Raw genomic sequence first — 144,179 nt, 5'->3', positions numbered from 1 at the left:
AATCTGGCTACAGATAATCTGGAACCAGTTAAAAAACACACACTTTCCAGACACCAAGCTGTGATCAAGAGATTTCCAACTCCAGATCAAGCATCAGATAATCCAGAGTCAATTAAAATATAGATTTCTGACAACCAGCTCCACCTGCAGGTCGTCAACAACCTGTATAAACACACATTTCTGTCCACCCCATCTGAGACCAGATCATATGGAACTAATAAAAGTGTAGTTTCCACCACTTGAAATAGACCCCTGTAATCTAAAACCAGATAAAATACACATTTCTGATCACCTGGTCCAGGCTCAGATCATCTGGGATCAATGAAAAGTGAATTCCAACCATCAGATCAAACAACAGATGAACAAATGAAAACACACATTTCTGACAACTCGATCCAGGCTCCAGATAATCAGGACCCAAATGAAACATACATTTCCAACCAACAAATCCAATTCTAGATAAGCAGGTACCAATTAAAACACATTTCTAATGATAATCCAACTCCACACACAAAAAAGCAGAAAAAAAAGAAACATGAACTTTAATTAAATGTATTTTGCCAACAGGTTCCACAAAAATTTATCAGGTTTGTTAAAAACAAAAAAAACATATGTCTAAATGAACTTGCATTATATGTTTTTTAACATTAAGACATATAAGTAAAACCAATGTTAACACAGAGTGTATGCCCATCTCATCACTCCTCTGAGTGCAGATAATCGTGGTCCAATGAAAACACACATATCCAACCACCAGATTGAGATACAGATAATCTTGAATTGACGAGAACATATATTTTGACCCCTAGATCCAGCCCCAGATAATGTAGAAGCAGTGAAAATACACATTTCCAGCAACCAGATTCAGATCTAAATAATATGGAACTGTTAACCACAGATAGAAAACCCCAGCTTCAGAGAAAAGGTCCTGCCTCATTATTTGTCTGATCCACCCACTAAACCAGCTCATTCTAACTAGTTCAACTCTTCAGTCAGGTACATGAGCTGATCAGTGAAATCACCTGTTTTAGGTGCACAGGTAGAAGCAAGACATGGTAGGATTGTTACTCACTGAAGTGAGTAACCACCTTTCCATTAAAACCATGTGTTTATCATCACTAGATACAAATAATCTGTGAACAACATGCATTTTCAGTTCCTCATACTGCATATAGGGAAAGTTGACTCAGAATGCATTGTGTCATCAACATCCATCTTTTTTAGCTGATCAACACACTTCCGGAAGCAGTTACGATTTTTTCTTAGCAGCGTCAGGCTAATGTCCTTTATCCTGTAATTATTTTAGTCTTTGTGTACTGTTACTTTCACATGCGTTATCTCCAAGTCTGTCATCATGGAGAAAATTTCAAAAATATGATGGTCCCACAGCTGAAAAAATGTCTCGCTGTAAGGGGTGCTCTCTTGAGTAGAAAACTATGCCAGGATCCGGTGAGTTTCACGGAGAATTCCATGCAAGATTATCCGATTTTGGAAAAGTATGACCACGAAGAGTCAGACAGAAAGCTATGGTGGTGGTCACCATGGTGGATGGCTCTGTTCGCAATCTCAATGGGAGTGCTGTGATTTGGACATGGCGGGACTTGAAATGGCTACCAGCTGTTCTTGTTAGCGCAACCCAGTCTCAAGAGTTTTTTATCGTGCTGCCGTCACGAACTGAGTGACATTTTTGTGACAGGTTTTTTTTTTAAATCTTACTTACTAACCCTACCCATCCCCCTAACCCTAAGCCCCCCCCCCCAGACTGCCCCCTGCATTACTTTTCCTTTTGTTGGCATACGAAATGGTTTCAGCACCAGACAGCAGAACAATATTCTACATGACTGGTTGTGTTTCAGGATATGTATTTATTACTACTTTGTTGTGGTATCCAGTCTTACTTAGATGTGTTTTTTTTTTTTTCAGAATGCACCATGGATTACAAAAGAGCCAGAGCCGGAAATATGTTGGGCAGTGAACCTTGGAAAATGTATGCAAAAACAAACAGAGCACCCCTATGGTGGTATGCAACTATGTATATGCAGTAGGGCACTGCAAAAACTGATATCTAAGAAAGTAAAAAAAAAAAGAAGACTTTTCCAAAGAAAATTTGACTTAATTTTTGTCTAAACAGAAAAATAATCTTGGCAAGCATTTTTACATAAGAAAAATGTCTTATTTTGGGAAAATGTAGCTAACGTTTTCTTAATAAGTTTTTCCAGCTAATATCAAGCTGATTGTTTTCCATAGTTTAAGACAGTGGCCAATCTTAAAATAACAATTCTGTCTAGTTTTAAGGCACATTTTGATTAACTAGTCCCTAGACATTTTGCTAGTTTGGAGAATTCTAACCAAGTATTTTTCTTACCCACTCTGGCAGATTTTTTTGCTTAATATGAGACATTTTGGCTTGATTTTGGCTTATTTCTCTTATTTTGAGAGTAACCGTTTTTGCAGTGGAGAATTATGCATGATGCCGTTTGGAAGGTATTGTTCAAAGGATTTTTATGTTAGTCAAAGGAAGAACACCAAAGATACAGGCTAAAATATAACAAAATAGGTTTATGTGACAACGATAAACAGTCTTTTAAAAACGCCAGAATTCTGATTGTCATCTTACACAAATGTATGCAGACAATATTATTAGAATATCTACAGCATTTTTCCATGTCTGCATTGAGGAATGGCTGACCTGACACTCTCATTGCTTTTTTTTTTAAAGAGCTAAGGTTTTTTTGCTTTTCTGTTTTTCTTTTAAATGAATGAAATAAATAAAAGAAGAAAAAAAAAAAAGTGTTTTGTACAAAAGCAAACACGTCTAACTCAATCTTCCTGTCGGCTTCAACAAGCACCTGTGGCTGCTACTGTGTCACAAATGATTGTTGGCGGTACGTCAGCAGTGGCTGGAGAATACGGCAAACAAGTCCATCACAGGAAAAGTCACACACTGAGTGGGAGAGAAGACATTAAGAAAATAATAGTGTAAGTTCCAGCAAAGAGGTGAGGTGACCTAGTTCCAGCAATGGGCTCTTGGCGCCTCAGCGGACTCCATTCTCCTCCCGTGGAAGGTGACTTTGTCCTTGATGGAAAGTAGTCAGCACAACACAATTTTTTTTCCTTCAAACAAGAAGATGTGGTGCTAAATTAGAGACCAGGGTCTTCAAAGAAGAACTGTAAAATTAGTCTAAGCTTCTTTCATGGCCACAAATCAACATTATATGAATATCTGTTTATTTGTGGAGTGTTTGTAGCTTCACGTTGCTGTGGACAAAATGTATTATCATGGACACGATGGTCAGGAAAACCTTTGATCTATTATGTAATTAGCTCTTTTTCCTTTTTTTTGTTTGTTAGAGAAAAAGATATGAGATTAATAGGAGAGTTTGTGGAGAGTTTGGTCTTGGGTCAAGGAAGGCACGTTTCAAATTTGAGCAAGATGTAGATCCAGGCTTGCCTCTACTGGTGGTTGGCTCTCACTGCGGTATGGTATCACTTCCTGTTCCGGAGCACAGCGGTGTTTTGCTGTATATGTTAGCTGTTTAATCTGCGCAGTTAGATTGATCTAGATAACTCTTCACGTGCCTTAACTAAAGCACTCCCTCTGCTGAATCACCTCTAAATTATTTACACATTATTCACTTTGTGTGTTTTTAGGAATCCACTAGCTTAACGCAGCTACTAGCTCTTAGCCGATTTAGCATGGCGGCTTTCCTGTCTCTCCCGCACTTTTCTGCTCTGGGTGTAAAATATTTAGTTATTCCTCGGCCTCCTTTAGCAGTAGGTACTTGTAATAAGTGTAGCTTATTCGTAGCTTTGGAGGCCAGGCTGGGCGAATTGGAGACTCGGCTCCGCACCGTGGAAAATTCTACAGCTAGCCAGGCCCCTGTAGTCGGTGCGGACCAAGGTAGCTTAGTCGCCATTAGTTCCCTTCCAGCAGATCCCGAGCAGCCGGGGAAAGCCAACTGGGTGACTGTGAGGAGGAAGCGTAGCCCTAAACAGAAGCCCGTGTAGACCGCCAACCCGTTCACATTTCTAACCGTTTTTCCCTAATGTGTGATAAACTGTCAAAAGAAAAAAAGAAAAACAAGACCACGATCCCAACAAAAATCCTCAAGAGCTGTAAAAAAAGGTATTTATATATGTAAGGTTTTTCTTAAATAAATCTATTGTATACAAGCACCTCAAACCGTGTGAGATCTTAAATAGTGCAGCATAGGAAGAAAAATAAGGGGAGCTTTCTTTAAGAAATCTCATGTTGTACTTTGTATCTTGCCTTAACAAATTTATTCATCTATAAGCCCTCACTGAAATGAGGTTACGAGCCCGAGGCGAAAAGGACCCGCTCGACTCCTGCAGAGTTTTGATATGAAAGTAATTATTTTCCCGGTGGCTACTGCAGGGGGATTCAGTTTATTTTAGCTCAAAGGGGGTTATAATACATTACCGATTTCTGGTGATATGAAATCACATAAACTTCCAAGAATAATAGAATTAGCATGAAAAGGCCTGGGTGTCAAATTGAAATAGGAAAATAATAGCCCCGGCAGCTGGGAGTGTGCGCGTGTTTGTGTTGGAGATGGAGAATCGTGGGGAGGCATTTTCATGAGCTGTTTTTTTTTTCTCTCCTCCTCCTCCTCGTCCCCCCCCCCCCCCACACACCCTCCCTCTCTCTCTCTCTACCTCTCTCCACTTTGTCAGGGCCCCTTGTAGCAGGGCTATATTAAGATAGCTGTTCGATGATATCCCTCATTGTTCTGTCGCTTTACATTGATGTTTGTGTGTTATCAGCCTATTGATCATGCGTCGGCTGTAATAGGACGGGCTGAGGCAAACGTGCCTATTTACAATAGCAGAACACATTTGTTCTAATAGGGATCCTGGTCCCCGGGGAGCCCACGCAGGATCTGGGACATCTGCTCCCCTTTGCAATATTTGCAGCAGCAGCGGTGGAGCGTGGAGATGGAGGTGGAGATGGTGGGCGTCTGACCACAATATCAAGTCGATCCAAGGGGGGGGGGGTTACTCCTTGTTAAATTCCAGGCAACCCCTCAGTGTTCTCTTTGGGTCTCGAGTTGCAAATAAATTGAAATAATCACAGTAAGTGAGCTTTACGTCTGAGCCGGCGCAATGATTTCTGAGCCAGTGTCCCTTTCAAATATTTACATAAATTTCAGCCTGTTGCTCTGAAAAGCAACGTCTTAGATTTTGGGGTGGAGGCGGCGGCGCTGTGCACAACACGGGGTAGAGGTGCGTGGAGTCAGATGCGGATTGATCCTTATTGTCTGTCCTCCGTCCGAAGCTCGTATACAAATGTTGTGGAAAAAGTTTTAGGAAACCATCGAATTGTGATAAAACAAAACAAAACAAAAAAAAAACCCAACAACTAAAGAGGGGGTGTGGAGGGAGACCAGAAACTTTTAAATGTCCAGGATTTCTTTTTCATCAAAAATAAAATATTCTTTAAAGATAGAAAGATTATTCAATCATTAAATTATAATAAAGCACGTTACAAATCTAATTTTCAAGTAAAAAAATGATTAATTTGTATTGGTCGGTATGTGACAATACAGAGTGATGAGCACTCAGTCATAAAAATATGTTACATCCTGATTAATGTTTTTAACAAGTTGCAGACCACCTGAGAAATGATTCAATTTTTACAGGAGAAAGTGGTCACACATTTGACTATATATATATATATATATTATATATATATATATATATATATATATATATATATATATATATATATATATATATATATATATTCTTCTTTTTTTTTAAATATTAGACGTTTAGCAGCTGCCAGGTTTTATTTATTTTTTATCATTTTGACACTTTTGTTTTCACAGCACATTATTAAGAATCATCAAAGTTAAGCTGCAAGATATACTTGCGTATTATATATTAAAAACCCGCACACGTTTGCCTATATATATATTTTTTTTAGCTTACTACAAATTATTAAGAATCACGAATGACGCAGATATGAAAAAGTCAGGTTGCATAAAGTATTTATTGCACATCATTTTTTAAATGTTCAAACTGGAATTTTTGTCAAATTCATGCACTTAATAATCACAAGCACACGATCAAAAGTAAGGCAACATAAATCATTAATTGCACATCATTTGAAAAGAGGTTGTTCGCAGTTTGTATGCCTAAATTTTTTTGCACTGGTCTAACATCAGGAATCTCATGCACAAGAAAAGTTCGGTTTATATATACATATCCTGCAAATCAGGACGCAAATGTATGTGAAAAAACGCATTTTGATAGAATCTTTTCCAAAGGTTTACGCACAGCAGTGCACCATAAACCTATGCGCTGCATCACGAGTGACATAGCCTTTTTACCCCAAATATACATACATGAATATTATTCCTGTTGTCATGGCAGCACAAATGTGTATATGATTTTGACAGACTTTAAAGCGCCTGTGCATATGCGCATATGCATATATGAACGTATAAAAACACCCTACAAATCCGAGCTTTATTTTCTAAATTGCGGTTCCGTTTGGAATCACCCCTATAGATTATTGGCTGTGTATTTTTCTACTCTGAGGCTATTTGGAACGTGTGCCCAGTTCATCCATAATGCATTAGAGCGCTGAATAGGAGTATCGCTGGTTGCACATTGGTGGCCTTAAGGTGAAATTAGCGATTTGCTTAAGTAGTTAAGCTTTTCTTGCCTGAGAGCTGCACGCTGCATGATTCAAGACAAACTATCAATCGATATGCCCGGGCAGCCTCCAGGAGATGTGTCGTCCATGAATCATACTTTATGAATTCAATTTATACCCGCAGAAATTTTCAATTTGAACGCCGGATCATTATGGGAGAGTGTAAATTGTTTTTGCTCTATTATGCATCGGACGCCATCATTTTTCTTTCTAATTACGGAGGTGTCAGGTCGGGCTGTCATGCAGACGCTGATTTTCAATTTAACTGATCATCATGCATTCATTTTCCCATTTGATAAATCTGCTATCCTGAAGCTCCTGCATGCGCGGAATGCTAAAGAGAGGCGCAGATTGGCAAAGTAATAGGGGCCTGTGTGCGGCAATAAGTGCAGATCAGGCAGCTAATTTAGCACCTCCTGGTATTTCCATTTCCATTTCTCATTTCCAACTCTCAGAGGAGGAAAAAGCAGCCCAAAGGCAGAAGCTGATCGGCTGTGCACTATCGGAGAAAGACAGGGGGGAAAGAAAATCTACCAAAACGGCTTGTTTTCAACCACACATTTCCCTAAATTAGGATATCAAGCTTAATTACGGCTAATAGAGGTTTCTCAGTATGTGTTAGTTTTATTTAATAGAAACAAATTTGCGCAATTAATTATGTCCACGGTATAGAGACGCAATCTCGTTTCCAAGTGAAGAACTTATTTTATATCCAACTGATTTATTTGACTGATATATATATATATATATAATTTACCCTTCATGCAACATGGCAAAAAAAGCTACACTTTTACGCATCTAACGCCGCAGATTGTACGCTTAAAAAGGGTGGAAGAGAGGGAGAGAGAGAGGAGAGAGGAAAAACCCCATGCCCCTTATAAAACAAAGAAAAAATGAAAAAGGGCTCCATACAATAACAGCAGCGCTTGACATTTGGCTTTTTTCTGCACCAACTCCTCTGCGCCTTTTAGGATTTTTTACATCTCGTGCTCATTAATGCGCTGGTGGATTTAATCAGTTCTTATCTTTCCCGTGCATACCTGGGATAAGCCCGAAATCCAACATCTGCAGTGATTTGTGGACGATCATTAAAATAATTTTAATTATCCTGCAGCATTGCACGAAAAATCCCAATAAATCAAATGAAGTTAATAATGGCTGAAGGTTCGCGCCCCATATTTTAGTCAATGCAATGAATATTAAAAATCTTTAATTAAAATTTAACTATTTGACCCCTAATATGCGCATTATCCTTTAGTGTGAAATATAATTTTTACGTTTATTGCAAAATAAACTGAATTACAAATTATACATTTTTTATTGAGGTGCATTTTTTAAAATAACTCACTCAATATTAAAAGAATAGCTTTTCATTTTATGACAAATGTCAATATTCTAGTGTTGTTTTGTTTTCATTTCCCTGAAGGATGCTTAAATTGACATGATCTGCAGATAAATCCATGTCATGAAATACAACTCAGAAGAGTGAACTCTTTTAGAAATAAGTGAAAATTTAAAAAAGACAAAAAAAAAAAAAAAAAAAAAAAAGTTTTTTTGGCATAAAAATAGACGTTATTTTTCTTCCAGTTTTCCATTTGAATGCTATAGTAACATTCGGTGATAACATAAATTCTATTTTTATGATATATAAGCTATCATCATCACTTTATTAACTTCACGTAAAACACCTAAATGACACTTTATCATTCTGTGCTACTAAACACATATTTTGTATAGGTGGTGTTTGATGTATTTTATGTAGAACGTATGAGTAATATTTAAAAATTAGTTTGAAAGGAAAAAAAATCTACATCAAGAAACAAGAAGCTTTAAAAAAAAAATCACTCACAGGTCAAATATTCAGACATTTTTTCCCCAATAATATTTTGGAGTGGCTGAATTTTTGTTCCACATCTTTATCTGCACTATATTAGGCAAAGAGAGCTTTAAAACAAAATTCCACACTATATTTATGAGGAGAATCCCAGATTGAATACAAATTAGATTAATTAAAAACTTAAAGTTACCACTTATGCATCAGCAAAACTGTTTCACACACACACACATTATATATATATATATATATATATATATATATATATATATATATATATATATATATATATATATATATATATCCATCCCAATTCCATAGTCTTGAAGTAGGTGTAGGGAAAGATTAAATATTACACTGTGCTTCACAATAAAAGTGTTTACAGCAATTTTTGCAAATGGGTCACACCTGTTGCTCCCTGCAAGGTCTCATCATTTAAAGTGACCCCACATTGGGATTACCATAACTTAACACTTACAAGCCAAATGAAATATTAGAAAGAAAGACATGTGGGGTAAATTGATTTTTACAACCATACAATATCTGCAGAAACAAAGGTTCAGAGCTGTGCCTATTGTCTGACACATTGTCAAGCAAGTGAAAGTGTTTTTCAGCCAGTGAACCTCAGAGACATATCACGTGGTCTCAACACTTTGAAAACTGCACATAAAATATCAATAATAAATTTTTTTTTTAGGATTAATTTAGATGACATCTTGATATCTATCAATTAGTTCTTCAAATTCCAGTTTGACTGCAATTAATGAGTGTGTTATTCCTACAGGTTGAACTCATTTCAGATGCATTTAAAAGATGCATTATATAAAATTTCCATTTGTGAAAATGTTACTACAGTTCCAAGTTCCAAGTAAGTGCATACTTTAACAACCTTTGTCTCTATACCAATTATCACATTCTGTGGTGATCCTATATAGTTGCAGTCATATAAATGCTTGATTTATGTTTGGCACCAACTTGTATAGGTGTGGTGACTCATTTAAAGCCTTTAAAGAGTCTTTTGAAGACTCATTCTGATTTTTTATGCACGTGTTGCGTTCAAGTGATACATGCTACAGACTGTTGTATGGTCATTGTATTTACTATGAGCATACACATCTACATTTTCTGCATGCAACATGCAACTAGTCAAGGTCTGAGTGATGTCAAATTTTCCCAGACCAAAAGTTAGCAACATTTTGTATGATGCATGTATTTGGCTGAATTGATACTAAAACGTATTGCTAAAGATGAATGTGTGAACACAGCTAACAATTATAAATCACACTTAAGATAATAGTTAATTTTAGTAACCTCGTGGCTAAGATGAGGTAAAAACAAATTCCAGTTTGTTTTTGTAGAATGAGATGGGACACGAATGCGGGCCTTCATAGTTGGTCGATTCATCCTTTTCTCTCACGTCCTCTCTCACTTTTATATTATATCCTGCATGTGCATTGAGAACATGCAAACATCATTGTAGGAGATAAGGTTTGAGGACTATGGAGACTAACTCACATGATGAGGTACACATCTACACAAAGCTCCCACAAGGTTGAAAATAAAGGAAAAATGCCCAGTGGATGGAAACAAATTATGGTGAGATGCACCAGTGAGTAGAACGTAACTAGATCAGACCCTCCATGTTCCAATGGCTATCAAGCAGAGTACACGCTGTAGGTGGAGTGAGGCAGTCAGGTGGGAATAACCTCCGTTTAACAAGGACCTGTGGTTCAAAGAGGGGAAAAGTGAAAACACCAGGCAATATAAGTTAAATTTAATGAAGGTGGTACAAAGGATTCAAGTTCCATAAAACTAAAATCCATCAAATTTAAAATGTACATGTAGCGCACAGTATTTATATGTATTGAATTGTTATGAACCGGTTGGCACAAAGGTCTCCAGCCTAACTCCACCTACAGCATGTTCGTGGCCCAGGCTGTGTTCAGCAAGGGAGGAGAGCTGCTAACCTGGACTGAGGATATCATCCAGAAGGTGTAAAGAACACTTTGAGGATCTCCACAAACCTACTGACCTGCCCTCTGTTGAAGAGACAGGGATGGACAACTTGGGTGGATCTAATGCCATCTTCCTAGCCAAAGTCATAGGTAGTCAATAAACGTCTTAGTGTCAAATCAGTGGGAGTGGATGAGATTTGCGCTGAGATGTAGTCTAATGGATGTTGTTGGGCTGTCATAGCTGACACACCTATGCAATGTTGCATGGAAGTCGGGGATAGTACCTCTGGACTGGTAAACCAGGGTGGTGGTCTCCACCTTTAAAAAAGTGGCCGGAGAGTGTGTTCCAATTATAGAGTAAACACACTTCTCAGCCTTTGCAAGGATATTAGAAGAGGCTTGGGAGCATGACCAACCAGTCTACATGTGTTTTGTGGATTTGGAAAAGGCATGAGACAGGGTCCTCAAGGTGTTCTGTGGGGGGTGTGCTGTGGGAGTATGGGGTAAGTGAACCACTGCAATGTGCTATCTGGTCTCTAAAGTAGGGGCTGTGTCTGGTAACATTTATGTATCATTTTGCCTATGCATCACCTCCACCTAAAATACAAGCCTATATTTATGATTAGTTTATGCAAAGTTCCAAACATGACCAATAGGTAGACCTGGGTTGGATTAGCAGACATGCTACTTGTCTGTGTTCATGAAAAAGACAGTTCATCATGGTTACCATCATGGCTGTGAAAGTAATGTGCGATGGACTGGTGTCTCATCCGAAGCGCAGAGACTCTCATCTGCTTCGTGCCATGGTATCTGGGGATAAGCACCAACACCATTGGACCTCAGGATCTGTTCAGGACTAACGAAAGACTAAATTTCCATAAAACTGGTAGGACTGGCATGAATGCTTTGAAAACTGAATCCAAATCATAACCCATCACCCAAAACCCTTTTATCATTGAAAAGATTCTATCCTATATCAAAGGACTTGAGAGCCCACCTAGAACACAGAGTTTGTAAAAATCCAACATGTGTTAAGTTGGAAACCAATCCATTGATTGCTATGATGGAATAGGAAGAATTGGTTTCCATCAGTCCAACAATGTATGAATTTGCTTGAGTTAAAGACTCATTACTGTGGCCTTAAAGGTATTGCCACCCTAAAACCTATCACGAGTTTGCATCAGCAAGATCCTCGAAGAAAGGAGTGGCTTACATTATAGGTTCTTTTCCCATTTTTCCAAGAATCAAAGTAAGAAGTGTAACACTTTAGGGTACTGAGTCAGTTAAAATCAAACAATCTTAAAGTCCTGAAGAATTTTTGTGACAGTTCAGTCAATCTGTATTCTTTGACATTGGGCTGCTATAAGGATCAGAAGAGAAACTGCAGCCTCGGCTGTCTCTTAGATGTTGTTGTTGTACATCCACAGTCACATTAAGGGCCCTGTCCCACTGGGGAAAGGAGTAATTGTGCATGAATTGAGTATACAAATTGCGGGCGTTCGTTGTCATCCTCAACAAAAATGGCCAAAAATGACAAATGTCCCAGTATGAATTACGGATATATTAATAATATATAGCGAATATATGATGAACAATCACGGTTATATAACGCATGTAGTGAGGAAACTGATCCGACACATTGAGATTATCACAGCAGTATTACGGGTGTATTATGAATGCATCGCGCACGTGTTGCGCGTGCACAGCATCTGCATTGCGGTCATAAAAAAAGCGCACTTGGGCAGTCGGCATCACTATTCACACCAACAATACAGCCTCTGGAGCATTTGCTGGACTTTACAAGTTGATCACAGAGTTAATGTTCATGTTGTCATGCAAGGGCTAACTGTTCATGAGTTTGGGGAGCGGGAGGGGGGAAGCCACTCTGGGTGTGAGACGGTGTTCTTTTTTTTTTTTTGAGTGAGCTGTGGCTAAACAGCAACTCTTCCTTTTGTTGGTGTTAAATAAAAGTCCTGGATTGCAGCAGTTATGTCTTTGTGGATTTACACAGCTGGACCGGCACTGACTGGCAGGTATGTCGCTTTCTGCCACATATAATACTTTGGGTTTACGTGACGTGTTTGTTATGCATTCACAGATTGTCTGCAAATCAGCTGTACAGCAGATGTAATAAAAACGCTTTATTTGTGGCCAATTTGTATGCATTCGCTACAACATATTTTAGTTTGTGATGTGGACATGATGAGCACGATATATTACACACAGTTCACATATATTACAGTTTTACACACTGTCCCGGTCCGTTGTCAAGCCAGAAATCCCTGTCATTTGCGGATATCAGCGGTTAACGGCAGATATACAGCACATAGAGTGAGTATGTATTGTGTATGAATTGAGTATGTATTAAGTATGTAAGGCGGATGTTATCCGCATCCAGATTTTTGAGCAGCTCAAAAATCTTGGCTGCGGACATGCGTGTCTTTGCGGATGATCACGGGCGTGTTTGGATGACGGCCGACTCATACAAGCATGTTACACGGATATTACGGATGTTTGGTGAATATGGCCCAATTTTGTGCGCAATCCATACGCAAATCCTCCTAAACGCCAGTGGAACAGGGCCCTAAGGTCCCTTAAGACACACCATTGTTTTGACCAAATAAATAACGGAAGGAGCCACCACTTCATATTGGAGTCACAGTTTTAGAGTCCTCTGCTGGCTTTTCGGAACACCAACATCTGACAGTAGACAATATTAGGAAGGTACACACATTTTCAGACCTTTTCCTCTGTATGTACAGGAAGACAACAGATTTTTTATTGCTGGTTTTGGATTTGCAGAATAGTCAAACAGTATTACGGCAATTGTCTATGGAATTCCATTTGACAATATTTTGATTGCATAAAACTGATATGTGTGAGCAAGAGTCCAACTCAAAGAAACAAATAACACTTGGCCACCAAGAGTAGACGAGTAGAGAGGATTGGCATCAATGTTTGCCAATCTTATCCCCCCAACTGAAACAGTATACTCCAGTAATTTTTAGTCTGAAGTTGGATTAAAAGTGTTGGCGACTATAGTTGGAACTGTCTGTAAAGGTGAGTTGAGAGGGACCCGTGTTTTATAGTTTTTATATGGCCGACAATACAGGTTGTACAGTACAATGTGTACCATTGACATATCTGGTGTTTCAGAATGAAGTATTTGCCCACTTACCCAAACACCATAGCAACAGCAGGCTGGTGGAAAACAGAAAGGCCCTGGGCCATTTTATGACAGGATTTATTTATTTTTGCCAGTTTCCATCCACTTACACCAGGAAGGTTTTCCTGACACTCAAATTCTGATTTTTTTTTTTTTTTTCGGGAGAAGTGCTGTTGGAAATTCTACATCACAGAAAAGCAAAATGTAGAATTCATACATTCATTCATCATGCATCAGGGTGTACACAGCAGCAAGATGGTTGCTACCTGGTTGTTATAGTCAGAACAACAGTGTGAAGTCATCTATGTAGGATAAATTGTGTATCATTTAGTTTAGGTTAGATTAGATTAGAAAATTTTGTTAATCCCCAAGAGGAAACTTCATTGCCACCGTATGTTCATACATACCACAATACAGACATAACAATGGAATGAATGAATGAATTAATCAATCAAAAACATGATCTACAACAATGAATCAGCTACAACTAAAAGTGTTCATGACTACTGTGGTGAACAAATTTCACCAGAGAAGGTGACAGGACACATCTGCACCAAATGTTGTTTTTGTTCACCATATGCATGAAATTAGCAGTGCTTCTTTGCAGCTTGTGTGATTTGTTTGGCAAAGCATTTGACTCTGTTCACCAGACTCGGGGACATCCTGAAAATTTTTGGGGTTCCCAACAAGTCGCTGGACATCATAGGTGTTCTGTCCTGTGGGTGCTGAGGGGAGCGGAGATGAAGTCTCTGACTTTTCCCAGCGAATTCTGGCATTTGTCAGGGCTGTGTTCTTTCTCTTGCCCTGTCCAGTGTTTGCATGGTCTGGGTGCTGGGTAAGGTTGCAGAGAAGCAGAGCCGGCCCAAGCCTTTATGGGGCCTTAAGCAGAATTTCATTTGGGGGCCCCCCTACCATCACCTCAGCACCAGATGCGTCATTATTCCATAGGCTACACTGTTATGTGTGTAACATACCCACAATCATTAGCATTATTTGTAATTATCTTACATCATACAGGTGTCATTCTTGTTTTTAACCTTAAAGGGGTAGCAAACTCATAAATATGTTTTAATTAACTTCTACATACAGAGTGATGTATAAGTATGGCTCATTAATTTAACTATTTGAAAGTAACATCAGCAGGCAGGAGACTGCATTTATAGTAAACACGTTAAATAGTTTAATTTCTTTCAGATGTGCAATGGTGTGCAAAATGTTCAATATCCAAATACAAAATAATCAAATGACATTCACATTATCTTACAGAAAAAGTTGTAATCAAATTAAATACAATACTTAATCTCCAAAATGAACATAGAAATCCACAACATAACAGCAATGTGTGTGCATAGCAATGCACAAACATTGCACTGGGGGCTAATGCTTTAACTTTGGCCTGCAAACCATTGAGAGCTGAGCTACTTTTCCCCACCTTTTGCACCAAATTAATCTGAGGAGTTGATCTGCCCTGCTGTTTAAGTTTTTCTTCGTAAGGAAGACTATCAACGGTGTGACGGTGGAGGAGCTCAGCAGCACCCGCTGCTCGGTAGGGACAGAAACTGCGATAGAAGTCAGTCTCCAAACACAAGCAGCTACAAAAAAAAAAAAAGAAAAAAACACCAGAAATAGAAGCTCAATTTGTCGGTAGTCATTTTTAACAAAGAAAATGCCACTAGGAGGACTAGGAAAGCCTCCGGTTCAGCTCAGAACAGAATAAAAATGCTCCCACGGATTACACCAAAAGATCGCTGATTCGCTCATTTCGCTGTCAATCAAAAAGGGATTCAGCCTCAGACAGATCATCCAATCATCATGCAGAAGCTGAGCGTCCGGGCCAGCCGAGGCCAGCCCACTGCCCATAGACCCCCAGACACGTTGAACGTCCGATGGGCGGGACAAAGCCCAGCATTTATCCAATGACTCGTCTCGTTTCGCTACATGCTTTGTGTCGCTACACTGTTTAAAGCACTGTGAAGCTGCGGGTTTGAGTGAGAGGAAAGCCGTTGTCGTTACCAGTGATAAGAAGCTGATTCTGAACAAAAGTTGAGCGCGTTGTAGCGCATATTTAGTCAATGACATGTACACAAAACAGTATATATTTGATCACTTATTTTTTGACATTTTAGGGGAAGCTGAGCTTCCCTTGCAGTCTTAGAGCAATCGCCTCTGACTTTAAGACACCTAAAGCACTTTACACTAAACGAACGGAGCATTTCGCAAATAATGACACCAAAAATTGTAATATTGGACATGCAAACCTACCTTTGTCTTGTTTTTTCTCGTCTTCCAACTTGTTATTTTTTCTTTTCTCCGCTCCAGAGGGATAATTTATTTTCTGAGACATGACTTACACTCGCTTCTTTCCTCACGATTAGTCATCGACCACCAACAGGAGGCATCAATTAACCTAGTATTGGTATTTTGTCAAAATGAATTAATTTTTTTCGGGTGTAATACAATTTCGTTTAAATTATTCAATATTATTTTAATTTCATGTATATATTTACTTTTTTTTATCACAACGTCTCGGTGCTCTCGGGGCCCCCTGGTGGCGTGGAGGCCCTAAGCGACCGCATAGTTGGCGTATGCCTTGGGCCGGCTCTGCAGAGAAGAATGGCTTAGACGTCTTCATCAGCTGCATTGCTTTTATGATACACCAGTATAAGCACCTAGGACAGTTAAAATATTTCGAAAAAATCCAATACAGTTTGAATATTTTTGGGTGGTTTTCTGTGCATTGTGATGGCTTTTGAACAGTTTTTTTTGGTGGGGGGGGGCTGGAAACCAGATGCATCTCAGAATCAGAATCAGAAGAAGTTTATTGCCATTGAACAGGATTCACAGACTAGGAATTTGCTTCTGTACAATGGTGCAACATTAAGAAGAGATAAAATGCTAAGATAAAATATAACATATGTGTCAAAATAAGATAAATATAAGATAAAAAAAAAGAAATATGAAATATGAAAGGCTGTGTGCAACAGAAAAACAGGGAAACAGAAAAAAAACAGTGCAGTGGGAGGAGTGCAATTAAAAACCAAAGTACACTGTCTAAAGTGACCCGTGATAAAATGATAAAGTGACAGAGTTAAGCTTAAGGTGACTGAGTTATGAGAAGTTCATGAGTCTAACGGCAGAGGGGAAGAAACTGTTCTTATGGCGGGAGGTTCTGGTCCGGATGGACCGTAGTCTCCTGCCCGAGGGGAGTGGTTTGAACAGACCGTGTGCAGGGTGAGAAGGGTCAGCTGTGATCCGACGTGCTCGGCCCAGAGTCCTGGAGACGTGCAGGTCGTGGAGAGATGGAAGGCTACAGCCGATCACCCTTCTCAGCAGAGGCCACAATGCGCTGCAGTCTGTGTCTGTCCCTGGCTGTGGCCCCGGCGTATCACACCGTGATGGAGGAGCAGAGGATGGACTCGATGATGGCCGTGTAGAACTGCACCATCAGCTGGACAGGCAGCTTGGCCTTCTTCAGCTGCCGCAGGAAGTACATCCTCTGCTGGGCCTTCTTGATGAGGGAGCTGATGGTTGACTCCCACTTGAGGTCCTGGGTGATGGTGGTGCCGAGGAAGTGGTGACAGACCACAGTGGTGATGGGGCTGTTGGTGAAGGCGAGGGAGGGCGGGGGGGCTGTGGCTTTCCTGAAGTCCACGATCATCTCCACTGTTTTCTGGGCATTGAGCTCCAAGTTGTTGCTGCTGCACCAGGTCACCAGCCGGTCCACCTCCCTCCTGTAGGCAGACTCATCCCCATCCAAAATGAGTCCGATGAGGGTGGTGTCGTCCGCAAACTTGATGAGCTTTACAGAGTCGTGGCTGGAGGTGCAGCAGTTAGTGTAGAGGGAGAAGAGCAGAGGGGAAAGGACACAGCCCTGTGGAGATCCTGTGCTGAGAGCCCGAGTGTCGAGACATTTTTTCCCAGCCTCACACGCTGACTCCGGTCCGTCAGGAAGTTTGTGATCCACCTGCAGGTGGAGTTGGGCACGTGGAGCAGAGAAAGCTTGTCCTGGAGCAAAGCTGGAAGGATGGTGTTGAATGCAGAGCTGAAGTCCACAAACAGGATCCTAGCGTAGGTTCCTGGGGAGTCCAGGTGCTGCAGGATGGAGTGCAGGGCCAGGTTTATGGCGTCATCTACAGACCTGTTGGCTCTGTAGGCAAACTGCAGGGGGTCCAGGCGGGGGTCGGTGATGGACTTCAGGTGGGATAAAACCAGGCGTTTGAAGGTCTTCATGACTACAGACGTGAGAGCCACAGGACGGTAGTCATTAAGTCCAGTGACGCGTGGTTTCTTGGGGACTGGAACTATGATTGAGGACTTGAAACAGACTGGAACATGGCATGACTCCAGGGAGGTGTTGAAGATCCCCGTGAAGACTGGGGCCAGCTCATCAGCGCAGTGTCTCAGGGTGGCAGGAGAGACACAGTCTGGGCCTATGGCCTTACGTGGATTCAGCCTTTTGAAATGTCTCACATCATCCTCTTGGACCGAGAGGGCAACAGGGGGAGTGGGGAGGGCAGCAGTGAGAGGGGGGAGGTCCAGAGTGTTTGAATATCCAGTTGTGTGGGGGGTAGGGAGGTGTGAGTCCCTGTCTTCAAAGCGTGAATAGAAGACGTTCAGGTCGTCAATAGAACGAGGTGCTTTGGGCTTGTAGTTGGTGATCTCTTTCAACCCCCTCCACACAGAGGCCGAGTCATTGGCAGAGAACCTTTGCTGCAGACGTGAACTGTACATGGATTTAGCCTTTGCCACCTCCTTGCTAAATCTGTACTTTGCACCTCTATAGCTGTCTCTGTCTCCTTCTCTGAAAGCCACCTCTTTCTGCTGACGGAGCTGCTGGAGTTTAGGTGTGAACCAGGGCTTGTCATTGTTATATCTCACCCTGGTACGCTGTGGGATGATGCTGTCTTCACAGAAATGAATATATGATGTCACAGTGTCCGTGTAGTCATCTAGACTGTCTGTTGAAGCCTCAAACATATCCCAATCCGTGGTGGCCAAGCACGCGCGTAGCTCCTCTACAGCTTCATTGCTCCACACTTTAGACGTCCTCACAACAGGTTTAGAGAGTTTAAGTCTCTGTCTGTACGTGGGGATCAAGTGGACCATCACGTGATCTGAGATCACTGTCTGGTGATCTGGTAACACTGTCATTGCTGCATGGTGTTGGGCTCATGCACGCAGCCATATGTGATCTGTAGACATTTGACACCACACCGGCAACATTAAAGAATTAATACCTTTTACTCAACAGCACAGACATAAATAGAAAAACAATTCAGTTGTTGGAGTTGCATTCACATGACTTCTGTATGGTTCAAAATCATTTTTCTGCTCCTGACTTTTACCAAAGTTTCATACTCAGCCACTTATTCTAAAGGAAAAGCTCATGGTACGTTTATATATTACAATATGTTCAATGTGACGTGTGGTTTAGAGGAGCATCTGATGGCGAGCAAGTCAGATTAAAAAATAATTAAATGCTTGCAGTAAACCACAGACGCACCAAATAAACTCGAATTAAATCTGCTCACAGAAGAAATACTCACAGAAGACATAAATATATACAGCTGAAAGGCATGAAGTCCCACACCAGTAGTGCCTGAGAGCAGTGCGCTCACCTAAATGAAAAAAAGAAAAAAGAAAAGAAAAACTCACCTCTCATGTCAGTCCAGGTCGGGAGGTAAAAAATGTGACCAATTATAGCATTATTGGTGTCAGACAGTACATCTGCTACAATATGATGAAATAAAACCTGACGATGATAATTTCAGACTGGAATAAAATGATATTAGATTAGATAGAATTTTATTAATCTCTTGGGAAGATCTCTTGAGTTTCAACAACATTGTATAGTAGCACACAGGGTAAGAAGCACACAGAGCATAAAACGTGAAAGTAAAAAAAAAAACAATTTGTAAATATAAATATAAATACACAAATATAAACACCAGACATATTGAGCGCTACTGGTTTACTGACTACTACTGTTCCTCTCCTTCCCATCCTCTGTCTTCCTGTTACTCCTCCTCCCCCTGAGTGAGGAGCTGTACAGTCTGATGGCCTGATGGACAAAGGAGTTTTTCAGTCTTTTGGTCCTGCACTCGGGAAGGAGCAGTCTGTAGCTGAAGAGACTCCTCTGGTTGCTGTTGACGGTGTGCAGAGGGTGACTGGCATTGTCCATAATGTCCACCAGTTTGTCCAGTGTTCTGTTGAGCACTCCAGTGAGAAAGACAGTTCAGATTCCTAATATTAACCCATGTGCAATACAGTATAGCATTTTACAATCTAGAATCAATAAGCAGGTTTTTGTCCTTTGTTACACAAACAATAACAGTCAACCAGGATTAAGTCACATTCACATGCAAGATTCTAACAATGAAACATATGCTTGAGAAGTAATGGGGCCTCGATAAGAGCTTATTTGAGAGTAATTGCTGTTTAATTACTAAAAAAAGCACAAAACATCTTTTATTCCTATCAAGTTTTCTGTTGGTTACCAATATGGTTGTAAAATGCTTTGTTTGGTGATGATAATGTCACTTTAATTGCTCATAAAGATGTTTTTTAGTCAAGGTGGAGCAACAATATAAACAGAGTAATGTTCAGTTTTCTCTGAGTTCAAATGTTAAAAAAGAGGGAAGGCATTCATTTGTTCCACCGCAGCCAGTCACATCTACAGTTTTGTAATATGAAAGACATTACCTACACCAACGGGCGTGAACATCTGCAGATGTTCAACATAACATAACAATCATCAAAATCCCATGGCTTCCTATAATGTGACCAAGAGGTGCTGCATAAAGAGAGATTAACATTGGACCTAGAATAGATTCTTGAGGTACACCATACTTCACTGTAGAAAATTCAGCTCTGGTGTCCAGTCTTGATGATAAATGCAAAACTGACTTGCGCCATTGCTGCAAGTCAACTTGAGGCGTGTCTTCTATTGTATTGGGGGTGGGAATCCATAAAATTGTCAGCTGTTAAATAAAAGAGCTATAATGACAGTGATAGAATCCCATGGTAGATCTGTAACAGAAAGTAAAGATAAAATGCTCTGTGAAAAAGATAGTGTTGACAAAATTTTGACTTTAAACAAAATTCTTCTCATTTATTGCTGTTTGTGACAAATACAAGCTTTCCGTAGTGTTTGGAATATTGTGCTTATTCATGTGTGCATGGATATTTGTGAATGGGTTGCAAACAACACTTTGTGATTTCCTCCTTAAGCGAAATATCAGCCATTATGTGGAATTCTATGTGCGTGTAAATGTTGTCATAAGGAGGGGTTTGCCACTTGGCGGTGATTTATATGAAAAAGATGAGTGCCTTCCTCCCATGACTTCCCAGGGAATGCGCCCTGGGGGTTAATGAAGTGTGAAGTGTGAAAACTTCCTGAGATGGGATGAGTTAAACAGTGTTTTCAGATGTTAAAGCAACACTGTCCAAATTTATTTGTGTGTGTCAGTTCTTTATAAGTCTTAAATGTAGCAAACGCGCCCCGTGGGCCATCTGCTACCACTGCTTGGCTCTGTGCCATCCACATAAAGATCTGAATCTGATCTTATTATTATCATTTGTTTTGACAGTTCAGTGCTGATGGTCTGGAAAACACTGACATATGCCATATGCAGATATTAGTGCAGCAGATAAGAGAATATTTAGAGTGGAATCCTGCAAATGGTGATAAAGCATCAAATTCGGCAGAAATACTCCTCAGACAATCCTCTTTTGAAAAAAACGATTGGCCACTTGAATTTTCATTTGGCGTTCAGGTAGAGGTCAACTGAATTACACAGGAGTCAAAATTAAAAGATGCTCCAATCATACTGAAACCTCATTACTGCCACATTACTTGCCCGATCATGAAGATTCCAAAAAGGTATGGTTTGGACGGTCTGCATCTGAATTCTATGGAGTTACGGGATAAAAACAGCAAGAATGGTGACAAAGGTCAGTGTCGGTTTGTACAGGGGTCAAAAGTTAAAGTTGCTCCAATTTCAGTAAAAAGTGATGCCAATTACTAGTTGAGTTAACATGGTTTTAAAAAGGAATAGTTTGGACCATGTATCATCCTTACTTATCATGTTAAGGGGTAACATATGTCACATGTCATAGAATCCAATAGATGTAGACCTTGTTTGACCTTTACTTTGGAGACCAAGCATTCAACACTGTCAACACTATTCCATTTATTAATCTTATTAGCTTAACCAATAATTTGCATCACTTTTTTTTTTACCAAAATTGGAGCAACTTTAACTTTTGACCCCTGTACAAAATGAAACTGACCTTCGTCACATCTTTGCTGTCTTTATCCCGTAACTCCATAGAATTCAGTCACAGATAGTCCAAACTATACCTTTTTAGAATCATTATGATCAGGCAAATAATGTGGAATATTTTTCCAATATGATTGGAACATCTTTTAATTTTGACCTCTGTGTAATTCTTCAATTGACCCCTACCTGACCATCAATTGAAAAGTCAAGTGGCCAATCGTTTTTTCAAAAGAGGAGTGTCTAAGGAGTATTTCTGCCAAATTTGGTGCTTTTATCACCATTTGCATGGTTGTTTCAGTTATCTGCTGCACTATATCTGAAGAATTCTCTATTGTGTCCTATAATGTGACCATGCCTATGTTAAAATCAGACAAAGGGATTCAGTAATTGTTAAATAAGAGGTTATGATACAAGAAAAGTGAATGCATTGGAGCTAAATTGATAGTTTTACAAAGAATTCTCAGATTTATAGCACGTGTACCCAAACCAACAGCTCAGATTTGGTGTGGGTCTGATGAAACTGACAAAAAGTTGCTTTCTGAATGCGTTGATATAAGACATAAAATATTGTGGTGGAGGTCAACTGTAATTTATTACATCACACTGGAAGATGCATAAATCAAGACAAATACACATGCAACCAGTATAATATTCATTCATTTATTTGTTTTCTATACCTGCTTACAGAAATCAAGTCATGGGGGGGCGGGCTGGAGACTATCCCAGCAGTCAGTTTCTATATTGCTACGGGTATTACTACTAATACTATTGGCGCTTCTGCTACCAACCAACCAACCAACCAACCAACCAACCAACCAACCAACCAACCAACCAACCAACCAACCAACCAACCAACCAACCAACCAACCAACCAACCAACCAACCAACCAACCAACTTCATATCATTCTCTGTTAGTGATCCTTATACAACAATTTTGTTGGTCTTTTGGCTGCTCCCGGGTGCTCTGGGTTGCCCCAGCAGATTTAGTACAGATCTGCATTGGGATGTGGCACAAGTTTTATGCTGGATACCCTTCCTGATGCAACTTTAGTTTTATGTGGAGAAACACACCCAGCCCCTGGTGTTCCCAAGCAGACTCCCAGCCAGGACCTACTGTGCTTCACTTCTGAGATCTGATGGGATCAGGTGTACACAAAGTAGGATGGCTGTAATAATAATAATAATAATAATAATAATAATAATAATAATAATAATAATAATAATAATAATAACTAGTGGTTAGTACTGTTTCCTCACAGTGAGAATGTCCAGGTTCGCTTCCCACCTTATCCTTTCTGTGTAGATTTTGTGTGTTCTTGTGTTTGGGTGAGTTCCCTCCACGTACTCTGGCTTCCTTCCATTTCCATTGACATGCAGATTAGTTGAACTGGTGGCTCTAAATTGACTGTAGGTGTGAGTTCTTTATCTGTATGCATGTGTTGGAACTGCAATAGACTGGCTGCTTATCCAGGGTGTACCCCGTCTCTTGCCTAATGACCACTGGAACAGAATCCGCCTCCCCAAAACCCTTCACTGGAAGATGTGGGTTTGAAGCTAAATAAATAAATAAATTTTAAAAAAATAAATAAAATAATAATAATAATACTAATAATACTACTACTACTACTACTACTACTACTACTACTACTAATAATAATAATAATAATAATAATAATAATAATAATAATATCCTTATATGAGTGACATGCAACAGTTATTCCAAAAAATAAAGGTTCTTTGTTTTTCCTTTGGTGATCAACTTTCTCATCTCATTAAAAAAAAATCATTCACTCATTCATTTGTATTATGTAGCAGCATTTCACAAGTTCAAGGACTGTAATAAGCCTGGCTCATTAAGTGTGCATAAAGGATTTGCACAGTACTGTATTCCTTAAAGTAGTGTGTAAGCATGTAAGGACTTGAGTTTCATGGAATTCTGCCAAAAGAAGATTTTACCAATGGGCTTTTTTGGGGTGGGGGTGGGTTGCAATTAAAAACTTTTTCTCAGAAAAAAACCTGGTGTGTATTCTAAGAAGACAGAATCTTTCCTTTCACCATTAACGTGGTATTGCAAATGTTCTGAGCACACGAAGGCCAGGACCTCACATCTCACTATTAAATGCACATTATTTAATCCTTGAGCTCCCTGGTAGTACTGACATGTACAATTTCTGTCATTAACGTGCCTGTAAGCTCAGGGATGGACCCCACTTAGAGAGCCACCCAGAGCTGACTTTTCATTTAATGGGTGTGGGGGAAACTTGGGTTCAACTGGGCCTGAAATGTTCGTATAAAAGTGCTGTGGACAGGAGCATGTTGTGGCTCCAGCTACTGCGATCGATCACATTAGAGCTGAGGAAGTGGTGAGATGCGACAGCCCAGAAATTTCAATACTGACACAATCTGTCTGAGAGCTCTGGACACACTTGTGAAAAAAAAAAAAAGCTTTGTATCAGTCCTGTAAATGGGTGTGATTAGTCATAAAGGAGCTTTGTGCAGAGGCTGGAAGCAAATTAGAGGTGATAGTAGGACAGAATCAATGCTGTTTACCTCTTGGAGGTGTCAGCACATCCATCAGAGTGCTGAGGATGGCTGAGGATCCCTCCTGCCCAAGTCATTATTGACACTTTGTGAGGCACCTGAGGAAGGGACGTTTTCAGACATAACATTCATTTCTGTGCTATCGACGAGCAACCTAGGAGTTCAAAATAAGCGACTAAGAAATAATTAAAACACCACCTGCAGCTTTAGGCTGCAAGCGCAGGCAACTGAGAGAAATGTATGACAGAAAATGAGAAGAAAAATATATGCACATCATAGAAAACAACAAATAATCAATACAAACATAAATAATCTACACATGGCAAACTGATTTTGAAGGGATCAAGATGTACTGATTAAAATTTGGATGATCTTTTATAGATAAATATGATTAAAGTCGGGCAGCGCGGTGGATTAGTGGTTAGCACTGTTGCCTCACAGCGAGAAGGTTGTGGGTTCAATTCCCGTGGCCTTTCTGTGTGGAGTTTGCATGTTCTCCCCGTGTTTGCGTGGGTTTCCTCCGGGTGCTCCAGTTTCCTCCCACATCCAAAGACATGGGGGTTAGGTGGATTGGAATCTTTGAAATTGTCCGTAGGTGTGTGTGTGGGTGTGTCTGTGTTTGTTTGTCTATTTGTGGCCCTGCGACAGACTAGCGTCCTGTCCTGGGTGTACCCCGCCTCGTGCTCTATGACTGCTGGGATGGGCTCCAGCCGCTCGCGACCCTTAATTGGACTAAGCGGTAGAAGATGGATGGATGGATGGATGGATGATTAAAGTCGCATAAAGCCTCAGAGTTGTATGATTATACATGCTAAAAGAGCATTTTCTGATATCCACCAATCTGGATCCGGTGTCGCCAACCGAACGGTCCCCCTAAAATTCGGTCCGCCCTGCCTTCTCTGCGCATGCGTCATTAGCTGCGGTTCACCAGTTATCTCCTCATTTCTGCTTAAAACCGCACTCCAGTCATCATCTATCTCAGCAACAGATATCCAAAGCCTTTGTACAACAATCATTTCCACATAAATTCAGCATTATTTCATCATAAAAGATGATCAGAACGGCACAGCTACATGAGCTGCTACCTGATGCATTCACTGCGTGTCGGTCATTTCAAAGTGTCAGCGAGTATTGCCTCATTTCTGCTTAAAATGGCCTAGTTTTTGCTTAAAACTGACTTTAGAATTATTTAAGAGGTTTTACTTTGTCATCTGATGATTAATAATCCCATTAATCCATTTGATCGTTTTGGGTGACCATTCAGTCTGCGGACCGTTCAGTCTGTGACAACGGATCACCTCCAAAATTCAATGGACTCTTCCATCCCCTAATATCTATCTGTGGTGGAAATTTGGTGAGAATCTGTGAAGCAGTTTTGACATAATCCTTCCAAGCCTACACTGAAAAAGAGAATAGTTGAACCAAATTAAAACAGCATTACAATCGGTGTAACCTGAGTGAATTAAGTTGTTTGAACTCTCTAACTTAAGTTCAAACAACTTAAGGTTTTCAGGTTTTACCAAATTGTAACGCTTTTTTAAGTTGGCTATTTTCAGTGTATATAAAGTGAAATCTTGATCCAGAATCTGGATCTCCTCCAAAATTTAATGGGGTCTTCCATGGCCTAATATCTGTCTAGTGAAACTTTTGTCAAAATCCATGCAGTAGTTTTGACGTAATCCTGCTAACAGACAGACAATAAAATCATCAGCGTTTATTTATTTATTTAAGTCCTTGGTGGGTGTAAGTGTGTATGTTAAAAGCCATCCTTGAGATATACAGTTTGTGTTCTGTGTAGCAATCTGCTCCTCTTATGATCCGGGTGGGATGTGTGTCAGAGATGACTCACTGGCATGTAATGGTGTAGTCAATAACATGCCAGTTCTTGGACTTTTGGTGCATCCAAGTGAACTTAAGCTTGCCTAGAAAAAGTAAACAGATCTTTACTGTGAGTTGATGTTCTCTACAGGTTAAGCAGTTGAAAGTTCCATTGCTATGGAACTGCCTATGGCAATCCCATTTGAAATGGGACTGGTAAAAATGGCCCATTTTTACCAATTGCTTTGGACCAAATTTGCTTATCCTGGCATTAAAGTCGCCCAATACAATGGGTTTATCCTCATATGGGACTTTTCCGATGACGTTATTCAGGGCCGGGTAGAATGTCTCTTTGCATTCTTCTGGACTGGTCATAGTTGGAACATATGCACAGATCAAAGTTGCAAATCGAGAGTTTGTCAGGGGTACTCTCGGTGTGATGAATCGGTCACTCAACCTCGATGGCAGTGAAGTCAACTTGCTTGACAGATGGTTCTTGATGGCAAAACAGACCCTTGAATCTTTTCACTCCTCTTGAGGTTTTTCAGTGAAGTAGTAGGTGTAGTCTCCTTTTTCTTCTTGCAGTTATTGCATACCAGGTAGCCTTGATTCCTACAGTGCAGCTATATCTACATTGTATCTAAGGAGTTTGTGGTCTACCAATACAGTTTGACACTCCGATGAAGCATCCAGGTGGGTCCTCAAATTCTATGTTGCTAATTTCATGGCTTTTCTCATCCATTTCATCTGTCTCTCCCAAAGACATGGTTACATTGCTCATACTGAACAGCAGTGACATATCTCATGGGCAATAAAGATGTGTAGACTCCTTGGAAATCATTAAACAGGGCTCTGCTGCCAGGTTTTTCTTACTTGAACTTTACTGACAGACTACTAAATCTAATTCCACATTATCTGGAATCAGTGAAACCTCACATTTTCGACTCTTTGATTCAGAACCAAATAACATGGAACCTATGACAAAACACACTAACTGAACACTTGGTTCAAGAAGTACAAGATTCAGCTCATCTGAAACCAGTGAAAGCACATTTCTCACCATTATAAGCAGAAAATCTGAAACCAATAAAAACACAAATTTTCAGCCACCAGACCAAACTCTAGATAATGTAAAACAAATAAAACCAGACCTTTCCAACCTCCGAATCTGGCTACAGATAATCTGGAACCAGTTAAAAAACACACATTTCCAGACACCAAGCTGTGATCAAGAGATTTCCAACTCCAGATCAAGCATCAGATAATCCAGAGTCAATTAAAATATAGATTTCTGACAACCAGCTCCACCTGCAGGTCGTCAACAACCTGTATAAACACACATTTCTGTCCACCCCATCTGAGACCAGATCATATGGAACTAATAAAAGTGTAGTTTCCACCACTTGAAATAGACCCATGTAATCTAAAACCAGATAAAATACACATTTCTGATCACCTGGTCCAGGCTCAGATCATCTGGGATCAATGAAAAGTGAATTTCCAACCATCAGATCAAACAACAGATGAACAAATGAAAACACACATTTCTGACAACTCGATCCAGCTCCAGATAATCAGGACCAAATGAAAACATACATTTCCAACCAACAAATCCAATTCTAGATAAGCAGGTACCAATTAAAACACATTTCTAATGATAAATCCAACTCCACACACAAAAAAGCAGAAAAAAAAAGAAACATGAACTTTAATTAAATGTATTTTGCCAACAGGTTCCACAAAAATTTATCAGGTTTGTTAAAAACAAAAAAACATATGTCTAAATGAACTTGCATTATATGTTTTTTAACATTAAGACATATAAGTAAAACCAAATGTTAACACAGAGTGTATGCCCATCTCATTCACTCCTCTGAGTGCAGATAATCGTGGTCCAATGAAAACACACATATCCAACCACCAGATTGAGATACAGATAATCTTGAATTGAAGAGAACATATATTTTTGACCACTAGATCCAGCCCCAGATAATGTAGAAGCAGTGAAAATACACATTTCCAGCAACCAGATTCAGATCTAAATAATATGGAACTGTTAACCACAGATAGAAAACCCCAGCTTCAGAGAAAAGGTCCTGCCTCATTATTTGTCTGATCCACCCACTAAACCAGCTCATTCTAACTAGTTCAACTCTTCAGTCAGGTACATGAGCTGATCAGTGAAATCACCTGTTTTAGGTGCACAGGTAGAAGCAAGACATGGTAGGATTGTTACTCACTGAAGTGAGTAACCACCTTTCCATTAAAACCATGTGTTTATCATCACTAGATACAAATAATCTGTGAACAACATGCATTTTCAGTTCCTCATACTGCATATAGGGAAAGTTGACTCAGAATGCATTGTGTCATCAACATCCATCTTTTTTAGCTGATCAACACACTTCCGGAAGCAGTTACGATTTTTTCTTAGCAGCGTCAGGCTAATGTCCTTTATCCTGTAATTATTTTAGTCTTTGTGTACTGTTACTTTCACATGCGTTATCTCCAAGTCTGTCATCATGGAGAAAATTTCAAAAATATGATGGTCCCACAGCTGAAAAAATGTCTCGCTGTAAGGGGTGCTCTCTTGAGTAGAAAACTATGCCAGGATCCGGTGAGTTTCACGGAGAATTCCATGCAAGATTATCCGATTTTGGAAAAGTATGACCACGAAGAGTCAGACAGAAAGCTATGGTGGTGGTCACCATGGTGGATGGCTCTGTTCGCAATCTCAATGGGAGTGCTGTGATTTGGACATGGCGGGACTTGAAATGGCTACCAGCTGTTCTTGTTAGCGCAACCCAGTCTCAAGAGTTTTTTATCGTGCTGCCGTCACGAACTGAGTGACATTTTTGTGACAGGTTTTTTTTTTAAATCTTACTATTACTAACCCTACCCATCCCCCTAACCCTAAGCACCCCCCCCCCCCCAGACTGCCCCCCTGCATTACTTTTCCTTTTGTTGGCATACGAAATGGTTTCAGCACCAGACAGCAGAACAATATTCTACATGACTGGTTGTGTTTCAGGATATGTATTTATTACTACTTTGTTTGTGGTTATCCAGTCTTACTTAGATGTGTTTGATGTTTTTTTTTCAGAATGCACCATGGATTACAAAAGAGCCAGAGCCGGAAATATGTTGGGCAGTGAACCTTGGAAAATGTATGCAAAAACAAACAGAGCACCCCTATGGTGGTATGCAACTATGTATATGCAGTAGGGCACTGCAAAAACTGATATCTAAGAAAGTAAAAAAAAAAAAGAAGACTTTTCCAAAGAAAATTTGACTTAATTTTTGTCTAAACAGAAAAATAATCTTGGCAAGCATTTTTTACATAAGAAAAATGTCTTATTTTGGGAAAATGTAGCTAACGTTTTCTTAATAAGTTTTTCCAGCTAATATCAAGCTGATTGTTTTCCATAGTTTAAGACAGTGGCCAATCTTAAAATAACAATTCTGTCTAGTTTTAAGGCACATTTTGATTAACTAGTCCCTAGACATTTTGCTAGTTTGGAGAATTCTAACCAAGTATATTTTTCTTACCCACTCTGGCAGATTTTTTTGCTTAATATGAGACATTTTGGCTTGATTTTGGCTTATTTCTCTTATTTTGAGAGTAACCGTTTTTGCAGTGGAGAATTATGCATGATGCCGTTTGGAAGGTATTGTTCAAAGGATTTTTATGTTAGTCAAAGGAAGAACACCAAAGATACAGGCTAAAATATAACAAAATAGGTTTTATGTGACAACGATAAACAGTCTTTTAAAAACGCCAGAATTCTGATTGTCATCTTACACAAAATGTATGCAGACAATATTATTAGAATATCTACAGCATTTTTCCATGTCTGCATTGAGGAATGGCTGACCTGACACTCTCATTGCTTTTTTTTTTAAAGAGCTAAGGCTTTTTTTGCTTTTCTGTTTTTCTTTTAAATGAATGAAATAAATATTAAAAAGAAGAAAAAAAAAAAAGTGTTTTGTACAAAAGCAAACACGTCTAACTCAATCTTCCTGTCGGCTTCAACAAGCACCTGTGGCTGCTACTGTGTCACAAATGATTGTTGGCGGTACGTCAGCAGTGGCTGGAGAATACGGCAAACAAGTCCATCACAGGAAAAGTCACACACTGAGTGGGAGAGAAGACATTAAGAAAATAATAGTGTAAGTTCCAGCAAAGAGGTGAGGTGACCTAGTTCCAGCAATGGGCTCTTGGCGCCTCAGCGGACTCCATTCTCCTCCCGTGGAAGGTGACTTTGTCCTTGATGGAAAGTAGTCAGCACAACACAATTTTTTTTCCTTCAAACAAGAAGATGTGGTGCTAAATTAGAGACCAGGGTCTTCAAAGAAGAACTGTAAAATTAGTCTAAGCTTCTTTCATGGCCACAAATCAACATTATATGAATATCTGTTTATTTGTGGAGTGTTTGTAGCTTCACGTTGCTGTGGACAAAATGTATTATCATGGACACGATGGTCAGGAAAACCTTTGATCTATTATGTAATTAGCTCTTTTTCCTTTTTTTTGTTTGTTAGAGAAAAAGATATGAGATTAATAGGAGAGTTTGTGGAGAGTTTGGTCTTGGGTCAAGGAAGGCACGTTTCAAATTTGAGCAAGATGTAGATCCAGGCTTGCCTCTACTGGTGGTTGGCTCTCACTGCGGTATGGTATCACTTCCTGTTCCGGAGCACAGCGGTGTTTTGCTGTATATGTTAGCTGTTTAATCTGCGCAGTTAGATTGATCTAGATAACTCTTCACGTGCCTTAACTAAAGCACTCCCTCTGCTGAATCACCTCTAAATTATTTACACATTATTCACTTTGTGTGTTTTTAGGAATCCACTAGCTTAACGCAGCTACTAGCTCTTAGCCGATTTAGCATGGCGGCTTCTCCTGTCTCTCCCGCACTTTTCTGCTCTGGGTGTAAAATATTTAGTTATTCCTCGGCCTCCTTTAGCAGTACTGGTACTTGTAATAAGTGTAGCTTATTCGTAGCTTTGGAGGCCAGGCTGGGCGAATTGGAGACTCGGCTCCGCACCGTGGAAAATTCTACAGCTAGCCAGGCCCCTGTAGTCGGTGCGGACCAAGGTAGCTTAGTCGCCATTAGTTCCCTTCCAGCAGATCCCGAGCAGCCGGGAAAGCCAACTGGGTGACTGTGAGGAGGAAGCGTAGCCCTAAACAGAAGCCCCGTGTAGACCGCCAACCCGTTCACATTTCTAACCGTTTTTCCCCACTCGGCGACACACCCGCGGAGGATCAAACTCTGGTTATTGGCGACTCTGTTTTGAGAAATGTGAAGTTAGCGACACCAGCAACCATAGTCAATTGTCTTCTGGGGGCCAGAGCAGGCGACATTGAAGGAAATTTGAAACTGCTGGCTAAGGCTAAGCGTAAATTTGGTAAGATTGTAATTCACGTCGGCAGTAATGACACCCGGTTACGCCAATCGGAGGTCACTAAAATTAACATTGAATCGTGTGTAACTTTGCAAAAACAATGTTGGACTCTGTAGTTTTCTCTGGGCCCCTCCCCAATCGGACTGGGAGTGACATGTTTAGCCGCATGTTCTCCTTGAATTGCTGTCTGTCTGAGTGGTGTCCAAAAAATGAGGTGGGCTTCATAGATAATTGGCAAATCTTCTGGGGAAAACCTGGTCTTGTTAGGAGAGACGGCATCCATCCCACTTTGGATGGAGCAGCTCTCATTTCTAGAAATCTGGCCAATTTTCTTAAATCCTCCAAACCGTGACTATCCAGGGTTGAGACCAGGAAGCAGAGCTGTAGTCTTACACACCTCTCTGCAGCTTCTCTCCCCCTGCCATCCCCTCATTACCCCATCCCCGTAGAGACGGTGCCTGCTCCCAGACCACCAATAACCAGTAAAAATCTATTTAAGCATAAAAATTCAAAAAGAAAAAATAATATAGCATCTTCAACTGCACCACAGACTAAAACAGTTAAATGTGGTCTATTAAACATTAGGTCTCTCTCTTCTAAGTCCCTGTTAGTAAATGATATAATAATTGATCAACATATTGATTTATTCTGCCTTAGAGAAACCTGGTTACAGCAGGATGAATATGTTAGTTTAAATGAGTCAACACCCCCGAGCCACACTAACTGCCAGAATGCTCGTAGCACGGGCCGAGGCGGAGGATTAGCAGGAATCTTCCATTCCATCTTATTAATTAATCCAAAACCCAGACAGAGCTTTAATTCATTTGAAAGCTTGACTCTTAGTCTTGTCCATCCAAATTGGAAGTCCCAAAAACCAGTTTTATTTGTTGTTATCTATCGTCCACCTGGTTGTTACTGTGAGTTTCTCTGTGAATTTTCAGACCTTTTGTCTGACTTAGTGCTTAGCTCAGATAAGATAATTATAGTGGGCGATTTTAACATCCACACAGATGCTGAGAATGACAGCCTCAACACTGCATTTAATCTATTATTAGACTCAATTGGCTTTGCTCAAAGTGTAAATGAGTACACCCACCACTTTAATCATATCTTAGATCTTGTTCTGACTTATGGTATGGAAGTTGAAGACTTAACAGTATTCCCTGAAAACTCCCTTCTGTCTGATCATTTCTTAATAACATTTACATTTACTCTGATGGACTATCCCAGCAGTGGGGAATAAGTTTCATTACACTAGAAGTCTTTCAGAAAGCGTTGTAACTAGGTTTAAGGATATGATTCCTTCTTTATGTTCTCTAATGCCATATACCAACACAGTGCAGAGTAGCTACCTAAACTCTGTGAGTGAGATAGAGTATCTCGTCAATAGTTTTACATCCTCATTGAAGACAACTTTGGATGCTGTAGCTCCCTTGAAAAAGAGAGCCTTAAATCAGAAGTGCCTGACTCCGTGGTATAACTCACAAACTCACAGCTTAAAGCAGATAACCCGTAAGTTGGAGAGGAAATGGCGTCTCACTAATTTAGAAGATCTTCACTTAGCCTGGAAAAAGAGTCTGTTGCTCTATAAAAAAGCCCTCTGTAAAGCTAGGACATCTTACTACTCATCACTAATTGAAGAAAATAAGAACAACCCCAGGTTTCATTTCAGCACTGTAGCCAGGCTGACAAAGAGTCAGAGCTCTATTGAGCCGAGTATTCCTTTAACTTTAACTAGTAATGACTTCATGACTTTCTTTGCTAATAAAATTGTAACTATTAGAGAAAAAATTACTCATAACCATCCCAAAGACTTATCGTTATCTTTGGCTGCTTTCAGTGATGCCGGTATTTGGTTAGACTCTTTCTCTCCGATTGTTCTGTCTGAGTTATTTTCATTAGTTACTTCCTCCAAACCATCAACATGTCTATTAGACCCTATTCCTACCAGGCTGCTCAAGGAAGCCCTACCATTAATTAATGCTTCGATCTTAAATATGATCAATCTATCTTTATTAGTTGGCTATGTACCACAGGTTTTTAAGGTGGCAGTAATTAAACCATTACTTAAAAAGCCATCACTTGACCCAGCTATCTTAGCTAATTATAGGCCAATCTCCAACCTTCCTTTTCTCTCAAAAATTCTTGAAAGGGTAGTTGTAAAACAGCTAACTGATCATCTGCAGAGGAATGGTCTATTTGAAGAGTTTCAGTCAGGTTTTAGAATTCATCATAGTACAGAAACAGCATTAGTGAAGGTTACAAATGATCTTCTTATGGCCTTAGACAGTGGACTCATCTCTGTGCTAGTTCTGTTAGACCTCAGTGCTGCTTTTGATACTGTTGACCATAAAATTTTATTACAGAGATTAGAGCATGCCATAGATATTAAAGGCACTGCGCTGCAGTGGTTTGAATCATATTTATCTAATAGATTACAATTTGTTCATGTAAATGGGGAATCTTCTTCACAGACTAAGGTTAATTATGGAGTTCCACAAGGGTCTGTGCTAGGACCAATTTTATTCACTTTATACATATTTCCCTTAGGCAGTATTATTAGACAGCATTGCTTAAATTTTCATTGTTACGCAGATGATACGCAGCTTTATCTAGCCATGAAGCCAGAGGACACACACCAATTAGCTAAACTGCAGGATTGTCTTACAGACATAAAGACATGTATGACCTCTAATTTCCTGCTTTTAAACTCAGATAAAACTGAAGTTATTGTACTTGGCCCCACAAATCTTAGAAACATGGTGTCTACCCAGATCCTTACACTGGATGGCATTACCCTGACCTCTAGTAATACTGTGAGAAATCTTGGAGTCATTTTTGATCACGATATGTCATTCAATGCGCATATTAAACAAATATGTAGGACTGCTTTTTTGCATTTGTGCAATATCTCTAAAATTAGAAAGGTCTTGTCTCAGAGGGATGCTGAAAAACTAATTCATGCATTTATTTCCTCTAGGCTGGACTACTGTAATTCATTATTATCAGGTTGTCCTAAAAGTTCCCTGAAAAGCCTTCAGTTAATTCAAAATGCTGCAGCTAGAGTACTGACAGGGACTAGAAGGAGAGAGCATATCTCACACATATTGGCCTCTCTTCATTGGCTTCCTGTTAATTCTAGAATAGAATTTAAAATTCTTCTTCTTACTTATAAGGTTTTGAATAATCAGGTCCCATCTTATCTTAGGGACCTCATAGTCTCCGACTGCAGGCTTACTTGTAGTTCCTAGGGTTTGTAAGAGTAGAATGGGAGGCAGAGCCTTCAGCTTTCAGGCTCCTCTGCTGTGGAACCAGCTCCCAGTTCAGATCAGGGAGACAGACACCCTCTCTACTTTTAAGATTAGGCTTAAAACTTTCCTTTTTGCTAAAGCTTACAGTTAGGGCTGGATCAGGTGACCCTGAACCATCCCTTAGTTATGCTGCTATAGACTTAGACTGCTGGGGGGTTCCCATGATGCACTGAGTGTTTCTTTCTCTTTTTGCTCTGTATGCACCACTCTGCATTTAATCATTAGTGATTGATCTCTGCTCCCCTCCACAGCATGTCTTTTTCCTGCTTCTCTTCCTCAGCCCCAACCAGCCCACTAACCGCACTTCAACTCTATTAATATTAATAACAGATAAACAAACGACTGCTGGACTTTAGTGGAGGGATGCAACCCATCTCAACGTCCCAGCAAAAATATAGACTTAGTGTGACAGAGGCCAGCAGGAGTTGCTGTGCATGTGGTAGTCAATAGGCTTCACTCTCCCGACAGCCAAAGGATACTCTGGCCACTCAGGCCAGAGCCTAGGTTTTACCCGACTGGACAGAGCGTCTACCTGCCATCCCAGAGATTGTGAGTTTGCATCCCAAGGGCAGTGACTAGGGAGAGCCAACAGAAACACAACACAGAAGCAAGAAGGAAAATATAGTATACCAGAAAATGTTTTCTCACTCTTCCATTGTCCAGTTTTGGTGTTCCCGTGCCAACTGTAGCCTTAGATTTTTGTTGCTACATGACAGCAGCAGCACCCAGTGTGCCCTACTGCTCTTATAGCCCATCTTCTTCAAGGCTCAGTGTGTTGTGGCATCCCATTTAGGGGGAACTGTAGACCCTCATCTGTTTCACACTACCCAATCTGGAGAAAGGCATCAGCACCAATGGGCCTCAGGGTCTAATGTATATAGGACTTACTTCAATAGAGTGCCGAACAGGTGGCTCTGTTGGCATAGGATTTAGACCGTACTAACATATAGAACAGAGTCCCATTCCAGGTGTGTGGTTTGACTTACCCGACTATGACCTCGGACAAGGTATTACATCTGTATTGTCCCAGTCCACCTATCTGTAAATAGGTACCAAGCTTGCCTGAAGGAGTAACCTGTGATACACTGGCATCCAATCTAGGAGGAGTCATGGAGTCTAATCCACTTCATGCTACTCCAGGAGATAAGCACCAGTGTCATGGGGCTCAGGGACTGTTTTCATTCTTTCTCTACAGAGTAGACCGTGGTGTTGTCATGCATGAAAATCCCAGATATGATGAGTTCTTAAATACTCAAACAAGCCTGTCTGGCACCAATAACCATCTCCATTGGCAAATGGACTATTATGCTTTTCCTTTTGATGCAGATGCTCAAAGTCCTTTACAATGACACATCACATTCACCCAGTCACACACTCAGTCACACACCAATGTCAGGGTGCTGCCATACAAGGTGCTCAACTGCACATCGGGAGCAACTGAGAGATTAAGAACCTTTCCTGGGGTCCTGGCAAAGATGGCACACACCTTATTTCAATCAATCAATCAATTTTTTTATATAGCGCCAAATCACAACAAACAGTTGCCCCAAGGCGCTTTATATTGTAAGGCAAGGCCATACAATAATTATGTAAAACCCCAACGGTCAAAACGACCCCCTGTGAGCAAGCACTTGGCTACAGTGGGAAGGAAAAACTCCCTTTTAACAGGAAGAAACCTCCAGCAGAACCAGGCTCAGGGAGGGGCAGTCTTCTGCTGGGACTGGTTGGGGCTGAGGGAGAGAACCAGGAAAAAGACATGCTGTGGAGGGGAGCAGAGATCGATCACTAATGATTAAATGCAGAGTGGTGCATACAGAGCAAAAAGAGAAAGAAACAGTGCATCATGGGAACCCCCCAGCAGTCTACGTCTATAGCAGCATAACTAAGGGATGGTTCAGGGTCACCTGATCCAGCCCTAACTATAAGCTTTAGCAAAAAGGAAAGTTTTAAGCCTAATCTTAAAAGTAGAGAGGGTGTCTGTCTCCCTGATCTGAATTGGGAGCTGGTTCCACAGGAGAGGAGCCTGAAAGCTGAAGGCTCTGCCTCCCATTCTACTCTTACAAACCCTAGGAACTACAAGTAAGCCTGCAGTCTGAGAGCGAAGCGCTCTATTGGGGTGATATGGTACTACGAGGTCCCTAAGATAAGATGGGACCTGATTATTCAAAACCTTATAAGTAAGAAGAAGAATTTTAAATTCTATTCTAGAATTAACAGGAAGCCAATGAAGAGAGGCCAATATGGGTGAGATATGCTCTCTCCTTCTAGTCCCCGTCAGTACTCTAGCTGCAGCATTTTGAATTAACTGAAGGCTTTTTAGGGAACTTTTAGGACAACCTGATAATAATGAATTACAATAGTCCAGCCTAGAGGAAATAAATGCATGAATTAGTTTTTCAGCATCACTCTGAGACAAGACCTTTCTACATATTTGTTTAATATGCGCTTTGAATGACATATCCTGATTAAAAATGACTCCAAGATTTCTCACAGTATTACTAGAGGTCAGGGTAATGCCATCCAGAGTAAGGATCTGGTTAGACACCATGTTTCTAAGATTTGTGGTGCCAAGTACAATAACTTCAGTTTTATCTGAGTTTAAAAGCAGGAAATTAGAGGTCATCCATGTCTTTATGTCTGTAAGACAATCCTGCAGTTTAGCTAATTGGTGTGTGTCCTCTGGCTTCATGGATAGATAAAGCTGGGTATCATCTGCGTAACAATGAAAATTTAAGCAATACCGTCTAATAATACTCCCTAAGGGAAGCATGTATAAAGTGAATAAAATTGGTCCTAGCACAGAACCTTGTGGAACTCCATAATTAACTTTAGTCTGTGAAGAAGATTCCCCATTTACATGAACAAATTGTAATCTATTAGACAAATATGATTCAAACCACCGCAGCACAGTGCCTTTAATACCTATGGCATGCTCTAATCTCTGTAATAAAATTTTATGGTCAACAGTATCAAAAGCAGCACTGAGGTCTAACAGAACAAGCACAGAGATGAGTCCACTGTCCGAGGCCATAAGAAGATCATTTGTAACCTTCACTAATGCTGTTTCTGTACTATGATGAATTCTAAAACCTGACTGAAACTCTTCAAATAGACCATTCCTCTGCAGATGATCAGTTAGCTGTTTTACAACTACCCTTTCAAGAATTTTTGAGAGAAAAGGAAGGTTGGAGATTGGCCTATAATTAGCTAAGATAGCTGGGTCAAGTGATGGCTTTTTAAGTAATGGTTTAATTACTGCCACCTTAAAAGCCTGTGGTACATAGCCAACTAACAAAGATAGATTGATCATATTTAAGATCGAAGCATTAAATAATGGTAGGGCTTCCTTGAGCAGCCTGGTAGGAATGGGGTCTAATAAACATGTTGATGGTTTGGATGAAGTAACTAATGAAAATAACTCAGACAGAACAATCAGAGAGAAAGAGTCTAACCAAATAGCGGCATCACTGAAAGCAGACAAAGATAACGATACGTCTTTGGGATGGTTATGAGTAATTTTTTCTCTAATAGTTAAAATTTTGTTAGCAAAGAAAGTCATGAAGTCATTACTAGTTAAAGTTAATGGAATACTCAGCTCAATAGAGCTCTGACTCTTTGTCAGCCTGGCTACAGTGCTGAAAAGAAACCTGGGGTTGTTCTTATTTTCTTCAATTAGTGATGAGTAGAAAGATGTCCTAGCTTTACGGAGGGCTTTTTTATAGAGCAACAGACTCTTTTTCCAGGCTAAGTGAAGATCTTCTTAATTAGTGAGACGCCATTTCCTCTCCAACTTACGGGTTATCTGCTTTAAGCTACGAGTTTGTGAGTTATACCACGGAGTCAGACACTTCTGATTTAAAGCTCTCTTTTTCAGAGGAGCTACAGCATCCAAAGTTGTCTTCAATGAGGATGTAAAACTATTGACGAGATACTCTATCTCCCTTACAGAGTTTAGGTAGCTACTCTGCACTGTGTTGGTATATGGCATTAGAGAACATAAAGAAGGAATCATATCCTTAAACCTAGTTACAACGCTTTCTGAAAGACTTCTAGTGTAATGAAACTTATTCCCCACTGCTGGGTAGTCCATCAGAGTAAATGTAAATGTTATTAAGAAATGATCAGACAGAAGGGAGTTTTCAGGGAATACTGTTAAGTCTTCTATTTCCATACCATAAGTCAGAACAAGATCTAAGATATGATTAAAGTGGTGGGTGGACTCATTTACTTTTTGAGCAAAGCCAATAGAGTCTAATAATAGATTAAATGCAGTGTTGAGGCTGTCATTCTCAGCATCTGTGTGGATGTTAAAATCGCCCACTATAATTATCTTATCTGAGCTAAGCACTAAGTTAGACAAAAGGTCTGAAAATTCACAGAGAAACTCACAGTAACGACCAGGTGGACGATAGATAATAACAAATAAAACTGGTTTTTGGGACTTCCAATTTGGATGGACAAGACTAAGAGACAAGCTTTCAAATGAATTAAAGCTCTGTCTGGGTTTTTGATTAATTAATAAGCTGGAATGGAAGATTGCTGCTAATCCTCCACCCCGGCCCGTGCTATGAGCATTCTGACAGTTAGTGTGACTCGGGGGTGTTGACTCATTTAAACTAACATATTCATCCTGCTGTAACCAGGTTTCTGTTAGGCAGAATAAATCAATATGTTGATCAATTATTATATCATTTACCAACAGGGACTTAGAAGAGAGAGACCTAATGTTTAATAGACCACATTTAACTGTTTTAGTCTGTGGTGCAGTTGAAGGTGCTATATTATTTTTTCTTTTTGAATTTTTATGCTTAAATAGATTTTTGCTGGTTATTGGTGGTCTGGGAGCAGGCACCGTCTCTACGGGGATGGGGTAATGAGGGGATGGCAGGGGGAGAGAAGCTGCAGAGAGGTGTGTAAGACTACAACTCTGCTTCCTGGTCCCAACCCTGGATAGTCACAGTTTGGAGGATTTAAGAAAATTGGCCAGATTTCTAGAAATGAGAGCTGCTCCATCCAAAGTGGGATGGATGCCGTCTCTCCTAACAAGACCAGGTTTTCCCCAGAAGCTTTGCCAATTATCTATGAAGCCCACCTCATTTTTGGACACCACTCAGACAGCCAGCAATTCAAGGAGAACATGCGGCTAAACATGTCACTCCCGGTCTGATTGGGGAGGGGCCCAGAGAAAACTACAGAGTCCGACATTGTTTTTGCAAAGTTACACACCGATTTAATGTTAATTTTAGTGACCTCCGATTGGCGTAACCGGGTGTCATTACTGCCGACGTGAATTACAATCTTACCAAATTTACGCTTAGCCTTAGCCAGCAGTTTCAAATTTCCTTCAATGTCGCCTGCTCTGGCCCCCGGAAGACAATTGACTATGGTTGCTGGTGTCGCTAACTTCACATTTCTCAAAACAGAGTCGCCAATAACCAGAGTTTGATCCTCGGCGGGTGTGTCGTCGAGTGGGAAAAAACGGTTAGAGATGTGAACGGGTTGGCGGTGTACACGGGGCTTCTGTTTAGGGCTACGCTTCCTCCTCACAGTCACCCAGTCGGCCTGCTTTCCCGACTGCTCGGAATCTGCCAGGGGGGAACTAACGGCGGCTAAGCTACCTTGGTCCGCACCGACTACAGGGGCCTGGCTAGCTGTAGAATTTTCCACGGTGCGGAGCCGAGTCTCCAATTCGCCCAGCCTGGCCTCCAAAGCTACGAATAAGCTACACTTATTACAAGTACCATTACTGCTAAAGGAGGCCGAGGAACAACTAAACATTTCACACCCAGAGCAGAAAAGTGCGGGAGAGACAGGAGAAGCCGCCATGCTAAATCGGCTAAGAGCTAGTAGCTACGCTAACCTAGCGGATTCCTAAAAACACGCAAAGTGAATAATGTGTAAATAATTTAGAGGTGATTCAGCAGAAGGAGTGCTTTAGTTAAGGCACGTAAAGATTACACTGGGAAACAAATCGCAATCTAGATAACTAGATCAATCTAACTGCGCAGATTAAACAGCTAACAGATACAGAAAAACACAGCTGTCCTCCGGAACAGGAAGTGATGCAGAGTGATGCAGCTCATCATGGGCAATTACACCAGGGAAAAGATCAGTAATGGATAGTACTTTATGTCTCAACAACCAGGATTGAGAAACACTGTTCTACGCTATCACCTCCCTAAACTCCAGCGGATTCTCCAAGAGTAAGGCCAAGACCGTGCAGGTTTTCCTTGACACCAACTACTTCAACAGATGATTTCACAGTTGATTAGGACTTTGAGTTTAGGGGAGAAGGTCATCAGAAAACCACGTGCTGAGTCAAACAGCTGCAAAGAAAACATCATCTTGGCCCTTCATGGCAAGCTGTTGACCCACCCCTGCTCTTGACCTTGTCTACATCCAAAAATACATTGTGTTTCTGCCACATTACTGCCTGATGAAATATTTGCTTTAATGAGCAGTTGAACTGGTGTATTTAATAAAGTGGCTGGTGAGTTTATTTTAACAACTCAGTAATTAGAGGAAGTATTGCTTAAAGTACCTAGATTGGCCTAGAAGATAATACCTTAAATTCGTCAGCTGTTAGAAGACAGCAAAATTTCTAGTCTTGTGAAACAGTGCTTCTCATCTCATTAAATATTGGCCTATTTTATGACACTGACATAAACAAAATGATTGATCAATCGTGACGTATTGAAACTGTGTTATGAATCACTTGGAAAAAGGATTGTTTTAATAGCTGACAACACAACGCACAATTTGTGTCATACGAGGGCTGTCAATAAAGTAACAGTCCTTTTTATTTTTTTCAAAAACTATATGGATTTCATTCATATGTTTTTACGTCAGACATGCTTGAACCCTCGTGCGCATGCGTGAGTTTTTCCACGCCTGTCGGTGACGTCATTCGCCTGTGAGCACTCCTTGTGGGAGGAGTCGTCCAGCCCCTCGTCGGAATTCCTTTGTCTGAGAAGTTGCTGAGAGACTGGCGCTTTGTTTGATCAAAATTTTTTCTAAACCTGTGAGACACATCGAAGTGGACACGGTTCGAAAAATTAAGCTGGTTTTCAGTGAAAATTTTAACAGCTGATGAGAGATTTTGAGGTGATTCTGTCGCTTTAAGGACTTCCCACGGTGCGAGATGTCGCTCAGCGCTCTCAGGCAGCGTCATCAGCCTGTTCAAGCTGAAAACCTCCACATTTCAGGCTCTATTGATCCAGGACGTCGTGAGAGAACAGAGAAGTTTCAGAAGAAGTCGGTTTCAGCATTTTATCCGGATATTCCACTGTTAAAGGAGATTTTTTTAATGAAAGACGTGCGGACGGATCCGCGCGTCGGGACGCAGCCGACGCGGTGCGGCGGCACAGGAAAAACACCTCTGTGTTGATAACCATTTGTAAAATCCAGGCGGCTTTTGATGGCTTTCAGTGGAGTGAGTATATGAGAAATTGTTTAACAGGCAGGACATGTTCCAACTTGTCCTTAAGGCTTTCAACAGAGGTGCTTTTCCAGTGGCGGAGCGTCGCGGCGGCTGCGTCCCGACGCGCGGACCCGTCCGCACGTCTTTCATTAAAAAAATCTCCTTTAACAGTGGAATATCCGGATAAAATGCTGAAACCGACTTCTTCTGAAACTTCTCTGTTCTCTCACGACGTCCTGGATCAACAGAGCCTGAAATGTGGAGGTTTTAAGCTTGAAACAGGCTGATGACGCTGCCTGAGAGCGCTGAGCGACGTCTCGCACCGTGAAAAGTCCTTAAAGCGACAGAATCACCTCAAAATCTCTCATCAGCCGTTAAAATTTTCACTGAAAACCAGCTTAATTTTTCGAACCGTGTCCACTTCGATGTGTCTCACAGGTTTAGAAAAAATTTTGATCAAACGACGCGCCAGTCTCTCAGCAACTTCTCAGACAAAGGAATTCCGACGAGGGGCTGGATGACTCCTCCCACAAGGAGTGCTCACAGGCGAATGACGTCACCGACAGGCGTGGAAAAACTCACGCATGCGCACGAGGGTTCAAGCATGTCTGATGTAAAAACATATGAATGAAATCCATATAGTTTTTGAAAAAAATAAAAAGGACCGTAACTTTATTGACAGCCCTCGTACATCAGGATGTCTGCAAAGTCAAGGTATCAAAGTGTATTAATGAATAGAACATGAGGAGAGGAAATTATTTCTTGAATCCTCTGTGCAGATAATGATTCTCATTTTTATCTTCTAAGGTCAAGCTTAAAGTGAAAAGTGATGTGAATCCCCAGTGTCTCCAATTAAGAAGAGAGGGAGAGAAGGTAGAGCAGGGTAGAGGTGGACTCTGCTGCATTACTCTTTACAGTCCTAGCTTGGAGAAATGGATTAAAAAAAATAATACAATTAAACTGTGACACCTGACACCTCAGCCTCACTTCAGTGTGAGTCATTAATGGACTAACTGCTGGATGTGTGATCCTGTCTGATGATTAGTGCGATCACACACATTAGCACCTTTCCTAGTTGACATTTTTGATGTAGGTTGTTCATGATAAAGACCTTGCTATGTATGCATCTGTAAAAAAAAAAGCACATATTCTGCAGTAACCCACGGCACCCTGAGCAAGCACTGATGCATCTTTTCTGCAAGAAGGCTTTTACAGAAGTACAGTTCAGTGATTTTTGATCTTTGACCTTTTGACCCTAAAATCAAAAAGGCTTCTTGAGGTCACCAAGTTTAGTTGCACATAGTACACTCCAGTGACTTTGATTTTTGAACTTTTAACCCCAAAGCTATATGCTTCTTGGGGTTAATATACCTAACACACATACCAACTTTAGTGACAGCTGGACAGTTATAAAAGAAGTTATTGCACTCAACATTTTTTTTAACAAGTATGCTCCAGGGACCCTGACATTTAACCTTTTGACCACAAAACCAATAGTCTTCTTGAGGTCACAATGTATAAAGGGCTTTCAGATCACGCACAATGCGCTCAAGTTGCCGTATCCGCATGTGCAGAGTGAGCATTGGGGCGGAGTTTGTGTTTCTGTGCCCGAGGTCGAACAAGTCAGAAAGTTCCCATGTTTGTGTTTTGAGTCTTGTATTTCAGATAAAAGAATTAAATAAAAAGCAAAACACTCAGGCTACGAGCCACAAGATTAGGAGCAAAAAGCAGAAGCACAAGTGACAAACATCACCCTGCTGGGAAGAGCTGAAACAGACGTCAAGAGAGAGAGAAAACAGCACACTCAGTGCAAAATTCTTCACTTTTGGACATGTCTGAGGTGCGTAAGTAATCTGAAAATAAAGTGTGACGTTGTGCACCACTGAACACTGAAGTTTTATCTAACTTTAGCTTAGCCTTTAGCTGCAGTATGCTGAACCACTCACTGAATGTTTTATATTTGCAAATTGTCCAATTTATTGTTCCTCTCCTCAGCCTCCCCGGTAAGGTCTATTCCAGAGTACTGGAGAGGAGAATTTGACCGATAGTCGAATCTCAGATTCAGGAGGAGCAGTGTGGTTTTCTTCCTGGTCGCGGCACACTGGACCAACTCTACACCCTCCATTGGGTGCTCGAGGGTTCATGGGAGTTTGCCCAACCAGTCCACATGTTTTGTGGATCTGGAGAAGGCGTTCGACCGTGTCCCTCGAGGTGCCCTGTGGGGAGTGCTCCAGGAGTACGGGGTCCGGGGTCCTTTGTTAAGGGCTCTCCGGTCCCTGTACGACCGCAGCAGGAACTTGGTTCACATTGCCGGTAGTAAGTCAAGCCTGTTTCCAGTGCACGTCGGCCTCCACCAGGGCTGCCCCTTGTCACCGGTTCTGTTCATTACTATTATGGACAGAATTTCTAGGCATAGTTAGGGTGTAGAGGGGGTCTGATTTGGGAACCACAGAATCTCGTCTCTGCTGTTTGCGGACGATGTGGTTTTGGTGGCTTTGTCAAATCAGGACCTTCAGCGTGCACTGGAGCGGTTTGCAGCCGAGTGTGAAGCATCGGGGATGAAAATCAGTACCTCCAAATCTGAGGCCATGGTTCTCGGCTGGAAAAAGTTGCTTTGGCCTCTTCAGGTCGGTGGAGTGTCCTTGCCTCAAGTGGATGAGTTTAAGTATCTTGGGGTCTTGTTCACGAGAGAGGGATGGATGGAGCGTGAGATCAACAGACGGATTGGTGCAGCATCTGCAGTGATGTGTTCTCTGTATTGGACCGTCGTGGTGAAGAGAGCTGAGCAGGGGGGCAAAACTCTTGATTTACCAATCGATCAATGTTCCAACCCTCACCTATGGTCATGAGATTTGGCTCATGACCAAAAGAACAAGATTGCGAGTACAAGTGGCCGAGATGAGTTTCCTCCCCAGGCTGGCTGGGCGCTCCCTTAGAGATAGGATGAGGAGTTCGGTCACTCAGGAGGAGCTCGGAGTTGAGCTGCTGCTCCTCCACGTCGAAAGGAGCCAGCTGAGGTGGCTCGGGCATCTTTTTCGGATGCCCCCTGGCCACCTCGCTGGAGAGGTGTTCCGGGCACATCCCATTGGAAGGTGGCCCCGGGGAAGACCCAGGACACGCTGGAGGGACTACGTCTCGCACCTGGCTTGGGAACACCTCGGGGTTCCCCCGGAGGAGCTGGGGGGAGCTGTGTGTGGATAGGGAGGTCTGGGTGGCTTTGCTTGAGCTGCTGCCCCCGCGGCCCGACCTCGGATGAAGTGGAAGAAAATGGATGGATGGATGGATGGATTGATGGATCAATCTATTTTTTTAACCAAATAAAGCTTCACAATTTTTAATTGTGACTACTGTGACTACAAGAACTGTCTCAACTTTAAATACAGTAACAGATTTTATTAAAAAAATGTTAAACTATTGAGTAATCAGACCTATAGCACAGCACTGTTTTGTGTTTCTTTAAGTTTTAAGAAATATATTTCTTCACGTGTCTCACATCAGGAACATTTCAGCATTGTACAACATTAAGAACAATGTAAAGACAGGTGCACTTCTGACCTTCCAGTGATGGAGCTGAACACCAAAACCTGAAGTCCAGATGGAAGAAGAAAACATCTCTTGTCTTCAAAATGTGAGGAAAGTGTCTCCATAAACTCCACCAAGAGGTCAAAGCTGCAGAGGAGACCTTCATCTGGTTAAATGTCTTGAGAGTCCAACTCAACTGTTATCTCTGAAAGCTAACACCTGCTGCTACGCTTCTAAACAAAACAAAGGCTCTTTAAAGAGCAACTATTTTTTATTTGAAAAAGCTGTCTCTTTTTATATTTTAACATAAAAAGAATGAATCATTAAACATGTCCATGAAGTCAAAGTTCAACTTGCACAGGTAGAACAAGCCCGTCCCTACTGTGCATAATTTCAAAGGATTCACAATCACTAGAATAGCTGAATTCATATTTTAGTAATATGAATTCAGCTTTCATCTCATGAAATAGCCGTACCATTGAAGTCATAAACATTCATTATTTGTATACTAACTTCTTATGACTGAGATTTGTTGTTGAACTCAACAATAATCTTCTGTCGCTGCTACTGTGTTGGTATTATTTGCCAGCATATATATGGGGGAGATGGCTGGGTGAAACTATGAATTCTATGAATACTTGTTGTACGTATCTGTTGTTGTGTTGACAAACTGAAGGGAATGGACTCCATTCATCCATCCATCCATCCATCTTCTACCGCTTAGTCCAATTAAGGGTCGCGGGGGGCTGAAGCCTATCCCAGCAGTCATAGGGCATGAGGCGGGGTACACCCAGGACAGGACGCCAGTCTGTCGCAGGGCCACAAACAGACAAACAAACACAGACACACCCACACGCACACCTAAGGACAATTTTTTTTAAAAAGATTCCAGTCCACCTAACCCGCATGTCTTTGGATGTGGGAGGAAACCGGAGCACCCGGAGGAAACCCACGCAAACACGGGGAGAACATGCAAACTCCACACAGAAAGGCCACGGGAATTGAACCCACGACCTTCTCGCTGTGAGGCAACAGCACTAACCACTAATCCACCGTGCCGCCCAGCAATGGACACACTCACTTTATTTTACAATGTACATGCAGAGGAAATGCTGCTCCTCTTTCACCATCTTTAAAGAAAAATCAACACCTTGTTTGTCCTTGATGGGAAAAATGTTGAAAATTTGTATCTTTTGATGGCATTTACTGTCACAGTGTGCAGGCGGTATTCCCAATGTCTTTTCATGTAAAATAATATGCCGTTCAGTTTACTGTTTACTGCCAACATTTGCATGATGCACACTGCAGAACAGTCGATCTCTCCACCTCAGAGTCTTTGGGCATGTCTTCCAGTGTAACATATTCTCATTATACTTTTTGCATAAGAAAAAAAATTCTGATAATTTGTAGATATTCCATTCTGTGTGAATGTGAAAAGTGTGGGTTTAGTGTTAGAATTAAAATAATAATAGTAATAAGTAAATGATTAATTGCCACAGTTTTTTCAACATCATCACTGCTTCCCACAGTGTAGAAATACATGGGATATATACAAGTTTGGCTCAAAAGTACCGACAAATATATACAATTTTTTGCATTACTTTTTGTACTTTTTAGTGCAACGTTTTTGTGAGAATACTATTAGGCTTTCCAGAGAATCAGAGGCAGAATAGCCTTTATTATAAGTATCTTCAAGGAATACATGAAATTTGACCCCGGTTTGAACTGTGCTCTCTTTGTACAAGCATGTATAAATTAACACTAAACACTAAATAATTCAAAAATAAAAATGTGCAATAAAAAGTGTGCAAGGGAGAAACAGGCAAACAGATTGAAGTTGTACATAAGGTATATGAATTAGTGAGTTTTTGACAGGTTAAGTTTTTCATCAGTGGGATGGCCTGTGGAAAGAAACTGTTCCTGTGTCTGGTTGTTCTGATGTACAGATCTCTGTGACATCAACCAGAGAGGAGTTTAAACAGTGTGTGTCCAGGGTGTGAGGGGTCTGCAGAGATGTTACCAGCTCGTTTCCTGGTCCTGGACTGGTATAAGTCCTGGATGGAGGGCAGGCTGGTGCCAATGATTTTTTTTTTCTGCAGACCTGACAGCTCATTGAAGTCTGTGCCTGCCATGTTTGGAGATAGAAGGACACCAAATGGAGATGAAGATGCACAGGACAGACTGGATGAAGGATGGAGGTGTCTGAGGAAGTACACCCTCTGCTGTGCTTTTTTCCTGATGGAGTCTATGTGGGAGGTCCACTTAAGATCCCAGGAGATGGTGTATCCTAGGAATTGGAAAGTGTCCACAGTAGAAACAGTGTTGTTGAGGATGGAGAGGGCAGGGGGAGGGGGTGGGGGGAGTGATGAGGTGTTTCTCCTTAAGTCCAATATCATCACCACAGTCTTGAGCAGGTTCAGCTCCGGGTTATTCTGACCACACCAGATGACCAACTGTTCCACCTACTGTCCCTATGTAGCCTCATCACCATCCTGGATGAGACCAATAATGGTGGTGTCATCCGCAAAACTCAGGAGTTCAGCAAAGATCCTCTGAGGTGCAGTCACTGGTGTAGAGGGAGAAGAACAGTGGGGAGAGCACACACCCTTGAGAAGCACCAGTGCTGATTGTCCGTGTGCTGGATGTGATGTTCCCTAGCTTCACCTACTGTGTCCTGTCCATCAGGAAGTTGGAGATCCACTGACAGGTGGCAGCTGTCACAGAGAGGTTGGAGAGTTTTTGGTGGAGAACATCAGGGATGATGGTGTTGAACGCTGACCTGAAGTCCAGAACACAATCCTCACGTATGTCCCTGCAGAGTCCAGGTGCTGCAGGATGTAATGCAGACCCATGTTCATATATCCTCAACTGACCTGTTTGCTTGGTAGGCAAACTGCAGGGGGCCCAGCAGGGGTCCTGTGATGTCCATCAGGTGGCTCATCACCAGGTGTTCAAAAGAATTCATGACTATAGATGTCAGGGCGACGGGCCTGTAGTCGGAGCCAGGAAGAATTCAGATTTGGACTTCCATAATGTCCTAAAACTATTTGTTGCAGGATAGAGGATGTTTAACATAATCCCATCCATATGTAATTGTTAAACATAGATAAAAGCTGATATTGTATAATGTGACGTCTGATGCTTCAACTGCTTTGCGTCTTTTGATTTTTTTCCTTCCATTCTTGCTGCCTAAAAGATTTTACAAGCAGCTCTTCTGCAATAAAATGTGCTCCATTTGACAAGGTGTTACATTAGAACCCCCCAGTTATAATGTAACAGCAGAGTATCACCTCAACAGCATTCTCCACCTTGTGATCCTATTAAGAACACTCAGTGCATTTTCACAAGACCCACCACCAGTGGTCCAAAGTAAGAGACTTTCAACACCACTGAAAATAGTCATATAGCAAACCCCCCCCCCCCACCCCCCCGCTGAGCGGCTGAAGGCACTTTCAATCATGTGACAGAGGGGAATTGTGACCATGTATATTTTAATGCGTAATCAAGCCAACGCTCAATAAGTAAGTCCACTTCGCCGGCTAATAGATTGCATGTTGGACACACCAGCTGAGCTTGGTCACCTCACCGGCCCCGCTGCCACCAGTAGTCCAGCTGAAAATCATTAGGCATGAGTTATAGCTTTGGGTTACAGCTTGGAATAAGGCTGTGTGAATTTCACTGTAATACTCCTCTGGACCTCTCAACAAACCTTGCTGGCAATTATTAAGCCCGAGAAGTGATCTGTCTTATGTTGCCTATCATTAAGGCTTTCTTAATGATATTTTAATTTATCCTATATAATATGATATAATAAAACATCTGTTTTATTAATATTTTCACCACATATTCCCCAGGAACACACTAAGGGGAATATGAGAAAGATTCTGCACTGAATTCAATGATTCCATTCACTTTATCTATACAGTGCCAAAATGTAAGTCGCCCCAAGGTGCTTCACAAGAGTAAGGACTAACGGTGACCACCTGAGCAAGCACATTGACAACACTGGTCCGGGAAAACTCCCTCAGGTATTTTTTGATTACAGAAAGAAACTCCAAGGAGACCAGGCTCAATGGGGTGACCATCTGCTTTGGCCATGCTACCAAAAAGAAAATGACAAACAAATAACAAAGCATGTAACAAAAAAGCAAATAAACAAAGCAAATAACAAAACAAAGGAATGTTAACATGTAAAGGCAGAATTGTTGAAATTAATCAATCCATGTACATATAAAGTTCAGGAATTGCAGCAACTCATTGGCTCAAAAAACATCCAAATGGCAAAGAGCAGAATCCAAGCAATGGAATACATACAGTAAGTCAGTGTTCCATTAACCTTTTCTACTCATAGTAGGACATGCTTGAGGACATATCATTCAAAGTCAGACAGTCCACACTTTCCAGACTTACAAGCAGCACTTCCCCAGTGGGAACAATCCCAGATGTCATTCTCAAGAGTTGGACCCCGCAGGAAAATGTGGACGGCTGGCGAACAGAAGGATCCAGGAAGCCTGACGTCTGCCTTTACATCCACATTACCTCTATCAGAAAATAGGCAGAATCTACTAGTAAGAATGAAAAAAAAAAAAACCCACAGCAACACCATCTCACAGCAGCAAAATAACATACAGAATGCCCTGCAGGATATCCCTAAACTTCACTAACATTCCCCAGAATTTGCATATGAAGTTGAAACACCTTTAGCACAATGAACTAGCAATTTTTTTTATTTATTTATATAAAATCTCCCTCTCGGGTAGTACAACGGATAAATGTAACCATATGAACTTTACATTTGTTTCACAATTTGTTAACACTGTCATACCATTTAAGAGCTGGAAAATTATACTATGCTATTTATGTTAAGCTAACACCAACAGTTGTCTTCTTCTGGGCTTCTGCTGCGCCACTGTCAGGATGGGCGACTGCCCGACATCCATAGCGGCTGAACCCGCAATGCAGACTTCCAGACTTGTTGTTGGAGTAGGAAAAAACATGGTCTTTATTTCAGGCTTTGGTTTGGTGCACAGGTGATCAAGCAGTGAAGCAGAGGTACAACTGGGGTCAGACAAAAACGCAGTCATGATCCAGCAGGGGTCAAGGCACGAGCAAACACAGTAATCAAGGACGAGTAGTCGAGGAAAAACAGAGCAACAATCGATACATGGCTTGGCAAAACAGGACTGAGAACTAAAGGCTGGGATGTGTGCAAAAAGTGACAACAAACTGGCAAATGTGTGGTGACTGGGTGGAGATTAAATAGGCAGGTGATAACAAGGTGCACATGAGGAACAATGCAGAAGGGGGTGTGACTAGTGAACAAAGATTATATATGGGGCAAGACAGTGTGGAAGGGAGTGCACAAAGTGGCATGATGTAATAGACAAAGACACATGAGCTGGTGCAAGAGCGTGAATGAATGGAAACAAAACAGACTGAATCAAAGTGAGGGAAAAACATAATGGCAGGTGCAGGACTTGGAGTGACCATAAGTAACTGGGCGTGAGACAAGGAACGAAGACATGATGGGAGGTGTGGAGTGGGAACAAATGGTAAAAACAGAACAGAGCTAAATTGGAAATCATGGTTAGAATATAATGCAACAACAACAACAGGAACCAAAATCAAACATGAGCATGAGAACAAAAGCAACTAGAACTGATCAGGAAATCAATTCAAAAGCAAAATTAAACAGGAACAGACTAATAAACAGAAATCAAACCCAATATAAAAGTACAACAGCCAACATATACAGAAGAAAGCTAAATGATAAACAATGAAAACACAAACCGGCTGAACAGAACTAGAACAGAACTGGACAATGGCTTAAGTATGAAAAGTAACAAAGTGATAAGAATAACATAACAGAATACCTCATGATGAAAGTAATTACTGATAAATCAAAGCTGAAGCAGACGGAAAACCACAAAACAGGGAAAAACAAGGGCTCAGCACCCTGTGGAGCATCCGCTCCTCCTTCCATGACAAAAACTCCTGTAACAGTGGAATGTGCCGTTCATTTCTAAACTGGACGCTGTGTTTTATCCAGGATGTCCTCTGAGTAGCACAGAAATTGCGGAAGACGTGGACATCAGCACTTTTTCGGCACATTGAGACAGACATGCGCAGGAATTCCACGCTTCACGGCGGAGCCGCATGGCGCAATGCAACGCATTGATGAAGCCTCACAGGACATGTTGGGGCATGTTCAGCTCATGCACAATTTCTCGGATAGTCACATGACTAAAAAGCCACCGACAGCCGTCTGAAATCCATCTCAAAGCCATCCTGTGAGACCAACACGGAGGTGGTTTTGTCCTGTGCCATGAGCGGCATGGTGGCGCAAATAAAAAAGACACATAAATGTGTTCACATGCTGATGCAACTTGGTGGACAGATGATGACAGAAATGGTCCAGAAGGTTCCACTCAGTACAGTATCCAGCACTGGACAGGGAGGTTGTGAGTGTCAAGAGAAGGAAAAATGACTTATATCATGACTTATATCAGCATACTGTTGTATGTGAGTCTCCTTTCTTTGAAGAAATAACGTGTAAATGATTATATGTGACACAGTGTCTCCTCTGTGACGCACCGCTGTCACTCCTTTCTTGATTTAAGACGAATCAGGCACTTCAGTGAAATCACCAGTCACAGCTCTTTATTGCCGCAGCTTTCATATTTCTCAAAGCAGTTCACCTTCAAACCCAAAATACTGTATAGTATTTGTTTCCTTTTGACAGGTTTCTGTGGTCAAAATTTCCCAGAAGTGCTCGATGCTGATTATTTTCACTTTATCCATCACCTTGAATTCATCTTAAAAAAAAAAAATAAATCATTCTTTATGACAAAAGCCGTGCAAGTTTATCAATCTGTCACTCTTACTTTGAAATTTTGTTTGTTTTTTTTGTACTCACAAATGTGGAGGAGGAAAAACATGGAAAATTAAGATACACAGCCTGAACACAAATAAGCAGATTGCATTTTGTTAATTTGTGATCCACCTATTGAGTTTGTAATTGATTTTTAAATATTTTGGTGATTTACAAGTTTCAACTTGTCGTGCCAAATTGTGACAGCCTGATGTCAAATCCCTGGCTTGTTTTTTTGTTTTTTTTTCCCCCACTTTGACTCTATTTGAGGCCAGTAAGAATGTCCGGTCATCTGCAATGTTTTCTTCAAGACTTTTGATAAACAAAGTCGCACTTTTGGACTGAAACAAAACTTGGTTATTTGTGAAAAGTGATGAAAATTATGAGATAAGAAATTAGCTCAAAATTATGTTTTGTTAAATCTGGTGGTTCCCAACTTTGTTGCTTTGGTTCCACTTATGTGTTTTTAGATCTATAACTCCAATCCAGACAAGGCATACTTTTTAGTTTTGATATGGACATACATCTGTATTTTACATTTCTGACTGTGAGTTAGCCAACTCTGAGGGTTGCTTAAAAAATGCCCTCTAAATTTTATGGAAGTCACTTTATTTTTTTACACTTGAGAATGCCCTCTGATAAATTATATATATATATATATATATATATATATATATATATATATATATATATATATATATATATATATATATACATATATATATATATATATATATATATATATATATATATATATATATATATTTTTTTTTTAACTTCATGGTCCATAGACTATTTTATGTTTTTTCTGCATTGTTTTACATTATATAGGCAGTTTTATTTGCAGGATTTCAAGGTGGAATATCATGAACTCTCGCGCGCAAAACCATGGGCCAGTGCTCTTACCCTGTGGGCCACTAACTTCTAAATTCTACTGGCCCTGTGGGCCAGTGGGGCAAATTGGTTTATGTCAAGCCCTGACACATAATTTTGACAGCCTCAGAGCAGACAAAGCTTCATGACCCTCTTAATGCTCTTTGGTGCAGCCCTAAGGGCCCCTTCACACATAGTGTGAAGTTTGGTCGAAGTACGCACAAAGTGCGCATGAAGGAATTGTGTGCAAAATGTGTAAAATTGTCCCTGCCTCAAACACCTCGTACACCTGTTGCTACAACTATTTGCGTACACCAGTGGCTGAAAGACAGAGTGTGCACTGTGTGAACCCATCGATCCCTCTCACGGCAGTTGTCAGCTATATTCCAGCTGACACGCACGAACATCTAACACCGGACGTTTAGCACTTAGAAAATGTGTGGCCATTCGCACTCTTGGCACGACAGCAATCTGCAAACAATCACTGTGGTGCTGGCAGTAAAATTTGTGTAAGTTCCCCACGAGTGTGGCTTTGGTATGTGTGCTGAACTGACAAGAGGTGTGTCCGCCCACTGAAGCGGCTGTGGAGATCTGTCAATCTGGACATCCCAGCTAGACAACAGGTACTGTGTTTGGACAGACATGGACTAACAACTGCCCACTGTGACACGCATGTGTCTGTTTGCTGTCATGTGGACATAAATAAAAACATATATCGCTGTGGTGATATATGCTGTGGGCTGCAGCATGTGCACACTTGCTTGCTGCAGCCCACTGACAGCTACCCCCAGGTTGAAACGGACCATTAAATCAGAACACACAGTGGAAGATCTGACTTTCACGTCACATGATCCATATGACGTGGTCGGGTAGGACACGCATGCGGGCCGGCTGGACATACACCAGCAGATGTGGACATGCAGACAGCAAACTGTCATTCATGTCACTTCATGACTGTATGTTATTGACCATGGGTCATCTACAGAGGAACAGACAGATCATATTTGTATTGCCCGCTTGATAAGAGGGATTCAATATAAAATGGAATGTTTTTTTATCTTTTTTAAAATACATGCATCTCTTTGTTGATTTCAGACATTTTCCCCACACCATTTATAGGCCAGTGACGGTAGCTCAGTGGTAAAGTTTTGAGTTGGCAATCAGTAAAGTGCAGGTATGAATCCTGTTGGTGTTATGTTTTTTTAATATTCCACATCAGTGGTGTGATGTGGTTCCACAGGTGCCAACTGGTTTTTTATGTTTTATTTATTCCACATCAGCGGCGCAATGTGGTTCCACAGGTACCAGCTGGTTTTTATATTTTAATTATTCCACATCAGCAGCGTGATGTGATTCCACAGGTACCAGCTGGTTTTTATTTTTTATTTATTCCACATCAGTCGAATAAATGTGGAATAATTTGCATTAAAATTTTTCCAGAATATAATAAACAAGAATGTCTTTATTTAAAGCATATTTCCAAACCTTTTTTCTAGACTCCCTCTAAGTTTCAGTAAGTGAACTGTTTAGTATTTGAGCTCAGAACACAAGCTCACACATGAATCCATCACACCTACACGTTATGCCCACATTAACACAGTGGGTGCTTTTGTTGTTCATTAGAACTGTAAATACCACAATTCAGAGGCAGCTCAAACACGTGTCACACATTTAATTGTTGTATGATCCTATATGGTGCCTTGAAATAAAAATACAATCATTTTTTCTTATTTAACTAAAAATTAAAATGCCACAAGAGATACAAATACAGAGAATAAAATGAATACTGAAGGCCAAGAAGGAACTGTTAACAGAATGGAACTATGTTATTCTTTAGGTAAAGTTTTTTTCACATGTCTGCCTGTTTTTGACCCCATCTCTGCCTAATTTTTCGGATCCTGTTGTTTATCTTGGCCTGCCTATCTGTGTACTGAACCCTGCCTGAACATTTATTAAACCCTGTGTTATTGTCATCTCAATCCTGCATTTGTGTCCAGCCATGCTGTACCAGTAAACCTGACACATTTACCACCTGCTACAAACATTTTTTTCATTGACTGCCCTATTTCTAGCTCTTCCATATCACGTAAAATGTCTAAAATCAAAGCACGAATACAGTAAAACATATATATTTTATACACAGTCACCATGAGGCATTAATTGTATATGAAACATTTTATTTGTGGGGGAGAAATTATTATTACTTTTTTCATTGGGTAACCATGAGTCAGTGTGGTCACCAAGCAGTTAATGTTGTTTCAAAAGTGGAAGGTTCCCGGTTCAAGACCACCATTCTCCATTCTCCATGCAATGTGGTGTTGCATCAGGAAGGGGATCCGGTGTAAAACCTGTGCCAGATCAACATGCAGATTCATCTCTGATGTGCTGTGTCCACTACAAGTGGAAAAAGTGAGAAGCCAAAGGGACTTACTACTTAGAAACAGTGATACCTTAAATACTAAAATGTAACATGATGACTACTACTATGAGTACTAGTACTAATAATTATAATAACTGTTTATATAGTACACAGTAACTCAGTGCAGCCAGTACATTCTGAGTGCCGGTCCCAATCCCGGATAAATGAGGAGGGTTGCGTCAGGAAGGGCATCCGGCATAAAACAAGCCAACCCAACTATGCAGACTCAGAATCGGGCTACTGCTGGGCGAAGACGATGAAGAAGAGGAGGAAAACATTGCCACGAACAGCGGAAGAAGAAGAAAACTAGAAGGGTGGAAATGAGAGTGGGGACTTTGAATGTTGGTAGTATGACTGGTAAAGGGAGAGAGCTGGCTGATATGCTGAGGATGGAGCCACCAGGCAGGAGGAGAAGAGGGAGACCAAAGAGGAGGTTCATGGATGTGCTGAGAGACGACATGCAGGTGGTTGGTGTGACAGAGGAAGATACAGAGGACAGGGTGAGATGGAAACGATTGATCTGCTGTGGCGACTCCTAACGGGAACAGCCGAAAGACAAAGAAGAAGTTTATATAGTACACAGTAATAAACATCAATAATAAAAGAACACTTCAACGATGCACAAAAACCCCAAATTAAAGAGTTGATTAAAAAAATCAAATTGAACTCACGTTTTTCTTGTAGTGTTTTCAGTACTGTGACCCGGCAATCTGTTTCATCTGACAATTTCTTCTGTCCACACCAAGTCAAATAACATCCAATATGCTGTCCAACACACATTTATTTGCTCCTTTTTAGAATTTAAGAATTCTTATGTTAAGAAACAGCACAGGCTGTGGTGTGCACATGGCTTCCTCCATGTTGCTGAGGGCCGGCAATCCGTCTCCATCTGATAATTTCTACTGTCCAAACCGAGTCAAATAACATCTAGTATGTTGTCAAATGCACATTTATTTGCCAATCTTCCTTATTTTTGGAATTTAAGAGTCCTGATCTTAAGCAGCACAGATTACGGCGTGCACATGTAGTACAGCGAGCTCCTGTCTGTTGATATACAGTTGACTAGTGTGAGTGACTTTCATAGGGAGGTGTTTAGAGCCCATATAGTTCTTCACATTAGGGCACTTAACCTCCAGCAGTCCAAATAGAGGCTGTGTGAATGATTTGAAAATCAAGCCATCTGCTGAGGCACCAGTCCAAGAGGGATCAGGGTGGATGACAAGGCGACTGGGCGTGAAGTTGACATTTTCCATCCTGCAGTGTTCCACTGCACTTCAAACTCTTTCTGCAGTCTGTCTTGTTCCTTTGAGGATTCTTTCTGCGAGAGATTCTGCAGAGCTTGTTCTCAAAACACACCTCTCTAAAATGTGAGGGTGGTGATCCTAGGCCTACAGAGCTAATAGCACTCCTGGTCTGCTGCCTGCTCTCTTGTTGCTGCTTCAACTTTACATGTCATGTCTAGTGTGACCTCAAGCTTTTAAGCTGGACGTGCTCCTCCTCAGTGCATACATGTGTGCACTCTACTGGGACAATCTTGTGCTCCCCAAGTGATAGTGGTGGATAAGGTGGGGGATGTTTTGCATCTTGATTGTCTTTGAGTGGAATATAGGCTACTGGTATGAATGCCTACTCTCCTGTTGTGCTAAACCAAACTCTGTCACAACAAGGGTCATCTTCTCACTGATGCTCATAGTTGCAGCTGTAGGTTTCTCTGTAATGTCAAATGTAATGCCATCAAAGCAACGTCTTTTTCAGGGACGTCCCTGCTTATTTCAGCAAGACAATGCCAAGCCACATTCTGCACATGTTACAACAGCGTGGCTTCGTGGTAAAAGAGTGCAGGTACTAGACTGGCCTGCCTGCAGTCCAGAACTGTGGCCCATTGAAAATGTGTGGCACATTATGAAGCGCAAAATATGACAACAGAGACCCCGGACTGTTGAACAACTGAAGTCGTACATCAAGCAAGAATGGGAAAGAATTCCACCTACAAAGCTTCAACAGTTAGTGTCCTCAGTTCCCAAATGCTTATTGAGTGTTGTTAGAAGGAAAGGTGATGTAACACAGTGGTAAACATACCACTGTCCCAGCTTTTTTGAAACGTGTTGCAGGCCTCCATTTCAAAATGAGCAAATATTTACACAAAAACAATAAAGTCTATCAGTTTGAACATTAAATATCTTGTGTTTTTGGTGTATTCAATTGAATATAGGTTGAAGAGGATTTGAAAATCATTTTATTCTGTTTTTATTTACATTTTACACAATGTCCCAACTTCATTGGAATTGGGGTTGTAGATCTGACCCTTGGAAATTGTCTTGGGATGAATTCTGTTGTCATTTGGTGCTATATAAGTAAGTTCAAATCAAATGAAATGATTCACAGAATTTGGAAGAATTTCAGTGCATGAGGAACAAGGGTGCAAGCCTAAGTTGAACACCCGTGAGCTCCAATCCCTCAGACGGCACGGTATTAAGAACCGTCATTCATCAACAGTTGGTATAACCACAAGAGCAAGGGATTACTTCAGGAAACCTTTGTCAAGGACTACAATATGGAGTTACATTCATAAATGCCACTTAAAACTTTACTGTGCAAAAAGCAAAAGAAAAAAGTGCCTTATCCAGTAGTGACATTGACTTTACTTTGACAGTGACTTTGCTTGGCTCAGAAGCATCTAGGCTGCACAGTGGGAATGTTTTTTTTTTGAAGAAGAAGAAGACAAAATGGATGCTGTGTTTGCCAGATCAAAGACAAAAGGCCTTCCAGACTGTTATGAGCAATACGTCCACAAGCCAGAGTCTGTCATGGTACACTGTAAAATCTGACAATTTGACTTTATTTAAAAAACTGTGGAAATCGATTGCCTGAAAAAAAGTTAAGTAAAGGATAAGTAGCTACATAAAATGTATTTGTCCTTTACTTAACTTTTTCCAGGAAATCTGTTTCCTTTTTTTCAAAAGCAAAGTCAATTTGTCAGCTTTTACAGTGTATGGGGTTGTGTCATTGCCCTTGGCAAATTAACACTTCTGCGATGGCAGCATTAATGTAGACATTTCCATTTCCATTTCAGAGCAACATGCTACTGCCTTCAAGACAAAATCTTTTCTAGCATTTTACAGCAAGACAATATAAAACCACATTCTGCACACACTGCAAAAGCATGGCTATGGGAGAAGAGGGTACAGGTGCTGGACTAGCATATATATATGTTAAAATCCTACAAATATTAATATGCAAGCACAGTCCTCTGCAGTGCAGTTAGGGTTAGAATAAGAACAAGAGGAATATGTCACTTTTCCCCCAAAATAGCTTGCATAGGTCATATGATCACAGCTGATAACTACATGATTCATATACAAGTTATTGTACATTGCTGGACATGAATTGTGGGACTTTTCGGATGCTTAACATGAAACCTCAACTATATTTAAAAATAAAAGATAAAATCTCATTTTGCAGAATGTAACAGCTTAAATAGATTTGTTTAATATAATGAAGTTACACAAACGGACCCCCCCCCCCCCCACACACACACACAACATGCTTCCAGCTGTTATGTGTCGACGTGGGTTGAGGAGCGGACCTGCGTCAGACGGAACCCAGCGCTACAAATAACCAGAAAAGCGGTTCCAAAAACAATAAATTTATTTCACCCACTGGTGCATAAAACGTGTAAAAACAGAAATAGCTTCCTTCTGGTGGAGTGAAGGCTGGCACGCTCTCTAGCGCCCAAAAGGACCGAAGCCCGGCGCTCCTGGACCCACTACCACCGCCAAACACCCCCCAGGTGGACACGACAAACCGACTCTCTGCGAAGCATAGAAGAGGTGAGGTAAGTTAACAGTTACAACTAATATCCTTCAAAAGACACACACTATCAGCAACACATACAGGTCTGTATTTTAAGCTTTATGCAAATAAGCAGCTTCTCACAACAGGTGGAGGACCACTTGTCCGCATGCCACAGCAGTGAGAAGCGAGCTGCACAATCCTCATCACAATTCAAGTTTACTGCGTAACAAAATACCAAGTTACTATCAACAATTAGTCAAACACTTAATCACCTTTGATGTGTGCTGACAGCATGTGTCCCTCACCCTTCCTTGCTTCACGGGCTCGATGTGTCAAACCCAGGCGCGGTCCTCAGCGTCTCACAAACGAACATCACAAGGTCGAGTTCCCGGCAATTCTGCTTGAATCACACATGACTTAAATGCAGAACGCCATCCAATTATCTGCTTCAGCTAAAAGGTTGCATGTGAGCACCATTCACAGGTGCTACACATGATGTTGATGAGGGTGAAGGATTCTTCAGCCAGCACCTTCTCCACAGACAAATCAGTTCTCATGCCACCTGGAGAGCAAAGAAAAGAAAAGAACACCAAAATATCCAGCCACACCCCCCAACACACAACACCAGCATTTGTTTTCAGTTTACTGCAGCAGTTTATCCCCCGTCGTACCAGAAAAAAGTAATATTTTTCTAATTTATTGCATCTTGAAGAGGAAATGATGACTTTTGTGCAGAAACAACACTCACATTGTGTGTGTCTCTTCATGCTAATAAAATCCCTTCATTTTATTGAAGTATAACAGAAAGCAAAGAACAGGGATAACAAGGTTTTATACTCCTATATAGCATCCTCAGCAACGCCTTCAGTGACACAATCAATTAGTTTTCAACCATTCTGATGTGCTAAAGAGTCACATTTCATTTTGCACAAACAATAGAAGAGACAAGACTACACGAGCAAAGAAAAGCAATCCTTTTGCTCCGGTGGTCCATGGTAGATAGATGATTCCTCCAGGTAGGTTTTTTTTTTTTGTTCAGCTGAACTGCATTGATTTGGCAGCATCGGGTGGATGTCACACATGCACTGAACAATGCTCAATGACTTTGCTATCCTATTCCCATTTAAATTGCCTGTATGTTTCCTCTCTGACACCTGTTTAAATCAATGCTTTCCTCTGCAGGTCATGGGCTGAATGTACTAAGGCGCACACCAGCCGCCTCTCAAATCCACTAAAATCAACACAATAATTGAAATATTTTCAAGCTGATTACACCGAAGCCCGCGGCTTGGCTGGTTGCTAAGAGTACGCTCCCTAGTTGCTAGGGGGAGTAAATCATCTTGCATTATTTGATTTTTGTTACTGATATGAAGCTGCTAGTCCCTCGATTAAATGTCTCGCCAACACCTAGGGGACGGACAGGAGAGGAAAAATAAAATAGTCACTGCAAACCTGTAAAATAGTATCTGTACCTTCTCTTTTCCGTGGGGCTTCAGCACAAATCTATCCACTTGTTTATGTTTGTTGCTGCAGAAATAAGCAAAGCTCGAATTCCACTTTCATTGAGGAAAAATAGAAAAGACAGCAGAATATCTAGGAACCCACAGACCGCCGCACTCCGGTTTGATAAGATCACAAGTAATCTGTCCCTCCTATCAAAAGAGATTGCACTGTTGAACACCATCTGTTTTTGTTGCTGTTAGAATAATGCCATTTGAGCAGTGACAAACTTCAGTCAGACAAATAAGGGTAACATTAAATCGACAATATTTGCAACTGTCAAATAAAGTTGGGTGATTCTTTAACTACGGGCACTATTGGCCTTGTAAATGTAATTTCCACTACACCATTGCCTTACAATATAAAGCGCCTTGGGGCAACTGTTTGTTGTGATTTGGCGCTATATACATGTGCTCTGATGTCACTGTTTATCTCTATAGAAACTACCCAAACAATCTTTCATACAAACTGTTTAAAGGGACATTACAGTGTTGTGGTGGAAATTACGGCAATAGTGTGGGACAACTACATTTTGTTTAAAAAAAAATCACAACAGTTGTATGACATTGAATACCCCAATTATGTTTTGATTATTTTACTGATATTTTATTCAGAGATATTTTAAAACATTAGAAAAAACGTTTCTTTACCATTCATTTTTATCATTGAAGATCAAAAGTCTGGGTGTGGGACAAGCACAAAACGGCAATATTTGCATATAATGATGCTGAAAAAAGGTGAAAAAGTCATCATAGACTACTAGAACAAATTTCTTAACACACTTTCATTGTAAAGATAACTATAAAAGTGTGAAATTTCCCCTTTTTTCTGTTTTTCATACAATATGATCAAAGGACATAATAAGTGCCCGTAGTCTAAGAATCACCCAGTTATAAAATAAACTCGAGAGCTCTTGCTGTGCATTGTCGTGAGATTGGGTTGCTGTTTCTCAGCTTAGCTGACATGCAAGTGTTGTATGGAAGTAAATCTGTGCCATCAGAGTTTGAACTTGAATTTTTTAGGTTTATTTTTTTTAGCATCAAAATCAGAGTTTGAAGTTGAATTTCTAAGGGTGAATTTTTTAGCCTCAAAATATACAGCCTCAGAAACTTCAACCTAAAAAAAACAACCCCCCCCCCAAAAAAAAAATTCAACCTCAAAACAATTCAATCTAAAAAAAAAAAAACAACCTCAAAAATTCAATCTAAAAAAACCCCCTCTACCTAAAAAAATTCAACCTCAAAAAACAGAAAGGCAGGGAGAAGCAATCGATCCCTGTGTGTTAACCCAATGAAACATAACACTGAAATAAGTGGGAGACAATATAAAAATATCAATAAAACATATTTCTGGAGTTGTTTTTGGTTTAAAATTGAACCAACACATCTTTAATAAATGTCTTTCTTCGCCACCAAATTTCATTGTCGTCCAATTATGGCTTTTTGAAATATCCTGCAGGGCAGAAGGCATTATGTAACTAGAGGTACAATCAAAGAAGCAGTTCTAACCTTAAGATCCCTCACATGAAAACAGATTTTATTCCACTGGATACAAGCTTAAAAGAGAACCCCACTGGATGTTACCCATTCACATATATTATTATCATCAATATGCCTGTTTTTTTTTAATATAAAGCTCAAGCTATCCGCATCTCTGTCCAAGGTGCAGATAATGTCAGAATGTCATGTGCTGGATTTGATGACTGCATAGTTTTTGAAATGGATGTGGAACAGACTCTGCCGTGGGAACAGGCCCAATAAATGGCATGATGGATCACCCCTACCTGTGGACTGGATGCCTGCATGGACTTCTCATCAAATTAATCTTTTGTTGTGTTATGTTCTGTTTTGTAAAATTTTGCAAAATCTTGTAACTGTCAGAATGGTCTAAGCAGTGGGTCACCCCTCTTAGTCTGGTCTGCTTGAGGTTTCTTCCTCAGTATCATTAGAGGGAGTTTTTCCTTACCGCTGTCACCTGTGTGCTTGCTCTAGGGGTTGGTAAGGTTAGACCTTACTAGCGTGAAGCGCATTGAGGCAGCTTTGTTGTGATTTGGTGCCATATAAACTAAATAAATTGAAACTAACATCTCCTAAGAAATTGATTAAATTATCTTGCAATGCAAATATATATATATATATATATATATATATATATATATATATATATATATATATATATATATATATATATATATATATATATTTATTTATATAAATTCATTGATTTGTCTATACCAGTTTACTCCAGTTAAGTGTTCACAGGGCAGCTGGAGAATATCCCACCACTAAATTAATAAGTAAGTAAAATTACTTATGAATACTTATAAATAAATCTTCTTTTGCTGCTCCAACATAGCATAGGTCCCTTGGCCTATGCTCCATCACCACACTAAGTTTCACAAAATTTGGCCTGGTGCTTTCTGCATAATCCAGCTGACTGACTGACAGATAGTTACCTTGTCTCTGTGGCGGAGCAAGTAACTATGTGTTATTCAGACTTGTCTCAATTTGTTGTTGTTGTCCATTCGGCCGCTCCCATTTTTGTTCAGGGTCACCAAGTCCAAGTCCGCATTGGTATTTGCCACAAGTTTTATGCCGGAAGCCCTTCCTGACGCAACTCCAGTGCAACCTAGAGAAACACACACAGCCGCTGGTGTTCCAAAGAGGTCTCCCATCCAGGTACTAACCAGGTCCTGCTTATCTTCTGAGATCTGACGGGATCAGGCTGACACAGAGCAGACTGGCTGCATTTGAAAAAGAAAAAAAAATAGTGGTGGCATTGGTGGCGAACACATCTAGATTTTGGAAATGATAGAATGGAAAAACAAGTCTGGACTTTTTGTGTTATCCTTGAAATTCCATGATCAATGTATTAGGCATGTTTTAACACATGATATGTTGTTGTATGTTTTATATGAAATTTCTAAATAAATCAATCAATAGACACAAACAAACATTCATTTTAGCAACTTGTGTAAATTCAACCACTCCTGCTCCTAATTTTCATTATGCATGTAGATTATTACCTGGAACAAGCCCACACATGTCCATCAGGTGGAGTCTGGTATGTTATGCAAGTAAAACAAAGTTGTTTTTTGTCTTGATTTGGTACATCAAGTTCACTAATGGCTAAATAGTTTATCCTCATTATGCTGTTGTGACATTGAGAGTTACAAGGTGTATGCTTTGTATTCCATGTATTGCTTTTGAGTTGTTGTGTTAACAAGCTGAAGGGCATGGACTCATTTATCTATATGCATTAATCTACATAATCATTCATTTCACATTTACAAGGAACATGCCAAAGTGTTATCTTTTGCACAAAAGCATGCTTTGAGCACAAATCAAGCACTTTTGCTCATCATGAGCTCCAACAAATTTATTTCCATCCACCAGCATGAAAAAAATAAATAAAGGTGCTGCATACTTGAATCTGATGCCCCCTGATTACAGCTGGACCTCCCCATCCATTGCATTTAATATTGATACTGCACTGAGGAGGATTTTCTCCAAAGACTTGTCAGACATTGAGGGCTGCTCCAGCCGTCCTTGTCAAATGAGATCAGTGCTCGCCATAATGGTGAGGTCAAGTGGAGGGGCAGCCTCTCTAGTCCATAACAGCCTGACAGCACGCATTATATAATGCTCTGTAAGTACAGAGCACATAGACATACCGAGCGTGCATGCATTTGACACATATCCAAGGTATGCAGTGTCTTTTTTTAATATAAGTGTCGGTCTAATCTGTCAAATTGGAGCGACTTGAATTACTACTTATGCAACATTAGACTCTGTCTATCAAAAGACTAAACTCCCGTGAAGAGAATACAAGCCATTTAACAATGTTCCTTGACCTCAGCTATAAGCCCGGCCTCTGGTTTTCTCATTCTGCAGCCAATAGGAAAAAGTCTAGCTGACAGATTCACTGAAGGAGGAGGGGGGGGGGGTTAGCGGTGATCAGGGTCTGGCAGCTAAATAAACGCCTAACCACAGAGTGGAGTTCCTTCATTAGGCAGCCGTCAGCTCCGGTTCGTGCTAGTTGGATCGATAACATGCTCTTCTTTATTTACCAACTAGCGCATTTCTTGCAGCTGAGTCGTCTTTAAAACGGCGCCGCTGTTTAACCGCTTTATTCAGACTCTGTATGAGACCATCTGGTCCTCCTGTCCTGTAAGTCTCGGCGAAAGCCCCGGCCTGACAAGCAAGAGATATGTCAGCGCAGTCCCGGGCACAAAGCAACATCTGCCATGCCTGACGCCCACCATTGTAAGGCCATTTAATCTGTCTCCCTCCTCCCCTTAACGCCACACAACAGTTCCTCGTATTATGTTTTGCATACTCAATTAGCATTATCATTCTGCTGAAATAGAAGCCAATTTACCTTTAATGACATGATTGTTAGATGAGTGACAGCAGTCGGCACTGACACTATCGCTAGATAAACGGAGGCCTGCCCCTGTTTTCCTGACGGGTTGCGCCGGGGGCCGGGGAAGTCAGAGCCAGCCAATCAGAGCGGCCTGACTTCACCCCTTCACCACCAACATTGTTTCCTCCAGTTCACAGAGGCAGTGTGCTGGAAAATTGAGTCCAGATTCATTAGGTTTTCAGTGTGCCGCTCGAGTCAGTTAAATTGATACATTTCCTAACAAAATTGAAGTGCTTTTGTGGTGCCTGCGGATGGCTGGTGACCCCACTCGGCCCACTGAGCAGCCGAAGCAAGCTGATGGATCCATTAGACCGCTTAGACTGCTTATTCCTCTCTCTCCATCTCTGACTGACACTGTAAATCTGAACCAATTTCAGACTCTAATCACCATTACAAACCCCTTCCACTGTCCATTTGTTACTCCGCAATTCGAATACACTACCTAGATTGGTTCAGAAATACCAGTTTAGAGGGGCCCTCCTGCTTTCCCATGGTTAAATGGCTCATGACGGGTCCTTTTTTTTCGGCTGAGGCAGAAATGCAGTGGCTACTCGAGGAGGAGGAGGAGGAGGATGAAGAGTAGGAGGGCATGACATACAGTGAAACAAAGGGCCTTGAACAATTCCCAAAAGATAAACGGGAATTAAGAAAAACGATAGATAAATGAATAAATACAAGGGTGGTGGGGGGGTGTTGAAGAGTGTGAAATTCAGCGAGATGACAGACAGGCCTCAAGGCCACACTGCCGGCTGTGGCAGAAGGGTGTCCCTTGAATAACAATCACTGTTACACCTCCAAAACATTTCCTCATCCACGAGCCGTTTTTACTCAAGCTTTTATCTGCTCAGTCAACCGCACAGCACTAGCGAAGCGGCTGGAGGATATTATTTCCCCGTTGGCCCCAGTCATATAACTCTGCTTAATATGCACTCTATAATTTAAGAAAGTTGAATTATAACCAGAATATGCCTTGCTTTATATTATCTATCTAACCTTCAACTTTGTTCAACTTTGAATTACTGCCTGAACATTTGCACATAACAGGTTAAAAAAAAAAAGAATGCTTGAAAAGTGGCATGTATTATTTATGCCCTTAAATCATAGTGGTTCAATTGAAGAGCTTATATTAAAAACCGGTGAGCTCACCCGTCAGTCTCCACATCTAATTAACTGCTGCACCTCATATCCTCTAAGTGCACAGGAAACACATTTTAATTGATATTGAGATGTTTATGCCCTTAGAAAGTAATTAAGATTTTCAATTAATCCTGCTTTATTTCTGGACATCTCAGTTTGGTGTCCTTGAACGTCCAGCGATTAATTCCCCAAACCTCTTCCAAATGAGGGAACTTCAATTATTTGCTTTGCACTGATTCCGAACCCTGTGAGTGACTTCTCTGGAGGCCGCATCATCATTTTAAATAAAGCCAACGCAAATCCTGTGAAATTATATTAGATAGGCGAAATTGTCTCTGTGTAACTGATGGCTGTTTGGTACACTCAACAAAAATATTAATGCAACACTTTTGGTTTTGCTCCCATTTTGTATGAGATGAACTCAAAGATCTAAAACTTTTTCCACATACACAATATCCCCATTTCCCTCAAATATTGTTCACAAACCAGTCTAAATCTGTGATAGTGGCCTTTATTGTGGGCAGTCTAAGGCACACCTGTGCACTAATCATGGTGTCTAATCAGCATCTTGATATGGCACACCTGTGAGGTGGGATGGATTATCTCAGCAAAGGAGAAGTGCTCACTATCACAGATTTAGACTGGTTTGTGAACAATATCTGAGGGAAATGGTGATATTGTGTATGTGGAAAAAGTTTTAGATCTTTGAGTTCATCTCATACAAAATGGGAGCAAAACCAAAAGTGTTGCATTTATATTTTTGTTGAGTGTACGAGGTCTGTGATGAAAAAAGTGGTCCTTTTTATTTTTTTCAAAAAAAAAAAAATGGATTTGATTCATATGTTTTTACGTCAGACAAGCTTGAACCTTCGTGCGCATGCGTGAGTTTTTTCACGCGTCGGTGACGTCATTCGCCTGTGGGCAGGCCTTGAGTGAGGAGTGCTCCACCCCGCCCATCGGAATCTCTTTGTCTGAATAACCGCTGCGGACGGCGCGCGTTGCTTTATCAACATTTTTTCTGGACCTGTGAGGAATATCCGACTGGACACTATTCGAGAAATTAAGCTGGTTTTCAGTGAAAAGTTTAACGGCTGATGAGATATTATTGGGTGTTTCTGTCACTGTAAGGACTTCCCACGGAGCGGGACGTTGCGCAGCGCTTCCAGGTGCCGTCGTCGGCCTGTTTCGACCTGAAAACATCCTAATTTAAGGCTTAATTCACCCAGGACGTCGTGAGAGAACAGAGAAGATTCAGAACAGGCCGGCATGAGGATTTTATGCGGACATTCCACTGTTTAAGGACATTTTGTAATGAAAGACGTGCGCGCAAATTCGCCGAGTCATTTCCATGATGACTCGACGAATCTGTGTGCGCCGCGACAGGAAAAACACCTCTGTGTTGAAAACCATTTGTAAAATTCAGGCGGCTTTTGATGGCTTTAAACAAGTGAAGTGAAAATAGTTTGTTGCTCTATAAAAAAGCCCTCCGTAAAGCTAGGACATCTTTCTACTCATCACTAATTGAAGAAAATAAGAATAACCTCAGGTTTCTTTTCAGCACTGTAGCTAAGCTGACAAAGAGTCAGAGCTCTATTGAGCTGAGTATTCCATTAACTTTAACTAGTAATGACTTCATGACTTTCTTTGCTAACAAAATTTTGACTATTAGAGAAAAAATTACTCATAACCATTCCAAAGATGTATCGTTATCTTTGGCTGCTGTCAGTGATGCCGGTATTTGGTTAGACTCTTTCTCTCCGGTTGTTCTGTCTGAGTTATTTTCATTGGTTGCTTTGTCCAAACCATCGGCATGTTTATTGGACCCCATTCCTGCCAGGCTGCTCAAGGAAGTCCTACCATTATTTAATGCTTCAATCTTAAATATGATTCATCTATCTTTGTTAGTTGGTTATGTACCACAGGCCTTTAAGGTGGCAGTAATTAAACCATTACTTAAAAAGCCATCACTTGACCCAGCTATCTTAGCTAATTATAGGCCAATTTCCAACCTTCCTTTTCTCTCAAAGATTCTTGAGAGGGTAGTTGTAAAACAGCTAACTGATCACCTGCAGAGGAATGGTCTATTTGAAGAGTTTCAGTCAGGTTTTAGAATTCATCATAGTACAGAAACAGCATTAGTGAAGGTTACAAATGATCTTCTTATGGCTTCGGACAGTGGACTTATCTCTGTGCTTGTTCTGTTGGACCTCAGTGCTGCTTTTGATACTGTTGACCATAAAATTTTATTACAGAGATTAGAGCATGTCATAGGTATTAAAAGCACTGCGCTGCGGTGGTTTGAATCATATTTGTCTAATAGATTACAGTTTGTTCATGTAAATGGGGAATCTTCTTCACGGACTAAAGTTAATTATGGAGTTCCACAAGGTTCTGTGCTAGGACCAATTTTATTCACTTTATACATGCTTCCCTTAGGCAGTATTATTAGACGGTATTGCTTAAATTTTCATTGTTACGCAGATGATACCCAGCTTTATCTATCCATGAAGCCAGAGGATACACACCAATTAGCTAAACTGCAGGATTGTCTTACAGACATAAAGACATGGATGACCTCTAATTTCCTGCTTTTAAACTCAGATAAAACTGAAGTTATTGTACTTGGCCCCACAAATCTTAGAAGCATGGTGTCTAACCAGATCGTTACTCTGGATGGCATTTCCCTGATCTCTAGTAATACTGTGAGAAATCTTGGAGTCATTTTTGATCAGGATATGTCATTCAAAGCGCATATTAAACAAATATGTAGGACTGCCTTTTTGCATTTACGCAATATCTCTAAAATCAGAAAGGTCTTGTCTCAGAGTGATGCTGAAAAACTAATTCATGCATTTATTTCCTCTAGGCTGGACTATTGTAATTCATTATTATCAGGTTGTCCTAAAAGTTCCCTAAAAAGCCTTCAGTTGGTTCAGAATGCTGCAGCTAGAGTACTGACGGGGACTAGCAGGAGAGAGCATATCTCACCCGTGTTGGCCTCTCTTCATTGGCTTCCTGTTAATTCTAGAATAGAATTTAAAATTCTTCTTCTTACTTATAAGGTTTTGAATAATCAGGTCCCATCTTATCTTAGGGACCTCATAGTACCATATTACCCCATTAGAGCGCTTCGCTCTCAGACTGCGGGCTTACTTGTAGTTCCTAGGGTTTGTAAGAGTAGAATGGGAGGCAGAGCCTTCAGCTTTCAGGCTCCTCTCCTGTGGAACCAGCTCCCAATTCAGATCAGGGAGACAGATACCCTCTCTACTTTTAAGATTAGGCTTAAAACTTTCCTTTTCGCTAAGGCTTATAGTTAGGGCTGGATCGGGTGACCCTGGACCATCCCTTGGTTATGCTGCTTTAGACGTAGATTGTGGGGGGGTTCCCATGATGCACTGTTTCTTTCTCTTTTTGCTCCGTATGCATCACTCTGCATTTAATCATTAGTGATCGATCTCTGCCCCCCTTCACGGCATGTCTTTTTTCCTGTTTTTTTCCCTCAGCCCCAACCAGTCTCAGCAGAAGACTGCCCCTCCCTGAGCCTGGTTCTGCTGGAGGTTTCTTCCTGTTAAAAGGGAGTTTTTCCTTCCCACTGTTGCCAAGTGCTTGCTCATAGGGGGTTGTTTTGACCGTTGGGGTTTTTTATAATTATTGTATGGCCTTGCCTTACAATATGGAGCGCCTTGGGGCAACTGTTTGTTGTGATTTGGCGCTATATAAGAAAAAAGTTGATTGATTGATTGATTGAATAACTGAGAAATTGTTTAACATCTTGGGCATGTTCCAACTTGCCCGTTAAGGTTTCCAACGGCGGTGTTTTTCCTGTCGCGACCCCCCGCGGTCGGGTCCGGCCCGACATGCGACTCTGTCTGCACGTTCTTTCATTACAAAATGTCCGTTAACAATGGAATGTCCGAATAAACTCCTCATGCCGACTTCTTCTGAAAGTTCTCTGTTCTCTGACAACTTACTGGGTCAACAGAGCCTGAAATGTGGAAGTTTTCAACTTGAAACGGCGAGATGCTGCCGCCTCGAAGCGCAGATCGCCGTCAGGTGCCGTGGGCTGTCCTTAAAGCGACACTACCAGATCAAAATCTCTCATCAGCCGTTAAACTTTTTACCGAAAACCAGCTGAATTTATCGAATGGTGTCCACTCAGTTGTGCCTTACAGTTTTTGAAAAAAATTTTATCAAACAAAGCAGCAGTCTCTGAACCATTTCTAAACAATGAAAAAACGATGAGAGGGTGGGCGACTCCTCATTCAAAGACTGCCCACAGGCGAATGACGTAACCGACAGGTGTGAAAAAACTCTCGCATGCCCACGAGGGTTCAAGCATGTCTGATGTAATCAGACGTGATTCAAATCCATATGGTTTTTGAAAAAAATAATAAGGTCTGTTACTTTTATCACAGACCTCGTATATCTCCCATAGGTGCAAAGTGGAGAATTTCCTTCATAACTTCAGAAAATGAAAATACTGAGAAAACACAAGAATTTAAGGCAACTAACTACACAGGCTGTTTGAGTTTATTCAGTTTCTGGCCATTAGTTTGGACAACATAGATTAGCAAGTCAACTCAAAGTGATCATATAGGTCGGACCAGCTTCAAAATCAGTAGAATAGACTGGAGTAGAATAGAATAGAATGTCTTTATTGTCATTGAATGTAGACATAGAATGAAATTTGTTATCTCACTTAAAAAGAAAACTATACTATTCACTCTGCTCACCTATTTACTCCATGCACCCACATTAAGAGAAATATAAATGAAATAACTCACGATAAAAGTGCATTATAAAATACAACATAAAATAGATTGAAAATGCCTTTTGTATTTATTGCACATTGAGTGCTTTAATTAATTCACTTGAGGTTAAATTGTTGGGGCGGCAATGGGGAGGTTGGAGGGGGGTTAGCTTTGTCCTACTGGGGTGCTCAACAGGAACCTGCATGCTGGATCATTTACATGGAAACACATAGCATGACAAAAATGATGACAATGAAAGTTGCTCACAATAAAAATGATACTGTTCATCTTAGTATCGCTAAGTAGCTAAAGTCACTCCAGCGATACCCAAGGATCCTCCAAAGAGACCTGGTATTGTTTAAGTCTTCCAACCCGACAGTAATACAGGTAGCACCAGGACCCTGTGGTCCTAATAATGAATAGCAGTTAATGAAAAAAGCAGTCAATGAATAAAAATGAGAATAAGATCAACTTTAGTTATCCCAAAGGAAATTATTTTGCCAGAGTCCTGGAACAGTGAACAATGTTTTTTTAAGACATTTACAGAGTCCCAGAACAGTGAACAATGTTTTTAGGACATTTGCACAAGATGTTCGACAATATTGCACAATACTCTGAATAACTGAAAAACTCTGAATAACTCTGTTCATTATGTATTCATCGTGCGGAGGGGTGAGGAATTATACAGTTTGATTGCCATAGTTAATAAACACTGTCCATTTGTTGACAAAATATATAGAAATCAATATAGCAACAAACCATGGATAACTAAGGGGCTTCAGAGGGCATGTAAAAAGAAAAACGTACTATATAAACAATTCATAAAACTACGAACTAAGGAAGCTGAAAGTAAGTATAAAACATATAAGAATAAGTTAATCAATATCATGAGACTCAGTAAAAAAATATATTATAATGAGTTACTTGTCAAAAATAGAAATAATATCAAAAACACATGGAACATATTAAATGAAATAGTAAAAAAGAATAGAGTAACTAGAGATTATCCTTCATTTTTTCAGAGTAACAACTACATCACGATTGATAACGATGAATCTGTTGCTGAACACTTTAATGAATACTTCGTTAATGTGGGTAAAAATCTTGCCAGTAAAATTGACTCATCAACTAATAACTTCTGGGTAAATAATTCAACGTTTAACAAATCTGTTTCAATGTTCATTGGTGGTACTCATGAAAGGGAAATACTTGATCTGGTTCATGGTTCAAAAAGTAAGAAATCGACTGATTTTAATAATTTGGATATGGCTTTATTAAAAAAAGTTATTGATTGTATAGTAAAACCGTTCAATTATATTTGCAATATGTCACTAAGTACTGGTAAATTTCCTTCTCAAATGAAAATAGCCAAAGTAATTCCTCTATTTAAAACTGGTGACAAACACACATTTTCTAATTATAGACCTATATCACTCCTGCCACAATTTTCCAAAATTTTGGAAAAAATATTTGCTAAAAGATTAATTGATTATTTACTGAAGCATAACATCATTTGTGAAGAACAATATGGATTCAGAAGGTCTCGAACTACATCACATGCTTTGATGGACTTTGTGGAAAGTATAGCAACTGCAATTGACAATAAACAATACACAATAGGTGTTTTTTTTGATTTACAGAAAGCGTTTGACACAATTAACCATGGAATACTATTAAGTAAACTGCAGAAATATGGAATCAGAGGTCTGGCATATGAATGGATAGCTAGTTATTTACAAGGCAGATTTCAGTATGTTCAATTCAATAATACAAATTCTGAACTCAGGGATGTCACATGTGGGGTGCCGCAGGGCTCAGTGCTGGGTCCTTTGTTCTTTATAATCTATATAAATGATATAAGTTGGGTGTCGAGTTCACTGAGATGTGTCCTTTTTGCGGATGATACAACTGTGTTCTGTAGCGGTGAAAATCTTGAACAGCTTCTGGACATAGTGGAGAAAGAACTGGAAAAATTTAAGGTTTGGTTTGACGCTAATAAGTTTTCACTCAACCTTGGGAAAACTAAATGTATTATATTTGGAAATAAACAGGCACCAAAATGTAAAAATTTAACTATAAACAATAAGGAAATTGAGTTAGTAACAGAGAATAAATTTTTAGGTGTTATAATTGATAATAAACTTAGCTGGAAACCACATATAAATTATGTGAAATCAAAATTGTCAAAAACTATAGCCATTTTGTATAAAGCCAAAGACCTACTGCCGCAAGAAGGGTTACTTACTTTATATCATTCTCTGATGGTACCATATATGACATATTGTGTTGAGTCATGGGGAAACACTTACAAATCAAATACCAATCCAATATTCCTTTTGCAAAAACGAGCCATACGAATCATCTGCAATAAACAATATCGTGAACCAATTCATTCTCTATTTGTGTCTTTAAATTTATTAAAATTCATAGATTTGGTCAATTACATTACAATTCAAACTTTATTTTGAGCGAAAAAACAAGCCTTACCGAGACATGTCCAGAGTCTGTTCCGATTGAGGGAATCCAGATATAGTTTAAGAGGTTGTGTAATTTTTATGAAACCACCAGTAAGAACAAATGTAAAGGGTTTTTGTGTGTCTGTGGTTGGGGTGAGGAAATGGAACAAATGTTCAACAGAGGTTAGAATGAGTAGTACCTTAGCAAGATTTAAGAAACTACTCAAAAAGAACATTATGTCTAAGTATCATAAAGAAGCAAATATAATTTGATTTATATGGAATGTTCAATTTATAAGTGGGACTTATTGTATATTTGAATGTGTGGGTATGTATATGCGTATGTAGATATATAGATATGGGTAGGTGTATATGTATATAAGTGACTGTGTATATGTATGTATATATTTATGTTTGTAAAGTATATACGTATGTATATAGGTATATATGGCACAGCCCAAGCAGTGGGGTCACCCCCAAGAGCCTGGTCTGCTTGAGGTTTCTTCCTTATAGGGAGTTTTTCCTCACCACAGTTGCCTAGTGCTTGCTCTGGGGGTTGGTAAGGTTAGTCCTTACTGGCGTAAAGTGCCTTGATTCGATTTTCTTGTGATCTGGTACTATATAAATATAATTATAAGTGAATAGTATATTGATGTGTATGTCTGTGTGTCGACATGTAGTAGTGAATTTGTATTTATGTAAATATGACTGATTAGAAATGTTGAACTTGTACTAGCAGGGGTGGGCGCTAATAAGCTTTGCTTCAGCCCACACCCTTTCGGACTCACTAGTTTTGTCTGTGTTTGTTTGTGGAATTGTTCATTTTTTTCTATTTGAATATTTTGTGTGCCGAATAAAAAAACTTTGTCAAAACTTTGTCAACTAGTTAGGAAAGACCTCCTGTGGCGCTCTGATAGGACATCAGGGGGTGGGAAGTGCTGTCCCAGATGCTGAGCAGTTTCCTCAACATCCTCCTCTCTGACACCTCCACCACAGACAGACTCTAGCTCAACCCCCAGGACAGAGCCAGCGCTTATGATGAGCTTGTTGTGTTGTGAAAGTGTAGGAACACGGACCCACAACAGGGGGCGCAAATGAACGGACAATGGAGGAATCAAATAACACTGTTTTTACTGTTGTGAAACAGGCACAACAAATACAACCGATTACAATATGGAGATTGAGTCTAATTACAACGGTGTCGTGTGGGCAGGCTTGACAATAGGAGACGTCTGTCCAAGTCGAACCGGAACCAACCCGATTTCCTCTGCCACTGAACCCCGGGAATACTGGAGCCGCCAAGTCCCGAATTCCCAGGTGGCCACTGCCTCCGCTCGTCGGATCCGGTACTGCTGGCAGGAAACAGAAACAGTCAGGTGTGGATGCGGCTGCACCCAGCAACACGGAGGGTGGAGAGTCCACCTCCACCTCTCGTCAACAACAATCAAGAAATGTAGGAAGGTGAGTACTTATCCAAACGCTGTCTGGTAGTCAGCTGTCCTACAGATAATCACAAGAACACAATTAAAGTCACACATATGTGTAGGCTGAGTTTGTTACCTCTTTGGTAAGGCGATATCTCGGCAAATGAGGTGGAGATGCCGTCCTGCTGATATACTTCCTTATTGATTGGGATCAGCTGTCTCCAGTGATGGGTGACAGCTGTCATCCTGGCTGCTCCCGTAAGGCGGCAGCGCCCTCCGGTGCCTGGAGCCCGCACTCCAGGCAGGGCACCCTCTAGTGGTGGTGGGCCAGCAGTACCTCCTCTTCAGCGGCCCACACAACAGGACCCCCCCCTCAACGGGCGCCTCCTGGCGCACGACCGGGTTTGTCAGGGTGGCGACGGTAGAAGTCGGCCAGGAGGGCCGGGTCCAGGATGAAGCCCTTCTTCACCCAGGAGCGTTCTTCGGGGCCGTACCCCTCCCAGTCCACCAGATACTGAAAACCCCGGCCCATCCGTCGGACGTCGAGGAGCCGGCGCACGGTCCAAGCCGGCTCTCCGTCGATGATCCGGGCAGGAGGTGGCGCCAGACCCGGAGTGCAGAGGGGTGAGGTGTGATGGGGTTTAATCCTAGAGACGTGGAATACTGGATGAATCCGCAGTGAGGCCGGAAGCTGGAGCCTCACTGCTGCGGGATTGATGACCTTGAGTATCTTGTACGGGCCGATGTATCGTTCTTGCAGTTTTGGGGAGTCCACTTGAAGGGGAATGTCCTTGGTGGACAACCACACTTCCTGCCCAGGACGATACGTGGGAGCCGGGGCCCGCCGCCGGTCTGCATGGTTCTTCGCCCTCGTCCGGGCCCTTAACAAAGCAGAACGGGCAGCACGCCACACCCGACGGCACTTCCGTAGGTGGGCCTGGACCGAGGGCACACCGACCTCCCCCTCAACCACCGGAAACAACGGGGGTTGATACCCCAAGCACACCTCGAAAGGGGAGAGGCCGGTGGCTGATGACACTTGACTGTTGTGGGCGTACTCGATCCAGGCCAGGTGGGTACTCCAGGCCGTCGGGTGCGCGGCTGTCACACAGCGTAGGGTCTGCTCCATCTCCTGGTTGGCCCGTTCTGCTTGTCCGTTGGTCTGGGGGTGATACCCGGACGAGAGACTGACCGTGGCTCCCAGTTCCCGGCAAAAGCTCCTCCAAACATGCGAGGAGAACTGAGGACCGCGATCGGAGACGATGTCTGATGGTATCCCATGCAGACGGACGACGTGGTGGACTAGGAGGTCCGCTGTCTCCTGGGCCGTTGGTAGCTTCGGGAGGGCCACGAAGTGGGCCGCCTTGGAGAATCGGTCCACTATCGTGAGGATGACGGTGTTTCCCTGGGACGGCGGGAGACCCGTGACAAAATCCAGGCCGATGTGAGACCAGGGGCGATGAGGCACGGGCAGCGGCTGTAGCAATCCCGATGTCTTGCGGTGGTCGGCCTTGCCCCTGGCGCAGGTGGTACAGGCCTGGATGTAACCCCGGACATCGGCCTCCAGGGACACCCACCAGAAGCGCTGCCGGACGACTGCCACGGTTCTTCGCACCCCAGGATGACAGGAGAGCTTAGAACCGTGACAGAAGTCCAGAACTGCAGCCCTGGCTTCTGGTGGGACGTAGAGTTTGTTCTTCGGTCCGGTTCCGGGGTCCGGGTCTCGTGTCAGGGCCTCCCGGACGGTCTTCTCCACGTCCCAGGTGAGGGCGGCCACGATAGCGGACTCCGGGATGATGGGATCCGGGGGATCAGACGACTCCGTTTTGACCTCATCTTCATGTACCCGGGACAAAGCATCCGATCTTTGATTTTTGGTCCCGGGACGGTAGGTGATCCGGAAGTCAAAACGGCCGAAGAACAGTGACCAGCGGGCTTGCCTGGGATTCAGCCGCTTGGCGGTCCTGATATACTCCAGGTTCCGGTGGTCAGTGAAAACCGTGAATGGCACGGACGTTCCCTCCAACAGATGTCTCCACTCCTCAAGAGCCTCTTTCACCGCAAGGAGCTCTCGATTGCCGACGTCATAGTTTCGTTCGGCTGGGGTCAACCTGCGGGAAAAATAGGCACACGGGTGAAGGACCTTATCGGTCTTCCCGCTCTGGGACAGCACGGCTCCTATCCCTGAGTCCGAGGCGTCCACTTCAACCACCAACTGGCGACTAGGATCGGGCTGCACCAGAACAGGTGCAGACGAGAAGCGCCGTTTCAACTCCTTGAACGCGGCATCGCACCGATCCGACCAGGTGAAGGGGACTTTTGGTGAGGTCAGGGCTGTCAGGGGGCTAACTACCTGACTGTAGCCCTTAATGAACCTGCTGTAGAAATTAGCAAAGCCTAGGAACTGTTGCAACTTCCTACGGCTTGTGGGTTGGGGCCAGTCTCTCACCGCCGCAACCTTGGCCGGATCAGGAGCGACGGAGTTGGAGGAGATGATGAACCCCAGGAAGGACAAAGACGTGCGGTGGAACTCACACTTCTCGCCCTTCACAAACAGCCGGTTCTCCAACAACCACTGCAGGACCTGACGTACATGCCGGACATGAGTCTCAGGATCCGGAGAAAAGATGAGTATATCGTCTAGATATACAAAGACGAACCGGTGCAGGAAATCCCGCAAGACATCATTAACTAATGCTTGGAACGTCGCGGGGGCGTTTGTGAGGCCGAACAGCATGACCAGGTACTCAAAGTGACCTAAGGGGGTGTTAAATGCCGTCTTCCACTCGTCTCCCTTCCGGATCCGAACCAGGTGATACGCATTTCTAAGATCGAGCTTGGTGAAGATTTGGGCTCCATGCAGGGGTGTGAACACCGAATCCAACAGGGGCAACGGGTATCGGTTGCGAACTGTGATCTCGTTCAGCCCCCTGTAATCAATGCATGGACGAAGTCCGCCGTCTTTTTTACCCACAAAAAAGAAACCTGCGCCCATCGGGGAGGTGGAATTCCGGATCAACCCGGCAGCTAATGAGTCCCGGATGTAGGTCTCCATTGATTCGCGCTCAGGCCGTGAGAGGTTGTACAGCCTACTGGACGGAACTCACTGCCCGGAACCAAATCAATGGCACAATCATACGGACGGTGGGGGGGAAGTGTGAGAGCCAGATCCTTGCTGAACACGTCGACAAGGTCGTGGTACTCCACCGGCACCGTCCCCAGATTGGGCGGGACTCTGACCTCCTCCTTAGCTTGGGAGCCGGGAGGAACCGAGGAACCTAGACACACCCGATGGCAGGTCTCGCTCCACTGAACCACTACCCCGGACGGCCAATCAATCCGGGGATTGTGCTTCAACATCCAGGGAAATCCTAAAACCACACGGGAGGTGGCCTGAGTCACAAAAAACTCGATCACCTCCCGGTGATTTCCTGACACCACCAGAGTTACAGGTGGTGTCTTATGCGTGATCGGAGGGAGTAGGGAGCCATCTAGTGCCCGAATCTGTACAGGCGAGGTAAGCCCCACCAGAGGGAGCCCTATCTCCTTGGCCCATCTGCTGTCCAGCAGATTCCCCTCAGAGCCCGTGTCCACCAGTGCTGGGGCCTTCAGGGTTGAGTCCTCATAAAGGATCGTAACTGGGAGTCGTGTGGCAATGTGGGTGTGTCCCACGTGAATGTCTCGGCCCACCCCTAGCCCAGTTTCTAGGGGCGGGCGTTGGAGTTTAACCGCTCGGGGCAGTCTCTCATATGGTGCTCTATTACACCACAAACAAAACAAGCTCCGTGGGCCCGTCTCCTCTGTGCATCTGGTGCCCTAAATGTTGCCCTACTCGTGTCCATATCTTCGTCAGCAGGGGGAGCTGTGGCCCCACGGAGCGCAGGGGCCGTGGAGCGTGGGGAAGGCGGAGCGCGGTCGGAACCGGAAGGGAGAGGGACGGCGCGTGCCTGGCCACGCCCTTCGTCTCGTTCCCGCCGACGTTCTTCTAACCGGTTGTCTAACCGTATGACAAGATCGATGAGCCCATCTAAATCCCGCGGTTTGTCCTTAGCCACCAGGTGCTCCTTAAGAACCAAAGACAGTCCGTTTACAAAGGCGGCGCGGAGGGCAGTGCTATTCCAGCCGGACCTCGCAGCCGCAATGCGGAAGTCGACTGCATAGGCAGCTGCACTCCGACGCCCCTGTCTCATTGACAGTAGCACGGTTGAAGCGGTTTTGCCTCTATTAGGGTGATCGAACACGGTTCTGAGCTCCCTTACAAACCCATCATATGTCAGAAGGAGCCGTGAATTCTGCTCCCAGAGCGCTGTAGCCCAAGCGCGTGCCTCACCGCGAAGCAGGTTTATTACATAAGCTACTTTACTAGCATCAGTCGCGTACATGACGGGACGCTGTGCGAAGACGAGCGAGCACTGCATAAGAAAATCCGCGCACGTCTCCACACAGCCTCCGTACGGCTCTGGGGGGCTTATGTATGCTTCCGGGGAAGGTGGGAGGGGTCGTTGAACAACCAGTGGAACGTCTATGTTACGTACAGGGTCTACGGGAGGGAGAGCCGCAGCGGCGCGTGGCGAGAGCCTCCACCCTGCGGTTCAGGAGGGCGTTCTGCTCGGTCATCAAATCTAACCGAGTCGTGAAAGCGGTGAGGATCCGCTGCAACTCACCGATTACCCCTCCTGCGGACGCCTGCGCGTCCTGTTCTTCCATTGGCCGTTCAACAGCCGGTTGACGCCCCTCGGGATCCATGACGTTGGCCGAGATATCCTGTTGTGAAAGTGTAGGAACACGGACCCACAACAGGGGGCGCAAATGAACGGACAATGGAGGAATCAAATAACACTGTTTTTACTGTTGTGAAACAGGCACAACAAATACAACCGATTACAATATGGAGATTGAGTATAATTACAACGGTGTCGTGTGGGCAGGCTCGATGACAGGAGACGTCTGTCCAAGTCGAACCGGAACCAACCCGATTTCCTCTGCCACCGAACCCCGGGAATACTGGAGCCGCCAAGTCCTGAATTCCCAGGTGGCCACTGCCTCCGCTCGTCGGATCCAGTACTGCTGGCAGGAAACAGAAACAGTCAGGTGTGGATGCGGCTGCACCCAGCAACACGGAGGGTGGAGAGTCCATCTCCACCTCTCGTCAACAACAATCAAGAAATGTAGGAAGGTGAGTACTTATCCAAATGCTGTCTGGTAGTCAGCTGTCCTACAGATAATCACAAGAACACAATTAAAGTCACACGTATGTGTAGGCTGAGTTTGTTACCTCTTTGGTAAGGCGATATCTCGGCAAATGAGGTGGAGATGCCGTCCTGCTGATATACCTCCTTATTGATTGGGATCAGCTGTCTCCAGTGATGGGTGACAGCTGTCATCCTGGCTGCTCCCGTAAGGCGGCAGCGCCCTCCGGTGCCTGGAGCCCGCACTCCAGGCAGGGCGCCCTCTAGTGGTGGTGGGCCAGCAGTACCTCCTCTTCAGCGGCCCACACAACATGTTGAGTCTGTTTGTCAGTGGCCTTCACCCTGCTACCCCAGAATAATAGTTACAATAGGGAGAGTGATAAAGTTGTGCACAAATACCATCAAAAGTTTATTTTTTCAACCAGTTTATAACCTTTAGTTAAACCTTACATATTATTTTGTGTAAAAGTTATTTTTAGAGTCTCTGGCCAATTTCACACTTCATTGTCCCCTCACTTGTGAACAAGACCCAAGGTACTTGAACTTCACTCTACAGTACTGTTGTGAAAAAAAGGGAGTTGAGCCAAAAGATGAAGCTTTCGATGTACCGGTCAGTCTTTGTTCCTACTCTTACCTATGGCCATAAGGGTTGGGTCATGACCTGAAGAAGTAGATTGTGGGCACAAGTGGCCAAAATGGGTTTCCTCAGGAGGGTAGCTGGGGTCTCCCTTAGACATAGGGTGAGAAGTTCGGTCATTCGCGAGAAACTTGGAGTAGAGCCACTGCTCCTTCACGTTGAAAGGACCCAGCTGAGGTGGTTTGAGCATTTGGTAAGGATGCCTCCTGTGCGCCTCACTAGGGAGGTGTTCCAGGCACGTCCAGCTGGGAGGGGACCCCGGGGAAGACCCAGGACTGGGTGGAGAGATTTTACCTCCTCACTGACGTGGAAAGGCCTCAGTATCCACCAGTCAGAGGCAGTTAATTTGGCCCGGGAAAGGAAAGTTTGGGGTCCCCTCCTGGAGCTGTTGCCCCCTCGACCCCATCCCGGATAAGCAATTAAAGATGAGTGAGTTAGTTATTTTAGAGTAAAAGTTTAGGTAAACTTGAAACATGTGCAGCTGGTTGCTTAAAATTGTTAGATTTTTGTACCATTTTCTTTTTAACAATATGGCACTTTAAAAAGGACAGTTTTTTAATATAATCAGTCACTCTATTGCATTCCGTTTAAACAGAATGTTCCCTACCTTTAACAATCTAAGAACTGTACTGGGTTTATCCCTCCCACCTCTATTTTCTTGTTGACTATCGCATCCAGTCGTGCACCACGCTGCACTGCAAAAAATATTTGCCTACAAATAGGAAAAAGGGGAATTTATCAATCAACTCAACAGCATTTGTTTCCAATTCCCAGATACACCCTCAGCGATACGGTTAGAATGTAAAGCCCAATATGAAAACATAATCCATCTTCTACAGTATTTTTATACCTTTGGAATTCCATCTCTGGATGCCTCCAATGTGTACATACAATATGACAACACTCTGACTGTCCAAACCTCTATTGTCATGCCAAGAATAAATAATAATTTCTCCTTGCTGCCCTTGCAGTGATGTTTTTCTCGCATACGGAATCACCTGCCCATCTCAGCAACAAAAAGCCTGCTTGGGGATTATGGTGACATAATCTCAGCAGTGGCCTGTGAGTCAGGGGCTGAATGGGTCTGAACCCTCTATGCCACGCTGAGATAACATTTGTCACCGGGGTTCCTGGGTGCCCTATTCATAGATTAGTGGACTGTCGCCTTTCAGAATGTGAAATGGCTTTGGCACATGCTGCATGTTTATTTTCAAAACCTGCGACTCCAAGGATGAGAGGAGCATCTTGTCCTTTTCTTCAGAGCACCAACTGCTTGGCCTGTGTTGTCTCCATAAATCTGTGACAACATAAACACTGACGATTGGGTTTAAATGTTGTTGTTGCACGGTTTTTATAATGCATGATATGTCTGACAGTTAAAGTATTATTATTACCATGTCCAATATGCCAAAGGACCCATGTTTTTTGTTTTGACCTGTGTTGTTTTTACCTTATTTGTTGGATTGTCTTGTAGATTACTCAGAAGTGTATTGGCCATTGTTCATGAAACTTCACTGAGGGCTGGTGGACAGACCAAAGAAGAATAGATGAAGTTCTGACTTTGACATGACACAAAGAAATTATTTTATTTGTTTGATTATCACCAAGATTATTCAGGATGGAATTGATTTCAAAATATTTTGGTGTTTCTCCAAATGGCAGCACTGTGGCAAACTCCACACAGAAAGGTCCAGGTCAGAAGTAAACCTGGGAGCTTCTCTCTGTGAGACAGCAACCATGCTGTCCAAGAATAGTCATTTATAATCAATCATCATATCAACCCTAGAAAAGGGCATATCTACTGTATATAGACTTCGTAAGTCAATAAGATATGTATTAGAGGTGAGGTCTTTTTATTTAACCTTCTTCTTCTTCTTTCCAGAGGGGCCCACAGCAAATGTCTGTCCAACTCCCCAGCACCTCTATTTAAAGTGCCAGTAGGGAGCTTTGAAACAAATCCGGATCACCACCGTCACAGTCCAATGTGTAAACCATTAGACCACCACCTCTACCACCATTTTCACATTAAGAATGAAAAACAGTATCAATCAGATTTATTCTGACATTACTCTGTTTCATTGCATCTATCAATAAATCAATGGATACTTCGAGACAACAAACCAATGTCAGTGTTGTTCCTTTTTTATTATATTTTTGGCCGACCACCCTTTTCACTTTATTTGCAGGGTTACTCACAAAGGTTTAGACAGATTCCACTTAAAAAAAGATTTTGACTATAATTCACAAATTAGATTATGTTTTAGTGAGGATAAATTTTAAAACCAAATTAATTACATTTGACCAAAAAGGGACATTTCGTCTAAACACCTCAAATTTTCATTCGGTTATCTTGATCGTGACATTCATGTTTCTGGGTCCTCTGCCTTCAAGGTTGACAGACAAACCTACGAGTCATGAGGACACTGTACAGAGATGTGTGGCAATGCAGATACCTTTTCGGGTGATTGAATGTCCAAGTCTTTAGGGTCCTGGTGCTTTCTGTCTTACTGTATGGCTGCAAAGCATCAATGCTAACCAGTGATCCAAGGTGATTATTAGATGCCTTTGATACTAGGTCTCTATGGATGGTTTACGGACCATTCATAGACACGGACCATTCATAGACAAAAAATAAATAAATAAATAAACGATAGTGTTCAGATAGTGGCAGTAAAGTCAACTATTTTTGTAATTTGAAGAGACAATATATAATTAGGCTATAAATAAATATTTGTATATATAAACAAAATACTGACTAATGAATACATTATATTTCTATATAAAACATAACAATAGATATGTTATAACACAGGTGTGACACTAATTTAACACAGGTGTGATTGATTGTTTAGAAGTATGACTTGACTTCGTTCAGTAAATTTTTCTATGAATGCTCTTTTTTGTCTATGAATTTTGCACTTTGTGTCTATGAATGGTCTTTTTTTCTTTTTTGTCTATGAATGGCTGGAATGACCTTTTGTTAAACAAGTAGTTCCTTAGGGACCCCCCCCCCCAATAAACCCCAGAACCCTTAAAAATTGTAAAAAAAATCTTAGACATAATCATTCCCCAAATTTTCAGTTATCTTGGTCGCTTTGCATAAAAGTCATGTCCTTTCAAAATTATGCTCCAAATGGTATGATTTGTTGGCGAAATAGGCCTTCAGGCAAAATGACTTTTCTTTGGTTGACCAAGACATGTTGGGGAATATGATTGGAACAATAGTCTTCCACAACATGTCAAGAAATTTCAAGAAATTTAGTGGACCTTTGTAGGATTTATTACAATAGTAGAGAAGCTTGAATCTTCGACTGGACTGGGTTGCTTGACACGAGGACGTTTCGCTTCAAATCGCAGAAGCTTCCTCAGCTAAAATTCTTGCTCTGGTGGTCTGACTTCTGTCTTGACTCTTGTAGAGAAGAATAAGTAATAAGATTTATTACAATGTTTTTTTTGGTGGTGGTGGTCGGGGGGGTGGGGGGGATGGCACCCTGTACTTGCATTGTGAGGGAACGTCAGCTATGAGATTTTGGACGTGTGGCGTGTTCCTCACAGTTGCCTTTGTGTTGAGGACCACAACAGCTGGAAAAGAACAAGTAATGCCCAAGTTTCATCTGGCTGTGGAAGATAGATGATCATTTTTTGGAAGGTGGGGCTGGATCACTTGTCTGCTTGTATGGTTTCTGTAAAAGGCCCTACGTAGTTCCCTAGTGTGGTGGATGTACCATGTGCAGCACCAATGCATGCTCCTAGCCTCACCTCAAATATACATATATATTTCTGAAAGGTAATGTGATATGGGTTCTATAATTATTTTAAAGGAATTGTTTGTCATTGAAAGCTCGTTATCTGAAATAAAATGTCTGTAACTGACTAGAAATGTTTGCACGCAAGGTAAGATGCCACCATGGCTACGCTATTCTGCAAGACAAGACCAATATGTGCCAGGATAGACTCTTCAAACTACCTTAGCTTATAATTACAGTACAATTTTCTAAATTATGTCACCTGTCTGTAGTGATATTAAGTGATATACTCTCATATTTCAAATGGATGCACATGAGTCCAGAGACCAGACTGTTTGTTTTTCTGTATTTAAAAGCTATTCTTTCTACAAACAAGCATTCTGATAAGCTATATGCTACACATTTTCCAGAAGGGAAAGCCTATGACGGATGATGTAGTAAAACAATAGGTTATGATTTATGTGATTATTGATTGGAATTTGCGGAAAACAAAAAAATTTGGGGATTTTCACAGCTCCTGTTTACCTCTGTCAAACATCTCCACTACATTGTTTGAGCCCTGTCTAAAAGGTCTTTAATGAGGCCAAGAGGCCCCCTCCACATTTAGCATTTAAAGCGAATCTTTGCATCACAAAAGGACGGGATGTGTAAATGAGATGTGACATTTTATTGTGCACAGGCTATGCAGCAAATAAATAAATATCAGGCTATTACAGGCAGAGACTGCTGGGAAAATCCTCCCTACATTGCTGTCGCTGGTTAACTGTCAAGCCATTAAATTGTCTTTTGAGCTGACACGTTTCCTTCCGATTGGTTACCAGATGTAAGAAAAAATGGGAGAACACTTGCCAAACAGTTTCCAAGAGCATGAAATTGATATTGTGAATCATATGTGACAGTGGCTTTTCTGCCCTATAATTGATCTACATTAAGGCTACAAGGCTTCAGCTAGTGATTGGAAAGTGAACACATCATGATGCTCTGTGTATCCTCGGCTGGCAGTCGGCAGAGTTTATTCTTGCACTGGAAAGATTACATCTTCAATTTTACCTGGGGTGTAAGGACCTCAGCGGGCCAGAAGATATCTCTCTCTATAAGTGGGACCTTACTTATTGCTCTTTCAAGTGGTAGATCTATCCATTCACTCTAATTAAATTGAGCTTTTTAATCTGGTTCTTCTAATCCAGAGTCAAGTGTGTTGGGAGTTGGATAATGTGATTTGAAAAGGAATACTCTTGATTCACTGAAACACTGCTACTGCATCTCCTCTCCACTATTGAAATAAATTTGAAAATGAGGTTTGGGCACTTAAAGCAGCACACACTCCGATTACCCTGTGGTGCAAAATTTCAAAGAAAAGCAGAAGGATATAATGGCATGTAAAGACCTACACAGTACATTTTGCAGAGTATAAAACATACTCTGCCAGGATGACATTTGGTCACAGTCCAAACAGAGTTAAATCTACTCTATCACAGTGCTAAACCAGTTCTATCACAGGGTAAAATTAACTCTATCATGCTGTGAATGACTCTTACTGGAGTTGAAAAATGTGATTTGACAAGATGGTTTGATTTCACTCTATAATAGAATGTATTTAACTCTATTTAGATTGGGACCAGTTATCCCAGCAGAGTATATTTTACTCTGCAAAATTTACTATGTACACTCAGTAACAAGTATCTCTAAACTCTTTGACTTAAAAACACATGAAAATACAGGGAAAAGAAATCAACAAGGCTCAAAATCATTGAACAGTTATTGTAAAATAATAGAATGGAACTCAGTGCTGATGTTAAAGCCCCAACCCTTTGTTTTATCAGGATTGTTCTCAGAAGTAATAATTTCCTTTTTATTTTCTTGTAATGATTTTTGTTATGGTTGTACTTGAGATGAGAGGTATGGGATAGGATATCTTTAATGACATTCACAAGGCTTTTGCACACATATTTGTCATAGTATATAGTGCATAACATCATAAAGTCCGCCCCTTTTTGCAGACCGGAAAAATTTATAGCTTGTATTCAACTTGAATTTCTATTCTATTTGAGCAAAATGATAATAATAATAATAATAATAATAATAATAATATAAAATTCTACAGAGTCTTATGAAAATCTGTTTTAGGACTACTCCTAATTTTGTAATTTTTTAAAAAAAATTCCTGACTCCTCCCTTTACACTGACATGAACTTGAGGTGATGTGGCACAGAAGGTTGCGGGACCCAAATGCAAAAAACTCAGACAGTGGAGTTGAAACTGAAAGGTTTATTGGTCAAAACGAGCTGGGATTTGGTACACAGTTAGACAATCAAGGATGCAGAAGTACAGGTAGTCATCAGTCAAAGGCATCATCAAAAAGGCAGGCTCAGATCTTTTACACAGACAGACAAAGTACGTGGGCAGTAGCAAGACGAGGTCAAAAAACAGCTGGGTCGGTACATGGCAAGACAAGGCAGAGCTATGAAAAAGGCTGGTACGAGGACTGTGAAAATCAACAAACTGGTCAGGCTCGAGTGAAAACAGAAGGCTTAAATAACCAGGGTGGAAATGAGGAAAGTGAGAACAGGTGTGTCGGAAGAATCGGGAAGGGGGCGTGACAAACAGAAGAAACAGGAAAGTTCAGGTGGACGTGACTAAGTACAAAAATACTGAACAGCAAAAACCAAAAGATAATCCTGATGAAGAAAAAACAGAAAAGACAAAATATAGAGACAAGTGCAGTGAGACAGAGATGAAAGAAAACAGAGAGAGAAAAAACCAACTGAACATCATAGCATGCTAACAGAAAGAAATGACCCAAAAATGAATAAATGTTAAGGTGGACAGACCAGCCAGAAAATAATAGACTAAGACAAAACTAGACCGGAACTGCCCATGGCTAAAGGATAAAATCTAACAAGAACAAAATGTCAAAACAACCTATAGATGAAATAGAAAACAAACCCAGACTACAGAATAATGCCAAAAATGAATGAACAGAAAAATAATTGATAAACTGAAAACAAAACCAGAGACAAAAGTAAACTTCACAGAAAAAGCCCAACTAAAGCATAACTCAACAAATGAGATAAACAGAACCAAACTAAGACTGTAGTGACTAAGGTAACAGTTAAATGAAAACAATATGGCAAAACAGCTACTAAGACAAAACTACACAATAAATGAATGATGAACAGAAAACAACACCAATGAAAACATGAACATGGCAAGAATAAAAATACAGGTGTACAGAACAAGAAAGCAGAGATCAATGAAAAACTCATGACAGGAAGCCCATCAAGGGCAGGATCATGACATACACAGATCTGCCTGGGACCACCAGACCTGTATGTTTAGCACCAAGTAGAGTCCTTTGATTGAGAGAGTAACAACATGACAAGTCGGGAAAAAAAATGGTCACATGACTCATGATGCCATCTTGGGTTCAAAATACCGTGCACTGTTAATCTATCTCTATGTAACCCAGCTATTTTATTTATTTATTCGAAAATGCCGGGTTGTTGTGCGTTTGGATGCCCAAAAAGACACACCAAGGGCTTCAAGATGTACAGATTCCCTTCACAGCTGAACAGAAGAAAAAATTGGGAAATTAAATTCAGCCATGTGGGATGGAAGCCGACATCATCATCAAAGCTTTGAGAGGTAAATTTATTGTTCAGTCCCATGTACAGTAAAACTCACGTAAACCATCTTCGTATAAACCAGATATTTGCAGTCACTAGACAAAAATGTCCCAAAGTTTTTATATTGTTTTCCATGTAATAAACACTGTATACAATGGATTTTGTATAATGGACTTTTCCCTCACATCGGATAAAATGTCCCATCCGATCACAATGTATTTCCATCAAAAATCCCTCTCATGTGGGACCGGAATCATTTCTGTGATTAAAAGCCCAACCGATTTACACCATGTTCAGACCACAGAGGTTAACATGACTCGGACTCCCAACCTGGACATGCACCTGTTAAATCAGACACAGCAAAAGGTTGTGATTTGACACTTTTCTGCTTTCACTGCTTCACCTGCCATCATATTTTAATAGTTTTCGCAACATGGAGTCTGAAAAAGATGAAATTGTACAGCTTACCTTTGATTTGGAGGTGATGATTGTACAACCCCAATTCCAATGAAGTTGGGATGTTATGTGAAATGTAAATAAAAACAGAATACAATGATTTGCAAATCCTCTTCAACCTATATTCAACTGAATACACCACAAAGACAAGATATTTAATGTTCAAATTGATAAAATTTATTGTTTTTGTGCAAATATTTGCACATTTTGAAATGGATGCCTGCAACACGTTTCAAAAAAGCTGGGACAGTGGCATGTTTATCACTGTGTTACATCACCTTTCCTTCTAACAACACTCAATAAGTGTTTGCGAACCGAGGACACTAATTGTGTGTCACGATTGGGTATAAAAGGAGCCTCCCCAAAAGGCTCAACCATTCACAAGCAAAGATGCGGCGAGGATCACCACCTTGTGAACAGCTGCGTGAAAAAATAGTCCAACAGTTTAAGAACAATGTTTCTCAATGTTCAATTGCAAGGAATTTAGGCATTCCATCATCTACAGTCCATAATATAATCAGAAGATTCAGACAATCTGGAGAACTTTCTACACATAAGCAGTAAGGCCCAAAATCAACATTGAATGCCCGTGACCTTTGATCCCTCAGGTGGCACTGCAATAAAAAGTAACATCATTGTGTAAAGGATCTTACCGCGTGGGCTCAGGAACACTTCAGAAAATCATTGTCAATTAACACAGTTCGTCACTATATCTACAAGTGCAAGTTAAAACTCTACCATGCAAAGTAAAAGCCATCCATCAACAACATCCACAAACACCACCGCCTTCTCTGGGCCTGAGCTCATTTGAAATGGACAGACGCAAAGTGGAAAAGTGTGGCGTCCTGAAAAAATGGCGCCCTGTTCTCAGTTGATGTTGCTCTCCTCATTTAAGGGACTCTAGCACCACATCTTCACAACCGGCTTCACACCTCAGTCTGTCTTTCTTACCCAAGGCCATCAAATATGCCCACTGGGTATTATTGCTTTGCATCCATCTGTCCGTCCATCCATCTGTCCGTCTGTCTGTGCTCAGCATATGTCCAGTCCTATTACTCCCAGAGTTTTCAAATGCACAAGAAACATTCTTGAGACACAGACCTTGGTCAAGTTCAAATATGGCTAACCTTGACCTATTTTAAGAGGTTAAAAAGTCACATTGTATTTCAGTGTGTTCTATTTTTGTTTAGAGTGGCGGAGGTGACAACCAATCAGAGTCGAGCTGCACCGTGACTTGAACTAAATACATACTCCTGACATTTGATCACATCTATTTTAGCTTATGAAAAGTCACTTCTAATAGGACTTGGAACTTGAAAAATTTTGCAAGGTAGAAATTTGTGGAATTGGGAAGTAGTGTTGGCGGAGGTTTGTGATGTACAGTACGTGGGCAGTGTGAAAGTTTCTTATTATTTTAGCAACGAAGTCAAACAGTTAAATTTGTGTAGGTTTTTTGTTTTACTCATTGCAATGTTGTACAGTTCCCTTGAAAATAAAGTTATTTTTGTGAAATAAAAGAATTCCTAACATAAACTTCATAAAAATCTGTTATATTTCTTGCAATAGTTACACAATATTGATTCTGAATTGCTACTGAATTGAGTATTTGAAGGAAAAACAGTGCATCACATTGATTTGATGCAAATATAGACATTGGAGGTAGTATCCAGTCTGAATATTAGTAATAATGATGATGATGATGATGATGATGCTGATGATAATAATAATAATAATAATAATAATAATAATAATAATAACAACACAGGTTAAAAATTTAATTAATTTATTGTAATGTGTAGTATATACGCATCAACATAAAGGATTTGGCGCGGTAAGATTGTGATGACCTCTCTTGGCAATCCCAGGCTCCATCTGGCTAACGTTAAGCTTTCCATCTCCAAAGCACTAAAGCATCCATCGCTCCACTTTATAACCTCTCTGCTGGGGGAATTCATGCAGTTTGGTCTTTAAGATCCAGATCAGGACGAGGCTTGATAAAGCTTGTTCTAGCTGGCTATCCAGAGATAGGGGTCTTACCTATGAGTCATTTTCAGCATGATCACTCTTATCTGTGTTGAGCTGGGCTCCCCTGGCTACTCCAGAGGCCTCCGTTTAACCCTGACCCTCAACATAGCTTCGCCATTAAACACACACACACAAACACACAAAATAAAATCTCTCACAGCCAAAGATGCTTGTTTGTCAAGGATTAGAGGGACTTTCACTGCTTCCATCATAGCATCCTTATTTGGCAACTGTGTAATTCAGGCCATTACACTCATCAACAAGCTTCAGGCCACTTTCCAAGTTACACAGGCTTTCATACACATGTGCAGCACAAATATCAGAGCAGTCAAATATTCACTTGTAGGGGGTCGGGGTGGATGGGGAGGGGGGGTAGTGTTGAGCACATACCACCGCTCAGTTACAATTGACCCATCACAGCTGTATTCCAACCCTTCAATTATATTTATTTATTATTGGCATATTGTCTTCTCCAAGGATACTGATTATCATGACATTTTATGAAGCAGTTGTTATTATTATTATTATTATTATTATTATTATTATTATTATTATGTAGGATTTTCTTTGCCATTCCACCAACTTAGTAGATACTTGTATTATATATATATATATATATATGGTGTACAACATATACAACATATATACATATACAACATATACATATACAACAAATATACAACATTTAAAACACTCAGTTTCTTTGAGGCACTTTGTATTTGAATCAATTGGAGAAGTAAATGTAGTTTACAATAGTGGTATTCTTCTACTTATTGTGTTTATAAAAACTTATTTCAATTTCATTCATTTAAAAGGGACCATGTGCAATTAAAACATAAATGTTACCATTTAATGCATTGCACCAGAGTTAGCCTTAGGTTAATTTGCATTTGCAGTCCCTAGGCACAGATAAATATAACACATATAAAAACACCAAACATCACAAATAAATACAACACACACAAAGCATTAAACATACTCAACAGATAAAAACATATAGCAACACTATGTATCGCACATAAAATGCCTCTCACAAACACACACACACTACATAATCATAGGGTGCAGCATGCATAGCGTACAACACTACACCCAGTCATACACACTCCTTGTCTTAAAAGAAAGAAAAAAGAGATGAGCACTAACATATTAGAGGGTGCATTGTTGTGAGAGTTTTAAGTGTTTTTTGATATTTAACTTTAAATTCTCCCAATGAATCACAATTTTTTATGTTGTCTGGAATAGCGTTCCATTGTGTGAATGCTTTAAGAGAAAAGGCTGCCTGCCCAAATGCTGAGTAGCGAAAGGGTAGAATGCAGTCACGTATGGAAGCTATTCTAGTGGACCTTACAAAGCCACGGTAACACACAAACTTGCACAAACAGGTGGGAGCCATTAGCCTTTCAAGGTTTTGCAAACAGTACATAGATTTGAAAATATCCTAATTTTTTCAAAATGTATGTTGCAGTGGTGATACCTCAGTGGCTTTTTGTCCAAAATTTTCACAGCCTGTTTGTACAGGGATTCTACGGGCCTAATTGTTGTCTGGCTAGCCTGGCCCCAACAAGTGATACAATATGAGATATAGGAAAAAAATTACAGCATGCAAAAATATCTTGGCAGCCTCTGTAGATAAAAAGGAGCTAATTTGTCTGAATAAAGCCAGCTTATATTTAATACTTTTTGTCATTTTTTATATGTTTCTTATAGCTCAAATTTGGATCCAGTACCACACCGACATATTGGTTATATGAATTATTTTAAAGCTGTGCAATAGAAAATGCATAAAAATGAAGCTGTAGATGTATTTGAAATAGTAATTCAATTACAATCATTGACACCAGATGACTTCATGTCATAGAAACGTCTTTCCCAGCACAATCTACACTTTTTGTGATACTGCCACAAAATGTGTCACATTTTCATGACGTGGTCAAGTTTCAGTCACTATTTTTAAGACTAATCCTATCCCTAACCCTAACCCATCCATAACCATAACCTTAACACTAACCATAACCATTCAGTAAGGTATATCTTCTATTATACATTCCAAATCTAAGGTGGAACTCTTAGTATATACTAAGGTACACCTAAATATCTTATAAAAAAAAAAAAAAGCAAAGCCACTTAGGTGCCTGGTCTTGAGAACTAGGGATGGTAGGTTAAAAAGCTGTTTTATCACATGGAAACTCTCCCTAAACACCTAAGCGGCTCAAGAATATGGACAGCATATATACACTCAACAAAAATATAAACGCAACACTTTTGGTTTTGCTCCCATTTTGTATGAGATGAACTCAAAGATCTAAAACTTTTTCCACATACACAATATCACCATTTCCCTCAAATATTGTTCACAAACCAGGCTGAATCTGTGATAGTGAGCACTTCTCCTTTGCTGAGATAATCCATCCCACCTCACAGGTGTGCCATACCAAGATGCTGATTAGACACCATGATTAGTGCACAGGTGTGCCTTAGACTGCCCACAATAAAAGGCCACTCTGAAAGGTGCAGTTTTATCACACAGCACAATGCCACAGATGTCGCAAGATTTGAGGGAGCGTGCAATTGGCATGCTGACAGCAGGAATGTCAACCAGAGCTGTTGCTCGTGTATTGAATGTTCATTTCTCTACCATAAGCCGTCTCCAAAGGCGTTTCAGGGAATTTGGCAGTACATCCAACCAGCCTCACAATCGCGGACCACGTGTAACCACACCAGCCCAGGACCTCCACATCCAGCATGTTCACCTCCAAGATCGTGTGAGACCAGCCACTCGGACAGCTGCTGAAACAATCACTTTGCATAACCAAAGAATTTCTGCACAAACTGTCAGAAACCATCTCAGGGAAGCTCATCTGCATGCTCGTCATCCTCATCGGGGTCTCGACCTGACTCCAGTTCATCGTTGCAACTTCGCACAGCCATTGAAGAGGAGTGGACCAACATTCCACAGGCCACAATTAACAACCTGATCAACTCTATGCGAAGGAGATGTGTTGCACTGCATGAGGCAAATGGTGGTCACACCAGATACTGACTGGTATCCCCCCCAATAAAATAAAACTGCACCTTTCAGAGTGGCCTTTTATTGTGGACAGTCTAAGGGACACCTGTGCACTAATCATGGTGTCTAATCAGCATCTTGATATGGCACACCTGTGAGGTGGGATGGATTATCTCAGCAAAGGAGAAGTGCTCACTATCACAGATTTAGACTGGTTTGTGAACAATATTTGAGGGAAATGGTGATATTGTGTATGTGGAAAAAGTTTTAGATCTTTGAGTTCATCTCATACAAAATGGGAGCAAAACCAAAAGTGTTGCATTTATATTTTTGTTGAGTATATATAAGTGCCATGTCATTCCATATTTCATGATACCATCACAAAAATGTAACACAATTTTTGATGGGATCATAAACTAATACATTAAATCACTTTTTGTGACACCATCATGAACCTGGGTATTCTACACTGGTATTCTAAATGTTTCAAAAATATGTTGCAATCCTTCTTCAGATACTGGCTTTTGAGGTCACTGAACAAGGTAGGTGATTGTCATTTCTAGAAATCTGGCCAATTTTCTTGGATCCTCCAAACTGTGACTGTCCAGTGTTGGGACCAGGAGGCAGAGCTGTGGTCTTATACACCTCTCTGCAGCTTCTCTCCCCCTGCCATCCCCTCATTACCCCATCCCCGTAGAGACGGTGCCTGCTCCCAGACCACCAATAACCAGCAAAAATCTATTTAAGCATAAAAATTCAAAAAGAAAAAATAATATAGCACCTTCAATTGCACCACAGACTAAAACAGTTAAATGTGGTCTATTAAACATTAGGTCTCTCTCTTCTAAGTCCCTGTTGGTAAATGATATAATAATTGATCAACGTATTGATTTATTCTGCCTTACAGAAACCTGGTTACAGCAGGATGAATATGTTAGTTTAAATGAGTCAACACCCCCGAGTCACACTAACTGTCAGAATGCTCGTAGCACGGGCCAAGGCGGAGGATTAGCAGCAATCTTCCATTCCAGCTTATTAATTAATCAAAAACCTAGACAGAGCTTTAATTCATTTGAAAGCTTGTCTCTTAGTCTTGTCCATCCAAATTGGAAGTCCCAAAAACCAGTTTTATTTGTTATTATCTATCGTCCACCTGGTCGTTACTGTGAGTTTCTCTGTGAATTTTCAGACCTTTTGTCTGACTTAGTGCTTAGCTCAGATAAGATAATTATAGTGGGCGATTTTAACATCCACACAGATGCTGAGAATGACAGCCTCAACACTGCATTTAATCTATTATTAGACTCTACTGGCTTTGCTCAAAAAGTAAATGAGTCCACCCACCACTTTAATCATATCTTAGATCTTGTTCTGACTTATGGTATGGAAATAGAAGACTTAACAGTATTCCCTGAAAACTCCCTTCTGTCTGATCATTTTTTAATAACATTTACATTTACCCTGATGGACTACCCAGCAGTGGGGAAGAAGTTTCATTACACTAGAAGTCTTTCAGAAAGCGCTGTAACTAGGTTTAAGGATATGATTCCTTCTTTATGTTCTCTAATGTCATATACCAATACAGAGCAGAGTAGCTACCTAAACTCTGTAAGGGAGTTAGAGTATCTCGTCAATAGTTTTACATCCTCATTGAAGACAACTTTGGATGCTGTAGCTCCTCTGAAAAGGAGAGCTTTAAATCAGAAGTGTCTGACTCCGTGGTATAACTCACAAACTCGTAGCTTAAAGCAGATAACCCGTAAGTTGGAGAGGAAATGGCGTCTCACTAATTTAGAAGATCTTCACTTAGCCTGGAAAAAGAGTTTGTTGCTCTATAAAAAAGCCCTCCGTAAAGCTAGGACGTCTTTCTACTCATCACTAATTGAAGAAAATAAGAACAACCCCAGGTTTCTTTTCAGCACTGTAGCCAGGCTGACAAAGAGTCAGAGCTCTATTGAGCTGAGTATTCCATTAACTTTAACTAGTAATGACTTCATGACTTTCTTTGCTAACAAAATTTTGACTATTAGAGAAAAAAATACTCATAACCATCCCAAAGATGTATCGTTATCTTTGGCTGCTTTCAGTGATGCCGGTATTTGGTTAGACTCTTTCTCTCCGATTGTTCTGTCTGAGTTATTTTCATTAGTTACTTCATCCAAACCATCAACATGTTTATTAGACCCCATTCCTGCCAGGCTGCTCAAGGAAGTCCTACCATTATTTAATGCTTCAATCTTAAATATGATCAATCTATCTTTGTTAGTTGGTTATGTACCACAGGCTTTTAAGGTGGCAGTAATTAAATCATTACTTAAAAAGCCATCACTTGACCCAGCTATCTTAGCTAATTATAGGCCAATCTCCAACCTTCCTTTTCTCTCAAAGATTCTTGAGAGGGTAGTTGTAAAACAGCTAACTGATCACCTGCAGAGGAATGGTCTATTTGAAGAGTTTCAGTCAGGTTTTAGAATTCATCATAGTACAGAAACAGCATTAGTGAAGGTTACAAATGATCTTCTTATGGCTTCGGACAGTGGACTTATCTCTGTGCTTGTTCTGTTGGACCTCAGTGCTGCTTTTGATACTGTTGACCATAAAATTTTATTACAGAGATTAGAGCATGTCATAGGTATTAAAGGCACTGCGCTGCGGTGGTTTGAATCATATTTGTCTAATAGATTACAGTTTGTTCATGTAAATGGGGAATCTTCTTCACAGACTAAAGTTAATTATGGAGTTCCACAAGGTTCTGTGCTAGGACCAATTTTATTCACTTTATACATGCTTCCCTTAGGCAGTATTATTAGACGGTATTGCTTAAATTTTCATTGTTACGCAGATGATACCCAGCTTTATCTATCCATGAAGCCAGAGGATACACACCAATTAGCTAAACTGCAGGATTGTCTTACAGACATAAAGACATGGATGACCTCTAATTTCCTGCTTTTAAACTCAGATAAAACTGAAGTTATTGTACTTGGTCCCACAAATCTTAGAAGCATGGTGTCTAACCAGATCTTTACTCTGGATGGCATTTCCCTGACCTCTAGTAATACTGTGAGAAATCTTGGAGTCATTTTTGATCAGGATATGTCATTCAAAGCGCATATTAAACAAATATGTAGGACTGCCTTTTTGCATTTACGCAATATCTCTAAAATCAGAAAGGTCTTGTCTCAGAGTGATGCTAAAAAACTAATTCATGCATTTATTTCCTCTAGGCTGGACTATTGTAATTCATTATTATCAGGTTGTCCTAAAAGTTCCCTAAAAAGCCTTCAGTTGGTTCAGAATGCTGCAGCTAGAGTACTGACGGGGACTAGCAGGAGAGAGCATATCTCACCCGTGTTGGCCTCTCTTCATTGGCTTCCTGTTAATTCTAGAATAGAATTTAAAATTCTTCTTCTTACTTATAAGGTTTTGAATAATCAGGTCCCATCTTATCTTAGGGACCTCGTAGTACCATATTACCCCATTAGAGTGCTTCGCTCTCAGACTGCAGGCTTACTTGTAGTTCCTAGGGTTTGTAAGAGTAGAATGGGAGGCAGAGCCTTCAGCTTTCAGGCTCCTCTCCTGTGGAACCAGCTCCCAATTCAGATCAGGGAGACAGATACCCTCTCTACTTTTAAGATTAGGCTTAAAACTTTCCTTTTCGCTAAGGCTTATAGTTAGGGCTGGATCAGGTGACCCTGGACCATCCCTTGGTTATGCTGCTTTAGACGTAGACTGTGGGGGGGTTCCCATGATGCACTGTTTCTTTCTCTTTTTGCTCCGTATGCATCACTCTGCATTTAATCATTAGTGATCGATCTCTGCCCCCCTCCACAGCATGTCTTTTTCCTGGTTCTTTCCCTCAGCCCCAACCAGTCTCAGCAGAAGACTGCCCCTCCCTGAGCCTGGTTCTGCTGGAGGTTTCTTCCTATTAAAAGGGAGTTTTTCCTTCCCACTGTAGCCAAGTGCTTGCTCATAGGGGGTCGTTTTGACCGTTGGGGTTTTTCATAATTATTGTATGGCCTTGCCTTACAATATAGAGCGCCTTGGGGCAACTGTTTGTTGTGATTTGGCGCTATATAAAAAAAAAGTTGATTGATTGATTGATTGTTTCTGAAAAGACAAAATTTCTTTCTATATTATCTTGTAGGTCATAGTGCTAAACAGTCCTTAAGTTCCCAGGTTCTATGGTTGTAAAGCATGATGGTTGTGAAGCATGAGGTCATGATTTATCCAACTCTAAACACAGCTATGGCAATCTCTGGACAGGCCAGCCTAGCATTTAAAAAAAAGATTTGAAAATCTTTTATTTAATACAGATATTTTCCATGTAATGTACAAATACATTAAATGTTTTGATAAATGTTGTGTTAAGTTAATATTTGGATAAAGTCATTGAAGTAATCATCTTACTATTGTTGGGACGTTTATCAAAAAAGCATTTTAAATAATTTATGAAAAGCATTTGTTTCATCTGGTGTATGACAAAATACCTCAAATACCACAAACAAACACTGTATTTTAAAATACAAATATTCAATTAAAATCTCCCCAAATCTGACATAAATATGTGATGTTGTCTGGATGTTGAGAAAGCAATAAATTCAGGTGGGCTGGATTATAGGTTTAGTAGGCTTGTATAGGTTTGGAAGGCTCGTTAATAGGTTTTGAAAGATAATTTATATTTAAAGATCAAATAGCTGGAATACTGGTTGCAGTTAAAATTAATTAAAAAACTGATGGCAGGTGTATCTGCTCTACTCAGTGTCACTTTTTCCATGAGATTCAGGAGAAATTGACAAAGTACACAAACTTAGCCTATTTTACGATTAAAATACACATGAAAAACAGTTTTCTTGATCCAGATCTGTTCTAAACTTGGATGTATTCTTCCTTGGCTCCTTCTTCATGCCTCCACTAAACACCATTAAAATAGCTCCTGAGGTATTTGCGTAATTCTGGTGAAAACAAACCAATTGAACAAACCAACCTACAGACACAGGAAACAACACGACCCCCTTAGTGGAGGTAAAGATGATAATTGCAATTGATATAGTTGCCGAAATTCATTGAAGGTGTCTGAAAAGTTGCGAGAGTGAAAAGATTTATTTTTGCATTCAGGGCTGTGAGAGACATTTTGCAACCAGACAACTGAAAAGAATGGAACAATGAGCATATTTTAAGCAATTACCTCAGAGAGCAGAGCTCCATAAATTATGTCTGCCGAGATAAAAGTAATCCACAACACAGAAACTAAAGAGCTGATCTCATAATGGATATTTTAATCAAGTCTCTTCAATCTGGCAAAGAAAGAAGAGCCTATTAAATTCCAATTTTAACTTATGAATAAAGAAATGATTTTGCACTTTAGTGAAATTTCCGAAGGCATTCCTTGAGATACTGTGCTGGATTACACATTAAGCTTAAAAAAAAAAAAAAGAAAAAAAAAAGAAGAAATTGCTCTTCTACTACTTTGTAAAAACAGTTTATACTGAGTGGGGAATAAATGTTGACCCTTCACGTAACAGGGAGTGAATGTGAACGTGTGAAAACATTTTTGCAAACAGGGCTTTCATTAATATTTCATGGCGATTTAAGCCCTGTAGGTTGAAGTGTTGTCTCTATGGTAACAATATATGCAATATATTTACATCGGCGCCTCATGGGAACATAGAGCTCCTGACACCAGCATCTCTCACGTCTCGCGTATCCCAAAGTGCACCGCTCTCCGCCGGACTAATTGCCAACGTTAGCATCCACGGAGACATCACTCAGCGTGTCTCCACTTTATTAACATTCACAACAACGACAACAAAGGAATCGTCCTTTCAATTTTTAACGGGTGGAATCGCGGCTTTGGCCTTGCTTTGGATGACAGACGACGACGATTCAGCCAGCGTGATTCCATCCACACTGATATGCATTATGGCTTAAGAAGCCTAAGCGGCAGCTTGTAAACAAACAGTAGTGACAGGGATGTTGGGGTGGGGGGGCATGGGGGAGTTCCTTCTCCATGGTGACATGGTGGCACGATGTGATCCAAGGCGTCCCTGCTGAAATACATCCAGGTTACATGATACCCAAAGCATACCACGTGGAATTTAAAAAGAGAGATCTGTATGATTGTTGACTCCAATATTAGTGCAGCAGCTAAGAGAATATTTGGAGCAAAATCATACAAATGGTGATACAAGCGCCAAAGCTGGCACAAGTACTCCTTAGACGTTACTGTTTTGAAAAAACTGACTGGCCACTTGAATTTTCAATAGGCGGCCAGGTAGGGGTCAATTGAAAAATTGCACAGGGGTCAAAATTAAAAATGCTCAAATCATTTTGAAAACTCCACCACATTATTTGTCTGATTGTAAACATTCCAAAAAGGGATAGTTTGCACTATCTATGACTGAATGATCAGGAGTTATGGGGTCAAAACAGCAAAAATTTGGCCCAAGCAGAGGGTCACCCCTTTGAGTCTGGTCTGCTTGAGGTTTCTTCCTCATAGGGAGTTTTTCCTTACCACTGTTGCTCTGGGGGTTGATAAGGTTAGACCTTACATGTGCGAAGTGCTTTGAGGTAACTCTGTTGTGATTTGGTGCTATATAAATGAAAATAAATTGAAACTGAAATTGAAAAATGGTGGCAAAGGTCAGTTTCAGTTTGTACAGGAGTCAAAAGTTAAAGTTACTCCAATTTTGATAAAGAAATGATGCAAATTAGTTAACAGGGTTTTAAAAAGGAATCGTTTGGACCATGTATCATGCTTAGTTATCATGTTACGGGTTAACATATGTCACATGTCATAGAATCCAATGGATGTTGACCTTCTTTGACCTTTATTTTGGAGACCAAACATTCAATGCAATCAAAACTATTCCATTTATTAATCCTATCAGCTCAACCAATAATTTGCATCACTTTTTACCAAAATTGAAGGAACTTTAACTTTTGAGCCCTGTACAAACTGAAACTGACCTTTGTCACCATTTTTGCTGTTTTGACCCCATAACTCCTAATCATTCAGTCATAGATAGTGCAAACTATCCCTTTTTGGAATGTTTACAATCAGACAAATAATGTGGTGGAGTTTTCAAAATGATTTGAGCATTTTTAATTTGACCCCTGTGCAATTTTTCATTTGACCCCTACCTGGCCGCCTATTGAAAATTCAAGTGGCCAGTCGTTTTTTCAAAAGAGTAATATCTAAGGAATATTTGTGCCAGCGTTGGTGCTTGTATCACCATTTGCATGATTGTTTCAGTTATCTGCTGCACTATATGGTGCAATAACCTGAAAAAACAAAACAAAAAACAATTCTCTTTCCAGAAAGGAAGCAGGAAAAGGAAGAGTGCCACTTAAAAGGAGGAATGACTATATACTGGTGTATATAAGGCCAACAGGGAGAAATAAATGAAGTGATGGGGCTAAAAAAGGAAGGAAAATGTCTGGCGAATAAAAGAGAGCACTGGGGGAGGGGAGGAGGTTGGGGGGTCACACTGAATTATGTTTGTGAATCGAATGAACTCATCTCTGTGTGTATTTTACCTTCATTGAGAGAATAGCCACATTAACATCCTGTTCTCTTTGTGAAGTCAAAGCTATATCCGATGATGATTGGGTTCAGGAAAAGCTCTGATGGGAAAGTAGATGCCCACGGCCTCCGCATCACCATCTCGCACCGCACTGGCATATGCGGCTCACTGACTCCCACTTTTGGCCAGAATTGAAGTGCTTGCACGGGGGAAAATAAATAGATAGTTGAATAGCAATGGCCTCCGTCTCGGAACCTTTTATCAGTGGGAATCTAACAGCCATGCCGCTTCAGAATTTTAGTTTAGCTTCCGATTACGGTATGTCCCGGCATTTTATTCCCTACATCTCTATGCTTCACAGGCTTCAAACACTTCTCGGTAACTGCCTATTATCCAACAGTTCCACTCCACTGACCCTGCCAATAAAACTTTTCATATCCTTATAAATGAACTCAACTGGCACGTTCTAAACATTTACACTGCACTAACGGATCATCTCCACACCTTGGAATTGGTTAAATTCCCTTTTCCTTCTGAATATATAGGATGATATTAGAGATATGATAGCTTTTCAGATTGCTGCACCCAGTGAAATTAGTTTAGTGAGCATTTACAGACTAAATGGGAACCATTAAATAGCGGATTGAATTGATGGCACATTCATTGTCTCTCCATCGGTATCACTGTAAAATCAATTAGCCGTCACTTTTCCATTCTCAATAAAGTATGATTGTCAGCTACGGGTGAATAAAGAAGACCCTGACAGCCACTCAGACCAGAACAGCGCATGAAAACAAATCTGTGTATGGAGGCTGCGTGCTGGCAAATGTGATCTGTAATTGTGCAAAAAACCCACATTTGCACAATTGTCTTCATCAAAAGGCCACTATGCAGAGGATGGCCCATTACTTTAAAAATGTTCCCCATCAAAGTGATGCCAAGCACATGACAAGCAGCTCGAATTGTTTGAGTGTGATGGTAAGCAAAGAATGCTTATTGAATTTTTATTATTCATGCAGAAATGATCATTATTCCTTTTATTGCAGATACAGTTGGCAATAAGGTCACGTTTGAGAATTCTTTTAAAACATTAAGCAGATTTGCAACACTGAGGCGCATGTCATTAAAAAAACACACTTTCAAAAAGTCTCAGACTTTTTGAAAGTGTCACAACACTGCAAATGGAGAGAGTTTACAGGAAAAAAAAATGATGATCACACATTCTATAATACATCAAATATCACTTATTCTGTAGTTGGTTACTTCACTTCACTTTATTTGTGTCCCCCATGGGGCAATTAGTTTTGCAGCTTGAGATCTACGTTCCGATCCTCACCTATGGTCATGAGACTTGGCTCATGACCGAAAGAACGAGATCGTAAGTACAAGCGGCCGAGATGAGTTTCCTCCACAGGGTGGCTGGGCGCTCCCTTAAAGATAGGGTGAGGAGCTCGGTCACTCTGGAGGAGCTCAGAGTCGAGCCGCTGCTCCTCCACGTCGAAAGGAGTCAGTTGAGGTGGCTCGGGCATCTTTTCCAGATGCCCCCTGGACGCCTCGCTGGAGAGGTGTTCCGGGCACGTCCCATTGGGAGGAGGCCCCGGGGAAGACCCAGGACACGCTGGAGGGACTACATCTCTCGGCTGGTTTGGGAACGCCTTGGGGTTCCCCGGAGGAGCTGGGGGAGGTGTGTGTGGATCGGGAGGTCTGGGCGGCTTTGCTTGAGCTGCTGCCCCCGTGACCCGACTCCGGATAAAGTGGAAGAAAATGGATGGAAAACATTGAACACATTTATTGAAATATATATATATATATATATATATATATATATATATATATATATATATATAAGGTTTTATTTTTTCAAAAACCTGATGGATTTGAATCACGTGTGCTTGCATGAGCCAACCTTGAACCTTCGTGCGCATGCGTGAACTTTTTCACGCCTGTCGAGTCATTTCCTGGTAAGCAGCCTTTGTGTAGGACGTGTGCAGTGCGCTCGGTGGATTTTCATTTCAAGGAAAATGACAGAACGACTGGAGCAGCGCCGCATCAAATTCTGCCAGAAACCGGGCGACAGCCAGGTGGAAACCATTCGGATGATTCAGATAGCTTTCGGTGATGATGCTATGGGCATCACACAGATTAAGGAGCGGTACAACTTGTTTAAAGACATCCGCACAACGGTGGAGAGCGAGCCACGCTCCGGTCGGCCATCAACATGCTGAAATGACCAGATCATTTCCAAAGTGAATGCTGTGGTGATGTGGGACCGTCGTGTGAATATCCGAGAAACTGCGGAAGAGGTGGACATCAGCACTTTTTCAGTACATTCCACTGTGACAGAAGATTTGGCCATGAAAAGATTGGTGGTGAAATTCATGCTGCTGCTGATGGCAGTGCAAAAGCGCTTCTGTGTTGAAAGTCTCACGGGACATGCTGTGACATGCCCACCTCTTCCACAAATTCTCAGATAGTCACACGACTGAAAAGTCACCGAAAGCCGTCTGAATCATCCGAATGGTTTCCACCTGGCTGTCGCCCAGTTTCTGGCAAAATTTGATGCGGCGCTGCTCCAGTCGTTCCGTCTTTTTTTTTTAAATGAAAATCCGCCGAGCACACAGCACATGTCCCACACAAAGGCTGCTTACCAGAAAATGATGCAATCGACAGGCGTGAAAAAGTTCACGCATGCGCACGAAGGTTCAAAGTTTGCTCATGCAAGCACACGTGATTCAAATCCCTCAGGTTTTTGCAAAAAATAAAAAGGTCCGATACTTTTCTAACAGACCTCGTATGTATGTATATATATACATATCTGCGAAACAGTAAGTTAATAGGACTAATATTTCTGGAGAAATTAGCGATATTAGGTAACAACAGTGAACAATGGACTTTGTGGTGCTATGTACCATGGGAGTTTGGGGTTTTAGATGTTGTTATTGTGGTTCATGTTAGTTTAACAATGTTGTTACTGTTATTTATTTATTCTGTTTTGTAGTTCAATTGGTTTAGTCAGTTTAGTGTCATGTTGCCGTTACCATGAGTGAAAAGTGTATTGCATTTGATAGCTTCAGCCACCGTCTCTGTTTGTGGGTGTGTAAAAATAAAAGCAGCTGCTTGTGGCAGAATGCAGAAAAGACAAAACACTGCATGTGTGCATGCATGCATGCGTGCATATAACTTTGATCATAGACAACCTGGGGAAAGCTGCCATCTGCCGTTTGGTATGCTTATGTATTTTGGGTCATGGATTAACAGGGCCAAAACGGACCATTGATCAGATTAATATTTTTGGAGAAACTTTGGATATTAACTAACAATGCTGAACAATGGACATTGATAATTACATTCTGCACTCACACGCCATTCCAGCAGAGGACGGTAAATGATCTATATATTAAAAGCATGCGTACGTGTGTGTGATTTTATTTAGTAAGTGCAATGTAAGTACATAATATAATTATAAATATGTTAAAAACACACAGATGGCACAAGAAAGTGAAAACAATTATTTCCATTGTGATCCATTTAAAAATCAAATGACAGAAGTAATATGACAATAATAATAATAATAATAATAATAATAATAATAATAATAATAATAATGTATATGAGGGGCAGCATGGTGGCTTCGTGGTTAGCACTGTTGCCTCACAGCGAGAAGGTTGTGGGTTCAATTCCCGTGGCCTTTCTGTGTGGAGTTTGCATGTTCTCCCCGTGTTTGCGTGGGTTTCCTCCGGGTGCTCCGGTTTCCTCCCACATCCAAAGACATGCAGGTTAGGTGGATTGGAATCTTTGAAATTGTCTGTAGGTGTGTGTGTGGGTGTGTCTGTGTTTCTTTGTCTATTTGTGGCCCTGCGACAGACTAGTGTCCTGTCCTGGGTGTACCCCGCCTCGCGCTCTATGACTGCTGGGATAGGCTCCAGCCCCCCGCGACCCTTAATTGGACTAAGCGGTAGAAGATGGATGGATGGATGGATGGATGTATATGATAACAAGAACCTAAACAATTTATAAATACATTAAGATAGTAAGTTAACATTAAAAAATTGTATGACACTGTCACAAGTAGCTGCTTTGTTTAGTTTGTGCAGTTTTTTAAATGAGGGATATTTCACATTCTCAAAGAGCAAGGGGAGGTGATGGTCTAGTGGTTAAGCGTTGGGCTCGAGACCAGAGGATTCTCGGTTTTAAATCCCAGCCTGACTGGAAAATCACTAAGGACCCCTAGTTGCTCCCGGGGTTTGTAGTGAGTACCTGTATGGCAGCACCCTGACATCAGGGTGAATGTGAGGCATTACTGTAAAGTGCTTTGAGTGTCTGATGCAGATGGAAAAGCGCTATATAAATGCAGGTCCATTTTGCAAATGAATTGTTATTGTTTCCTGTGTCAATTTTTTTTGAAACAGTACATTTATGAGGCATAACCTTGATTTAGTGTTTCAAACGTTCTGAGGATTATAAACATTTTCTTAAGTTATTGTTGTGTTTACTGCTTGAGCGTTTCAAAAGTGAATCATTCTGTGAAGCAGTTGGCTAATTTAATCCCAGCATTTAAAAAAATTGTCTCAAACAAACTATGTATCAATTTAGCCTTTTGAGCATATGGACAAATAATCTATTTGTTTTGTTGTGTGTTTGTTTTTTATTTCCCCCCCCCCCCCCCCCCACCCCCCCCCCCCCCCCCCAAAAAAAAAGATTTATAATGAACTTAGTTAGTACATTAAATAATTTATGAATTTTACAAAGATTTTGTGAAGAATCATTGAAGTCATTTGTCCATTTACAGTGAAGCATTTTCAGAGGCAACTGTTTCATTTAATGTTTCAGATGTTTTTAAATACTTTTCTGAAGCATTCATGTCATTTGTTGTTCTATGTGCTTAGAATCATTGAATTAATTTCTGATGTACTTAGTCTGTTTGCTGTTTTGTAACACTGAAAAAATATGAAGCAGTTGATTTCTGGCCTCTACTGGTGGTTGGCTCTCACTGCGGTATTGTATCACTTCCTGTTCTGGAGCACAGAACAGGAAGTGTGCATCTGTATGCACCACTCTGCATTTAATCATTAGTGATCGATCTCTGCTCCCCTCCACAGCATGTCTTTTTCTTGGTTCTCTCCCTCAGCCCCAACCAGTCCCAGCAGAAGACTGCCCCTCCCTGAGCCTGGTTCTGCTGGAGGTTTCTTCCTGTAAAAGGGAGTTTTTCCTTCCCACTGTAGCCAAGTGCTTGCTCACAGGGGGTCGTTTTGACCGTTGGGGTTTTACATAATTATTGTATGGCCTTGCCTTACAATATAAAGCGCCTTGGGGCAACTGTTTGTTGTGATTTGGCGCTATATAAAAAAATTGATTGATTGATTGATTGATTGTTTAATCTGCGCAGTTAGATTGATCTAGTTATCTAGATTACGATTTGTTTCCCAGTATAATCTTTACGTGCCTTAACTAAAGCACTCCCTCTGCTGAATCACCTCTAAATTATTTACACATTATTCACTTTGCGTGTTTTTAGGAATCCGCTAGCTTAGCGTAGCTACTAGCTCTTAGCCGATTTAGCATGGCGGCTTCTCCTGTCTCTCCCGCACTTTTCTGCTCTGGGTGTGAAATGTTTAGTTATTCCTCGGCCTCCTTTAGCAGTAATGGTACTTGTAATAAGTGTAGCTTATTCGTAGCTTTGGAGGCCAGGCTGGGCGAATTGGAGACTCGGCTCCGCACCGTGGAAAATTGTACAGCTAGCCAGGCCCCTGTAGTCGGTGCGGACCAAGGTAGCTTAGCCGCCGTTAGTTACCCCCTGGCAGATCCCGAGCAGCTGGGAAAGCAGGCCGACTGGGTGACTGTGAGGAGGAAGCATAGCCCTAAACAGAAGCCCCGTGTACACCGCCAACCTGTTCACATCTCTAACCGTTTTTCCCCACTCGACGACACACCCGCCGAGGACCAAACTCTGGTTATTGGCGACTCTGTTTTGAGAAATGTGAAGTTAGCGACACCAGCAACCATAGTCAATTGTCTTCCGGGGGCCAGAGCAGGCGACATTGAAGGAAATTTGAAACTGCTGGCTAAGGCTAAGCGTAAATTTGGTAAGATTGTAATTCACGTCGGCAGTAATGACACCCGGTTACGCCAATCGGAGGTCACTAAAATTAACATTAATCGGTGTGTAACTTTGCAAAAACAATGTCGGACTCTGTAGTTTTCTCTGGGCCCCTCCCCAATCAGACCGGGAGTGACATGTTTAGCCGCATGTTCTCCTTGAATTGCTGGCTGTCTGAGTGGTGTCCAAAAATTGAGGGTGGGCTTCATAGATAATTGGCAAAGCTTCTGGGGAAAAACTGGTCTTGTTAGGAGAGACGGCATCCATCCCACTTTGGATGGAGCAGCTCTCATTTCTAGAAATCTGGCCAATTTTCTTAAATCCTCCAAACCGTGACTATCCAGGGTTGGGACCAGGAAGCAGAGTTGTAGTCTTACACACCTCTCTGCAGCTTCTCTCCCCCTGCCATCCCCTCATTACCCCATCCCCGTAGAGACGGTGCCTGCTCCCAGACTACCAATAACCAGCAAAAATCTATTTAAGCATAAAAATTCAAAAAGAAAAAATAATATAGCACCTTCAACTGCACCACAGACTAAAACAGTTAAATGTGGTCTATTAAACATTAGGTCTCTCTCTTCTAAGTCCCTGTTGGTAAATGATATAATAATTGATCAACATATTGATTTATTCTCTGCCTTACAGAAACCTGGTTACAGCAGGATGAATATGTTAGTTTAAATGAGTCAACACCCCCGAGTCACACTAACTGTCAGAATGCTCGTAGCACGGGCCGGGGCGGAGGATTAGCAGCAATCTTCCATTCCAGCTTATAATTAATCAAAAACCCAGACAGAGCTTTAATTCATTTGAAAGCTTGACTCTTAGTCTTGTCCATCCAAATTGGAAGTCCCAAAAACCAGTTTTATTTGTTATTATCTATCGTCCACCTGGTCGTTACTGTGAGTTTCTCTGTGAATTTTCAGACCTTTTGTCTGACTTGGTGCTTAGCTCAGATAAGATAATTATAGTGGGCGATTTTAACATCCACACAGATGCTGAGAATGACAGCCTCAACACTGCATTTAATCTATTATTAGACTCTATTGGCTTTGCTCAAAAAGTAAATGAGTCCACCCACCACTTTAATCATATCTTAGATCTTGTTCTGACTTATGGTATGGAAATAGAAGACTTAACAGTATTCCCTGAAACTCCCTTCTGTCTGATCATTTCTTAATAACATTTACATTTACTCTGATGGACTACCCAGCAGTGGGGAATAAGTTTCATTACACTAGAAGTCTTTCAGAAAGCGCTGTAACTAGGTTTAAGGATATGATTCCTTCTTTATGTTCTCTAATGCCATATACCAACACAGTGCAGAGTAGCTACCTAAACTCTGTAAGTGACATAGAGTATCTCGTCAATAGTTTTACATCCTCATTGAAGACAACTTTGGATGTTGTAGCTCCTCTAAAAAAGAGAGCTTTAAATCAGAAGTGCCTGACTCCGTGGTATAACTCACAAACTCGTAGCTTAAAGCAGATAAACCCGTAAGTTGTAGAGGAAATGGCGTCTCACTAATTTAGAAGATCTTCACTTAGCCTGGAAAAAGAGTCTGTTGCTCTATAAAAAAGCCCTCCGTAAAGCTAGGACATCTTTCTACTCATCACTAATTGAAGAAAATAAGAACAACCCCAGGTTTCTTTTCAGCACTGTAGCCAGGCTGACAAAGAGTCAGAGCTCTATTGAGCTGAGTATTCCATTAACTTTAACTAGTAATGACTTCATGACTTTCTTTGCTAACAAAATTTTAACTATTAGAGAAAAAATTACTCATAACCAGCCCAAAGACGTATCGTTATCTTTGGCTGCTTTCAGTGATGCCGGTATTTGGTTAGACTCTTTCTCTCAGATTGTTCTGTCCAAGTTATCTTCATTAGTTACTTCATCCAAACCATCAACATGTTTATTAGACCCCATTCCTACCAGGCTGCTCAAGGAAGCCCTACCATTATTTAATGCTTCAATCTTAAATATGATCAATCTATCTTTGTTAGTTGGCTATGTACCACAGGCTTTTAAGGTGGCAGTAATTAAACCATTACTTAAAAAGCCATCACTTGACCCAGCTATCTTAGCTAATTATAGGCCAATCTCCAACCTTCCTTTTCTCTCAAAAATTCTTGAAAGGGTAGTTGTAAAACAGCTAACTGATCATCTGCAGAGGAATGGTCTATTTGAAGAGTTTCAGTCAGGTTTTACAATTCATCATAGTACAGAAACAGCATTAGTGAAGGTTACAAATGACCTTCTTATGGCCTCGGACAGTGGACTCATCTCTGTGCTTGTTCTGTTAGACCTCAGTGCTGCTTTTGATACTGTTGACCATAAAATTTTATTACAGAGATTAGAGCATGCCATAGGTATTAAAGGCACTGCTCTGCAGTGGTTTGAATCATATTGAATCATTGTCTAATAGATTACAATTTGTTCATGTAAATGGGGAATCTTCTTCACAGACTAAAGTTAATTATGGAGTTCCACAAGGTTCTGTGCTAGGACCAATTTTATTCACTTTATACATGCTTCCCTTAGGCAGTATTATTAGATGGTATTGCTTAAATTTTCATTGTTACGCAGATGATACCCAGCTTTATCTATCCATGAAGCCAGAGGACACACACCAATTAGCTAAACTGCAGGATTGTCTTACAGACATAAAGACATGGATGACCTCTAATTTCCTGCTTTTAAACTCAGATAAAACTGAAGTTATTGTACTTGGCCCCACAAATCTTAGAAACATGGTGTCTAACCAGATCCTTACTCTGGATGGCATTACCCTGACCTCTAGTAATACTGTGAGAAATCTTGGAGTCATTTTGATCAGGATATGTCATTCAAAGCACATATTAAACAAATATGTAGGACTGCTTTTTTGCATTTACGCAATATCTCTAAAATCAGAAAGGTCTTGTCTCAGAGTGATGCTGAAAAACTAATTCATGCATTTATTTCCTCTAGGCTGGACTATTGTAATTCATTATTATCAGGTTGTCCTAAAAGTTCCCTAAAAGCCTTCAGTTAATTCAAAATGCTGCAGCTAGAGTACTGACGGGGACTAGAAGGAGAGAGCATATCTCACCCATATTGGCCTCTCTCATTGGCTTCCTGTTAATTCTAGAATAGAATTTAAAATTCTTCTTCTTACTTATAGGTTTTGAATAATCAGGTCCCATCTTATCTTAGGGACCTTGTAGTACCATATCACCCCAATAGAGCGCTTCGCTCTCAGACTGCAGGCTTACTTGTAGTTCCTAGGGTTTGTAAGAGTAGAATGGGAGGCAGAGCCTTCAGCTTTCAGGCTCCTCTCCTGTGGGACCAGCTCCCAATTCAGATCAGGGAGACAGACACCCTCTCTACTTTTAAGATTAGGCTTAAAACTTTCCTTTTTGCTAAAGCTTATAGTTAGGGCTGGATCAGGTGACCCTGAACCATCCCTTAGTTATGCTGCTATAGATGTAGACTGCCTGGGGGTTCCCATGATGCACTGTTTCTTTCTCTTTTTGCTCTGTATGCACCACTCTGCATTTAATCATTAGTGATCGATCTCTGCTCCCCTCCACAGCATGTCTTTTTCCTGGTTCTCTCCCTCAGCCCCAACCAGTCCCAGCAGAAGACTGCCCCTCCCTGAGCCTGGTTCTGCTGGAGGTTTCTCCTGTTAAAAGGGAGTTTTTCCTTCCCACTGTAGCCAAGTGCTTGCTCACAGGGGGTCGTTTTGACCGTTGGGGTTTTACATAATTATTGTATGGCCTTGCCTTACAATATAAAGCGCCTTGGGGCAACTGTTTGTTGTGATTTGGTGCTATATAAAAAAAATTGATTGATTGATTGATTTGTTTGATATAAATTTTGAAAAGATTTGTTTCTACTATTCACTAAGTGTGGACTGTTTCGAGGAGGTGGTTGAAACCAAAATCTAAAACAAAACAGAAAGGCGCAATAAAATACCTCTTTGTTTTTATTTTATTTTTTGTGTTTGTTTAAATATAATAAATGGTATTAAAAAATAGAAAATGAGTTTTAATAAACTTGAGGTGATGAATACTTTGGAGTGTTTTGTTGCTATGCTGATGAAAATCTATTTTGCCATTTGAGATAGAGTACAGTTGCTTTTACACGTCTCCTCTTGCTGTATTTTACTTGGGTTTTATAAGACATTAGTGTCCATTCCTTTATATCAGACCCATACATCCCCCCCCCCAACAAGTACTTTTGTGAAAACCATCTTTATTTGAGCATTTACGGTATCATCTGTTTAATCAAACAAGTCTGTTTGTAAAATACATTCAGTGCCAGTCAGCTGTTCAGTTTTGGATGCAAATAAAACAACATTATGTCTGTCAGTTTGCCAGAGGCACTGCTAAGTGTCCTCTGAGATCAAGACTTCCATCTAATTTTTCCTTCTAATGAAATCAAATAGGGTCTCCCAGTGTCCCTCGTCACAATGCCTTCTGCAATATCTACGCCCAGAGCTTGTGCGGCTGTGACAGCTGAAGTCTCCCCTCTTTATTTTCCCTGTAAAGATGAACATATGAACATGCATATGAAAATTACCAGAGGCAGCAGCATCACATATGCTGTTATGCCATAGATGGCACTGTGAAACAATGCCAGTTTTTCATTAAGCCATTTTGTTGAATTGATAGAACATCTGAAGTGTTGTGATGCCAGCAAATTAAAGCAATGTGTCACAATGAATTGAAAACAGGATATCTTTTAAAATCTGCCAACAATTACTATCCAGGGCTTTGTAGCACAGATACTAAAGCAAACATATAAAAAAAAGATTGTAGCTTCAATAGTTGTTGCAATGTCTCCTTTCTCTATTGTTCCAAGTTGTATTATGTTTCATTTAAAATGAAAATACTATGCACATTTTTATAGTTAAGTATTGTTGGGTTTCATATTAAATACCACAAAGAAGTTCTATGTTGAATGTTGAATCTACATTCCTATAATCAAAATTAAGGCTTGAAACAGCTCATTTCAGACTTGTGTGTCGCAGAAGTCCATGTTTGAACGCTTGCTTTGTGCAACATCCACATGGTGAATTGGAGAGGAACAAGATATACACCCTATTATCCTATCCAATCTTGTCCCTAGTAGACTCAGCAAATTTACTAAAAGATAAATTAATGTTATGATCAAAACAATAGCTGTTAGGGTTCAATGAGGATAAGTGTAAAGTATCACATGTAGGCCATCAAAATCCATGTCATGAATATTTCATGAATGGCAACATGTTAAATCCTGTAAGTGAACAGAAAGATCTAGGTGTATTAGTTACCAACAAATTGTCTTTTTCTAAATACATAGCCAAGGCTGCTGCTAAGGCTAATATTGTGCTAGGCATGATCAAGAGAGCATTTACATTTACTGACAAAGAGTCATTTCTGGTTTTGTATAAAAGCTATGTACACCCACATCTTGAGTATTGCGTACAAGTGTGGTCACCATATTTTGGAATAGATAAATTGTTACTAGTAAAGGTGCAAAGACGTGCAACCAAATTAGTACCTGGTTTGCAAAATGTGAGTTATGAGGAGAGATTAAGTGAATTGGGTTTAACAACTCTTGAGAACAGAAGAGTTTCGGGTGACCTAATAGAAATGTACAAAATTTTACATGGTTTTGAGGCAGTCAACCCCAATACTTTATTTACTAGATGAAGGTACAATGGCCTTAGAGGTCATGAACTCACTGTTGTGGTGAAAAGATCACGTCTTAATATTAGGAAGTTTAGTTAGTTGTATGTTTGTGGAACAGCCTCCCTGAGCACATAGTACTCTCACCTGATGTAAATTCCTTCAAAACCAATTATGACAGATAGTATACCACCTCAATTTAAATGTTATTTAAATGTTATTTAAATTCTAAGATTATTTGAGGCTCGATGTGTGCTTCTATTTAATCTCTTAATCATAATAATGTCATTGATGTGATTTTAAATCTAATGTTCTTACAAGTGTTAAATTTTGTATCACTTTAATGTATTAATGTGTGCTTTTATTATACTTTGTATATACCTATTTATACACACAATAAAATGAATTATGAATTATAATTATTATTACTCTAGTGGTCAATGGAATGCTGAGGATACGACGGTGAAAGACGGTGGCTGCTAGTGGCAACCGCCAGCCACTGCTTGGACATGGCAGCATGTCATCAGCAGGATATGTACAAAGCTCAGCTTGCTGAACTTCTGGCAACCGTGGAAAATGTATGCAACTACTAAGTGCAACCTAGCAATCAGAAGAGCTGCTGCTAGGAACACCCTGTTGACTGCTATAGGCCATTGTTGCCCATTGATAGCACTGCTGATGCTATTGAACCACCACTGGTCTCCACCCCCAAACTGTCATTTCCTACGGCCACACCCAGAGCACCAGCCAAGTCTACCAAGAATACTAGAATGACTATAGCTTAGGCCATACTTCTCAAAGGTCCAACTGCCATCATGACAATGCAGTTGGATGACTCGACCATTCATCTAGCCCTAGCAATAGAGGGAAAGTTGTTACACATGCTATTAACCTTGCCCCAGCAGAACAACTTGACCTCCATGCCCCGATAAAGGGCACTGCATGCACAATTTAGGCAACAAACCTTCACTGACTGCATTAGAAAGCAGGGCACCTTCACTGCTGATAAACAGCTCTACCCCCAACATGATCTACAGATATCCAGAGCCTCACGAGAGAAAGTGGGCCTCCAAGTCTTACCACAGGAGCTCACACCAGAGTAGGTGAACCAACATGTTCGCCGAGCCATGCTTCAATCAAGGCTCCTGCTCGCCAACAAAACATCATATTGGACATCTCTGATGTTGAGGAGGAAAGTGCAACAGAGGTCCACCAAGCCTAAGTATCTCCACAATAGTTGCAGTGATGTTCTCCTCCATCACAGTGATGTTCACTGCTGTTTCCGATGTGCTGAGCCTAGCCACATACCTTTTCTCTATCTGGCCCTGAAAGACTGATTGACCAAGGCAGTGGGGAAAAGATGCTGGAGGGTAATATTTGAGTGTCTCACTACTCCAATGAGAACTAATGAAGCTTATGAAGCAGTTTTTGTTTTTTCATTACCACTGTTGGCAAGGTGGCCTTTTTTTGGGGGGGGGGAGGTTGGACTTTAACCTTGTAAAGTACCTATTGGGGAAACTTCTGTTGTGAATTGGCGCTATATAAATTAAATAAAACGAGTGCAGCAAACACCATAGAAGAAGAGAGGGTGTGCTTAATTTTATTCAAACAGAGAGATATGCGAGCCACATACTCGCACTCACACAGACATTTCTTGCTTTATAGATAAATATAATTAAAATGAATTAAATTGAAGTAAAAAAAAAAAAAAATCTTGACTCAACCACAATGTGGATGATGAATAATTTCCACAGACATCTTACTTGTTTCTCTTCCATTCAGTTGTACAGACAGAAAAATACAATAATTTTGTCACAATCCAAATAGTTACTTAATATATTCCCGACTGCTTATTATCTTGCTGGATAAAATGTATCATGTGACCTCTTTAAAGTTGCACCATGTGATCACAGAAAAAACCACAGCAATCAGATGTTCAATCAAAAATCATCATTCATGCATTTTTTTTGAAAAAAAAAATCCTTTTTTAAAAATTTAAAAATTCCTCCAAGCTGTTGATAACTCAAACCTTTTCATTCTCTAAAATTACAAAATAAAGCATCATCAAAGAAGGAAATGATGATCTTCAGCAAGCCAAGTTGGGTACAGAGAATGAGACGCACCACACAGGTATTAAATTCACTGTCAGGACCACATTCCTGTAAGTTCTAAAAAAAATAATAGTAATAATAATGATAATAATAACGATTCCTCGTCTCCTTGCTGCGGTTAATGTGGCGTGTGTGCCGGCAGAGGATTGACTGTCTGCACACAGTGTAAAGGGCTTTCGGATCTTCAGATGAAAGTTGAGCTGGAAATGCGATTCAGCATCAGCAGCTTCCACGATGTGCACAGATACACAGTAGATGCTCATCTCCGAGGTAAATACTTTGATTTCATGAATACAAATGATTGTTCACAATAGGCAGGCTAAGAATTCAATCTATATCAATCTGATTCAACAGTGACTGTGCCAGCCCCAAAAAAAGGAATAAGGGATCCCTCAGATATGAGCTCAGTGTTTGGTTTGAGCAAAGCCATAATAAAAGCGCGTGTGTATTTTGCACTTGGCCAATACTGCTGCACGCTCAGGTACACCGCGACTGGCAATGTTTATGGAGGCAGGCCGAGCAGTGTCAGGGTCAAAGGGTGTCCCAGGTAGCAGATCAACCCCGGACCAGCTGAAGCGATCTCTTTAATGTTCAGGAACCAGGCAAAGGTGAGAAAAGCTTGGACGGGGCTTTCACATGAACCCAGCTGACCTGGCGGAGCGGCTGGAGGGGAGGGAATAATAGACAGCTGATGTGCGGGAGCAGGTGGGACGCTGCTCAGTCCACAGGTGCTGCACAGATGCTTCCGAAGCAGAGCGAGCACCACTTATCCGGGGACGCTGGGACCCGCTGGAGCCTCCTGATCTAGTCTCACCCACAGCCTTCACATCTGCTCAGCCGTTCTCTCAGAGTAATTACACACGGCGCCGGGTGGCCACATGATGGATTCGTGGAAATCTGACATAAGTTCAACAGCAACAAACTGAGACTTTTAAATCATAATTATCACACTGGGTCCACTGCATGTTGTCATTATAGTGCTTCATCAGTTCTGAAGCAATGAATATGTTGCTGAAGCACCTGTTTCCCTTATTGTTCGAATTAAGGTGCAGTTTTTCAAGAGTGAATCACTTTCTGAAGCAATTATTTTATACTGGATTTTTGAGCATGCCAAAATTGTGAATTGTTAGATTTACTGTTTGGTGTGTTTCAAAAAGCAAATTGCTTTATGAAGCTGTTGGTTCATTTCATTTCAAGCATTTACAAAAATATATATTGTGTAAAGCAATTGGTTCATTTAGTGTATCAAAAATTTTGAAGTTATTTTCTCAAATAATTGGTCTACTTACTGCTTCTCCTGTTTCATTTAGTGTTCAAATTGTTTTGAAACAAGTGGTTTTTTTTTTTAAAGTATGGATTTCATTTAGTGTTTCAAAAATTTTCAAGTGATCTATTTACTGTTTCTACCATTTTGAAACAGTGAATCACATTCCAACTCAGGGGTTTCATTTAGTGTATCAAATTATTTCAATCAAATATTTACTGAAGCATGAATTTCATTTAGGGTTTCATATGCTGTAACACAGTGAAATATTTTCTGACATAATTTAACTTACCTGCTTCTGTGTTTCTGCCATTTGGAACAGTGAATCACTTTCTGAAACAATGTTTCGTTTAATGTTTCAAATATTTTGCACTGCAAGGCATATTTGAAGATTTTATTAAATATTAATTTCATATAACATTTCAAATGCTTTAAAACAAGATATTTTCTCAAATAATTGGTCTACTTACTGGTTCTCCTGTTTCATTTAGTGTTCAAATTGTTTTGAAACAAGTGTTTTTTTTTTGAAGTATGAATTTCATTTAGTGTTTCAAACATTTTCAAATGATCTATTTACTGTTTCTACCATTTTGAAACAGTGAATAACATTCCAAACTCAGGGGTTTCTTTCAGTGTATCAAATGATTTCAATCAAATGTTTACTGAAGCATTAATTTCATTTAGGGTTTCATATGCTGTAACACAGTGAAATATTTTCTGACATAATTTGACATACCTTGGTTGTGTGTTTCGGCCATTTGGAACAGTGAATCACTTTCCGAAACAATGTTTCATTTAATGTTTCAAATATTTTGCACTGCAAGGTGTACTTGAAGGTTTCATGAAATATTAATTTCATGTAGCATTTCAAATGCTTTAAAACAAGTCATTTTCTCACATAATTGACCTACTTCCTATTTCTCCTGTTTCATTTAGGGTTCAAATTGTTTTTGAAGCAAGTGTTTTTTGTTTTTTTTTGAATTATTAATTTCATTTAGTGTTTCAAATGCTTTACAACAATGAGTCATTTGCTGACACATTTGGTACATATATTTATTGTTTTGACCATTTTGAAACAATAAATCGCAAAATATTTGTTTCAGTGAATGTTTCAAATCCTTTTAATCAGTGAATTTCTGAAACAATTGGCCTTTGATTATTAAAAAAAAGTTTTAAAACAGTCAAACTTAAAAAAATAAATCATCATTTAAATGATATTCTGTAAAGCAAAGTGAGGATGCACTGCTCTCTTCTTAGGACAATTTCCAAGATGTTCAGAGTTTGAAAGTGATAATGGGGAATAAATGAAATGTATGAGGAAATGCTGTCCAATTGGTGTCATAATTGCTATTTGGAGGATTCATTATTACAGGCTGCAGCCATCAGATAACAGAGCACAGATAAAAAGTAGTTGGACTGGTAATGGAAATCTGTTTGGAGAGGAATAGCTTCTAATAAGTAATTTTGCCTAATAAACTATAACCGATTTAATCTCCACCTTATCAGGCCAAGATTTCACCACTTTCCTTTTTAATTGGCTATTTTGTAATCCCGATTCCCAACAGAGCGGATGGTCTGTCTCCCTCTCCTGAGAGTTAGCATGAAATCAGTTTGAAACACTGTGTCAATCTCATTCCGAAGTGGCCATCTGGCCAGTGTACAGGAGCTGGGGATGGCACGCGGAACTGCAGGGTCTCTGTGAGGCAATCAGCAGCAGATTTACACAATGTGTTAATGCAAATTTAATAGAGACTTCTTATCAACCACTTTAATCTTCCATGTGTTCTCAGTGTGTAAGCCTGACCATGAAGATAAAACTGTCATTATTATTATTATTATTATTATTATTATTATTATTATATCAAATTTTGTAACAGTAAGAATCACTCACAAACACAAAAGACATCAGAATTATTGGAATGGCATCCTAATTTCTGTTAATCATGTTTCAAGAACATGGTCACAGCATCTGTTTTTTGGATTTTTTTTTTTTTTTTTTTTTTTTTTGCAAGGAGGATTGTGTAAAAACTAATGAACCCATGTGAAGGATACATGATGAAGGCACAGGCCATGGAAGAGCTCATTCACTTTTGGTGCATATCCAGAACCTGAATTTGATTCTTTATGCTGGACTTGAAATGTTTTTTTTTTTTTTAAATAAAAGATGAGAATAATTAGAATATAAAAAGACATGTTAACAAAAATAATGGAAAAAAGACAAAAAAAAAAAATCACAGAATAACTGACAGATCTTAACTGAAATACAACAATGAATGAATGAATCCACACAGAAAAAAGAGAATGTTTTAACCAACTTAAAAAAGTGTTACAATTTGCAAAAACCTGAATGAATCAAGTTGTTTGAACTTAAGTTTGTAAGTTAGAGTTGATTTAACTTTCAAACCTAAGTTCAAACAACTTAATTCATTATTAACTATTGGTTTCATACAATAAAATCAAAGTATGTAATGTTAATTAAAGAAGATTTATATCTTTCTGGGGTCAGAAAGATATACATAAATTCATATATTCATATCCTGGCCACACCAATGGGACAACTAAAAATAGAAAAGACAAGAAAAACTGTAGGAAAAACAGATTGACAAATTCATGGTATGACATATTTTTATGATTAAAATGATTACAAGGGCACATCTAAATGTTTGTCTGGGGTCCTAAACATCGGTGAATTGAAGGTTGAATAAACCAATCAAGTTTCAAATCACAAACCTGTTTATCAAATGAAAAATAAGGAACCAAAATGTAAATTTTAAAATATTGCAGTATCATATTTTCAACAAGTACAAAACAAATTCTGTCAGTGCTTCATGCAGCACTCATATCCAGAGAACATAAGCAAAACACAACACTGTAAACGAGATTAACAACAGGACCATATAAGATGAAAAGATGAAAGCATATTAATAAGTGAGATTAGTTACTGTAACTCCTTTAATGATGTAATTCTGCTAATCCTGTGTGTAATATTTGTCAAAGAATGATTCATATGTTATTGTGTGGACATTTTGTGAATATTTTCCTTTCCAGCAGTGAGAAATCAGCAGATTGAGCATCACTTGGACAGAAAACAGAGACCCGTCGGGGAGCTTGAAGGCTGTTCACTGACTGAAAACATACAGTAAATTCACCCGTATAGTGAGAGCACCAGGAAATCATTCTGTCTGTTCTCTCTGTGACCTTTTAGCCTGGTTTTCCCCACCAGCACACTGTTGTGACGTCACAAGTTACAGCCTGTAGGTAAACACTCCTTTGCTTCTTGTTTCAAAGCTGAAACTTTATATTCTTTTGAGTTATTTTCGCTCAGTCAGTCTGTGTCTGAACAAAATAACTCAAAGAGTTTTGATCTGATTTGAACCAAATTACCTGGAATGATGAAGGGTCACACAAAGAGAAACAGTCTTGACTTTGAGAAAAGTTGGTTAAAAGTCAAGATCACAGGCCAAGGTCAAAATTTGGCCTAATGCTTTGTGGATATTTGGAATGGCTATTTCAAGGATTTTGGAAGACACACATACCCAGATATGAAATGATGCCACCTTTCAGTTGGGTGCACAACCTTTGACCTTGGGTGACCTTAAAAGGTCAAACTACAAGTAATGACTGTTCTGACTGACTGGGGCCCCTTGCCAGTAGGGGGCGCCTGAAGGCTGATAAACTTTTAGGCATTTAGAAAAATGTTAAGGGTGACACAAGTCATGGGGGCACCCTATATAAGAGAATTTTTTTGAAGCTTACACTTCTTTACTAATAGCATTTTAATATTTTTGTTGTATTACTTAAGCATTTAATGGTTAATTATTAAAAAAGAAAAAGAGGGAATGACAAGATAGCTGATGACAAAACACATGGGGCTTATTTATAACATGATGGTGATGAACGCTGGTTGGAAGCACCCTGGTGATTTCTGCCGAGGACCCCAACAGACTCTAGAATCACCACTTGTTTAACGCAAACAGTTTGGCACCAATATGCATTAAAGGTGGTGGAAGGATTGTTAGTTAGTCAAGGATAAATTGGTTAAATTTTGTCCACACAGAACCATCTATTCTGGGCATCGCTGCATCATAAAGGATTAATTTGTATGAATTTGTGTTAAACATCTGAGACACTGATGAAGTACTGAGGTTATTTTTTAATTTATTCAAAATTAATTTCTCTTTTTTATGTTTATTTCACACTTAAAATGCAGGAACAGCAACACATTCAAAGTAGTGACTGGCACTATAGGTGTTATAAAATGTGTCAAGCTAATTTGCAGCCAAAATGTTTAAAATATCACATTCAAATGTTGAATTTGCACTTGATTTATTGCCATGTGACAGCTACTAAACTGCCTCCACACATGAAATCACTTATTCAGGAGTGAAAGTCTGACAACAACAACAACAACAACAATAATAATAATAATAATAATAATAATAATAATAATAATTAATAATGATAAAATAATTGCTGTCACCATCTCATAAAAATAATTAACAGGAAACATTTAGCATAAATGTTAGAAACAGAATCTATGGAAAAATGAACTCAATTTTTTTTCTACGGTGCACAACTTGTCAGTAATGGCAAGCCATCATTTGATGGATTTTTGGACTGGTTGCATCACATTGCATTCTTGACATACAACAATCATTTGTATTCTACATTACTTCACCATGAATTGAAATAAAAATATTTTGCTGTGTTTGACAGCACTCACGGAAAAATTAGACACTTCTTCTATATTTGAGTTTTGCTTTCTCTTGGTTTCATTGCATCTAATTTTTCTGACCCTGTTGTTGTGACTTTTGAATAGTCTGAAAAAAGATAAAGTGAAAAATAAAAAAGTCATCTGCATAGTTTGCTTAACCAGGTCATTTAGTGGTGCATTCAAAGGCTAACACACAACTCTACAACACTACACTGCTTTTTGCACATTTTGTTACAGCCTTATTCCAAAATGGAGTAAATTTATTTTTTTCACTTAAAATTCTACTCACAACACCCCATAATGACAACATGAAAAACATTTTTTTAATTTAATTTTGGAAATTTATTACAAATAAAATGCTAAGAAATCACATCTACATAAGTCTTCACACTCACTGCTTGGTACTTTGTTGATGCACCTTTGGCAGCAATTACAGTCTCCAGTCTTTTTGAATATGATGCCACAAGCTTGGTGCACCTATCTGTGGACAGTTTTACAACACCTCTCAAGCACCATCAGGTTGGATACAGAGCGCTGGTGCACAGCCAGATCTCTCCAAAATGTTCAATCAGATTCAGGTCTGGCTGGGACACTCAAGGACATTCACAGAGTTGTCCTGAAGCCACTCCTTTGATATCTTGACTGTGTGTCTAAGGTCATTGTCCTGCTGAAGGATGAACCCTCACCTCAGTCTAAGGTCAAGAGCGCTCTGGAGCAGGTTTTCATCCAGGGTGTCTCTATACATTGCTGCATTCATCTTTCCCTCAATCCTGACTAGTCTCCCAGGTCCTGACACTGAAAAACATCCCCACAGCATGATGCTGCCGCCACCATGCTTCACTGTAGGGATGGTGCTTGGCCCCTCTACCATACAGGCCTGATTGGTGGATTGCTGCAGAGATGGTCATCCTTCTGGAAGGTTTCCTCTGATTGCTCAGTTTAGAGGGGCAGCCATCTCTTGGAAGAGTCCTGGTGGATCTGAACTTCTTCCATTTACAGATGATGGAGGCCACTGTGCTCATTGGGACCTTCAAAGTGGCAGAAATATTTCTGTACCCTTCCCCAGATTTGTGCACAGAGACAATCCTGTCTCAGAGGTCTACAGACAATTCCTCTGACTTCATGCTTGGTTTGTGCTCTGACATGCACTGTCAACTGTGGGACCTCTTATGTAAACAGGTTACAAATCATGTCCAATCAACTTAATTTACCCCAGGCGGACTCCAATTAAGCTATAGAAACATGTCAAGGGTGATCAGGGGAAACAGGATGCACCTGAGCTCAATTTTGAGCTTCATCACAAAGGCTGTGAATACTTATGTACATGCGATTTTTTACTTTTTTGTTCTTTATAAATTTGCAAGAACCTCAAAAAAACAAACAAACAAACAAAAAAAACAAAACAAAAAAACAAAACAAAACAAAACAACCTTTTTTTCACATTGTTGTTATGGGGTATTGTGTGTAGAATTCTGAGGCCGAAAAAAAAAAAAAAAAGAATTTCATCCATTTTGGAATAAGGCTGTAATACAACAAAAATGGAAAAAGTAAAAAGCTGTGAATACTTTCCGGATGCACAGTATATACACATTTATCACTCAACACAGGTGGGAAAATGGGTTATGCAAATATTTATTACTGAATAAGAGCATGGATTCTGACATTTGAAGTGAATCAAAGCACCATTCCTCATCACACTACTCAATTTTATTGTTGCTTTATTGAGCGAAATACACAAGGCCTCAGAGGTGGTCCAGGGCCAGAGACCTTCTGTGCTGGCCTAGATATTGCCAGAATGCTAACATTTATTTTAAAAATTTAATATTTCCATTCATGTATATGTTGAACAAAAATCATTCCAATCATTGATTTGTTTATTGTTATTTACTTATAGCAATATTCAAATTCAAGTGAATCCCTCTGCTGTTTCAGCCAAACAGGAAAATTTTGGAGATTGTCATATTCTTGAACCAGTCTGATTTTGAGTTTGCTATGTTGTGTATGTTCTTTGACACTCCTTGGTCTTGTCACCAGTGATGTCTAATCTGAGAGGTGGACATATGTCCAGCAGCTTGGATAGAAACTGTTGAGTCCTGAATGAGTTATTTGCATTCATGGAATTTTTCATTGGTTGTGATCTTGCTTGGTTTGTGATACTGCATCACTTCATAGATGCTAATGGTAAGCTTCAATGCTCCCAACCAAGACTTGCCTGGAAGAAGAAAAACTTGCAGCTCCTTGATTGGCTGCTAGAAGTTGGCTTCTAAAGTGAGCAGATTGCCATTGAATCCCATGTTAAAATGTTCAACATTACAGTAGAAATGAATATGTCTACAGCGTGGCACAAAAAAATGGTTTTGGTCTCCATAGCTAGTTTTCCCCTCCATGACAACTACTCAGGGTGATTTTTTTTAGAAATAACATCTTAGTCCAAGACTTTTTAAGCCATACAGTTTTATTTCATGTATTTGTTTATTTGACAGGGACAATGCAATCAGACATAGAGCAAGCAGTGTTTGCAACTGATGTGATGCACAAAGAGATTATAGCTGCAGCTAATTCACAGCTCTTGTCCCTGGTTGGGTCTTTCTACAGTTTCCATAATTAACAATCTCATTCACCATTTCATTCCATCATTGATCCACCTTCTCATATCTAAAATTTTCTTGCATTTCCACACTTACCAACACACATCTATAATACACAAAATCTATAAACTGACTTTCTGTATGTTATATATGTTCTATATGTTCAATCAATTCAATCAATTTTTTTATAAAGCGCCAAATCACAACAAACAGTTGCCCCAAGGCGCTTTATATTGTAAGGCAAGGCCATACAATAATTATGTAAAACCCCAACGGTCAAAACGACCCCCTGTGAGCAAGCACTTGGCTACAGTGGGAAGGAAAAACTCCCTTTTAACAGGAAGAAACCTCCAGCAGAACCAGGCTCAGGGAGGGGCAGTCTTCTGCTGGGACTGGTTGGGGCTGAGGGAGAGAACCAGGAAAAAGACATGCTGTGGAGGGGAGCAGAGATCGATCACTAATGATTAAATGCAGAGTGGTGCATACAGAGCAAAAAGAGAAAGAAACAGTGCATCATGGGAACCCCCCAGCAGTCTACATCTATAGCAGTATAACTAAGGGATGGTTCAGGGTCACCTGATCCAGCCCTAACTATAAGCTTTAGCAAAAAGGAAAGTTTTAAGCCTAATCTTAAAAGTAGAGAGGGTGTCTGTCTCCCTGATCTGAATTGAGAGCTGGTTCCACAGGAGAGGAGCCTGAAAGCTGAAGGCTCTGCCTCCCATTCTACTCTTACAAACCCTAGGAACTACAAGTAAGCCTGCAGTCTGAGAGCGAAGCGCTCTATTGGGGTGATATGGTACTACGAGGTCCCTAAGATAAGATGGGACCTGATTATTCAAAACCTTATAAGTAAGAAGAAGAATTTTAAATTCTATTCTAGAATTAACAGGAAGCCAATGAAGAGAGGCCAACACGGGTGAGATATGCTCTCTCCTGCTAGTCCCCGTCAGTACTCTAGCTGCAGCATTTGAATTAACTGAAGGCTTTTTAGGGAACTTTTAGGACAACCTGATAATAATGAATTACAATAGTCCAGCCTAGAGGAAATAAATGCATGAATTAGTTTTTCAGCATCACTCTGAGACAAGACCTTTCTGATTTTAGAGATATTGCGTAAATGCAAAAAAGCAGTCCTACATATTTGTTTAATATGCGCTTTGAATGACATATCCTGATCAAAAATGACTCTAAGATTTCTCACAGTATTACTAGAGGTCAGGGTAATGCCATCCAGAGTAAGGATCTGGTTAGACACCATGTTTTAAGATTTGTGGGGCCAAGTACAATAACTTCAGTTTTATCTGAGTTTAAAAGCAGGAAATTAGAGGTCATCCATGTCTTTATGTCTGTAAGACAATCCTGCAGTTTAGCTAATTGGTGTGTGTCCTCTGGCTTCATGGATAGATAAAGCTGGGTATCATCTGCGTAACAATGAAAATTTAAGCAATACCGTCTAATAATACTGCCTAAGGGAAGCATGTATAAAGTGAATAAAATTGGTCCTAGCACAGAACCTTGTGGAACTCCATAATTAACTTTAGTCTGTGAAGAAGATTCCCCATTTACATCAACAAATTGTAATCTATTAGACAAATATGATTCAAACCACCGCAGCGCAGTGCCTTTAATACCTATGGCATGCTCTAATCTCTGTAATAAATTTTATGGTCAACAGTATCAAAAGCAGCACTGAGGTCTAACAGAACAAGCACAGAGATGAGTCCACTGTCCGAGGCCATAAGAAGATCATTTGTAACCTTCACTAATGCTGTTTCTGTACTATGATGAATTCTAAAACCTGACTGAAACTCTTCAAATAGACCATTCCTCTGCAGATGATCAGTTAGCTGTTTTACAACTACCCTTTCAAGAATTTTTGAGAGAAAAGGAAGGTTGGAGATTGGCCTATAATTAGCTAAGATAGCTGGGTCAAGTGATGGCTTTTTAAGTAATGGTTTAATTACTGCCACCTTAAAAGCCTGTGGTACATAGCCAACTAACAAAGATAGATTGATCATATTTAAGATCGAAGCATTAAATAATGGTAGGGCTTCCTTGAGCAGCCTGGTAGGAATGGGGTCTAATAAACATGTTGATGGTTTGGATGAAGTAACTAATGAAAATAACTCAGACAGAACAATTGGAGAGAAAGAGTCTAACCAAATACCGGCATCACTGAAAGCAGCCAAAGATAACGATACGTCTTTGGGATGGTTATGAGTAATTGTTTCTCTAATAGTTAAAATTTTGTTTGCAAAGAAAGTCATGAAGTCACACTCACTCCTTCGTTCAATTCTTCCTTCACCCACTCTGTCACTCACAGTGCTATTTACGCATTTGGCGACTTTGAAGCCAAAACTTGAGCCTGGAGGTCAACAGCCTAAACTTGGATATGGTCTTGAGCTTGAGCAGCAATGAATTCCACAGCTTTATACTTATAAATGAAAAGGCAGACTGACCAATGAAGTCCTACACTGTGGGATCTTACAGTTCTTTTTTATGGAACCTCTGGTGACTCTACTTCCGTTTGATTGGTCTCTGAACAAATGAACTGAGTGGCTCAGGTGCTTGATTATTAATACATTTAAATAACAGTTTGAGAAAGCTTTCAAAGCTTAGCAGTTTATACTTCTGAAGAATATTACAGTGATGGTAACAAATTAGCATTTTATCCATAATTTTTATTGTTTGATTATACAGTGAAGCAATACGCTCTATGACAGAGGTGTCAAGCAGTACGATATATGTGAGAATATCATAGCATTCATGTACAGGAGGGCTGCCTGTTTTGGAACATAAGATCTAATTAATTTAAAGTAGTTAAGATTTCTTTGTATGATTTTAGAGATTTTCTTAATATGATTATCAAATTTCAACTGGGGGTCAAGGACCAGCCCAAGATATTTAAATTCTGTTACAGATTGTATGTTTGTATTTTGCAAATGTATTTGAAAACTTTGTTCTACATTTTGTTTTCTAATTGAAAAACACATTGAAACTGTCTTAGTTAGATTTAGTGCCAACTGATTTTGAATGAGCCATTGGCTCACCTCAGCCATACATGCGGACAAAACGTCTGCTGCCTGCCCCGGTGACTCAGCAGGTGCATAAAAACTACATCATCCGCATAAAGTTGGTAACTGGCGCCATTGCAGGTTACAGGTAAATCATTTATAAAGATACCAAACAGCAAGGGTCCCAGCATAGAGCCCTGTGGTATGCCCTGTCAAATGTTTAAAAATGAGGACTTATCTTGATGCTATGAACTATGATGCATAATTAGGGGCATGGCAGCTTTGAGTAAGCCAAGACTCACTCAGAGGCTGCTAGCTGTTGCTGCTGTGTAGGACCATGTTTAAGATATCTGTGCACCAGTATTTCCACAGAGTGAAAATTTCATGTGATATAACTTTGAATGGTAACAGCATTAGCATTTTAGCAACTATTGGTAGCTTAATGACATCAGGTCTAGTCAATCAACACTTTCTGAGGGAATAAGCAGGTCATAATTTTTAATGCCCACATCAACGCAAACTGTTATGAGAACCAACACCCGATCCCACAAAGCAGGATTTAAACTCACCCAAACCAAGGTCAGCCTGTTAGCTGAGTTTGTCTGTAACTATGTGACTCTGATAGAGACATGTTTGGACTTCATTTGTCCCACCCAGGTCATGGAGGGAGTCACCCATGCTCCACCTCTTTATCCAAATAAGTGTTGGCCATGATGTATGATGATAAAGCATGTTAAAACTCATGGGCTTCAAAATGACTCTTCCACATCTCTATGGAAAACATATTAGTGATGTCACGCAGGGTTTGTCCAGTATATATACATTTACTAATTGTAGCAGAATATCTCTGAAGGCTTTGGTGTAAAATACATGGCATGCCATGAGTCATGAGTCTTAAAATAAGTGGTCAGATGTAGCACTGGCGCATTGCTGTTTTCAGTTAGCAGACTGCACCTGAACCATAGACAAGCAAACACCAGGTGTAAATGCATAGTTCTGCTATTTCTGTTCCAAAATATCCTACAGTGCCTAAAGACTGAGAGCGTCAACGTCTAGTGATCTGAACCATGTTGTTTCCTACCTCAAGCCATTGCACACTTTTTCCTACCTCAAATAGACCAGAGGAATGGTCTATTTGAAGAGTTTCAGTCAGGTTTTAGAATTCATCATAGTACAGAAACAGCATTAGTGAAGGTTACAAATGATCTTCTTATGGCCTCGGACAGTGGACTCATCTCTGTGCTTGTTCTGTTAGACCTCAGTGCTGCTTTTGATACTGTTGACCATAAAATTTTATTACAGAGATTAGAGCATGCCATAGGTATTAAAGGCACTGCGCTGCGGTGGTTTGAATCATATTTGTCTAATAGATTACAATTTGTTGATGTAAATGGGGAATCTTCTTCACAGACTAAAGTTAATTATGGAGTTCCACAAGGTTCTGTGCTAGGACCAATTTTATTCACTTTATACATGCTTCCCTTAGGCAGTATTATTAGACGGTATTGCTTAAATTTTCATTGTTACGCAGATGATACCCAGCTTTATCTATCCATGAAGCCAGAGGACACACACCAATTAGCTAAACTGCAGGATTGTCTTACAGACATAAAGACATGGATGACCTCTAATTTCCTGCTTTTAAACTCAGATAAAACTGAAGTTATTGTACTTGGCCCCACAAATCTTAGAAACATGGTGTCTAACCAGATCCTTACTCTGGATGGCATTACCCTGACCTCTAGTAATACTGTGAGAAATCTTGGAGTCATTTTTGATCAGGATATGTCATTCAAAGCGCATATTAAACAAATATGTAGGACTGCTTTTTTGCATTTACGCAATATCTCTAAAATCAGAAAGGTCTTGTCTCAGAGTGATGCTGAAAAACTAATTCATGCATTTATTTCCTCTAGGCTGGACTATTGTAATTCATTATTATCAGGTTGTCCTAAAAGTTCCCTAAAAAGCCTTCAGTTAATTCAAAATGCTGCAGCTAGAGTACTGACGGGGACTAGAAGGAGAGAACATATCTCACCCATATTGGCCTCTCTTCATTGGCTTCCTGTTAATTCTAGAATAGAATTTAAAATTCTTCTTCTTACTTATAAGGTTTTGAATAATCAGGTCCCATCTTATCTTAGGGACCTCGTAGTACCATATCACCCCAATAGAGCGCTTCGCTCTCAGACTGCAGGCTTACTTGTAGTTCCTAGGGTTTGTAAGAGTAGAATGGGAGGCAGAGCCTTCAGCTTTCAGGCTCCTCTCCTGTGGAACCAGCTCCCAATTCAGATCAGGGAGACAGACACCCTCTCTACTTTTAAGATTAGGCTTAAAACTTTCCTTTTTGCTAAAGCTTATAGTTAGGGCTGGATCAGGTGACCCTGAACCATCCCTTAGTTATGCTGCTATAGACGTAGACTGCTGGGGGGTTCCCATGATGCATTGTTTCTTTCTCTTTTTGCTCTGTATGCACCACTCTGCATTTAATCATTAGTGATCGATCTCTGCTCCCCTCCACAGCATGTCTTTTTCCTGGTTCTCTCCCTCAGCCCCAACCAGTCCCAGCAGAAGACTGCCCCTCCCTGAGCCTGGTTCTGCTGGAGGTTTCTTCCTGTTAAAAGGGAGTTTTTCCTTCCCACTGTAGCCAAGTGCTTGCTCACAGGGGGTCGTTTTGACCGTTGGGGTTTTTACATAATTATTGTATGGCCTTGCCTTGCAATATAAAGCGCCTTGGGGCAACTGTTTGTTGTGATTTGGCGCTATATAAAAAAATTGATTGATTGATTGATTGATTAAAAATCAATATCACAAGCTTAGCGTGTACGCTGCTCATACATACTAAAATCAATGACAGGTGACAATGATTGGTGGAATTCACATTTAACCCAAAACATGCCCTCAACTAATTAAATAACCAAATACATAATAATATAACATAATAAGAACTCCTTTGTGCCTTGAGTTGTACTTTACACTCGGTATTCGTGATGTGTAAATAGCAAAATGGAGTTGGACACATCCAAAACTGATCTGCGCGATGCTCTTGAGACATGCTCTTGAGATCATCAAGATAGAGTTCACCAAGTAGGTAAAACTGAGTTAATAACTACTTTAACGCAGCTTGTCATTCTACTGTAAAGTTCATTGAAATGCAACTACAGAGTGGCTTCAAGTCCTCTGACACAGTAACTTTCTATAAATGTATTCAATAAATTAGTTTCTTACTCAATGACAGTAATTATTGTAATCAGTTAAACAACTGTGGTAACTTGTTTTCTGTCAGCATCCTGATGATTTTCAATGTTGTCTTATTTCCACTCTTAGTTTTTAGACAGTCAGAAGTAGTTTGGGTCATGCCAAATTCTCAAGTAATTAAAAACGTTCCGCTGTACTGAAAATGTTTTTTTTTTTTCTTTTTTCCCCAAGAAAATGGTATTGTCATATCTGCAAAAGACAGGGAATGGAATTTATAGAAATTGTTTTAGGACGAATAAATAAATAAATAAATAAATAAATAAATAAATAAATACATCCTTTGATTTCATTTCAGCTTGAGACAAAAAGGACATCAAAATGGAAATTTCTCCATCCATTTAATTGGACGACCACTTTAACTTATCTGTGCAAAGCAACTCATTCAAAAGGAGTGTTTCCATTATAGACAGTAACTATTTCTGCTTAAAGTCTATCTTTCATTACAGTTATTACAGAAAGTAAAACAAGTAAACAAACTGCTTCCTCTGATCACCTGACTGGTATGATGGATATGTTGCTGTGCAAAAGTTGTAGGCGGCTTGTATTAAAATGAAGCATTGGGTGTATGCATGTGTGTCTGTATGTATTTTTCTTAATTTGATAAACAGAAAATCCTTTGTTTCTTCCCAGAATATGACATGGATGTGTTCTGGTTCTTGCATTGTTCAATGCTTGCACAGACTGGGTGCTATTCAAAGTGCTTTTGTTGGAGAGGAAAGGTTAACTGATCTCGATTTCACAGACAATGCTGTGATTTTTGGAGAATCAATGGGTACCCTGATTTCTGATTGATTTGCGATTGTCCTGGATCAAGGCGAAGTTTCAGGCTTTCAATGACTTCCTGGACTCGGCCGTCAGAAGCATCTGTTTGTGGGGACAGTGCAGCTCAGTCTCACACCCAAGTCATCACATTTTGATGCAAATGATGTATTTTGACTGAATATATGTGATGTATGTGATGCGTGGGGAATGTCATGGTTGGGCTTGTGGGGGTGTTTGTTGGGAATTTGTTTGTTGTATTATGACTGGTTTTTCATTCACTGCACTCTCTTGTTCTTTGTCTGGGGTGTTTGGGTTTGGGTGTGTCGTACCTGTTGTCCTTTGCTTGCTACGCCCTGCTTCTGCTCTTCCTCCTCACCTGTTTCCATTTCCTCTGATCACCACCTGTATTTAAGCCTCACATTTCCCTCCTGTCTTTGCCAGATCGTTTGTGCTTTATGCTTGCGTTTCCAGCCTTTTTCCACAGTGTCCTTGTTAACTTGTTTATGTCTTGACATGTATGACTGTCCGCCTGTTTTTTGACCTCGCCTACTGTCTCATGTTTTGGATACTGTTGCCAATTATTGTTTGCTGTCCTATGTACCAAACCCTGCTTCGAAACCATGTAAAACTTTTTGATCTACCATTTTTGAGTCTGAGTCCCACAATTGTGTCCAACCTTTTCATGTCTGATATCCTAACAGGGAAATGCTAATCCGAACTATGATCATAACAATAACCAAAGCATAGACAGATGTTCCCTGCTGATGCTGAAGTAGAAGATGCTGCTGTCGAAGAAACAAAAACATGTTATATGACTGACAGGGTCTTTGCATCACTGATGAGATAAAAACTGATGAGTTGGGAGTGAGAACATGTTTGAAAGTGTTGAACTTATAGACATTCACTTATTTCAGCACTGACGTTCAGGTCTCTGGATCCTCACTGTTTGAGATCAAGAGACATCTGGGAAGACTTTATGGAGTCATGAGGTGAAAGGTGTTTGGCAATGCCGATATCTTTGCAGGAGAATGAAGGTCCAAGTATTCAGACTAATGGTGTTACCTGTCTTACTGTATGGCCATGAAACTTGGATGCTAACCAGTGACCTAAGGTGATGACCAGATGTCTTTGTTACTAGGTTCTTTGGAGGATCCTTGAGTACCACTGAAATGACTTTGCGTCCAACAAATCATTACTTAGGGAGCTTCAAATGATCATTTGCATTGTGAGGGAACATCAGCGACAACATCTTCCCTTTGTGGTGCATTTCCCTTTCCATGATCCTTAGAGTAGGTCCTCAGTGTTGAGGGCCTCAGTGGCTGGAGAAGGTCAAGGGGATGCCCATGCTTCACCTGCCTGCAGTACATAGTTGGTTACTTACAAGAGGTGGGGATGGATCAGTTGTCTGCCTGGATGTTTACCATATAGAGCTCCGGGTGGTTACATGGAGTGAAGGAAGTCGCCACACTTGGCATCAGCACATGATGCCAGATTTGGCCTGACTTGATATGACAACAAAAAGGCCATTCATGATGTTACAGTGAAATAATTGAAGAGACCGCTTGAAACAATTAACTTTTCATATTAATGTTAATATATACCTTAGAAATATGTATGTTATATAATATTATTGTTTCCAAATGCTCTAACCCATGGAAATACTTTTACATTCCTGCAAGGCTTAACTTAGAAAGAATGACCAGCACGTTTGCACTGGATCAATATGTTCTTCATATCTGCACAGTGACTCACTGTGTTCTTGTTACATTTTTTTAATCTGCTTAAGAAAGTACAAACTGTGGCGTTCCTACTCTTTTATCTAATAACACATATACGGCAAGTCGCCATCTCTCTTATCAACATGTGAAAGTCCTGATTTCAAGTGCTCCAGTTTAAACTAGCTTTTAGCACTTTGCCTAAAAGCATGACATACCACTTTTTGATCATGCACATGCCTCTCAGTTGCTACTAGCCAATAGAAATCAGGGTTCACCCATTGTCTCTGAACGTCTACAAAATAGTTCTGTAATCTGTGCTCGGCGCCCTTTTCCAGATGGAGTTCCTGCGAGCTCTGTCCATGGAGGACCCAGATCTGTTTTGACTTTACATGAAATCCATCAGTTGTTCTTTTGTAATAACAGTCTCTTTGATTCAGGACAGATCTAAAAGATCCAGTGCTTACACTAACATATAATGTCATTTCACCTAAAAAGCTAGTATGCATTTTAAAAAGTGGTCATAGGTTTTCTTATTTATATTTATGTATAAATATTACATATGTCACTGCTTTCAATTATTCTAAAAAGTTTTAGGCACATTTATTGCACCTAAAACCTTTACACAGTACTGTATAAATTATTACCAATCCTGTGTATGTGAAAAACATTTTCTAGCACATAATAGATTATTTATTGCACATGAAATAATTCTGGCACAAACAGTCACCCTGCAGATCATCTCTAAGTAAGTCAGCATGGCATGAATCATGATGAACGACATTTTAACTGGCATGCTGTTACAACCTTAACAATATTGCAAGCTGAGTTAAGAACAAATGATTTCATCCTGTATAGCCTCAGAATAATGGAAACGGCTCCTACATTATTGCTCTTTTTTTCTCCCTGGAAGCTATAGAGGCTGACATTAATCCCAACTGTCTGTAAAATTGAAGCAATAAAAACCACAAGTAGTGGCATCAAATTTCTCTGTGGCGATGCTCCTCAAAAATATAGATCTGCGGACAAACAATGATATACTTGATTGTTTCAGTAAAGATTCCTGGACTCTCTGCATTCCCTTTGTTGTACATGGGAGACACATTACACCAATGGTAGAATATGACCTCATTTGCTGCAAAGAGGAAATTTAATTAACAGAGCAAACAACGTCTTCCAGTATGTGTCCGTAGAGACTGCAGAGGATAGGAAATACCTTTCAGAGGAGCCCACAACACTGCATAAGGTAAAACTTGACCAACATTTGGACACATGGAACAAACATGTCTGAGGATTTCTAATTAAACAGCTTTGAAACGGCTATTAACTGCACTACCGTAACCGAGGCCAACAGAAGGCTGCGGTAATGAAAGCTACACGAGCGGAGGTTTGAAAACCAAAGTCAGCCGTGTGTTTGTGTGCAGCAGCAGAAAATATACTGAGGTATTATATCTGTTTTGTTTTGTGCTGGAAATTGAACTAATTAGGTAAATAAAAACATTATTATTTTTTCCCGAGTGTTTTCTAAAGATGCAATCAATGATCCAAATGGAAAGAAAAGGTTAACACCACGTCTTTGAATCATAGCAGGGGATTTGAGCAAATGTTGCACCAACAGCAATGATTTTTTGAATTTTTTTTTCAACTTTTTCAAGTTGTCCATGGGTCACCACATCATAACCTATAGAGATGTGCATTAGGATTTGGCACAAGTTTTACACAGGATGATCTTCCTGAACAAGCCGAGTTCTACATGTGTTCAGGTTCAGTGTTCAGGCACTAGCTTTCATGCATGTAGACCAGGGGTGGGAAACTTGTTCGAGAAAGGGCCAAGAGGGTGTAGGTTTTCTTTGCAGCCACTGACTCCACCAGGTGATTTCACTGATTAATATCACTTTGAGCAGATGGAATCAGTTAATGATGTAGACAATCAGAAGATGTAGACAATCAGAAAATGGATCTTTGCTTTTATATATCCTTGGACCTTGATTCAAGTGATCCTGTGGCTTACTTTCAGGCTAAAGGAATACAATGGTACTAATTACAAAAACGTACATGTGAGCAAATTTTCCCCACATGAACCCACCAAAGAGCAGCTCAGATTAGATTCTAGAGAATCTGTTTGATGGAGTTCAAGAGAGGGCCCATCTACATGATGGCATCACTTTTGAAATCCAAATTTGAATACCCATATGGAAAAGATATACGAGGTCTATTAGAAAAGAAACCGACCATTTTATTTTTTAAAAAAACTATATGGATTTGATTCATATGTTTTTACGTCAGCCAAGCTTGAACGTTCGTGCGCATGCGTGAGTTTTTCCACGCCTGTCGGTGACGTCATTCGCCTGTGAGCACGCCTTGTGGGAGGAGTGGTCCAGCCCCCTTGTCGGAATTCCTTTGTCTGAGAAGTTGCTAAGAGACTGGCGCTGTGCTTCATCAAAATTTTTTCCAAAACTGTGAGGCACATCCGAGTGGACACCATTCGACAAATTAAGCTGGTTTTCGGTGAAAATTTTAACGGCTGATGAGAGATTTTGGATTGTTTCTGTCGGAGCGGGACATCGCGCAGCACTCCGAGGCGACGTCGTCATCCTGTTTCAAGCTGAAAACCTCCAAATTTTGTTGTGTGGGCCGCTGAAGAGGAGGTACTGCTGGCCCACCACCACCAGAGGGCACCCTGCCTGGAGTGCGGGCTCCAGGCACCAGAGGGCGCTGCCGCCTAACAGGAGTAGCCGGGGTGACAGCTGACACTCATCACCTATGACAGCTGTCACCACTCATCTGATCAGCATCAGTATATCAGCAAGACGTCATCTCCACCTCTTTGCCGAGATATCGCTTTACCAGGAAGGTAACGTTCTCAGCTGGCTGTGAGATTTTTTCGACAGTAACCTTTTGTGACTTTTTGTGTATCGTATAACAGACTCTTTTTCCAACAAGAGGTGGAGTTGGTTTTCCTGCCGTGTGAATTGCTGGGTGCATACGCGCCCACAGTTAATTGTTTTTTTGTTCCTCGCCAGCAGTACCAGGTCCGACACGCGGAGGCAGTGGCCACCTGGGAGTTCGGGACTTGGCGGCTCCAGTATTCCCGGGGTCTGGTGGCGGAGGAAATCGTGTGGTTCCGGTTCTACTTTGGACAGACGTCTTCTATCTTCGAGCCTGCCCACACGACACCTTTTGTGATTTGACCTTTTGTCTATTGTTGAATCTGTTGTGTTTGTTGTGCCCTTTCACAACAGTAAAGTGTTGTATTTGACTTCCTCCATTGTCCGTTCATTTGCGCCCCTTGTTGTGGGTCCGTGTACCTACACTTTCCCAACAGGATATCTTGGCCAACGTCATGGATCCCGAGGGGCGTCAACCGGCTGTTGAACGGCCAATGGAAGAACAGGGCGCACAGGCGTCCGCAGGAGGATTGATCGGTGAGTTGCAGCGGATCCTCACCGCTTTCACGGCTCGGTTGGATTTAATGACCGAGCAGAATGTCCTCCTTAACCGCAGGTGGAAGCGCGCCCTCAGGGCACTGCTGCGGCTCTCCCTCCTGTCGACCCTGTGCGTAACAGTGACGTTCCACAGGTCGTTCAACGACCCCTCCCACCTTCCCCGGAAGCATACATAAGCCCTCCAGAGCCGTACGGAGGTTGTTTGGAGACGTGCGCGGACTTCCTTATGCAGTGTTCGCTCGTCTTCGCACAACGTCCTGTCATGTACGCGACTGATGCCAGCAAGATAGCTTATGTAATAAACCTGCTTCGCGGTGAGGCACGCGCTTGGGCTACAGCGCTCTGGGAGCAGAATTCACGGCTCCTTCAGACATATGATGGGTTTGTGAGGGAGTTCAGAACAGTGTTCAATCACCCAAATAGAGGAGAGACCGCTTCAGCCATGCTGCTGTCAATGAGACAGGGGCGCCGGAGCGCAGCTGCCTATGCAGTCGACTTCCGCATCGCGGCTGCGAGGTCCGGCTGGAATAGCACTGCCCTCCGCGCCGCCTTTGTAAACGGACTGTCATTGGTTCTAAAGGAGCACCTGGTGGCTAAGGACGAACCGCGGGATTTAGATGGGCTTATTGATCTCGTCATACGATTAGACAAACGGTTAGAAGAACGCCGTCGGGAACGAGACGAAGGGCGTGGCCGGGCACGCGCCATCCCTCTCCCTTCTGGTTCCGACCGCGTTCCGCCCTCCCCACGCTCCACGGCCCCTGCGCTCCGTGTGGTTACAGCTCCCCCTGCTGACGAAGCTATGGACACGAGCAGGGCCACATTTAGGGCACCAGATAGACAGAGGAGGCTGGCCCGCGGAGCGTGTTTTGTTTGTGGCTCGATAGAGCATCAGGTAAGAGACTGCCCCGAGCGGTTAAACACCAACGCCCGCCCCTAGAAACTGGGCTAGGGGTGGGCCGAGACATTCACGTGGGACACACCCACATTGCCACACGACTCCCAGTTACGATCCTTTATGAGGATTTAACCCTGAAGGCCCCAGCACTGGTGGACACGGGCTCTGAAGGGAATCTGTTAGACAGCAGATGGGCCAGGGAGATAGGGCTCCCTCTGGTGGCGCTTACCTCGCCTGTGCAGGTGCGTGCACTAGATGGCTCCCTACTCCCTCCAATCACACATAAGACACCACCTGTAACTCTGGTGGTGTCAGGAAATCACCGGGAGGAGATCGAGTTTTTTGTGACTCCTGCTACCTCCCGTGTGATTTTAGGGTTCCCCTGGATGTTAAAACACAATCCCTGGATCGATTGGCCGTCTGGGGTAGTGGTTCAGTGGAGCGAGACCTGCCATCGGGTATGTTTAGGTTCCTCGGTTCCTCCCGGTTGCCAGGCTAAGGAGGAGGTCAGAGTCCCGCCCAATCTAGGGACGGTGCCGGTGGAGTACCACGACCTTGTAGATGTGTTCAGTAAGGATCTGGCGCTCACCCTTCCCCCCCACCATCCGTACGATTGTGCCATTGATTTGGTTCCAGGCGGTGAGTTCCCGTCCAGCAGGCTGTACAACCTCTCACGACCTGAGCGCGAATCAATGGAGACCTACATCCGGGACTCTTTAGCCGCCGGGTTGATCCGGAATTCCACCTCCCCGATGGGTGCAGGTTTCTTTTTTGTGGGTAAAAAAGACGGCGGACTTCGTCCATGCATTGATTATAGGGGACTGAACGACATCACGGTTCGTAATCGATACCCGTTGCCCCTGTTGGATTCAGTGTTCACGCCCCTGCATGGAGCCCGAATATTCACTAAGCTAGATCTTAGAAATGCGTATCACCTGGTTCCGATCCGGAAGGGAGACGAGTGGAAGACGGCATTTAACACCCCCTTAAGTCACTTTGAGTACCTGGTCATGCCGTTCGGCCTCACAAACGCCCCCGCGACGTTCCAAGCTTTGGTTAATGATGTCTTGCGGGATTTCCTGCACCGATTCGTCTTCGTATATCTAGACGATATACTCATCTTTTCTCCGGATCCTGAGACTCATGTCCGGCATGTACGTCAGGTCCTACAGCGGTTGTTGGAGAACCGGCTGTTTGTGAAGGGCGAGAAGTGTGAGTTCCACCGCACATCTTTGTCCTTCCTGGGGTTTATCATCTCCCCCAACTCCGTCGCTCCTGATCCGGCCAAGGTTGCGGCGGTGAGAGACTGGCCCCAACCCACTAGCCGTAGGAAGCTGCAACAGTTCCTCGGCTTTGCAAATTTCTACAGGAGGTTCATTAAGGGCTACAGTCAGGTAGCTAGCCCCCTGACAGCCCTGACCTCACCAAAAGTCCCCTTCACCTGGTCGGATCGTTGCGATGCCGCGTTCAAGGAGTTGAAACGGCGCTTCTCGTCTGCACCCGTTCTGGTGCAGCCCGATCCTAGTCGCCAGTTAGTGGTTGAAGTGGATGCCTCAGACTCAGGGATAGGAGCTGTGCTTTCCCAGAGCGGGAAGACCGATAAGGTCCTTCACCCATGTGCCTATTTTTCCCGCAGGTTGACCCCGGCCGAACGGAACTATGACGTCGGCAATCGAGAACTCCTTGCGGTGAAAGAGGCTCTTGAAGAGTGGAGACATCTGTTGGAGGGAACGTCCGTGCCATTCACGGTTTTCACTGACCACCGGAACCTGGAGTATATCAGGACCGCCAAGCGGCTGAACCCCAGGCAAGCCCGCTGGTCACTGTTCTTCGGCCGTTTTGACTTCCGGATCACCTACCGTCCCGGGACCAAAAACCAGAGATCGGATGCCTTGTCCCGGGTACATGAAGATGAAGTCAAAACGGAGTTGTCGGATCCACCGGAACCCATCATCCCGGAGTCCACTATCGTGGCCACCCTTACCTGGGACGTAGAGAGAACCATCCGGGAGGCCCTGGCACAAAGCCCGGACCCCGGAACTGGGCCGAAGAACAGACTCTACGTCCCACCAGAAGCTAGGGCTGCAGTCCTGGACTTCTGTCACGGCTCTAAGCTCTCCTGTCATCCAGGGGTGCGAAGAACCATGGCAGTTGTCCGGCAGCGCTTCTGGTGGGCGTCCCTAGAGGCCGACGTCCGGGATTATATCCAGGCCTGCACCACCTGCGCCAGGGGCAAGGCTGACCATCGCAGGGCTTCGGGACTGCTCCAGCCGCTGCCCGTGCCCCATCGCCCCTGGTCCCACATCAGCCTGGATTTTGTCACGGGCCTCCCGCCGTCCCAGGGCAACACCACCATCCTCACGATAGTGGATCGATTCTCCAAGGCGGCCCACTTTGTGGCCCTCCCGAAGCTCCCGACGGCCCAGGAGACAGCAGACCTCCTGGTCCACCACGTCGTCCGGTTGCATGGGATCCCAACAGACATCGTCTCCGATCGCGGTCCCCAGTTCTCCTTGCACGTCTGGAGGAGCTTCTGCCGGGAACTGGGGGCCACGGTGAGTCTCTCATCTGGGTATCATCCCCAGACCAACGGGCAAGCAGAACGGGCCAATCAGGAGATGGAGCAGGCCCTGCATTGCGTGACAGCCGTGCACCCGGCGGCCTGGAGTACCCATCTGGCCTGGATCGAGTATGCCCATAACAGCCAGGTGTCGTCAGCCACCGGCCTCTCCCCTTTCGAGGTATGTCTGGGGTACCAACCTCCTCTGTTTCCGGTGGTTGAGGGAGAGGTCAGTGTGCCCTCGGTCCAGACCCACCTACGGAAGTGCCGTCGGGTGTGGCGTGCCGCCCGTTCTGCCTTGCTGAGGGCCCGGATGAGGACGAAGCCCCATGCAGACCGTCGGCGGACCCCGGCCCCTACGTACCGGCCAGGGCAGGCAGTGTGGTTGTCTACCAAGGACATTCCCCTTCAAGTGGACTCCCCTAAGCTGCAGGACCAGTATATCGGTCCGTTTAAAATCATCAAGGTCATCAGTCCAGCCGCAGTGAGGCTTCAGCTTCCGGCCTCACTGCGGATCCATCCCGTTTTCCACGTGTCCCGGATCAAGCCCCATCACACCTCACCCCTCTGTACTCCGGGTCCGGCACCACCTCCTGCCCGGATCATCGATGGCGAGCCGGCTTGGACTGTGCGCCGGCTCTTAGACGTCCGTAGGATGGGCCGGGGCTTCCAGTATTTGGTGGACTGGGAGGGGTACGAACCTGAAGAACGCTCCTGGGTGAAGAGGAGCTTCATCCTGGACCCGGCCCTCCTGGCCAATTTCTACCGCCGCCACCCGGACAAGCCTGGTCGGGCGCCAGGAGGCACCCGTTGAGGGGGGGGGTCCTGTTGTGTGGGCCGCTGAAGAGGAGGTACTGCTGGCCCACCACCACCAGAGGGCACCCTGCCTGGAGTGCGGGCTCCAGGCACCAGAGGGCGCTGCCGCCTAACAGGAGTAGCCGGGGTGACAGCTGACACTCATCACCTATGACAGCTGTCACCACTCATCTGATCAGCATCAGTATATCAGCAAGACGTCATCTCCACCTCTTTGCCGAGATATCGCTTTACCAGGAAGGTAACGTTCTCAGCTGGCTGTGAGATTTTTTCGACAGTAACCTTTTGTGACTTTTTGTGTATCGTATAACAGACTCTTTTTCCAACAAGAGGTGGAGTTGGTTTTCCTGCCGTGTGAATTGCTGGGTGCATACGCGCCCACAGTTAATTGTTTTTTTGTTCCTCGCCAGCAGTACCAGGTCCGACACGCGGAGGCAGTGGCCACCTGGGAGTTCGGGACTTGGCGGCTCCAGTATTCCCGGGGTCTGGTGGCGGAGGAAATCATGTGGTTCCGGTTCTACTTTGGACAGACGTCTTCTATCTTCGAGCCTGCCCACACGACACCTTTTGTGATTTGACCTTTTGTCTATTGTTGAATCTGTTGTGTTTGTTGTGCCCTTTCACAACAGTAAAGTGTTGTATTTGACTTCCTCCATTGTCCGTTCATTTGCGCCCCCTGTTGTGGGTCAGTGTACCTACACTTTCCCAACAAATTGAAGCCTCTGTTGACCCAGGACGTTGTGAGAGAACAGAGAACTTTCAGAAGAGGTCGGAATCAGCAGTTTATCCAGACATTCCACTGTTAAAGGAGTTTTTTTAATGAAAGACGTGCGGACGGATTGGTGCGTCAGCTCGCAGCCGCCACAGGAAAAACACCTCTGTGTTGATAACCATTTGTAAAATCCAGGCGGCTTTTGGTGGCTTTCAGTTGAGTGAGTATCTGAGAAATTGTTTAACAGCAGGGCATGTTCCAACTTGTCCTTAGGCTTTCAACGGAGGTGTTTTTCCTGTGGCGGGCGCTGTGCCTGCTGCGAGCCGACGCGCCAATCCGTCCGCACGTCTTTCATTAAAAAAATCTCCTTTAACAGTGGAATGTCCAGATAAACTGCTGATTCTGACCTCTTCTGAAAGTTCTCTGTTCTCTCACAACGTCCTGGGTCAACAGAGGCTTCAATTTGGAGGTTTTCAGCTTGAAACAGGATGACAACGTCGCCTCGGAGCGCTGCGCAACGTCCCGCTCCGTGGGAAGTCCTTACAGCTATAGAAACAATCCAAAATCTCTCATCAGCCGTTAAAATTTTCACCGAAAACCAGCTTAATTTGTCGAATGGTGTCCACTCAGATGTGCCTCACAGTTTTGGAAAAAACTTTGATGAAGCACAGCGTCAGTCTCTCAGCAACTTCTCAGACAAAGGAATTCCGACGAGGGGGCTGGACCACTGCTCCCACAAGGCGTGCTCACAGGTGAATGACGTCACCGACAGGCGTGAAAAAACTCCCCACGAGGGTTCAAGCTTGGCTGATGTAATCACATGTGATTCAAATCCATATGTTTTTTTAAAAAAATAATAAGGTCGGATACTTTTCTAATAGACCTCGTACATAAATTTTATAAAGTTTGTATCTGTTCTATCTGGAACTTGTAAGTAATGCATGTGACAGTCAAACCAGATATAAGATCCTTAGTAAATTTGTACAATATGTCACATAAAAATTGGGAACTTAACAGAACAATATATGACAGTAATTCCACATGCAGGATCCTTAGTAGATATGTGTAATATCAAACTGAGACTTATAAGCACAACACATGTCAAATATAAAGTTTATTACTGGAACCGATGTAACTTCTTGTAAGTTTTTTCTATTTCTTTTCCATATGGGTAAGTCAAAATCCTAGGTCATCTAGAACAGGGGTGGCCAAGTTCGGTCCTCGAGAGCCACCTTCCTGACACTCTTAGTTGTCTCCCTGCTCCAACACACCTGAATCCAATGAAAGACTGGTTCGCAGACTTTTAATGAGCCTTTCATTGGATTCAGGTGTGTTGGAGCAGGGAGACAACTAAGAGTGTCAGGAAGGTGGCTCTCGAGGACCGAACTTGGCCACCCCTGATCTAGAAGCTTATATGTAGAAAAAAATTCCTATTTTAAGCCACTAAACAAATCCACCATATTGGCTTTTAGGAAAATTGAACAGTTCATTTGGGGAATTGGCTGTTGCATGCACTTCCCAAAAGATGTATAGCTTTTCTAATTTCCACAAAAATTCCAATGACATTATATAACAAACATGACAAATGGAGAAACCTGCTCACAGCTCATGGTGTTTCTTCACGGTCTCTCAACCAAATACCAATCAAGAGCTAGTCTGCTCCACATTTGAGAGCTGCTGCGATCAGGTCTGCATGGCGTGACTGAAATAATGTGTGATTGTGAGGATAAAAAAAGGCAATCCTGAAAATCCACAAGGAAAATGTTGCACAATGTATTCAGTGCATCATTAGCACTACCTTTGCATGTTACTGGCTTTTAATGTTTTCATTTGGGACTCAGATAAGAAAACTCAAAAGCAAGGATTCAGATGGCATGCATTCGGACACAGCATTGGTGAACACATCCTCAGAAACAAATAAATGAGTCAAGGTGTCAACATGTTAATGTCTGACAGTTCAAAACCCCGAGGATGCAGGAGGTAACCTTTGAAATCATTGTGAATGTATTACAACCAAGGTTGTGTAGGATTACTTTGAAATGTAATCCAAAAGTAATCAGATTACAAGTAATCCAAATGTATTTACATAAATACATGTAATCCACATGTATTCTTTCAAAGTAATCCTACCCAACCTTGATTGCAACCCTATGGTCACATGACCTATAAATGAGGGTGACAAGCAGTTGGCTTTGTCTCTTGATGGGCGTTCCCAATGCAAGCACATAACATCTTAGCAAGTTCTCTTTTGTTATCTGGTTGTAAAAATGCATTTTTAGATTTAGAAGTGTTTACTTCTCGCTAACTTTTGCAACATACGTATATGAGAATCATTTTAGATTTATACAGAAACAAGCTGTTTCAGAGTGTATTTTGCCATTGAGGATTTTTTTTTTTTTTTTTTTTTGAGTGAACAACCATTTCATGTCATGCTGCCTATTCATTCTGATTGGCAGTCGCTGTGTTGCATCGCTCAGCATTTGCATAAAATAGACGTCCAGGTTATTTTGGCTCCACCCAGCTGGCGGTAGTGCAACTGTTGTCTCTTGCTGCTGCAAAATGACTATTTTGTTTTAAATGAATACCAAGTTTAGCTTTGCCTCTGTCGCTTGCTTTGGCTTGTAGCTAACATGACCGTAGGGTAGGCATCGTTAAACCATTGTTGTGAACAAAACCATAATGGCTAAAGACAAAGAAAATCACTACTGTTCGCCGCAAGTCAGTATTTTGATGCATTTTTGCATTCACATAGTAAAGAAATATAAAATA

Source organism: Thalassophryne amazonica, chromosome 16 (assembly GCF_902500255.1).
Source record: "Thalassophryne amazonica chromosome 16, fThaAma1.1, whole genome shotgun sequence".
Taxonomy (NCBI): domain Eukaryota; kingdom Metazoa; phylum Chordata; class Actinopteri; order Batrachoidiformes; family Batrachoididae; genus Thalassophryne; species Thalassophryne amazonica.
This window is presented reverse-complemented; position numbering follows the sequence as displayed.